Here is a 121896-nt window from a genome sequence, read left to right on the forward strand (position 1 = left end):
TACATAGGCACAGTTGTGTTGTGACCAGGGACGGACTGACAACTCATGGGGCCCCCGGGCAATAGGGGATCATGGGACCCCTGTGTCCTTGCCCAAACTCAAAAAAGCCTATAAAAAAGGTACCAGGGGCATTTCATGGGGCCCCCTACTGCCCCCGGGCCCTCGGGCAGTGCCCGAGTGCTCAAATGGTCAGTCCACCCCTGGTTGTGACAGTGATCCATTGTGTGTCCCTGCAGAACTGGGAACACGATCCATCACTTCCTCTTGTACCAGCACCATCTAGTGTACACCAAGCACATGGCTAGGCACACAGTTAACCCTTTGATCACCCTAAATGTTAACCCCTGCCCAACCAGTGTCATTAGTATAGTGATCAGTGTATATTTTTAGCACTGATCACTGTATTAGTGCCACTGGTTCCCACAAAGTGTCAGTTAGTGTAAAAATGTCCGCCGCAATATCGCAGTCCCGCTATAAGTCGCTGATCGCCGCCATTGTGAGTAAAAAAAAATTTTTTTTAATTCCAGTATATATCCCATAGTTTGTAGATGCTATAACTTATGTGCAAACTAATCAATACATTTTGGCCTAAATTTATGAAGACATTTGCTTTTTAATCTTTTTTTTATTGGATATGTTTTATAGTAGACAATACAAAATATTGGATTTTTTCTGAATTGTCTGTCTTTTTTTTGTTTATAACACAAAAAGTAAAAACCACACACGTGATCAAATACCAGCAAAAGAAATCTCTATTTGTGGGGAAAAAAGGACATAAATGCCATTTTGGTGCAGTGTTGCATGACCACGCAATTGTCAATTAAAGTAACAGAGCGTCGTATCGCAAAAAATAGCCTGGTCAGGAAGGGGGGTAAATATTCTGGAGGGCAAGTGGTTAAGCAGCAAACTGTAATTGCATTCCTTATTATACAGATGACCTCTAGAGCAGTGTTTCTCAACTTTTTTTTGGTCAAGGCACCCCCTAAAATTCTGCACAGTCTTGAGGCACCCCATTCTAAAATCTAAAAACTAAAGAATAGTTTTATACAACGCAGCAACATTCAAACATGTAGGACACCGAACTTCATTGGAGCTTTAACCGCTTAAGGACCGCCCTATAGCAGATATACTGCCACAGGGCGGCACCTGTGCGCAAAATCATGTATATATACTGTACAGGTGCTTGACGTCCTCCTCATCAACTGATGATATTGCTTCTTAGGACACTGGCAGCTGGAAGGTTGTAATGGTGCACAATGGAAACCTGTGACTTTGTGTAACTAAAAGGCGAGCTTTATCCATCCACTGGATTGTATATAGTTTTAGACATTTTGCCAAGGCACCCCTGAAGACACTTGGAGACACCCCAGGGTGCTTGGGCACCCTGGTTTAAAAAGGCTGCTCTAGAGGGAGATTATAAAACAGAAACAGTAAAAATAAAAGCTCTCATAAAATAATCATTTATAGTGTTGGTTCACACCAGATGTAGTCCAGTGCGTTTTTTTTCTGCATCAAAAACGCATGGACAGTAGATTATATGGGTTCCAATTGCATAGTTCACACCAGTGCAGAGAAAAGTAGAACATGTTGCATTTTGTCTTCACAGTACTGTACTGGAATGTGGCCAAATGCATAAAAAACACCGGAATGCATTTAAAATGCATGGAAATGCATCACATGATAAAGAAACCCTGGAAACCTTAGAAAAAAAAGAGGGGAAAAAACACAATGGAACACATTGAAAAATGCATCAAAACCACATCAAAACCACCAGTTTTTGTGGTATGAACTGTTAACAAAAACGTATCCAGAACCCATCCAGAGTGCGTTTTTGTGGTGTGAACCGGCCCTTGGGTCAAAGTAACACTAGTCATTTAGAGGAACTGAGGCATGGCCGTGGATAAGGGAGTACCACCAGTCCTCTTGTACAAGGCCCAGGGAGCTGGGTGAATCAGATGTGGGTAGGGGGGTGATCGGTATTGTGGGCTGGGCAGTTACTGGAACTGATCCCCTGTATGGCTCTGCCTGCAGCAGCTGCAAGCTGTCTTCTTCTCCTCTATCTTCTGCTTGCTTTCCGATGCTGCAGAGAGAGCCATGCAGGGGATCGGTTCCAGTAATTGCCCCCCTTGCCGCACCCATCACTCTACCTGTGCACCATATGTTTCACCTTGCCAGTTTCCGCTGTGTGTCCCCACCCCTGCAGTGCTGCCGAATTCCCTCCTCTCCTTCCCTCCGGCAGCTGCAAGCACACAATAGGATCCTTCAGGGTGGAGAGTGGAAGAAGGTTGCAGTAAAATGTCACATTTACAAGCCCCTTTCTTTCCTGATTGAACACAATGACTGATCGGTACTGATCACTGTGTTCATTCATACATAAAGCATAGTAAACTGTTTTTCTTGGGGTGGGGGCCCTGTCAAGTTGGCCCTATAGGACCCCGTGGTTTCCGACAGCAGCCCTGAATTGAGGTATAGGTAACCTGTTACTGGTTTTCCTGAGAGACATAAGAGGCCAGTGGATAATTCCGACCATCGGAATTTTTTGGGGTTTTTTTTTTTAATGGTTGAACTGGATGCACTTTTGTCTTTTTTCAGCCAGACTAACAATGTAACTATGTAATTTACACATAACTCACCCATTTTGGGTGGACTGGCCCTTTAATAATAACGAAAAAAAAAGAGTATGATTTTCAACACACATTCCATTAGCAATCTCTCCCTCCTGCTTTTCTGTGTTAAAAGTGATGGCAAATTCTCTTCCAATGAGTGACTCAGCATTGTCCCCAACTGCAAGGTCTTGTTGCAGCCCATGCCTATGTCTCCTCTGTGATTGTGGTACAATAAGCTCGATTGGCAAAGTTCGAACATAAGGCTAAGCATCCTTATTTTATACATGTGAGCGGCATTTTCATATCTCATTCTACTAAATATATCTGGCACTTTAAAAAAAATAGCCTTCTCCTGTTGCAGTAGCTTTGTGGATTGAGCCGTATGTATTTTATTCATTTATATAACCCTGTCAAATTCAGCAGCCCCTTGCAGAGTGTATAACCCATTCCAGTAGTCTCTGCCCTATAAAACAGCCTAAAGATGAATATCCTACCAGAATTATAGGGCCCATGACATGGGCTTTTGATCCCATTAGAACTGCTTTTCTCCTTATTCAAGTCCATAGGAATGTAAAGACGGATTGAAGCAGCTTAGTTCAGCTTAGAAGGAAGTCAATTGCAGGTCAGAAGGAGATCAGAGACGCTGGTGAAGGAACTCTGAATGGTCTTAAATACAGGCTAAATGCATCTGAATGCAGGCTTTGTTTGCTTATCTAGGCAAGCCCATAGATACAAGAGGCAGTTTGGGTACAAAGATTTATTGTAATAGAATGTTCCTGAATTGGGGGAGGAAACCAAATTAACTAGAAAAAAACCTGAAAAACAGGTAGAAGCAGGGGCGGACTGACCATTTGGTAACTCGGGCACTGCCTGAGGGCCCGGGGTCAGTAGGGGGCCCCATGAGATGCCCCTGGTACCTTTTTCATAGGCTTTTTTGAGTTTGGGCAAGGACACAGGGGCCCCATGATCCCCTATTGCCCGGGGGCCCCATGAGTTGTCAGTCCGCCCCTGGGTAGAAGATAGAAACTCCATGCAGAAAGTGGCCCTGGTGCATATGTAATGCTACACTCCAGTGCAGCAAGGCAACCTGTTAAAGTCCACTTTGTAAGTTGTACCTAGAGGTAAGCATATAATAGGGCGTACCTGTAGGAACAGTGAATATCTCCTAACATTGCACTGTTTAGGAGAAATTTACGCAGCATGCAGCCGGTGACGTCACTGGCACATTCGCTCTGAAGGGACTGAATACCCATGCCATACCTGAGAGCTCTGTGCCGGGGCACTGGCACACATGTGCAAGAATGACGTCATCGTGGCCCCGGCCATTTATACAGCTGCAGTATGCAAACCCGGAAGGAAGATGGGGTGAAGATGGATGCACCTGGAAGCTGTGACAGCGCTACGCTGGAGGGCTCCGTTTACAGGTAAGTCTGTCATAATGTTCTAGCATGCAGTGCATTTTTTTTGTGGCAGGTTACTACCACTTTAAAACCCAACCGGGGGCATTTTTAAAAAAATTAATTAGTACCAAAACAAAAAACAAATAGAGAACTCAGGCTGCAATACTTATTTATTTATTACAGGTACTTATATAGCACTGTCAATTTATGCAGCACTTTACATATACATTGTACATTCACATCAGTCCCTAACCCTTGAGGGCATACAATCTAAGGTCACTAACTTACATTCATACATACACATACTAGGGACAATTTAGACAGGATCCAATAAAGCTACCAGCATGTCTTTGGAGTGTGGGAGGAAACCGAAGTACCCAGAAGAAACCCATGCAGGCTCAGGGAGAACATGCAAACTCCAGGCAGGTGGTGCCGTGGTTGGGATTTGAACCAGCAACCCTAATACTGCCAGGTGGAAGTGCTAACCATTTATCCACTGTGCTGCCCCTTTACCCTCAGTTTGGCGATGTCCCCCACTGTACTTCTTCTCCACCACAAGATGTCCTCAGTCTTCTGGGTTGAATGATGCCCAGCATGGCTCCATCCGAATAATTGGGTACTTACTGAGAGTGTAGGGTGTCATGGACCTGCCCCCTTACGGCATATCCCCATGATGCCCCGCATTAACAATATATAGATGCAGAGAGCAGTGGTAACATAACTGCTGACCCACCAAGGACCAACTACCACTGCAGAAGATTGGGAGAGGAAGAGAACTCCCCTTGACTGATGACAGCCAAACAAAAGCTTAAAAAGGTATGTTTACTTAAAAAACAAAAGCACAATATAGTTGTGCTCTAAAGTTTGCATACTCTTGAAGAAATCATGACATTTTGGCATTTACATTGAAAATATGACTGATCATGCCAAAAAACTGTCTTTAATTTAAGAATAGTGATCATATGAAGCCATTTATTATCACACAGTTGTTTGGCTCCTTTTTAAATCATAATAACAGAAATCATCCAAACAGCCATGATCAAAAGTTTGCATACCTTGGAATGTTTGGCCTTGGTACAGACAAACAAGGTGACATGCACAGGTTAAATGGCAAACAATGGTTAATTTCCCACATCTGTTACTTTTTACATTGCAATTAGTGTCTGTGTATAAATAGTCAATCATTTTTTTTAGCTCTCACATGGATGCACTGAGCAGGCTAGATATTGAGCCATGGGGAGCAGAAAAGAACTGTCAAAAGACCTGTGGAAGAAAGTAATGGAATTATGCCAAGTCAATACTGTTCAATCACTTATTAAGAAGTGGAAAGTTTGGGGATCTTTTGATACCAAGCCAAGGTCAGGTAGACCAAGAAAGATTGCAGCCATAACTGCCAGAAGAATTGTTCAGGATACAAAGAAAAACCCATAGGTAACCTGTGGAGAAATACAGGGTGCTCTGGAAAAAGACAGTGTACTTTTTTTTTTAAGGAGCACGGTACTTGAACAAAAATGTGCTTTATGGCCAAGTAGCCAGAAAGAAGCCCTATACTGAGCCAATGCAACAAAAAGTCCAGTGAGACGTGTCAAGGTGTTGTCGGGCATAATATAACCTTTAATTGCCATTTTAACCTGTGTGTGTCATCTTGTGTGTCTGTACCAAGGCCACATATTCCAGGGGATGGAAACGTTTGATCAGTGCCATTTGAGTGATTTTTGTTATCATTGTGATTTTAAAAGGAGCCAACTGTGATAATAAATGGCTTCATATGATCACTATCCTTAAATAAAAGACAGTTTTTTAGCAGTCATATTTTCAGTATAAATGACAACATTTTACAATTTCTACCATGGTATGAAAACTTTTGAGCACACAGAGGAGTCTTTGTGGAAGATTGGTGGTTACTTTCGAGGGGGGCAGGGAGTTAGGCAATAACCAATAAAAGTAAATTTAAAGCCAAAACTTTTTCTCCCATTTTGAACAGAGAAGGGAATGGGTAAAACCACTGTCAGTATTTTGGTTAATGACAGGCAACTGTGACGTGAACAAGTGTCCTCATTGAAACATTTCCACTCTATTCCTGGTGGCAGCCAAAAAATACAGATTTATCCTCACTTTCATTCCTGATTGGTGATGGGGACAGTTAGAGAGATTGAATCTCCCAAATTAGAACAGTGGTTTCCCTCAAATCAGCCATAAGTGCATGTTTGTGCACAATAAGTACGGAGTGAGGGTACTCGGTAAACTTCACTGGTGCTGGCCTAACTTGATGAATAAACAAAAGTGACCAAACTGGTGAATCAACCCTAGTTGCCTGCACAAATGTGACCTTGCAAAAGCCAGACTACAGGTGAGTATAAGCTGGCCATACCCTGTTTGATATTTTTGTATATAACAGATTTCTCCATTCACACAATACAGCACAGATGGACGTAGTGGGCTGAACAGCAGCTGGTGGCAGCTGTCAGAATACCTGCACAGTTGCTGCACAGGATTGGATGCAGCCGCTGTTTGGCCAACAATTGTATGCATGGCTCCTTTTATTTTTCAATCAAAGGATGTTGGGCAGTAGGGGCTGTCTAAGTGAACCGGCTAAAATCGACAATGTATAGGCAGCTTTAAGGCTTCATTCACATACACAGACCCTTACCTCCACATATGTGGCTAGCCTGTCCAGAACAGCAGCCTGAGAGACACAGCAGCTGTATGCACCTTCCTGTACATAGCCATGTTTACAGCCCGACAGGGACCAATGCACAGTTCTGGATGCACATAATCTGCGGCCAGAGCTGTGCAGGCATCCCTGCATACATTTTTTGGAGCTGTCTTGGAACATAAAACACAATCATTATAGGAGCCTTGCTAAATTGCTGCACTACTTAATAAAACTTCAGTCATGGACAATTCTTTCAACAGCTTTGCGTGCAAAGGGTTTGGTTTTATCACTCTGTGTTGTATGACACCTTGAAGTGAACTGCCGCCATTTTTCTCCATTAAACAATGGTGGACGTGATCCATGATCTTATAGATTTTTATTACGTAGTTACAAAGGTAGGTTGAAAAAAAGCCAAAACAGCCATCAAGTTAAAACAATATAAAAAGAAAATGAAAACCTATATATATATATATATATATATATATATATATCCCCCACAGCTGATACAGAGGAAGCCAAAAAAACATCATAAAGCATGGTCCAAATTGATGCACCAGGGGAAAAAAATTCCTTCCTGATTCCCTAAGGAAATCACGTATTCCCTGGATCAACAATTATCTTCCCTTCTTCTCTTCTCTTCTCTTCCCTTCCCTTCTCTTTCCCTTCCCTTTCCCTTCCCTTCCCTTCTCTTTCCCTTTCCTTCTCTTTCCCTTTCCTTCCCTTCTCTTTCCCTTTCCCTTTCCTTCCCTTCTCTTTCCCTTTCCTTCCCTTCTCTTTCCCTTTCCTTCTCTTTCCCTTTCCTTCCCTTCTCTTTCCCTTTCCTTCCCTTCTCTTTCCCTCCCTTCTCTTCCCCTTTCCCTTTCCTTCCCTTCTCTTTCCCTGTCAGGAATGGACTGGCCAGCAATAGTGGGACTCACCTGCCTTTTGAGCTGCAGTACCAGGGCTGGCCAGCGGGTGCTCCCAGCAATCAGAGACTCAACCTTGCAGCCAGTCAAACACCTGGAACTAATTATACTGGTGTATTTAAGGGACATTCAGACCTGCAGACTCTGCCTTGGTGTTGTGTTTTTCCTGGGCCCTGTATCTTGTTCCTGCATCCTGCTCCTGCTCCTGGTCCTGTTCCTGTTCCTGTCTTGTTGCTGACCCGACTTGATTCTGACCTCTGCTGACTTCTCCTGTTCTAATCCCTGGCTTGTGACCCCGACCATTCTCTGCCTGACCCCCTGTACCTACCTGCCTGTTAGTTGCTGTACCCTGCTCGTGACCTGACTATTCTCCGCTTGCTGCCCCTGTACCTACCTGCCCGATTGATATTGACCCGGCCTGCCTGACGACGCTTGCACTGTATGTACTGTTATCTGTGGGTGGTTTGGTTTGGTTCGTTTGCACTGTATTATGTTTTAGTATTGCACTGCGTTTATGTTTGTATTGTTAGTGTTAATAAATTGTTTATAATTTAACGTAGTTAAAACCAGAAAAAAGCGAAAATTCTTTCCAACCAGTACCATCCTGCCAGTATCCAAACCGGTGAGCCTACCGTCTGAGAACCTGCCTTCCGTGGTTCAGCCTGATGCCTCTCTTCAGCCTGATGCCTCTACTCAGCCTGATGCCTCTACTCAGCCTGATGCCTGTACTCAGCCTGATGCCTCTACTCAGCCTGATGCCTCTACTCAGCCTGAAGCCTCTACTCAGCCTGAAGCCTCTACTCAGCCTGAAGCCTCTACTCAGCCGGAAGCCTCTACTCAGCCGGATGCCTCTACCCAGCATAATGAACTGATCCAGCCTGATGATCCTATTAGGCCAGTTGACTCGATGCCCGCTGTTGATCCAGATGATCCGGTACCTGATCCGGTGCCCGCTGTCGTGCCAATTGACTCAGAGCCCGCTGTCATACCTGGTGACTCGGTGCCCACTGCCTTGCTAGATGACGCGTTGCCCGCTGGCGAGCCAAATGACCTGATGCCTGGTGACCCAGTGCCCGCTGTCATACCTGGTGACCCGATGCCCGCTGTCAAGCCAGACGATCCAATGCCAGACGACTCGGTGCCCGCAGTCTTGCCAGACGACTCGGTGCCCGCTGTTCCGCCAGTTGACTCGGTGCCCGCTGTTCCGCCAGTTGACTCGATGCCCGCTGTTCCGCCAGTTGACTCGATGCCCACTGTCTTGCCAGACGACTCGGTGCCCGCAGTCTTGCCAGACGACTCGGTGCCCGCAGTTCCGCCAGTTGACTCGATGCCCGCTGTTCCGCCAGACGACTCGGTGCCCGCAGTCTTGCCAGACGACTCGGTGCCCGCAGTCTTGCCAGACGACTCGGTGCCCGCAGTCTTGCCAGACGAATCGGTGCCCGCTGTTCCGCCAGTTGACTCGGTGCCCGCAGTCTTGCCAGACGACTCGGTGCCCGCAGTCTTGCCAGACGACTCGGTGCCCGCAGTCTTGCCAGACGACTCGGTGCCCGCAGTCTTGCCAGACGACTCGGTGCCCGCTGTTCCGCCAGTTGACTCGATGCCCGCTGTTCCGCCAGACGACTCGGTGCCCGCAGTCTTGCCAGACGACTCGGTGCCCGCAGTCTTGCCAGACGACTCGGTGCCCGCAGTCTCGCCAGACGACTCGATGCCCGCTGTTCCGCCAGTGGACTCGGTGCCCGCAGTCTTGCCAGACAACTCGGTGCCCGCAGTCTTGCCAGACGACTCGGTGCCCGCAGTCTTGCCAGACGACTCGATGCCCGCAGTTCCGCCAGTTGACTCGATGCCCGCTGTTCCGCCAGACGACTCGGTGCCCGCAGTCTTGCCAGACGACTCGATGCCCGCTGTTCCGCCAGTTGACTCGGTGCCCGCAGTCTTGCCAGACGACTCGGTGCCCGCAGTCTTGCCAGACGACTCGGTGCCCGCTGTTCCGCCAGTTGACTCGATGCCCGCTGTTCCGCCAGTTGACTCGGTGCCCGCAGTCTTGCCAGACGACTCGGTGCCCGCAGTCTTGCCAGACGACTCGGTGCCCGCAGTCTTGCCAGACGACTCGGTGCCCGCAGTCTTGCCAGACGACTCGGTGCCCGCAGTCTTGCCAGACGACTCGGTGCCCGCAGTCTTGCCAGATGACTCGGTGCCCGCAGTCTTGCCAGACGACTCGAAGCCCGCTGCTCCGCCAGTTGGCTCGGTGCCCGCAGTCTTGCCAGTTGACTCGGAGCCCACTGTCGTGCCTGGTGACTCGGTGCCCGCCGCTCCGCCTGGGGGCCCGAGACCTGTCGCTCCGCCTGGGGGTCCGGCGCCCGCCGCTCCGCCTGGGGTCCGGCGCCCGCCGCTCCACCTGGGGGTCCGGCGCCCGCCGCTCTGCCTGGGGGCCCGAGACCTGTCGCTCCGCCTAGGGGTCCGGCGCCCGCCGCTCCGCCTGGGGGCCCGAGACCTGTCGCTCCGCCTGGGGGTCCGGCGCCCGCTGCTCCGCCTGGGGGCCCGATGCTTGTCGCCCCTCCTGGGGGCCCGATGCCTGTCGCCCCGCCTGGGGGCCCGATGCCTGTCGCCCCGCCTGGGGGCCCGATGCCTGTCGCCCCTCCTGGGGGCCCGGTGCCCGCCGCTCCGCTTGGGGGCCCGATGCCTGTCGCCCCTCCTGGGGGCCCGGTGCCCGCCGCTCCGCTTGGGGGCCCGATGCCTGTCGCCCCGCCGGGGGGCCCGATGCCTGTCGCCCCGCCGGGGGGCCCGATGCCTGTCGCCCCGCCTGGGGGCCCGATGCCTGTCGCCCCGCCTGGGGGCCCGATGCCTGTCGCCCCTCCTGGGGGCCCGGCGCCCGCCGCTCCGCTTGGGGGCCCGATGCCTGTCGCTCCGCCTGGGGGCCCGATGCCTGTCGCCCCACCTGGGGGCCCGGTGCCTGCTGCTTCACCTGGTAATCTCCCAATGTGCCTCTGCCCGGAGTCCAGCCCGATGTGCCTCTGCCCGGAGTCCAGCCCGATGTGCCTCTGCCCGGAGTCCAGCCCGATGTGCCTCTGCCTGATGTGCCTCTGCCCGGTGTGCCTCTGCCCGGTGTGCCCCTGCCCGGAGTCCTACCCGTGTGCCAGTCTTTGATATCCCGCCAGTTACCAAACCCGGGCGGTGGAACTTTTTGCCCAGCTAGGACTGTTTGGAGCGTCCTGAGGCCGCTCCTTGAGGGGGGGGGTACTGTCAGGAATGGACTGGCCAGCAATAGTGGGACTCACCTGCCTTTTGAGCTGCAGTACCAGGGCTGGCCAGCGGGTGCTCCCAGCAATCAGAGACTCAACCTTGCAGCCAGTCAAACACCTGGAACTAATTATACTGGTGTATTTAAGGGACATTCAGACCTGCAGACTCTGCCTTGGTGTTGTGTTTTTCCTGGGCCCTGTATCTTGTTCCTGCATCCTGGTCCTGTTCCTGTCTTGTTGCTGACCCGGCTTGATTCTGACCTCTGCTGACTTCTCCTGTTCTGATCCTTGGCTTGTGACCCCGACCATTCTCTGCCTGACCCCCTGTACCTACCTGCCTGTTAGTTGCTGTACCCTGCTCGTGACCTGACTATTCTCCGCTTGCTGCCCCTGTACCTACCTGCCCGATTGATATTGACCCAGCCTGCCTGACGACGCTTGCACTGTATGTACTGTTATCTGTGGGTGGTTTGGTTTGTTTGCACTGTGTTATGTTTTAGTATTGCACTGCGTTTATGTTTGTATTGTTAGTGTTAATAAATTGTTTATAACTTATCTGAAGTCTGCGTTTCCCTGCGTCAGTCACACACCTCTGGTCATACCCGGGAGCCCTGACATTCCCTTTCCCTTCCCTTCTCTTTCCCTTTCCTTCCCTTCTCTTTCCCTTTCCTTCCCTTCTCTTTCCCTTTCCTTCCCTTCTCTTTCCCTTTCCTTTCCTTCTCTTTCCCTTTATTTTAAAATATTATTAAACGTTATTGGTTTGATTTACTCTGTTAGTTTGATTTATATATTGTTACATGTATGCTTTTGTGTATATGGTAGAGAAGCCTTTATTAACCTTTTTGTATGAAAAAAAACCTTGAAATGGTTTCCAGATATCAGGGAACCTCTGATAACACCAATTCATATATGTGTAATGCATAATGACTGCACTGCTGGTTGTACACTGTGCTCATACACTGAGACCTGTGCATTCATCAGAAGCTTTCATAGGATGTAATAGCCATACTGAGCTCATGTGCCAAGAACGGTCATTTTACACTATAGCAGTGCCCAGAGAAATTGAAAGTTTCATTGTATAAAACAAAAAAGGTGACTGCTCCAATCAATTTAAAATTAGCTTTCTAAAGTATGATGCACATGGAAAGGGCATTCCACAGAGTAATTAAAAAAAAAATATCCCTACTAACCAGTAAATGTTGAAAAGTTAATTCTACACTATTTGAACAATTTACGCTAAACACAAAGGATTTGTTGCATACATTTGAATATATACGGGAAGCCACATTACCTCGTCAAGACCCTTCTGTGAAGTCTGGTGCCTAAAGTTGTCCGTAGACGGATCGCATTCGGAACGAGAATTCTTAGGAAAAGTATTAGGAAAATTTGTACGAAAATTCTCAGAACATTCAAATGCTGTCCAAAAGATTTTGTTTCCTTTTAAAATTTGATTTTGGAATGAATGAACTTTACTGAACGAAAACCACATACACTGCTAGAAATTTGTTTGTTCAAGAAAAGTTTTCCATCTTGCTCCTCTGACTTTTCTTGCCAATGCAGTTAAAAATGAACGCTGATTTGACCCCTGCAATTATTACAAAAACAAACAATCTTTCTAAGAATATTTTTTTCCTGTGAATTTTCATTCAAAATTCTACCTACGTATGGCCAGCTTAACTCTAGTCTAACAGAGCTTCTTGGGACATATATAGCAATGATTAAAATGAAGGCAGTTGTACCTGGAAGTCGCCCATTCTCCCTTAAAGGTGCAGGAAGTTTCTGTGTACAGACATGAGTACAATCAGAAGAGTAGGAGGAGCAATGCTGCAACTGACACCTTTTACAGCAATCCTTTACTTCTGCTGTACTACTTTACTTCTGTTATATACACTACATTGCCAAAAGTATTGGGACACCCATCATTGTATTCAGATGTTCCAATCACCTCCATGGCCAAAGGTTTATAAAATCAAGCCCCTAGGCATGCAGACTGCTTCTACAAACATTTGTGAAAGAATGGGTAGCTCTCAGGAGCTCAGAGAATTCAGCGTGGTACCGTGATAGGTTGGCACCTGTGCAATAAGTCCATCCATGGAATTTCCTTGCTACTACATATTCCACGTTCAACTGTTAGTGGTATTATAACAAAGTGGAAGCAACTGGGAACAACAGAAGTGGTAGGCCACATAAAATAACAGAGCGGGGTCAGCTGACAGTGCGCAGAAGTTGCCAATAGCTAAAGACCTCCAAACTTTGTGTGGCCTTCAGATTAGCACAACAACAGTGTATAGAGAGCTCATGGAATGGGTTTCCATGGCAGAGCAGCTGCATCCAAGCCTTACATCACCAAGTGCAATGCAAAGCGTTGGATGCAGTGGTGTAAAGTACGCCGCCACTGGACTCTAGAGCAGTAAAGACATGTTCTCTGGAGTGAAGAATCACGCTTCTCTGTTGGTTGCCAGGAGAACGGTACTGTCCTGACTGCATTGTGCTAAGTGTAAAGTTTGGAGGAGGGGGATTATGGTGTGGGGTTGTTTTTCAGAGGTGGGTATTGGCCCCTTAGTTCCAGTGAAGGGAACTCTTAAGGCGTCAGCATACCAAGACATTTTGGACAATTTCATGCTCCCAACTTTGTGGGGAGAATTTGGGTATGGCCCCTTCCTGTTCCCACATTACAGTGCATCAGTGCACAAAGCACTGTCCATAAAGACATGGATGTGTGAGTTTGGGGTGGAGGATCTTGACTGGCCTGCACAGAGTCCTGACTTCAACCCAATAGAACACCTTTGGGATGAAGTAGAGTGGAGACTGTGAGCCAGATCTTCTCGTCCGATATCAGTGCCTGACCTCACAAATGCACTTCTGGAAGAATGGTAAAACATTCCCATAGACACACTCCTAAACCTTGTGGACAGCCTTCCCAGAAGAGTTGAAGCTGTTATAGCTGCAAAGGGTGAGCCAACTCAGTATTGAACCCTATGGACTAAGACTGGGATGCCATTAAAGTTCATGTGCGTGTAAAGGCAGGCGTCCAAATACCTTTGGCAATATAGTGTAGCTGTTTCGATTTAGATTCAGGGCTATTTAGAGTGGAATAATATTTTTCAGCATTATTCATTGCTTATATCTATGAGTATTCTCATTACATTGTGACCCAGGTTATTACCAACATGGGACTAAAAGTATGCCTTAGATGTAGCTGTGTTTGCGCCTAGTAGGGCTGCAATAGAACTTTAAGGGGCTGTTACATAACCGGTCAGCCTGCAAAATGGGGAGAGAGTAGTAGTGGATGGTCATATGAAATGGAAGGACTGGGTTATGGGTCATGGGCTTAGTTTCACCTACAATATTGGCTTTATATATGGTCACAGGAGACACTGTGAAGAAAGCAAACCTTGTTTAAGGTAAGCAATGAGCAGGGGTGGACTGACCATTTGGAAACTCGGGCACTGCCCAAGGGCCCGGGGTCAGTAGGGGCCCCATGTGATGCCCCTGGTACCTTTTTCATAGGCTTTTCTAGTTCGGGCAAGACACAGGGGCCCCATGATCCCCTACTGCCTGGGGGCCCCATGAGTTGTCAGTCCGCCCCTGGCAATGAGATGCCTATTGCACACATACATTTACACATGAGAATTGACACAGAGATGTAAATATACTCTTAAAAATATTCAGACTTTCCTGCATATGTTGCTTCACTTCCAAAGCTGCTGTGAACTGAAATGACTGATATGCATAATGAGATCATGTCAGCAACTTTTGTTTCCACCCAGGTGTACTATATAGTATGTGAAGTACAACTTGGCAACCACTTACACTTGTACAACTATACATCCAAAATACATTCTTGTAGGCATTTGTCATTTCAACCAACCTTCTGCTCCCAATACAATGGAGTCAACCAATGGTACAGTATTTCAGGTAACTTAACAAAGTGACCTCGGAATTTAGAAAATTTAACGGAACATCAAAAAGTTATTACTGCATGACTTAGGCCCCTTGCACATGGGGGCATCTAGCAGCTCTGTAGGAATCCCAGCTCTTTAGTGAGCTGAGTGGAACAGCTGAAGCATCCAGCCCCATTGCCTGCAGTCTGTCAATATCTATGGTAGGCTGGGGCCAGACAAAGCTAAACACTGTAACAAGTGGTAGACGAGGTCATCCAGAGCCCAAGGCAAAGATGCAAAGTGCACAACCCAACCCCCCCTGCCCCCCCCCCTTCGTGATGTGAAAGCTTAGAGGATCTTATGCCCAGCTGTCACATGCTTGTCAAAATTTCTGCCAATGCCACTACTCAGCCTTGCAGCAGAAGGAAGGTGCCCCCATCCCTACAGTATACCACTGTGCCCAGGGCAGCCGCCCCTTCTGCCCACCCCCTGTCCTGGCCCTGTACTTGAGTATAGGGTCCTATGCGTTTATGGAAAAATGCTCAGAATCCTTACATTCATGCCCCATTGTGGAGACTTTCCCTTCACTTCCTGTCCTGAATATGCAACAGGAATTTAGAAGAAATCTGTACAAAGTTGTCATTGAAACAGGTTTCCTACTTGAAAGATTTGCCTTCCCCTTTTGTTCTGGTGACAACTCAAAAAATTTTGGATCTCCCATCAGTTTCTGTTTCAGACTGGGTTCACACTAATGCTGAGTGGGACACCGCATGTAATTCGTTCAGAAATCGCACCACATTCCTGTGCGAATTACATGCAATGTCTGTGCGGTGTGATTTGAGCCTCACATTTTGTAGGGCTCAAATCGCATCGCATCCGCACCAAAAAGGTTCAGAACCATTTTTTTACCTGCACCTAATTTCTGGCAATTGCACTGCATTTTGTGATCTTTTTAGGGGTCATCAGTTTAACATTGACACCCACACCAGATCGCATGAATACCATGCGATTGCAATGCTGTGCAGGAAACACACAGGAATCGCACTGCATCAGGGTGAACCCGGTCTCAATGACTTTGGTTGCCAGGACAAATGAAGAGGGTAAATCTCCCCAGCAGGGACACAGGCAGCCATAAAAGTCTGACAGGGGTTCTAAATAATCCCTTCTATCCAAACGGAAAAAAAAGGAAACAAATGTGGCTATACATTGTATATTTCCCAAAAATAATACAAAATATAAGAAGTAAAATGGAAAGAGTGTGGTTCCTCTTTAATACACCCCCACCACCATAACATTAGCATCAGGATTAAATATCACAGAGCCAATAAAAAGAGCAGCAGTAGGTCTGGTTTCAGAATTAGTATCATTTCCCTTTAAAGGGGATTACAAAAGTTTTAAACTGAAAGGCAATTCATTATCTAATATTTATCCTGGTCCTGTTATTTATTACATTGCAGCGTCCAAAAATCTCTCACTTCTGCCACAACAGACTGAATATAATATAAAAAAGATGTTATAAGTAGAGTGCTAAAACAGATACAGTTGTGATAGAATCAGTAACCACAACACTGGTTCCTGCCCCATTTACTCACATGGGAGGAAGCCTGTCCCAGCAATATACACACACTGCTACCGTAATCCTAGAAGTACAAACGCCATTCTCTGGTGCTGAAGAAGGAAGTCATTTGAAATGCTTAACACTGCTAATCATTGCCAACTGCTAGTCATGGTAAAGTTTATCCAAAGCCCCATTTTTCGATTTGGATGTAAAATGGAAGAGTTAGATCCTTTTTCATGTTTTCAATGCTGCCTGTGTCCCTGCTGGGGAAAGTTATACTCTCTTTATAGGTCTTGGTTACTATTGTCACCAAGGGATGGGAAGTTCAAAATGTTACTGGCATGGGAATAGGGGGGCACCTACTCAATGACAATTAGAGGTGAGCTCAGGCATCCTCCCAACTCCTCTCAATCCAAACTCCGAACTCCAATTTTTTGTACTCCATTGAGCTGCAGGCCAGGTCATAACTCACAGAAGCTGCGGGATGGGACTCATGGATTCCCAATCATACTATACAGGGGTGGACTAACTACTCATGGGGCCCCCGGGCAATAGGAGATCATGGGGCCCCTGTGTCCTTGCCCACACTCAAAGAACACCCAAAAAAGCCTATAAAAAGGTACCAGGGTACCCCGGGCCCTCGGGCAGTGCACGAGTGCTCGAATGGTCAGTCCGCCCCTGGTACTATATCATCTATGATTAGCATAGTACTTTTTGTATAGTATTTTGCTGCTGTGTTAAAATATCTCATAGCATGCAAGTTGCTTTTCATTGCAGCCAGGCACATAGGCTCATACACTTGTTTCTCCAATAATCAGTCTAGGGGTGTTGTTTTTTTATTTTTTTTATTTTTGAATAATGGGGATAGGAATATTGGAGATGAGTAGGATACTCCAGATTAGGACTATGTACACTGAGGACTTTGTCTAATCTCCAGAACAAGCTATATCCGGGTCCATGCTTGAATCAAACAGTGGACTTCAGCTATAAGCATGTACAACAAGTAACAGCAGTAACTTCTTTAGAGTTTCCAGAGCAGTGTCCCTTTAAATAGTAGTGGACAGGTGGACAAAGCTCTTCGGAACACCAGCCGAGGTCCCTTTGCTAGACCCAGAGCTGACTTCCTAGCACCTGAGGGGGTTAAACAGCACTTTCCTAAGTTCCTTATGGATGTTTATACTCACAAGGCCCAAGAGCAACTGGACGCCTTATTCCATGATACCAGACTAGATCTTCAGGAAATAGCCCCTCAGTCAGAGTAGCAGAACCCGAGTCTCAGCAATTCAGGTCCTCAGGTAGCCCACCTAAGGCCTACAGCAGCAGATGCCTAGGAGGGCAACATGCCATCTCCCAGGCTTAGGCAATCCTAGCCAGGAAGCCAGAAAAGACCCAGAGAGCTCCATGTGCTCATTGAATATATACAGTTACCCAACATGCCTTAGAGCAGGGGTAGGCAACCTTAAGGAGGTAGAGATCTAGCTGAACAAGATGAGAGAAGTCAAAGATCACTGGGCACAATGTCACCTCCTCACACCTGATTGAAACCTCTAATTGCCGTACTACCACGTCGCAATTTAGTGCATTGCACAGCAATCATGGGTTAAAATCAAGCAACATATCGCCTTCCTAACACCTGTCAAACACACTCAGATCGCTTTTTAGAGCAGTAACAGTGCCTGCAGAATTTGTGAATTTGCCATTAGTTGCATTCGGCAGAGGCACCCTTAGGGCTCATTCACATGTAAAGTTGTAAAGTTGGGGGGGGGTTAAAACCCTGCAGTTGAGTCACTTAGCAAATGTGCTAGTATAGGCGTTTGTAGAAAAATGTTGTTTTTTTTTGTGCTCCTGCATTCAGGAGTTTTGGTGCACTTTCAGAAAGTGCAGCATACCTGCGGAATATAATAGAAGTCTATAGCTAAGCGGAGCAAACCCGCAGAAGAGCTGCAGGTACACTGATGTGGGTAAACCGCAGCACATCCGTATGAATGCAGCCCTATACTATTATGCCCAGTGTATTGCTTCCCACTGACCTGAAGATCTCTTCTTTCCTGCTCCTGGCACAACTGAAGACTGCTAGTAAGAGGTGGAGTGCAGTTGGTATCACTCCACATGGGACAGGAGCCAGCACCACAGAGGAGGCATCAGCCTATGCGGCTCTTGCTCTCTACTACAGCTCCAACTGTACTGAAAACTGATGTGAACTGATGTCCCTGCAAGTAAAATCTGTCAGTTTTCATGCACGTATGGTGCGAACAAGCCCTTTAAGTTGCTAACAGCATCATTTTTTTTAACCATTTTTTTTACAGTTCTTTAGTTGCTTCTTGGTTTCTGGCCTAGGCAGAGGATGTCATACATCCCAGGAGTCTTCATGGGCATTTTTTCTTTCATCCGGAAGGAGAGGAAGAAGAGGCTTTCCCAACTAAGCACACCCTACTGCCTACAGGTCTGACCTTGCAAAAGTGTACCTGCAGTCTGTACATATTTTATCTATTAGGGTGTTTTTCAAAGGGATTTCTCAGCAAAATAAAGTATGGAGACAATATGGATGGGTAGGTGAGTTTACTTTGAATAATAAAAATTAAACAAAGTGATAACAAAGGCAATTTTTGTAACAACAAAAATAACAAACATGTCATACTTACCTGCAATGGTTTTGTACAGGGGAGCCCCGTATCTCCTCTTCTGGGGTCCCCCGTCAGCACTCCTGACCCCTCCCTCCTGCCTAGTGCCCACAGAGCAAGCAGCTTGATATGAGGGCACCCAAGCAGGCTCGCTCCCGAGCGGCTGAGCTGTGTGTTCATTCACACACAGAGCTGTGACTCGGCCCGGCCCCTCTCTCTCCTCATTGATTCACTAATTGTGATTGACAGCAGCAGGAGCCAAAGGCAACCTGCTGCCATCTCAGCCAATGAGGAGGGAGAGTCCCCGGAGAGCCGAGGCTCTTGTGTACATCGCTGGATTACAATGGGGCTCCGGTAAGTATTGTGGGAGGGCTGCTGCACACCGAAGGTTTTTTTACCTTCATGCATAAAAAACCTTGAGCCTTTACGACCACTTTAAACAGAATTTTTGGTTTGTGATGTTCAGATAAAAATCTGATTTAGGGTCTCGTTCGCACGGGTGGCCAGAGGGTGGTAAAAACCATGTGGTTGATTGGCTGTAAATTTTGGAAGGGGCAGTACAAACTGCTTTGCTTCATAGCACAGCAAAAACTATACACCAGGGGCGGACTGACCATTTGGAAACTCGGGCACTGCCCGAGGGCCTGGGGTCAGTAGGGGGCCCCATGAGATGCCCCTGGTACCTTTTTCATAGGCTTTTTTGAGTTTGGGCAAGGACACAGGGGCCCCATGATCCCCTATTGCCCGGGGGCCCTATGAGTTGTCAGTCCACCCCTGCTATACACAGTACCGCCGCCAAATGTGACCCATACAAGTGAACAGAGCTGCGCTACAACTATGAGCCAAACGCTTTGCTCACAGTTGAAGCCTGGTATTTCAATATAACAACCTGTTCAGCTGAAAAAGAAAAAAAACAGGAATTAAAGAGGCAGCAGTTTTGTCTCCTGCATGCCCTAGAGTCCTCTCTTTGTAAATAGATCCATTGTTATTATTATTATACAGGATTTATATAGCGCCAACAGATTGCGCAGCGCTTTACAATATAAGGGAGACAGTACAATTACAATACATTTCAGTACAGAAGGAATAGGAGATCCCTGCTTGTGGAGCTTACAATCAATTAGCTTTTCAGAGGGGAAATAGAAAGTGGCGCCCATGTGAACAAGGCCTAAATGTGTCGGGACACATCAGAAGCCCAGCACGGCTCAACAGCAGCTGCAGACTTCTAATGTGTACCTGCACGTAATCCATCAAGCACTTCATCAACTTTTACTAATGTTTTTTTTTTTAGTCAGTAGACCTAAGTTTTTAAAGGAAGTTTCCATTGAGTGAGATTGGGCTTCTGGCGGTTCCTGCACTCTCAGGCCACAACATAGCACTGCCATAATGTGAGCGTTACCAGAATGGACGGTAATGTGTGTTATGTGTTGTGGTGTAATTCTGGCACCTCAATCCACCTTGGCAATGACATAACTGTGAGTATATGCATTTGAATGCATTTTGATTTGGGACATTTTTGCACATACTGTATTTAATTATTTTAAATGTTATAATTCATACTGTGTATTTACCTGCTTTTAGGTGCTTTCAGGCTACTTGCATTTAGAAAAAAACTGAATTCTGTGCATCCAGGGACAGATTGGATACTCTGAACATGTGTAAACATAGGTTAACTTAAGGCTCATGCACATGGTTGTAAGAAAATACAGCAACTAGCATGCAGGATTTTGCTGGCAGTTTGTTGCTAGGGTGCAGCAGCTATTGCCATCCAGCATCCTCAGATACTAGGACGCAGATGGCTTACTTGAGAATTCTATCCATTGCTAGAATGCAGTTGGGTTGTCAATGAAACTGCCTAGCCTCCTATGATGCTAGTACACAGACAGCTTCTCAAGGGAGCTATCTAACATCCTCAGTTGCTAGGATCCAGGGGCTGTCAAGGAAGCTGCATAGTGTCTCCTTGCTAGGATGCAGACGGGTATTGCTGTCTAGTATCCTCCACAGCTAGGACGCAGGTGGCTTCACATGAAAGCATCCTTCAGTTGCTAAGATACATGTGGCTCCTTTCACCTAGCATCATTTTGTTGTTAGGGTGCAGGAGTTTCCTTATAACTAGCATTCTTTTGTTGCTAGGGTGCAGGCAGCTCCTTACACCTAGCATCCTTTTGTTGCTAGCATGCAGGTGGCTCCTTACACCTAGTATCCTTTTGTTTCTAGAATGCAGCAGAGCCTTACACCTAGCATCCTTTTGTTGCTAGGGTGCAAGCAGTTCCTTACACCTAGCATCCTTTTGTTGCTAGCATGCTGGCAGCTCCTTACACTTAGTATCATTTTTTTTCTAAGATGCAGGCGGCTCCTAACACCTAGCATCCTTTTGTTTCTAGGATGCAGACGGCTCCTTACACCTAGCATCTTTTTGTTTCTAGGGTTCAGGCGGCTTCTTACACCTAGCATCCTTTTGTTGCTAGCATGCAAGTGGCTCCTTATGCCTAGTATCCTTTTGTTTCTAGGATGCAGGTGGCTCCTTACACCTAGCATCTTTTTGTTTCTAAGATTCAGGCGGCTTCTTACACCTAGCATCCTTTTGTTGCTAGGATGCTGGCAGCTCCTTACACCTAGTATCGTTTTATTTCTAGGATGCCGGGGGCTCTCTACACCTAGCATCCTTTGCTAAGATGCAGGTGGCTCTTGTACTCCAAAAGAGTGCATTTGCGCTGTACACTGTACAAATGTAAATGTTAGGACAAACATTTCCATGAATACAGTACAAAATACAGTCCATATGCAGAACCACTAATGCAGATTTTTCTTTTTTTATGGATGTGAACAGAGCATGTTTTCTGATCTTTATGCAGTGATGTGCATGGGCCCATAGAACACAATACACTTGCATTTAGACTCGCCATGTTTTTCAACGCAGGGAGAAAGCGATCTGGGAAGTATAAAATGTGTGTGATCCTGATCAATGAAATAAAAAACAAACTCAGAGGCCAAGAATGAATATAACCCAAGATTGCAGCAGTTGTCCCCCAGCACTTTCATTAAGTTGGGCACTCAGCTTTGTCCTAGGAGCTGTCTCCTGCCCCCTCCCATCTTTCCACTACCAGCATGTGCTTCTATTCTGATACTTACGGCCACAATAGTTTTCTGTTGCCTAAACTTTAGTGAGCAGCAGCAGGTTTAGTTAGTATGTGAGAGAGAGGGGTGTGTGTGTAGGAGACCCAGGCAGCCAGCCAAAGTATAGAGGAGAGGGAAGGGGGGCGAGATGTGACCCATACTCCACCGGTGGCTGCAAAGCTCTAAAACGGGGTGCAGCCATGGGCTGCAAGGCCAGCAAAATTTGCTGCCCCAGATCCAGGAACAAGGTAAGAGTATTATATTGTAGTTACTTCTGTCTGTACAGTCAGAGGAGGTAATGGGCAGATTTGAACCTTTCAACTCTCACTGAGCTCTGCATTTAAAGCTTGTTCACACCACAAAAACGCACACAAAATGCATGAACGTTGACATGGAATTTTTAGTGCACTAAACTGTGTATTGTCCATTGAGTTGCGTATTTAAAGCAATTTTTTCTGTACAGGGTCCATATTCCGTTATTACTTTATCATGCGATTGCATTGGATTGGCATGCGATCTTGAGCTATGCAAAAAATGCACACCTACTGCATTTTATACAATGCACCTGTATGGTGTGAACAAGGCAAATAGAAAACAATTGTTTGTTTTTATCTGTCCTTTTGTTGATAAATGCAAGCTCAACAGAGGTGGCCTGAATGAGTTATGTTGATGCTCACTTGCCAATTGTTGATGTCCTAGAAACAGTTACAGACAGGTTTTCAAACTTTGTACCTGAAAACGGCTCTATTTTTTGAAAAATCTGTCCTACCTTTTTTTTTTTTGGGCTTTTTTTTAAACTCAATTGTGTTTAAACTGGTTATCAAGATTAAAGTACCAACTTTAAATACGTCATATACTAGACTTAAGTAGGTATACGACAGATGAAGTTGTCTTGTGATAGACTTTAAGACCCAATGGAGGATTTTCATAGTGCACCAGGTGTGGTAGGACTGAATTAGATGGCTATTCCAGTACAGTCCCACCAAAAGACGAAACAAAATGTCTTGTTTCCTACCTGGTCGATTCATACACTACGTTGGTGTGGGCTGAAAAAGTACTGCATGTGCTACTGTTTCTTAGCATAACGTAATTCAGCAACATCACACCGCTTTGCAACCAGTGTGACATTTCTATAAAGTTTTAAAAAAAAAATAAACAATGTGATGTGTCGCAGACACGTTGGCACGGCTGTCATCTACTGCACACCACTGGTGTGAACCAGCCCTTAAAAGTATTTTTAGGGACACTTTGCAGTTAATGCAGAACATTACAAATCTAATAACATCTTCATAATTGTAATTAGTTATCTCTGACTATTGTGTATTTTCTGTGAGTATACATTTTGAGTTATTGTATCTAAAAAATACAATGTGATGTGACTGCTTTGATATGATCCTGTGCCATATTTTTGTGTTTTTTGTTTTGTTAACATATACTGTATATGTACGTGTATGTATGTCTGTGTGTGTATGTATGTGTATATATATATATATATGTGTGTGTATATTTTTTATATATATATATATATATATATATATATATATATATATAATATATCAGGGGCGGACTGACCATTTGGAAACTCGGGAACTGCCCGAGGGCCCGGGGTCAGTAGGGGGCCCCATGAGAAGCCCTTGGTACCTTTTTCGTAGGCTTTTTTGAGTTTGGGCAAAGACACAGGGGCCCCATGATCCCCTATTGCCCGGGGGCCCCATGAGTTGTCAGTCCACCCCTGATATATATACACATGATTGTAAAATTCTGCAATCCTGTTGATCAACTTTTAGTTTCAAAAGATGGACTGAACTGTCATCCACCCCCATCCTACATTTTCTGCCGGTGTGTGTGAAGCAAATATGCAGCTATTGCAGTAGCGTTTCGATTGTGTCGCTGGACTTGCAGAACATTCATTTTGTTCAACTGTTCATCTGTACTATATGACTGGGGCACTGACATGAACAAAGTGGATTTCATCTGTGGGTCTGTGTATCCAGATGACCAGTATATTGAAGATGGATTTAGAAGACTTGGCACTTTAAAGGCCAAGGTACATCATTCATTTGCTGCAACCCATGCAATACCGATATGCATGGCAATGCACGTTGAATGCAGTGGCATTTGTTGTAAATGGCACCCCAATGCACCTGCACAGGACAATCAACTACCAAAAAATAGTGCATGCAATATTTTTAACAGAGCTCGACAAAGCAGGCTGTCTACAATAAAACTACTGTATTCTTTAGGCCTCATACACACTGGGCATTTTGAAAATGCTGGTAGAGTTATCTGTGTTTTTCCTTGTTAGTGTTTTTTACACTTCGTAACCAAAAAAAGCTCAGAAATGCTAGTTTGCTGTGTTTTACTACATTTACCCTCATTAGAGCATTTTTGTAACTTAAAAACTCCTCTAGAAACCCACTAGTTCTGTGTTTTTTTTTTTGTTTTATTTGTTTTTTTTTTTCAGCCAAAAAATGCTGATTAAAGCCTATGTGTACATGGACACATAGGATAACCTGCTGTGGAATGTATTGGCTGTAGAAAAAAATGCCAGAAGCCTAAAACCGCATCTGTAAAAACGTCTAGTGTGCATGAGGCCTTAGGGCCCGTGCACACCATACTGTTGCAATAATGTGGGGCAACTCACATTAATTGCATTGGTGAGATTCTGAATGGCACCCTGATGCACCTTATGATGGACATGCATTGTGGCACACTAGGATGTGTCAGGCTACGCTGCCAAAAAATTGTGTATGCATTTTTTTGTTGGCAGCACACCACGTTAGTTTCTTCCATTGTGGTGCATTGACAGCCCGTTCACAATGAATGGGCTGACTTAGGCTTTTTTCACAGGACCGTTCTGAGGAAGTCCACGTGTCACTTATTCACAGGGACCTGATTGGATTGTCCATTCACCCCTAAAGACTGGTAGGTGTAAACAAACTTGTGTCCGTATACACCTGCCTACATCCGGTCTGGTCCCCTAAAAACAAATGGAAAGGGAGCTGTCCTCCTTCCATTTAGGCCAGTGGTGTCAAACTGGTGGCGCTCCAGCTGTAGCAAAACTACAAGTCCCATCATGCCTCTGCCTTTGGGAGTCATGCTTGTAACTGTCAATCTTGGAATGCCTCATTGGACCTGTAGTTTGGCAACAGCTGGCGGGCCACCAGTATGACATCTGTGGTGTAGGCAGATCAGATCAGAGGTAGTCAGGTGTAAATGGACGGGCATAGTTCCTTTACACCCGGCCACCCATAGAACAAAGCAGGCTTTGTCCGTGTCCACTCTGCATAAACTGAGCTGACACAGATGTGCCATCTACCCACTCCGCTCTAATCAGAAGGGGATCTGTGAGAAGATCCCCTGCTGGTCGACCCTGAGTTAAAGGGTCCTTAATGCAATGAACATTACGGCATGCCATAATGTGCATTAATGCACCACAATGGGACACTTAGTGTGAATGGGTCCTTGTAGTTTGTTTTCTATTGAAAACTAGCCACAGCCTGAGTAGAAAAGCCTGTGTCCTGACAGCAAGTTGCAAAGTGGGACCTTTGCCATCTGTGTAACAATCACTGGATCAGGGTTGAAGGGAAGCATAAAACCTGGTGGGCAGCACTAAAGGGGGAATGAAGTAGAAATAAATAAAATACAGTTCTTTAAAGAAAACCTCTGATGTGTAAAACATAAGTCAAGTAGTATTCTTAGGAGGCTGATTATTGCAGCCACTAAATTACTCTTGTGACTGGTTCACTTTCAGGAGTTGCTGGAAGATATTTTTAAGTTGGTTGATATAAAGGTTTGCCCTTGAACCAGAAGGCGACTGGTGGAAATGAAGTGCTGCTACATGCATGCAATGTAATTTGTCAAAGTGTCTGGGACCACTGCACAACAGAATAGCAAGATGAAGTGGTACTCCAGACAAAACCGTTACTTTTGGGTAGTGTTTAGAAACTGGTGGGTTTAAATTGCTGTATTTGTCCCTACTGCGCAGATCTCCCCTACTTCCTATCCCTGGGTCAATGCTGCCCTAGAAACAGGAAGTGAAGAGAAATCTCCCCAAAAGGTTGCAGACAGCTATAAACCCACCAAGCAGATTGAATTCTTTCCCTGCTTGGACCAAAACTAAAAAATAGATTGTAGCTACACTTCAATTTTTTGCACTCACTGTGCACTGCTGATGGTAGAAGTCGGGAGCAGGTTGTTTTAGTGTGCTGGATGACTGACATAATTACTTACAGAAAGTGACAGAGGTCAGCCTCCTTGACCTAGGTTAAAAGACTCGGGTGGTGGTCCTTTGACCTCAAATGTCAGCTGCGTTTAGCTGAACCAGTAAAAGAAGACAGCATTGACATTCATTTTGACATCCAAAACGCAAAAGCTTAAAAAAAAAAAAAATGTATGTGTGTGTGTGTGTGTGTGTATATATATATATATATATATATATATATATGTGTGTATATATGTGTATTTATATATATCTATCTTTCATTTTTTTGTTACCAGCTTATATTGATTATAAGTACTTTGTAATTTTTTTTTTGGCAGAGCAGTCAGTGCTTAAAATAATACCAGAGTCTTGTTTTGTTTTCCTAAAATAAAAAGATGTTGCACTTACCTGCTCTGTGCAAGCATATTGCACACAGTAGTCTCTTTCGTCCCCTTCTGGGGTCCCCCACCGGTGCTGTCCACTCCTCCTCCTTCTTGGAGTGCCCCCCTCAGCAAGTAATTAGCTATGAGGGCACATATGCTGGCATGCTCCTGAGTCGGGCTGTGTGCATCCATAGACACACACAGCATGGATCAGCCTCACCCCCTGCTCCCTCCTCACAGGATTTGACTGACAGCAGCAGGAGCCAATGGTTCCCACTCCTGCCTGTATGACGAGGAAGAGAGGGCAGTGAGAGACTCAGGAAAGTATTTTTGGGGGGGGGGGGAAGAGGAGCAGCTTGTGGAAGGTTTTTTACTCTAATGCAGAGAATGCATTAAAGTAAAATAACTTTTGACTTAAGAACCACTTTAAATGAAATCTATGGTCACAGCATACACTTTTTTTTTTCTAATTGTAATAGCAACACAAAATAGTTATTTTTGACAATCCAATACAAGCTTCCTTAAAAATATTCTTTCATGTTGTGAGTTCTGCCTGTCTGCTGGTCACCTCTTTCCACAACTTTCTGGACTCCCTGCATGATTTGCAGCTTCTACTCAATTTCCAAGGACTACACATCCCATGGTACCTCTGTGCCTGTAAGTGATTCCTGTACTGACTCCACCTCCTGAAACTCCTCTTCTCAGCACCTCTGTAGATCAGAAGGCAGGCTCTGTGAAATATGTGACTCAGCAGTGCCTACTCACAAGGCATAGTAAGTGACAATGTGTCACAGAATTAAATGAAGTAAATGTGTGCGGATCTTCACAAAGTAAGTTTAGTTTAGAAACTTCAAGATAGTTCAGAATAATGGCAGCAGGCAGGGAATAATTGAAATACAACAAGGAAATGAATATACGATTTTACATGTTAACTATAGATGCACTTAAAGCTGTTTTTCCAGTTTTAAAAAAGTAAAGCACCTTAGACTGCTTTCACACTGACCCATATTTCTTCTACTTTTGCATTAAAAAAAAGTGGAAGAAAAACGTGACCGTGTAATCCTATGGAACTGTTTACACTGATCTGTTGCCGGTCCACTGTGTTTAGTAAAATCCTGCTTGCTGCATTTTTTGTGCGGTAAAAAAAACACACCTCGCCATTGAAATGTATGGAACACACTGCAAAAACGCATCAAACATGCAGCCACATTGGGTTTTTGATGCGGTTTTTGAGTCACATACCCTTTGTAAAAAAATGCACAGCAAACAGAGAAAAAACGTGGCAAAAGCACATATGCGTTTTTAGTGCATTTTTGCTACAGATCGGTGTAAAAATCCTTGAATTTTTTTTGGAGAATATTTGACATTGGTAGTAAAGAGAAGAATTTGGGACTTCAGGGCATATGGGAGCATGTGACTCCCTCACTATTAGCAGCAGTGTTGGCCTGCCATGGAGCTGGGCTGCCTACTAGGTAGCCCAATGGCCAACTGAAAGACCTCGTACAGTAAGATGACAACTCTGCTGCACAATGAGTGGTAGTGGCTAATTAGTGTTGTCAGCCGGCTATGAAGTTTGGCTGCCTATTGGGTCTATTAGATAAGTAGCCCAATGGCTAACTGAAAGACCTTATACAGCAAGCTGACAACTCTGCTGCACAATGATCCGTAGTGGCTAATTAGGGTTGTCAGCCGGCTATAAAGTTGGGCTGCCTATTGGGTCTATCAGATAAGTAGCCCAATGGCTAACTGAAAGACCTTATACAGCAAGCTGACAACTCTGATGCACATTGATTGGTAGTACCTAATTAGTGTTGTCAGCCTGCCATGAAGTTGGGCTGCCTATTAGGTCTATCAGATAAGTAGCCTAATGGCCAACTGAAAGACCTTTGGTCAGAGCTGACAACTCTGATGCACATTGATTGGTAGTACCTAATTAGTGTTGTCAGCCTGCCATGAAGTTTGGCTGCCTATTAGGTCTATCAGATAAGTAGCCCAATGGCCAACTGAAAGACCTTGTACAGTAAGCTGACAACTCTGCTACACATTGATTGGTAGTGGCTAATTAGTGTTGTCAGACTGCAACAGAAGATGCTGCTGGTAGGATTTTAAATGACTTGGCTAAATTTCATCTTCACCACAAAAGTGGAAGAATTTTCCAGTTGTTGAAAGTGAAAAAGCCTTTTGACAACATGGTGCAAAGAGAACTGGCATGCAGGCACCAAAAACAACTAAGTCAATCATTAGACTGTCTACACTAAAAGCTCATTTCTGATTGGGTGTTGTGGTTTACAGCATGTCTTTGCACTGTGTTAAATAAGCCCTATAATGTAGCACCTTAAAATTACTATTTTACTCTTCCCAACAGCTGGCTCTTAGCCTTCTAGTCGCTTTGCTCATTGTATCTCCCTTCTCGGTCGTGTTGATATGCAGGAATGTGCATTGGCTGTTTTAAGCGCTTCAGTCATAGCAGCACTGACCTGCGCTGCTCCCTCACATTCTGACACATATATATACACACTGCTAAGATGATGCTTACTCCTCTGCTAGCACACCCACACACTCTGCCATTCCCAGTGAGGAGCAAGCGAAGGTGGTGGGGGATTTATATTTATCTTCCATGATGAATCCTGGTAGGACAGGCATTGTCCTTGGAGTTGAGAACTGCAATTCGCTAGTAACCCAAGAATAAAGCTGGCCATCCACATAGGCTGAACGAAAGAAATTACCAGATTCCTCTATCCACGCTAGGACAAATCTCCCCTGACCGCTATTGCATTATGGCAACCAACACCAGAATACCTCAACAGAGGCTGTTTCCCCTTGCTCCTTTGACTTTCAGATCAAAGGATGTCAGGCAGTAGGGTGCGGACAAAGCCATCGGTAGAGCTAATTCTATCTGCTAAATCAGGAGTTGGCCAAAATTCACACCATGTATGGTCAGCCAGTGTTCGTAAAACCGTAAAAACTATAACAGAAAAAAAGTTCTCCCTGCAAGTCGAGAGCATAATGAGGGCTCCTTGACCTTCTAGAGAAAGGGAGACTTGACTGATGGGGGCATGGCTGGGCGTTGGTTACACATGATGTGTAAATTGGCCGAAGAATATTGGTCAGATGGTATGAGGTGAGGACTACATTTTGGAAGAGTTGCCTACCCTCCCGCCCTATTCTTGGTATGTCACAGCTTCTTCAGCAGATTTTGGACCTTGCCAGTGATAAAAGTTGCCGTAATGGGCTATGCCCTTGATTGGAAGTTGGAATTGGTCTAATATCTGTCCAGCACTTATGGTAAGGACAGGCCTCTGTAGACTTGTCTAACCTAATGATAAAATGTGCTCACAGTACAACTGTGACTGGCACTGGTTACAATGGTTTTATTTGAAAATGGTCTTGTGTTTGAATTGAAATAAAGCTGTGACCTTGCCCCTTTTCCAACTAAATTATACTACTTGTGTTTTCTTTTTATGGGCAAGGTTAAGGTATTATCAGTTGGGCTTCAAGTCTATGCTCCTCAGCAGTCATGTGCTAGTATGCATCACATTCTAGCACATTATGAATGACTTGCCTGAAAACTAAGCTCTCGAGTTCCCTGGGGCTGCCATCTTCACCCAGTCTTCCTTCTGGGTTCATGGGCTGCGGCCGTTTAATTGGCCGAGCCGCGACAACGTCACTCCCGTGCGTGTGCACGGAAATATCTGCTGCGCCACAGAGCTGTCGTCCATTGAGAGCGCATGTGCTTGAGACATCCTAACGTGTATGTTTAGGAGATATTTACTGTACCTACAGGTAAGCTTTATTGTAGGCTTACCTGTAGGTATAAAATAAAATGGGACTTTACTACCACTTTAAAGGGTAACTCCACTTTTGTGGGGAAAAAATACCACAATTGCAACACAAGTCATATTGGAATTGAATGTTGTTAAATATTACCTTTCCTTTTCAATCTGCAGTGATGTAATTCTCTGTAAAATACAATATGGCTACCTGGAGGAGTTCTACAGAACGCCCCCCCCCCCCCTTTCCCCCCGATATATCATTTCTTGCTTGTGTGATTGGCTTACTGATTTTCCCAGAAGTTTGCATTAGGATGCAACTCGGATTTTTGATATCCCCTGCAACCAAATTATCCTTTTTGGTGAGAAACTCCCAAAGGGAAAACACATCTAAAGGGATACAGACCCTGCAATTTTTCGCATGAAAGCCTTGAAGGTGCAGCAGCTGATTGATAATAATGAAATCGCTCCTATACAGATGCACTCGGCACATGAACATAGAGAAACAAACAGCTATTTCTTCAGAATAACAAAAGGTAGGAATCTTCAAAAAAGGTTTGTTAAATCCCTGCAATGTACATAGACCAACCAGAGTCTGGGCTGTGGAAGTATGGTGTAGCTTTGGCAGGGGCTATGTTTCGTGGAAATCTGGTGTGGCTGTGGGGGTTCTTTACTATGGACGTTTAGTGTGACTGTTCCAGGAGGGAGTCTTTACTGTGGAAGTTTGGCGTAGCTGTGCCAGGGGCCTTTAGTATGTATGTACATTTGGTGTGGCTGTGGCAGGAGGGTTATACTGGGGAAGTCTGGTGTGGCTGTGGCAGGAGGTCTGTACTGTGGAATTTTGGTGTTGCTGTGCAATGGATCTGGGTTGTGGAAACCTGTTATGGCTGTGGCCAGAGATCCGCTCAGTGGAAATCTGATTTGACTGTGGCAGGGGTCTACACTGTGGAAGCCTAATGTGCAGGTTTGTTTTGTTTTTGTTTGTTTTTTTAGGTATTACGCTGCCCTAGGTCTTTATTACCAGCTTTGTCCCTTTGTAATGTGATTTTTTTTTTAATAAACACAACTGCTAGAATAAATTACTGGACGCAGCAAGGAGAAAAGAGAGCTGGCTCTATGTTTCCTGAACTATAAAGAGTCTTCTGATTCATCTCAACATCTCCTGCAACCCTGGATCCTGTAGTTCTTTCTAGTGAAGGAACCCTATCCTAAACCGTGCCCTTGGCCTATGTATTTATTTATTTTGATTATTTATTACAGGAACTATAGCACCGTCAATTTACACAGCGCTTTACATTATATATTGTACATTGACATCTGTCCCTAACCCTCGTACAATCTAAGGTCCCTAACTTACATTCATACATACACATACTAGGACCAATTTAGACATGATCCAATAAACCTACCAGCATGTCTTTGGAGTGAGGGAGGAAACCACAGGCACAGGGAGAACATGCAAACGCCAGGCAGGTGATGCCATGGTTGGGATTTGACCCAATGACCTTAGTACTGCCAGGTGGATGTGCTAACCATTTAGCCACTGTGCTGCCACAAATGGCCTAAATGTAGTGTTGTTGGGCTGTATTCAGCCTGAGCTCCATTTGTTATACTTCTGCTTTAGTTGGGCTTCCCCAAGTTCACTTTTGCTGTTTGCTGCTGCCTGCTGTTGGGAAGTTTCCCTAGCAATTATGAAAGAAAATTTGTGTCCCTGACCAACCATGAGGAGTGTACTTGCCAGTGGTGTGTGTTGGGGAAGGTTATATATATTTGGGGTGAGCTTCTGGAAGCTCTTTTGCTTTGTGGAATGCTGCCAGGAGAGGAGGCTTTGTTTTTGAGGTCCATGCCTCCCGGGCCTTCTGCCCTGAGGAACATGTTGCCAGAAAAGAGGTCTGAATCCCAGGCCTAGGAATTCTGGACTACTTGGATTGGAGCACAAGGGTAGAACAAATCAATGAAGAGTGTCCTGGAGAGCTGGGAAGTAGCCACTACCTGTGCGCATTGCAAGAAGTTTTGTAGTCTTATCCAGGGGTTACGTGTGCTTCCTAAAAGCTGCTATATGGTCTGAGGAGCACTGGTTTTCTCCTGTATTGATTAGGTAGAGTTAGGAGTCTGCATTTTTGGTCACCTCCTGGGTATCCCAGTCTTCCCAGGTGACTGCGGAAAAAGCAGGAGCCACATAACCCGATGCTCCTTCTATAGCGCCGGCTCCTGTCCCAGGCGGAGTGATACCAAGTGCTTTTTGTCTATGACCTTTCCAGCAGCCAACAGAGCAATGCCAGCAAAAGCTGGAAGAGGAAAAAAGGTCAATGTATTAAACACACACACTGTGCTTTTGTAATGGGGATATTAGCACCTCTAAAAGGGTTAACAACTATTAGGCTGCTGTCACACTGATCCATGGGTGCAGCGCAGTGCACCTGTGGGTTTCCTGTGGGTTAGCTGCACTGAGCCATAGACTTCTGTTATATCTTGCTGGTTTGGTGTTTGTTCTGAAAGTGTACCAAAGCTCCTGAATGCAGGACTAAGCTCTAATGGAGCATAAAACGCATTAGCTTGAGTCCTGTATCCCTGTCATGTTTTGTGGAATAGAATGGAAGAGAAATAAAGGTGATTTTACTGGATGTACGCCCATCAGAAGTGCTATGTCTCCTGCATGCAGGAATTTGGTGTGCTTTCAGAAAGTGCAACACACTCGCAAGAGAAGTCTATGGCAAAGCGCAGCTAACCCAAAAAAAGGCCACAGCTACACAGCACTGCACCCATGCGGGTAAACCGCAGCACATCAGTGTGAAAGCAGCCTTATAAAGAACTCAGAACAGTAAGGGCTCATTTATATTTTTGATTTGTGTGCAGTAACAGTTGAGATGTGTTCTTACCACCCCCCCCCCCTTAAGCCATTGGTGTATCATCAGGGTTCACAATGGCGACCCCCACCCCATGCTCCAGGGGGCCTGTGGGGCCTCACTGTCACATTCTGCTTTATACTTGGACAGGAGGGGTGGCATATACAGAAACCAATTCTCTCCATTTTCCTCCTACAACTGTCTAAAGCTGGCTTCTTCTCCTCTCCCTCTCGCTGGCATTCAGTGGCTGCAGTAGCAAACTGTTCATTATGCTGTTCAAAATAAAAAATGGGAAATTCTGATCATTTTCCTTTCATTGCAAACGGTTACCAAATAATTTAAGTGGCTGTCGCTCTTCAAAAGGTCGATCATCCCTGTTCTAAAGCGATTGATGCCAATTTCTTCCACCCCACAAAGAGTGAGTCAAGAATTCCTCACTAAGGTGAAATGCTAGAAACCTGAAGGTTCTCCACCAGTGCCTAGAGGTAAGTAGGTGCTACACTGGATTTAATCACAAATGTTCACCTATATCCATAAAAGAAAAATAAAATGGGGTCACATTTTTCACAATCTATATATTGTGAGGGTTGGTGCTGCTCTCCTTATCTGGCTGACCTAGGAACTGGCCTGTGAGTGCTATTGAGGTAAATGCAGTCCTGCTGGTGTGGCCGGTTTATTCTTTTCTTGATTTCACACGCAGATACTGCTGGCCAGTAACTCTCCTGATCCAGCAATTAGCTTCAACTGAAGCCTTGATGAAGGGGGGGGGGGGGGTTCTTTCTGACCCAAGAAACATGGTAGCTGTTTATTTAGTATAACCTAATAAATGAATTTGGCCTCTCTCATCCTGTGGTCTGGCACTTCTTCCATTCGTTCATTTTGCTGGCTTGGTTGGCAGTCTCCACTGTAAGAGGTAAGAGACCTACAGGGTATTCTCTACTATAAAACAATACCTGTTTGTTCAGGTTTAGTTCCACAATGTTTACCTTCTGTGTTTGTGAAAGTTGGCCTTGTTTTTTGATACTTTGTCCCAAAACCAAAAGCATTCCATGGACTGTCACGGTTTAATTTATTTTTTTTGTAAATCCGCACACGGCCAGTAACCATACAGCATAAAGAGAGCTCTTTCTCTCTGCTACCTATAGGCCCATTGTGTCTATGTACCCTTTCACAGCTTTTCCTAATTGTTCTGCCATGCCATCAATGTTTGGGGAGAAATGCATTCTTTTTTTTTTTTTAAGTTTTTTGTTTTTTTTTTTTTGATAGAGAAGATCTTTACTTCCTTCCAATCTTGCCATGGCGAGGTACGTCACATCCTCCCACCCGTTGGCTCATGGGATAGCTGTGTGGAATGCTAGCTTTCTTCCTGCATTGATTGCCAGGTTGCCATAGCAATGGGGTGGGAACTTCCACTGGCGCCGCCATTGCTATGGCAGCTTCCAATACACTGAATGCGCAGCATTTTCTTCCCACTGTGCAGGTGTGAGATTGGGAGGTTCATGCTGGGTAGCCAGCTGCATCATTTCCCAGAAGAAAAACCAAGTGGCCTTCAGATGCCCACACTCAAGATGGAACGTTACACTATAGAACTGAGCAAGTAAGTAACATCGTTTTAAATAGGAACACAAATTATTACTTTAACAGTTTATGCCAAATTGCATGACATAAGCTGTCATGATCACAGGGGTGGTTTTAGAAGAAAAAAAAAAACAGAACTCCACTTTAACAAACGATGAAAAAAAACTTACAGGCATATGTGTATCAAAGGGAGAATGGAGGAGACCTTCACTGTGTTCTTCAGGAAGCTAAATGGCTGCAGTGGTTTTAGGGAAATCTTTATTCTTTACAATCATGAGACACTTCCTGTTCTTGCTGAAAGGAATAAAAAAAAAAAAACAGGTGCAGTTGCAATGAATACCCAATAAATGGCTCCCTACTCAACACAATGATGATGATATACAGGCTAAGGACCGTGTTACTAAAACCCAACATGAGGAACTCTTCTGCCTGTGTTGCTGTAGTAAGGAGAAATCACCCACTGAAGACTCTTCAGAAACCGATATGTCTGAGGATGTCGATATCCTGGTACTCATCTGCGCTTTGAGGTTCCTCCCACCAACCCCTACATCATTTCAGGACACAGAAATGAAGTAGGGGCCAGCAGATCACACCACTGGGAGCAATGGAAGACCAGAAATCTGCTACTAGTGGAAGTGTTGATTTCAGAAGATTCTTTAGCAAGGGATTTCTCCTTATTGCTGCATTGATGGGCAGTGTGGGCAGGCAGACAGGTGAGTATCCAAGTACTTCTTTTCAGGAGTGCTTTAGTTTAGGTTTTAGTTTTTTCCTATAGAGACACTTTAATAAATGATCAGTTTTGGACAGGGCTTTTTTTCTCAGGGAATAGGCGCAGGAACTCTTGTCTCTGCCCCCCACCCTCCTCTGAGCTATGTCTATTGGTTCCACCTCCTCCCTGTCTCCCAGTCCTGCCTCTTTTAGAGAATACAGATCCAAAAATAATTTTGTGATGCTAAATAATTTGTATGGAATTTTTGTTCATAACAAGAAAACCAGTATAATAGATCCCCTGCAGCCAACAACAATAGACCTCACCCCTGAAACAATAGATCTCAGCCCAGCAACAATAGATTCCCCACACAAAAATAGACTCCGCCAGCAACAATGGACCCCACTCCAGCAACAATAGATCTCCTGCACCAACAATAGACCCCACACTCACAACAACCAATCCTCCACACAACAGTAGACCACCCACAACAAAGCATCACCCCCAGCAACAAAATATCTACCCCAGCATCATTAGACCCCCCCACGCAGCAACAACAGATCTCCCAGCAGACAGAGACCTCTCCCTCAATAGAAGATCCCTACCAGCAACCGAACACCCCCAGCAATAATGGACCCTCACAAATAACATCCCCACCAGTGGCAATAGATCCTCCAGCACACCCCACTCCCCTTGCCATTACATACATTTGGTGCTGGAACTGCATTACCCTGTGTTCCTACTGAAAAAAAGCCCTGGTTTTGGATCCCTTTTGGGTTTACAGAATCACTTTTCAGACCATTGTTACAGAAGTGGGGTAAATGTACCATCAGTTCACCCATAGAGCGTCTGGTACAGTATTGGCTCATGCTCTGCCATCGTGAACTCACTGTGGATGTACACAGAAACTCCCTGCACCATTTTTATTAGCAGGCAGCACAAATCTCGTAAACACTTCTTGACATTACAAATGCAGTTGGCATGAGACGGGAATCTGTTTCTCAGTGCAGCAGACTGTACATTCCTTCTAGGGATCTGTCTGTATGGAGCTTGGTGCGGGGAGGGCTCTCTGTACAAGGACACGTTCAGGGAGGGGAGAGGGCCCTTACTATTACAGTACCTGACCCTCTAATAAAAGAAACACAAGCCTTTATTTTTACAAATGAACAACCCCCCCGATTTTAAGAACTAGGATGTAAGAAAAATATCAACTTTGCTGCTAGGATCTCAAAATACAGCACAAAGATATTGGTTTCCAGAGCTGGGAGGAATGGTCAGTGCCTAGCTTTGAACACCAGAGAGATCATTGCTGGTAGTACTTATCACAGAGAAGGCCTTCCTGTAACCTCAAAGCCTACCATTAAACCCTTACATATACCCAGTGCAGTGACTGACCTCAGTTGATACATAGAAATGAAACAAAGCCTTTTGCATAAGTTGTACCTGTTTATCTACAACAGTCTGTCCCTTACATCCACTCAAAGTGCTGAATTTACACAGGATCTCTCAGCTCTGAAAAGCAGGCGGTGGGGAGCTAAAGTTACATCAGTGCTCTAAGAGCTGATTGGTGGGAAGGAACACCCCCCGTCCACACAGTACACAGAAACAGAGCTGAGGTTGTCAATCACAGGCTGTTGCCCACCCCGTCACCTTTTTTTTTTTTTTTTCTCTTGGTTTCAGGAAAACTTATCAGAAGTGACTCATGCAGATAGAAAAGAAATGAGGCAGTGGACAGAAATTACACTTAGTGCTTTGGATTGAGACAAGTACACAATATAGAGGAATATGCTTTTTACATATTTCATGTCAGAGGTTTACAGCCACTTTAACCCACCCTATTGAGCACTTAGTGGTTATAAAGCCTTCAGGTTTTCACCTTAATGCATACAATGCATTAAGGTGAAAAACCTTCTGTGCTGCAGGGTTCCCCCCAGCCCCTCCTCCATCACCTTTTTCTTACCTGAGCCCGATCAGATCCAGCGATGCGCACAAGAGCAGCGGCTCAAGCAGATTGATAGCAGAGGGAGCCATTGGCTCCCACTGCTGTCAATCCAATGCTGTGACACAGAGGCGGGGCTGAGCCGCCCACTCTGTGTCAATGGACGCAGACAGGACAGCTCGGGAGTGATCCCACATGGGTGCCCCCATGGAAAGCGGCCTGCCGAAGAGGAGGGCCCAGGAGTGCTGGCGGGGGACCCCAGAAGAGGAGGACCAGAGCTGTTCTATGCAAAAGCATTTCACAGAGCAGATAAGTATAGACATGTTTGTTATTTTAATAAAAAAAAACTAATATATAATTAAAATAAATATTTCTAAAAATAAATATAAATAAATATTTATAAAAATATTAATATCACTTTTAATGTGTATTTAAGCCTAAATACATAAATGTAATATATTGCAGCTTACCAGTCCTTAAATGTGATGATTGCATTAGGGCCTGTGTTGATCAGCTTTTGTTCCCATCCCTTGGGTTTTTCTTTATAATACAAGTCTATGGAAATGCAAATCCTGCTTGTAGGAGGTCACTGCAGGTCAAATGTACTTATCAATGAATTTTTAATGAACTCAGACGCAGGGGTGGACTGACCATTGGAGCACTAGGGCACTGCCCGAGGGCCTGGGGTTAGTAGGGGGCTCCATGAGATGCCCCTGGTACCTTTAATTGGCTTTTTCATAGGCTTTTGTGGGTGTGGGCGAGGACACAGGGGCCCCATGATCCCCTATTGCCAGGGGGCCCCATGAGTTGTCAGTCCGCCCCTGCTCAGACGTGTCTCAAACCGATGCCATTGACAACTGAAATCCCATTGCCACAAGGCCTTTCCAAGGTTTTCATTTCTATCTATGGAGGAGTAACGTTCTCACCCTAGGACATCCTAGGACTTGAGATACGTTTTTTTTTCCCAGGATCCTTGCTCTTGGTCTAACTGGAATCCAGCTTATTTTAGAGCCCTAATAAAGGACTGGGGGGGGGGGGGAGCCCCCAAAACTCATTGTCTGTCTGGTGTTCCGTTCTTGTTCTCATTTGCAGAATCAATAAAATACCATGTTGAACTCTAGGGGTAAGGAACCAGGAATGCCGGTGAAGGACCCGAGAAGAAGAGAATGGGGGCTGCTCTGTGCAGAACCTCTGCACAGAGCAGGCAAGTATACAATATTTACTAATCTATACTACAGTTATAATATAATATTACAATCACTTTACATATGGAAGTTCTAGTAGTTTACTTTTTTGGGTGAATGTTTAGCAGTGACTACACAGTCCTCTTCAGGAGTGAGAAGGCTGCCAGCAGGGTCACTGTCATGATACATTGAGCAAGGGGAATGTGCAATGTTGGGACGGGATTAATGTTATTTATTCTCTAGCTGGTTTGATGTTCCTGCATCTTCAAAAGCACAGCAAACCTTTGGACCCATATATACAAAGACGAGTTATTCCAAAAGAAATCATTTTTAGGAGGCGTGATAAAGGTTCATAAATAACGTGCATCAACCATTAAATCAACTATGCTTTTCATTGCAAAGCTCTAAAATTGTACTGTACCCAGGTACTTAAAAGAGTATATCGTGCCTCAGAAGTGTTAAAGAACATGTAAACAATTATCCTGTGTATGTGGTGCACAGTATACTGAAAGCGCATCAAAACTCCTGTATTCCTTGGTTTGAGGTCAAGGGCCACATCAGAGGACTCTAAGGGCCACAGATTGAGCACCCATGACCTAGGTTACCCAAGTGGAATTGGGAGCAGGTACCTGTCAAAACTAGTTGCCCGCTCCTAGAAAAATAAAAACATCCAATACACGCAGAGTAGGGGGGGAAGAGGACAATCTGCGGAACTTCCTGTAGTAAGTGAAGTTCCGCTTTAACCAAAATACTTAGAGATCCATTTAAAAAGCAGCTGCTTTAAAGAAATCGTGTTAGTGCGATGCAGTGCTGTCAGTGAGGTGCGTTGGGGTGCCATTAAAAATGTCGCCGCTTTGCACCAACGGTGAAGCATTAACATGGCAACATGGTGTGAAATGTGTCCTTATTGTACCCAAGCAATGAATCCATGCTGTTTATTAGTCAGAATATTTGGTATTCTCTTCCACCCCCCCCTTCCCCGATACAGAGTCATGAGTAGCTGGGATGAACACATATGCTTTGTGTATCATGTGTCATCAATCTTGTTATTTTCCACAAAATCTTCCTGTTTTCCTGACCCACATTAGAAAATATCTCCTCTATCAAACCTGACACGGGAATGCTGGCGTAAGGAAAAAAATATGTCATCTGCGGGAGACACCCTGATCAATTTCATACTTGTGATGCTTTCACACTTAGAAAGAAGAGAAGGTATACTGGCAGATGATTACCCAAATATGTCAGGTGAAAGTAGACACAAGAACAAAGCAGTACATTGCTTTAGGCAAATGGTGAACTGGTATATCTGTACTAACTAGAGAATGAGAGTTTTTTTACAATTTTACACTTTTTTCTTTATTCTACGTCTATTTTGCATTCTCTGGTTCCTTCCTCCTCCTCATCACCTTTTTTCATTACATCCTTAATTTTAGACTCGGTGACATCATCACTGGGTCTGTGTGCTTCTGTATGCAATGTAGCCAGATCATGGCTGGTTGGAGGGGTCACCAGGGTATTGTACATACCTTCCTGAAAATATCACCTTTCCACAGTACTTTTCTCAAAAGTCCTCAGCCATGATGCAAACAGTGGGATGGTTATGCCAATTCAAAATGCTTTGATGGGTGGATGCCAGGCTGCGTTTGCATGCATACTACCCAGGGTAATTCCCTCCTGTGATGCTGAGCCTCCATGATTGAAAGAACATCAATGAATAAAAGGCGTGGCTTAGAAACAGTAATGCAGGCCATACATGGGTCCAATTCCAAACTGATTTTTTTTAGAAAATCTGAAGTTTTGTGCGTTTTCTAATGTGATGGTGCCACTATTGATTTCGAAATTCAATCTTTCCCCGCAGGAGCCAATTGGATCATGCTTTGCTGTTTTTTTTGCCTTCCTCAGGATCAACTGTGGGTGTAGGATTATAACTTTTTTTTTTATATGGTTGAACTGGATGGACTTTTGTCATTTTTCAGCCAGACTAACTATGTAACAAACAACCAAGCCTTCGATTTCTCCATGTTGCTACAGAAAATAATTTTCATGGCCAAGAATTTTCTTTTCTTTCCAGGTCACAGCTTTATATTTCTCGCACGATTCTCCCATCATTGATTTGAAATTCATTGGTTTTTCAAAAAATTTCCAACATGCCTGATCACTCAAATTTGATGGTCATGCAAAAATTGGCTGTTTCTGTGACCCACTAATGGTGCGAAATTCGAACTAAAATTCTTTCAGAATTCGACCCATGTATGGCCGGCTTAAGGCTGGGGAGGAAAGAACTAGGTGATCTGCTTGCTGCAGCTTCTACTAAACACTGTGAAATGCTGACAGTGTGCATTGAAATCATGGTAAGCTATTTCTGTACTGGCGAGGAGCCTCTACAACTGTAAGACTGAGGCCTGGTTCAAACCAATGCATTTTTTTATTGGTTTTTGCAGAAACGCACCAATGTCCATTTAACATGGTTTCCTATGGAACATGTTCACATCAATGTGTTTTTCATCCGCTGCATTTTTGGAAAGGGTCAGGGACTTTTTTACATTGAGTTTTTGGTTCAATAGACTTAGATTGAGGTGCTGCAGGAAATGCATGTAGTGCAATTTTCATGCGTTTTACATTTTTAACCACCTGCCTACTGGGAACTTTTACCCCCTTTCTGTCCAGGCCACTTTTCAGCTTTCACTTTGAATGCCAATTGTGCAGTCATGCAACACTGTACCCATATGAAATATTTAGAATTTTTTTCAGCCAAATAGAGCTTTCTTTTAGTGGTATATAATCACCACTGGGTGTTTTTATTTTTTTTTACTGTAAATGAAAAAGACCAAAAATTTTGAAGAAAAAAAAAGTTTCTATTATAAAATTTTGCAAACAGGTAATTTTTCTTCTTCACTGATGTGCGTTGATGAGGCTGCACTGATGGGCACTGATAGGCTGCACTGGTGGGCATTGATGAGGAGGCACTGATGGGCACTAATAGGCTGCACTGAAGGGCACTGACTATTGGCACTGATGGGCAGCACTGTTGAGTACTGATTGGAAGTACTGTTGAGCACTGATGGCCAGCACTGTTGGGCTCTGATGGGCACTTTTGGGACTGTACTGATAATCAGGGCACTGATTATCAGTGCAGATGTCTCCTTTTGACCGTTGCCAGTTCTCTGTAACAGTGTGAGGAAAGTATTTCTGATAAACAGCAAGTGTATTTACATGGTGATCAGCTGTGGTTGGACACAGCTGATCATGTGGTAAAAGGTCGCTGTTATTGGCCTTTTACCGTGCCATGTGATCAGCTGTGTCCAAAGGACACAGCAATCACAGGGAGCACCGGATAGCACTACTGGGGGTCGCGTGGGGGGCGTGTTCTGGAGGACATCGTATGACGCCCTCCCAGAACTGGACAACCGCGCTGTAGCCATCTTTCGACTATAGCACGGTCAAGAAGTGATTAATCTACCCAGCAACAAGTTGGCCAAAAAAGCGCGTGTGCAAAAACACACCGCAAAAGAGTACTGCAGAAATGGATCAAATGCTAACTGCATTGGTGTGAACCAGGCCTGAAGGTAAGGCTGGAGTTCAGCTTTAGAGGCAAACTCCTGTCAGAATTTAAAATAAAGCCTTAGGGTGCATACAGGGAGCAGATCTCACTTCGGAGTACTCTAGTTTTGCATCTAGGCATTGCCCCCACTCCACCCAGACCCTTCTGTGGTCATCTGGGAACACCTTTTGCTTACCTGTTTGTAAGACTGGAGAGAAATTCCAAAAACACACTTTATTCTAGTTGCTCATTTGTTTCTCACACACACAGTCTTCTGTATCAGAATATCAATAGTGAGAAACTTTTCGCAGACACCAATCAACTTTGCTGGCTATAAACTTTTGTTCAGTAGGTGGCCCTCTTGGCCATCTCCTACCCAATGTGCCTAGATTAAAAATTGAAAGAAGCTGGGTGGAAAAATGGAAAACCTTTTTTTCATTCAGCCTGCTGGCCAGTGTATGGTCTGCTTTAGACCCAATTTGGAAGTTTTATTCTGATGATACATCAGGCCAAGAGAGCAAGCTGCATTACTCAGGCTTTGGAAAGCAGACCCACACCCCATGTGAGAAGTTATGTAAAATCCTCTTGTAGACGGTTGCATGGAACTCTCATTTTAAGTAAGGTCAAGGTAGAAGAAACTTTCTATCTCTGGAACTGTTGCACTGCTTCTGTAATAGCTTGGAATTCTGTTTTCATGCATGCTTGTACAGGTTAATTGGAGGGATAGGCACCACCGACACCAGCCTTGTCTATGGCGTTTACAGTAGCGATCATGAATCACGTCTATTCAACCATTCCCTTCACATTGATAGGTTGGTGGTGTTTACTGGTACCCATGGATGTTACCAGATGCAGGTCAGGTCAGCCAGTTGGGATGCTATTGGGTACATTAACCCCTTAATGACGGAGGGTAAAACAAATATTAATGCCTAAGCACAATTTTGCAACTTTGACAAGTATTAATAAAACTGTACATATCATTGAAACTACTTTGTGAATCCAGCTGGATTATACCTTGGTTTTTTTCAGGACAAATTGAGCATTCATTTGGTGGTAAATGGTATCTCCTGATTTTTTTTATTATTATCATACTGGAAAACCGGCCCAACATAGTAAAAGAAAAAAACCCAACATTTTCTTAAAATGTAGTTGTATATTTCTTGCTATTTTCATAATTTACTAGCAAAGAACAACCCAAAATAAATTCTCCTGCTCCTGATGATCGCAGTGATACTACACATGTGTATGTTAGTTGTTTGTACGTGAAGTAATGCCTAGAAACAATGTTGCACAGTTTGCATTTTTTTTAACCTGCCTAAAACATATTGATACTAGTTAAAAAAAAAAAAAATGTCTGTGACCTTTGACCCCGATCTTGACCCTAACACTAACCCTGGCAATCCTTGATCTAGTTTTATTCTTTTGTTACATTTTTTTCTATTTTCTTTATTTTTTATTCTATTTTTTTGCACACTTTTTTGTTTGTTTATATCTTCCTCTCATGCAAGATACAATGTATCTATCTTTGTTGCAATTCAAAAGAGATAATAAACACAGGTGTGGGCTCACAGTGACTGATCACTATTACAGTGATCAGGTGATCTGGAACTGGAAGCCCTGGGTCCCAAGCATTGGTACAAGACCCAGATCTCGGTGAGAGCTCGGTCACTGTGCTGGTAGCGTCCTGAGCTGAGCGCTCCAAGCACAAAGAGAGATCTGCATATAAGCAGCCCCACGTATAAAGACCCACTTCTGTGAGGCTGCATGTACACCTTTGGTCGTCGGGAAGGAGTTAACGCCCCATTCACACGAGCATAGCAGGAACTCCTTCGTGGATTTTGGGGGGGTTTCATGCATTAACGTGCATCGCATCTAGGGCAGCCCTTTCACTTGATTGGGCTGTATTCAGGGCCGGACTGACCATTTGGAAACTCGGGCACTGCCCGAGGGCCCGGGGTCAGTAGGGGGCCCCATGAGATGCCCCTGGTACCTTTTTCATAGGCTTTTTTGAGTTTGGGCAAGGACACAGGGGCCCCATGATCCCCTATTGCCCGGGGGCCCCATGAGTTGTCAGTCCGCCCCTGGCTGTATTACACATGACAAACGCCCCAGAGACTTTTTGGTCATGAAACATGAGATGTGTATTGGCACGTGACGAGTACATGGCAAAACGTGCATCTGCTACCTGCTCTTGGGGTGCCATGACCAATTAATGGCACAGCAAACGCTGAACGCACAGGTGGTGAATGCAGCCTAATAGAGGACCTTTCATTTACCATAGAACACAGGCATTTATTTATGCAGCACTTTACATACTTTTCATTCACATCAGTAACCGCCCTCAAGGAGCTTACAATCTAAGGTTCCTATCTCATGTACTAGGGCGAATTTAAAGAGGAGCCAAGTAACCTACCAGCATATCCTTGGAGGTTGGGAGGAAACCCATGCAAGCACAGAGAAAACATGCAAACTCCAAACAACTGTGTCCTGGTTGGGCGTTGAATCAAGAAGCCCAGTGCTGCAAGGCAGATGTGCTAACTACTGGGCTGCAAAGGTCATTTACAAACACTGATATTCAAATACCATGGCATGCCCCTTGCATCCCACAATGCATGATAGCTCTTTGTATTTTGAGCTCTTTGTATTTTGCAATGGCTGCGCATATGCCTGAGTACTTGATGCCTGTGTTGGTGTGACAAGTTTTTTTTTATATTTTATACACATGCGTTTATGCAACCTGTTTTGCAGTACTTTGCAAATCTTTTGTGTTGTTTATGTCTGCATTTTTTCCCTTTAATGAAAGGCTTGCTAGGCTACAAATAATTTGATAAGTCTCTAGGGATTTTATTATGGTCTCTTATATTGGGTAAATGCCTGTAATTAGGAAATGTGTTTTGTGAGCTTTCCCACGTCACATACAACAGTTCTTAAAGTGAACCTGACAGCCATTTAAAACTTTTAAAATTCAGACACATCTGCTAATAACTTTTTTTTTTTTTTTAAATAATACCAAAACCCTCTTTCCTTCACATCCTTTAACCCTTAATTGTCCGCTCCCACCAGCCATTTAAAGAGGAGCTCTGATGTGAATAAAACCCTTGACACATTGACTGATTAGTTGAAATTGTCATGCCATCAACAAGCTTTCTTATGTAGCACTACCCCCTTAGGAGTTGCTGAGTTTTGGGTCCCCCCCATAGTCCTGCACAGCCAGGCAACACGCATTTTCTTCAGACCTTGCACACTGAAGACAGTAAACAGTCCTTGAGCTTGTTTTTTTTTTTGGGGGGGGGGGTTATTAAGGGGTATTGTACTTGGATAGGGTTGAGGGGTGTATGAGTTGCCCAAGGAAACTGCAACTTGAGGACAACTCCTTAGCAACTATATACAAGTCCACAGACAAAAATTCTCTTCTTGGAGAGCTCTCCAGCCCTCCTGGTGTACCACCTCAGACCCCAGATGATTTCTCCTCTTCACGTAATTGCCCGAGGAAATCCCTGAGCATGAGGGCCCAGAAACTGCCACTTTAAGTCCCAGATGGGGGCTAGCCAGGTTTCCCACCAGAATGCCCTCTCCCCTTATCTGGCCCAGGGGGCATGGAATTACTCACTCAGTCCTCTCCTTCCCTGCTTTCCAGGCTGTCCTCTCTAAGGGGGCAGTTGAGGCTGAGATATCCTCCCTTCCAGCTCCTGCCTGCAGGTAAGCCTCTCTCCTGGACCCCCTCCCCAGGCTCTACACTCTAGCCTTCTCACATCATCTTCTACCTGACACTACTCCCCCTGCTGAGCAGGCTCAGTCATACTTAAAGGCTGTTCTGAGCCCATGCTAAGCCACCTGCTTGGGGATTAGTCAAAATCCCTTGAGTGTGCAGATCACTCCTCACCCCCACCCACTGCCTTCTAGAAACTTCTCAAGCTTCTAGAGCATGGGGAGGTATCGGGGAACTGAACTTCAGTTACCTGGCTGACTCATCCCAGGCTACTAAACCTCTGTTTAAAAAAAAAAACTAACTAGATCCCCCTAGCAGACTAGAGGGAAGCTACACTTATATGCTGTTTATATATGAATATGAAAATTACATTGCCATTCTAGGGAGGAAGAAGTGTTGTCTACTACACCAGTGGTCTTCAAACCTACTAAACAAAGGGCCAGTTTACTGTTGTTCAGACTATAAGGGGGCCAAACTGTGGGGAAGTAAACAATGTCCCATCTTTGGTATTAGTGGAGGAATATTGCCCTATCAATGGTGTCAGTGGGAGGAATAGTGCCCGCTTTGTTAGTGAAAGAGGAAGGAATTATGTCCCATTGTTGGTGTCAGTGGGAGGAAGAGTGCCCTGTTGTAGGTGTCGGTGGCAAGAATAATGCCTTGCAGACCAGATAATGGCAAGCAAAGATCCTCATCTGGCCCCCAGGCTGCAGTTTGGAGACCACTATGCTACATCAATGATAACATTCACAATAGCAATCTCTATATTATAGAAGTCACTCTAATAACGTGTAGTGTTCTCTGCCAATAAACATGATCGTCAGTCTTTGACAAGACACAGGCATGGTAGTTTACACTGAGATTTAATAGTGTTTGTCTAAACAGTGAGTAATCCACATACACTTTTGGGCGAAGTCTTTGTTTTAAATGCTTAATTCCAGCCAATTTTTTTTTATATTATTTGGATAGGGATGGAGATAACACAGGAAGTATGTAGAGGACACAGGACTGAATTTCTGACAAGGTCAACAGATTGTTTTGGAATTTATCATACAAAATCCTTCCACTGGTATTATATAACTGATTGTATTAAACACAAATTAATGCAGCTCAGTAATCAATAATACATCAAGAAAGGTATTGTTGAATGCATACAGTGTAAATAACTCATTTGACCTGACTAGCCACTCACAGTCCCTGTGCAGCAGGGATGCAGTGTCAGAAGAAGAAGCAGCACAAAGAGTTAATCAGTTCATGTGCTGACAAAGAAGCATGTGGATAGGGGGAACAAAGTGACAGCGAGATGAGCTGATTGCTGCGCTGCTTCTCTTTTCACTGTTAAGTCACAAGCTTGGAGCAGGTTCAGGATGCCCTGGGCTCAGAGAAAGTTAGTTAAAAGATATCAGCCATCAGAATGAAGACATCTAGAGGTAGGATTAAGTACTGCAGGGAAAATCGCCGGGTTGAAGATGAATATTGCAGAAAAAGCTGTATTTGTTTTAATCTGTTAATGAGCTGTTTATTTTTATTGTATTTTTTGGCTGAAATTCTGTTTTAGAAGACCAAAAGGGGGCAAATAAGGGTTTGTTGTTAGGATTTAAATACACTTTAAGGGAATGTTTTACTGTCTGTGACCCTGTGAGGTAGAGTATTGTCTCACATCTTTCCCTATGACACCTGTACAGGTAAGAAGGGGGTGCAGTTGTCACTGGCACAGGAAGGCACAAACCGCAATAAAATGTTGTCAGACATTCTAACCCCTTTTTACTATACCAGAAATTTGTTTTTATTTCCCTGTTTGAGAGACTTCCCATTTATTTCTGTGCTGTTAGCAAGTGAGGACAATGACAGTAATGCCTATACAAAAAAGTAAATGTTTTGGCCTTTCCGGAGACACAAAGGCTGCTGTTTTGTAAATACTAGATTCCTGGCTGTCATAGTGATCCTCTGGCTTTAATACTTTACAGACCTGAAACAAGTATGCAATTATGAATTTCTGACTTTCCTCATAAGCTTACTTCGTCTGTCGTTATGTTGAAGCCAGTGGGTTGGCATAATAGCCATGCAACTAGCATTTTCCAGGGATCGTCAATGCAGCCTCAATATCTTTTTTTAGGTTTACTTTAAATCTAGGCCCCCCCAGGCAAATGAACCACAGCCAGAATGAAGATATCCACAGACATTTGGTTGTAGTCTCCTGATCTGGCTTTTTATTTTGGTATAATACATAACAATGGGAACCAATAGATACTCCTGCCAAAGCCACTGTTGTCTGCACCACTTCTTCTTCATCTCTCTCCATAGACCTAAACAGGCTGAAGCAGATGCCACAGGGTAGATATGCCTATATGCCTGCACATCTGACCATCCCATGACAATCTGAAACTTTGTCAAATACTGGTTTAAAAACAAATCGTCTTTTTCTTACAGAGTCGTCAGAAAAAAAAGGAGAACCAGCAGACATCTCAAGAACTGAACAACATAGCTGGTAAGACGGCTGCCTTTGATCTTCTATCTTACAAGCTATGGCAAGGCCAGAGACAAATGTGTGTCAATATGGTATGCACTATTAGTCTTCTCCACTTGTGGCTGTCATTTTCCGCTTTGTCCCATCTGGAGAAGAGAGGAGGCAGCTTGAGCACCATTTGTAGCAGGTGGAAAAGGAAATATTTTTTTCAAAGGAAAAGGTTATTTTGGTGGCGCTTTTGGCATACGTATTATAGGTGTAGGAAAAAAGACCAAATTATTCTTGCTGTTAACATGCATTCAGCATCTAGTGTACATGTATCCTATTGGATTGTAGGACACAGATGTCCCCTGCCACATAGCACATCCTTGGTTTAGGAATCATGGTTGCTGATACATTTCCTTTAGATTTGCCTAATTTTTCAGCTTGGCTTGTCCTTATGTGTTGACTTCTGCTGAGAGTTTATGTTACTCTGGATAGAGTAGGGAAGAATCAGGAGACCTAGCTGTTTTTTGTTTTGTTTTTTTTCTTTCTTTCTTTCTTTCTTTCTTTCTTTCTTTCTTTCTTTCTTTCTTTCTTTCTTTCTTTCTTTCTCTCTTTCTTTCTTTCTCTCTTTCTTTCTTTCTCTCTTTCTTTCTTTCTCTCTTTCTTTCTTTCTCTCTTTCTTTCTTTCTCTCTTTCTTTCTTTCTTTCTTTCTTTCTTTCTCTCTTTCTTTCTTTCTTTCTCTCTTTCTTTCTTTCTTTCTCTCTTTCTTTCTTTCTTTCTCTCTTTCTTTCTTTCTCTCTTTCTTTCTTTCTCTCTTTCTTTCTTTCTCTCTTTCTTTCTTTCTCTCTTTCTTTCTTTCTCTCTTTCTTTCTTTCCCCTGTTTGAAAATTTGTTTAATTCCCTGTCCCTAATACACGACATAAACTGAAAGAACATTTCTCTAAAACCAGAGGAAATCCTTTCTTACAGAACAGGTGTCCCTCCTTGGAAAATTTCCCCAAATCGCCTGTTAAAGTGGTTGTAAACCCTTATGTACAAGTGAAGTGACCGGCCTCAGGTGATACACATAAATGAAAGAAATCCTCATAAGTTGTATATATCTGCAGTCTTCTCTACATAAGTTCAAAATCCAGAATTTACACAGCTTGTCTGAGCTGTCAGAAATCAGGGGTGGAGAACTGAAATGACACACTGCAGAGCTCAGTGAGGAGAGCTTATTGGAGGGAAAGGACACACCCTTCACACAGCACACAGAAACAGAGCTGAGGATGTCAATCACAGGCTGTTTGTTGGAGATCCTTCCCCTGTCACCTTTTTTCTTTTGGTGTTAGGAAAATTTGTCAGAAGTGACTCATGCAGATAGCAGACGAACGGGGTAGCATACAGGAGTGACACCTAGTGCTCTGGATTGAGACAACTACACACTATAGAGCGATATGCTTTGTTCATATTTCATGTCTGAGGTTTACAATCACTTTATAACTCTAGAAGTTTGGATTTCCTATCATTTTCCAAACACTGATCACCAGGATAAAAAGTGAAGTTGACACAGCAGGCATTCTGAATGCAGTCAGAACCTGACAGGAATTGTAACCATTCCACATGCTTAAAAAAAAAAAATAAATAAAGTGTTGGGTTTACCTACACTTTAAAACTTCCAGTTTTATTGAAACATTTGTCCACGAGGGAATCTTTTGTCCAAACAAAACAAGCAAGGATGAGGTTGTTAACCATTGGCCATCCTTTCCTTCACTTTTATATATGTTAATTCCAGGTCATCGATTTATCACTAACAGTCAGAGTAGATAGAAATTCTATTCAAAGAGTTCCCTGGCCCTCAAAAAGTAGTTTTGATTTAGTAGGCATGGATTATGGCCTGACATTAGTTTTCTCTATATTCTGGTCCTAACGCAGGAAATGGATCAAGTGAATGCTTGCACAAAATCAAAGACTATGAGCAAGAAATCAGAAAACTCATTCAGTCTCACCATGAGGAGAAGATGTCCATGGAGGAGGCCAACAAGAAGAAGATGGAGGAGCAGGAACAAGAGCTGAGGGAAAAGGTCAGCTGTACAATTGGTATTATTCCTCTACAGGAGCAGTAGTGCTGGGTAAATGCTGCAGTATCACTGTAGCAAGAGACTTTGGTATGTCTGACAATAGATAGACTGCAATGTTCTTTAATCTGGAGAAGGAACCTGGCAAATGTAAACCTGTCGCCTTTTTTACTAGTTCTAATTAAATGCAGTTGTAACATGCTTGGTTGGTTTGGGCATAGGCAGTACTAGAATATGTGCACATTATCTAAATGTCCAAAAATTATATGGAGACCTGCCCCTTGCCTTGTTTTTACATCATATTCCAAACCTTTCGAAACCTGGCTTGCCATATTTGTTCCAATTCAATCCAAACCTGTTTAGTTGGGTTGAGTTTTGGACTCCGGTGCAGGTCAATTCCTTCACAGCAAACTCATCTGACTTTAAAGTGGTTCCTCGCCTTGTTACAAAAAGATTAAAAGTCAGCAGCTACAAATTCTGTAGCTGCTGACTTCTACTAAAAAGACATTCCAGGGATCCAGCGCCGTCCTCATCTGAACCGGTTCTTCAGTCTTCAGGTCCATGGTGCTGGCATGTTTACTATGGGCAGCTGGCCATGATTCTGTGCGGCTTCCAACTGCACATGCGCAAGGCTGCTCTGCACTTTGTGATTGATCCTGCAGCCTTCTGGAACCTGTGACATGTCCCAGAAGGTTCTGGGCAGGGATGAGAATGTCCGGCAGATCTGCCATGACGATTCAACTAAAAGTTGGAGTTGGTACCTGTCAAAACCCCCCCTCAAAAAAAGTACCAGAAATAGAAGAGAGGGTAAAGAGGGCATAAAGCAGAACTTCGCCTTTAGGCTGGAGTTCGGCTTTAAGAATTTGGCTTTGTGCAGAGAACAGTCATGCTACAACAGAAAAGGGCCTTTCCCAAACTCTTGTCACAAGGCTGAATGTGTACAGAAGTCTAAAATGTCCTTGCCTGCTTAGCATTAAAAGTACCCTTCCCTGGAAAGACCTGAACTTCAAAATTTTGGTGTCTAAGTACCTTTTGGCCCTATAATGTATACAAACGATGTCGCTTTCCACTAATTCTTACCCATTGTTCCTAAAATTTGGGCTACACATACACTTAAAAGCAAATCTGTTGCTTTTCTCTGTTTATTTGTTTAAAGGACTTGATGACGCAAACGCTAATCAAGGCTTCAGTAGCCCTCTGAAAACCTATTAGCAGCAGCTGCTAGAAATGCTAGCAAACAGTTCAACAAATACTGGTGGTCTGTCCCATTCACTATTACCTTTACCACGGATGAACTAAGTAATTATGTCAGCTCATTGACCATATGTGTTCTGTGAACTTATTATGACTTCATAGATAGATAAATGTATAGAACAAGACCAACGTGTTCTTTTAATGTTGCCTGCCAGTATGGAGCTTTGTTCTGCTTGGGAAAGAAACTAAACCGCAAAATGTTTGCTTTGTGAGCAACTGCATTGTATAAGGAATCCATTTGCATTGTTACTTTAATCTGAACTTTGAGTCCAGTGAGAACGGCTTTTACAGGTGCAATCTGTATACATGGAGCTGTCAGAGACCGTTGACAATAGAGGCCAACACTGAAAAGAGAGATCATTTAATTGAAAATTGTTAGAACATTGGATCATATCTGATCTACTGTATTGTACTTAAGTTTAGTGTATGGAAACCAATTGTTTTTTTTTCTAGTTTTGTATCAAATGTATTGCTGTTTGTGTCCCCAGTAGGACGATTCGCCCTCTCTTTGTCCTGATGACCATTCTCGGTGACATAGGAGGGGCTATCCACTCACTTTGAAGATCTCTCCTTTTACTTCCTGCTCTCTCTTGGAAAGTAAAAGGAATTCCCCAGACAGGACAGGCTGCAAAAAAACCATACTAACTTACTGACATAGCATAGATGTCGCACCACTTCCTTGAACTAAATCTCTCTAAAATCGAGCTGATAATATTCCCCCCTATTCCATCAAGATCAATAATACAACTATCAGTCCCACTTTTTGACCGATGTGCCCACTAAGCAGCTCATTCATTCCCTTGTCTCTTGTTGCAACTCCCTCCTCATAGGCCTACCTCGCCATAGATTATCCCCTCTTCAGTCTATCAGGAATGCTGTATCCACGCATCCACCTTCCCAACCTCTCCATGTCTGCCACCATTCTGAGCCAATCCCTTCACTGGCTTTGGAGTGTCCAACGAATAAAATCAAACAAATTAAATGAATCAAAATATTACAGTGGTTCTAAAGGCTCAGGGCTTTTTTTTACCTTCGTGCATTCTATGCACGAAGGTAAAAAACCTTTTCTGTGCAGCATTTCCCCCCCATACTCACCTTTGCCCCCTCTCATTTCCTGTAATGTGCACTGGAGTCTCAGCTATCCTGGAACTCCCTCTTCTCATTGGCTAAGACATACGAGAGAGCCATTGGCTCCCACTGCTGTCAATCACAGCCAGGGAGCCATTAAGAAGAGCGAGGGGCAGGGCCGAGATGCGGCTCCATGTGAATGGACACACGGAGCAGCGTATGCCCCCATAGCAAGCTGCTTGCTGTGGGGGCACCCAACAGGAGGGAGGGGCCAGGAGCGTCGGCGTGGGACCCTAGAAGAGGAGGATCTGGGCTGCTCTGTGCAAAACCACTGCACACAACAGGTATGTATAGACATGTTTGTTATTTTTTTATTAAAAAAAAATAAGCCTTTAGAACAGCGGTTCTCAACCTGGGGGTCGCGACCCCTTTGGGGGTCGAACGACCATTTCCCAGGGGTCGCCTAAGACCATCGGAAAACACATATTTCCGATGGTCTTAGGAACCGAGACACCGCTGCAGTCTCCGGCGATGTGTGGGCGGGATGATACGCTGCTGTCACCCGGCCACACCTCCAAGATCGCTCAGCAGCTCCGCCTCCTCGCCGCTGATTGGCCACCGGAACTGTAGCTCAGGAGAGGCACACAGGCGGCCAATCACCGGCGAGGAGGTGGAGCTTGGAGAGGAGGAGCCAAGCGGCAGCGCGCGGACATCAAAGAAGACCGAGGGAGCGAGTGAAGAGGAGAGCGGCCAGAGAAGGAAGACAGCTGACAGGTAAGTGAGAGAGCGAGCCCAGGCTGGAGCAGGGGTCAGCAAGGTAAGTATCATTGGTGTCAGTGGGAGGAATAGTGCCCCATCATTTGTGTCACTAATACCAACGATGGGGCACTATTCCTCCCCCCACTGACACCAACGATGGGGCACTACTCCTCCCCCCACTGACACCAACGATGGGGCACTATTCCTCCACCCACTGACACCAACGATGGGGCACTATTCCTCCCCCCACTGACACCAACGATGGGGCACTATTCCTCCCCCCACTGACACCAACGATGGGGCACTATTCCTCCCCCCACTGACACCAACGATGGGGCACTATTCCTCCCCCCACTGACACCAACGATGGGGCACTATTCCTCCCCCCACTGACACCAACGATGGGGCACTATTCCTCCCCCCACTGACACCAACGATGGGGCACTATTCCTCCCCCCACTGACACCAACGATGGGGCACTATTCCTCCCCCCACTGACACCAACGATGGGGCACTATTCCTCCCCCCACTGACACCAACGATGGGGCACTATTCCTCCCCCCACTGACACCAACGATGGGGCACTATTCCTCCCCCCACTGACACCAACGATGTGGCACTATTCCTCCCCCCCACTGACACCAGTGATGGGGCACTACTCCCCCCACTGACACCAATGATGGGGCACTATTCCTCCCCCCACTGACACCAATGATGGGGCACTATTCCTCCCCCCACTGACACCAACGATGGGGCAGTATTCCTCCCCCCACTGACACCAACGATGGGGCAGTATTCCTCCCCCCACTGACACCAACGATGGGGCAGTATTCCTCCCCCCACTGACACCAACGATGGGGCAGTATTCCTCCCCCCACTGACACCAACGATGGGGCACTATTCCTCCCCCCACTGACACCAACGATGGGGCAGTATTCCTCCCCCCACTGACACCAACGATGGGGCAGTATTCCTCCCCCCACTGACACCAACGATGGGGCAGTATTCCTCCCCCCACTGACACCAACGATGGGGCAGTATTCCTCCCCCCACTGACACCAACGATGGGGCAGTATTCCTCCCCCCACTGACACCAACGATGGGGCAGTATTCCTCCCCCCACTGACACCAACGATGGGGCAGTATTCCTCCCCCCACTGACACCAACGATGGGGCAGTATTCCTCCCCCCACTGACACCAACGATGGGGCAGTATTCCTCCCCCCACTGACACCAACGATGGGGCAGTATTCCTCCCCCCACTGACACCAACGATGGGGCAGTATTCCTCCCCCCACTGACACCAACGATGGGGCAGTATTCCTCCCCCCACTGACACCAACGATGGGGCAGTATTCCTCCCCCCACTGACACCAACGATGGGGCAGTATTCCTCCCCCCACTGACACCAACGATGGGGCAGTATTCCTCCCCCCACTGACACCAACGATGGGGCAGTATTCCTCCCCCCACTGACACCAACGATGGGGCAGTATTCCTCCCCCCACTGACACCAACGATGGGGCAGTATTCCTCCCCCCACTGACACCAACGATGGGGCAGTATTCCTCCCCCCACTGACACCAACGATGGGGCAGTATTCCTCCCCCCACTGACACCAACGATGGGGCAGTATTCCTCCCCCCACTGACACCAACGATGGGGCACTATTTCCCCCCCCCCCCCTGACCCCAACGATGGGGCACTATTCCTCCCACTGACACCAATGATGGGGCACTATTCCTCCCCCCACTGACACCAACGATGGGACACTATTTCCCCCCCCCCGACCCCAACGATGGGGCACTATTCTCCCCTCCACCACACTGACACCAATGATGGGGCACTATTCCTCCCACTGACACCAATGATGGGGCACTATTCCTCCCACTGACACCAGTGATGGGGCACTACTCCCCCCACTGACACCAGTGATGGGGCACTACTCCCCCCACTGACACCAGTGATGGGGCACTACTCCCCCCACTGACACCAGTGATGGGGCACTACTCCCCCCACTGACACCAGTGATGGGGCACTACTCCCCCCACTGACACCAGTGATGGGGCACTACTCCCCCCACTGACACCAGTGATGGGGCACTACTCCCCCCACTGACACCAGTGATGGGGCACTACTCCCCCCACTGACACCAGTGATGGGGCACTACTCCCCCCACTGACACCAATGATGGGGCACTACTCCCCCCACTGACACCAATGATGGGGCACTACTCCCCCCACTGACACCAATGATGGGGCACTACTCCCCCCACTGACACCAATGATGGGGCACTACTCCCCCCACTGACACCAATGATGGGGCACTACTCCCCCCACTGACACCAATGATGGGGCACTATTCCTCCCACTGACACCAATGATGTGGCACTATTCCTCCCACTGACACCAGTGATGGAGCACTACTCCTCCCACTGACACCAGTGATGGGGCACTACTCCCCCCACTGACACCAACGATGGGGCACTACTCCTCCCACTGACACCAACGATGGGGCACTACTCCTCCCACTGACACCAACGATGGGGCACTACTCCTCCCACTGACACCAACGATGGGGCACTACTCCTCCCACTGACACCAACGATGGGGCACTACTCCTCCCACTGACACCAACGATGGGGCACTACTCCTCCCACTGACACCAACGATGGGGCACTACTCCTCCCACTGACACCAACGATGGGGCACTACTCCTCCCACTGACACCAACGATGGGGCACTACTCCTCCCACTGACACCAACGATGGGGCACTACTCCTCCCACTGACACCAACGATGGGGCACTACTCCTCCCACTGACACCAACGATGGGGCACTACTCCTCCCACTGACACCAACGATGGGGCACTACTCCTCCCACTGACACCAACGATGGGGCACTACTCCTCCCACTGACACCAACGATGGGGCACTACTCCTCCCACTGACACCAACGATGGGGCACTATTCATCCCACTGACATCAGTGATGGGGCACTACTCCTTCCACTGACACCAATGACATGGCACTACTCCTCCCACTGCAAAATTACAGTTATGAAGTAGCAATGAAAATAATTTTATGGTTGGGGGTCACCACAACATGAGGAACTGTATTAAGGGGTCGCGGCATTAGAAAGGTTGAGAACCACTGCTTTAGAATCACTTTGACAACATACAAAGCTTTTCACAACTCTGCCCCAAGCTACATCGCCAAACTTGTCTCAAAGTATCATTCAAACCATTCTCTCTGCTTCTCCCATGACCTCCATCTCTCAAGCTCCCTTGTCTCTTCCTCCCATGCTAGTCTCTAAGACTTCTCCAGAGCCTCTCCTATCCGCTGGAACGCTCTACCTTAGTCTGTCAGGCTCCTACTCTGCCTTTAGGGGGTTCCCTAAAAACTCATCTCTGCAGGGAAGCCTCTTACACCTCCAGCTAACTGAAAATGTTCACTTCCATCAGCTCATCCTCCACAGTTATAACCTTTTGTACCACTTTCCCTACTCTATTAGATTGTAAGCTCTTATGAACTGGACCCACATAACCTGCTTGTATTTTATTGTATTGTATCGTATCCCATTTATATTGCAATGCACTGCACAATATAAATTTTGTATAATAATAATAAAAATAACTGATAGAGGGCTTAAAAACATATACCACCTTTCTTCCCATGTTTCATGTTACACCCACATTTAAGGTGTAACATGAAACATGTCATCAGAATCCTGTTCAAGTTTTTACTCCTGCCAAAGGCTCTGTTGAGCCTAGTACACACAATCAGAAAATTGTACAAAAAAATACCGCTTTCAATGCAATCGTACAAAAATCTGATCGTTCATACAAGGCTTTCGTCCAAAACTATTTGAAAGGACAAGTATGAAAATTGTTTTCATATGATACCAGATCATACAATTTTCGTTTCATTTGTACAGTTTTCGTCCGCAAATACAATACAATACAATGCATGACATCACTTCCAAATTTTTATTCTGTCATACAAGACTTTTCTTAACTTTAGTAACCTTTTCATTATTGATTTGGTCAGCATTTTTTTGGTCTGTGGTCCTTTTTTAGATTTTTCCTCATACCATATCTAATAAAACCGTTATCGATATGGACGTAAATGATGGGCGGAGCCTAGGATAGCAGTAAAAACCCACCAAGGGTTCCAATCCTTCCCTGTCTAATTCAAAACTAAATAATGTTGGCTGGACTTACACTTCAAATGTATTTTTGCATACATCTAGCATAACTACCTGCTGTCTGGATATTAATCTCTGTCATTCTTTGCACAGTAGTACTCGTACTGGTAGAGGAAGGACAGCACTAGGAGCCAATCAGACTCTGCTACATCACAGGAAACATCCTGCCAGGAAGAGGGAGCAGAGTTGATAACTTATCAGAGTGTTGCTGCTCCATTATTGTCCAATCACCTGGCTACAGGTGGAGAAGGCACACCACTGTATTTCTTAACTCGAGAAAGTGGTGTCACCTTCCTGGGGGTGCTGTCTGGTAGAGCTGTATGAATCAGAAAAGTGGCTGGACAGAATTACAAAACATTTTACATATGTGTATTTAGTAGCTTATCTGGAGTCTAACTTTATAGCTCATGCCCACCACTCACCTCTAACTGAGGGCTCTGAGAAAAAGGGGATCCCTCCTCAAAACACATCGGCCATCTTGAGGGCCTTCTTGTAGTTAGGGCTTGCTTTGTTGACCAGGTCACTCAGGACACTGTGGATACTGATGTGCTTGAAAGTTCATGCTGTTTGTGAGTACACATCTGTTTTATTATAATAAGGCTATTGCAAGGCTGGTGTGCCTCTAACTCTTTGGGTCTATAACAAAAACCTCACAAACCTAAATGCATTTTTTTACTTTTCCTTTCTCTGGTTACTTGAAACTCTGGGTACCTAGTCTACCTTCTGCACTGCAGTGCGTCCTTCTTCAGGTACCTTCCACGCTCCCTGGGTGATGTGAACTTTACTATTGGCTTTCCAGGAGTGTGGTCCTTCAGGTGCCTATCACACTGCCTGGCTTATGTGAAAACTTACTTCTGGCTATCCTGCAGTGTGGTCCTTCTTCAGGTACCTATCACACTGCCTGGGTGATGTGAACAAATACCACTGGTTATCCAGCAGTGTGGTCCTTCTTCAAGTGTCCATCACACTGCTGGATAACCAGTGGTATTTGTTCACATCACCCAGGCAGTGTGATGGACACCTGAAGAAGGACCACACTGCTGGATAACCAGTGGTATTTGTTCACATCACCCAGGCAGTGTGATAGTACCTTAAGAAGGACCACACTGCTGGATAGCCAACAGTAAGTCTTCACATCAGCCAGGCAGTGTGATAGGCACCTGAAGAAGGACCACACTTCAGGATAACCAGTGGTATTTGTTGACATCACCAAGGCAGTGTGGTCCTTCTCCAGGTGCCCATCACACTGCCTGGGTGATGTGAAAACTTCCCGTTGGCTGTCCAGCAGTGTGGTCCTTTCAAGCACCATTAGACTGCAATGATATGATGATGTCACTATGAAAAGCGACAACAATATCAGCCAGCAAAAGGCCTGAACTGCAGCTCTGTGGTTTTTTTTTTTTTGGTTGAACTGGATGGACTTTTTTTCAGCCAGACTAACTAACTACTGTATATGTAACTATGATCTCTACCCTGGGAAGAAGGTCACGTGACAACAGACTTGTGAATGGGCAGGGAGAAGGGATTGGGGGCACAGCATGTGCCTGGAGATGGGCTTTATTTACTCATCCACTAATAGATTTTGTTCCACTTTTACAGGCTAAACGAGATGCAGAAGCAGACTTGGAAAAACGTCTTTCAGAACAGGCTTCCTGTCTGAAAATCGAACTGGATAAAAAATGTGAAGGTAAAACTGAAGATGCTGGTGAAAGGGGGGGGGGGGGGGGGGTTGTCATGTGGGTTTGAGGCATCCTTTGTCACTGCTTCTGATGGACAACCCAGATCACTTTACAGCAAATGGGTAAAAATGTTCATTTCAGACTGATAAACAAAAATAGGAAAAACATATTTTTGAAAAGTTTATTTTTACTCATAAATGTGCATTCCCCCAGGCGCAAGTACAGTAAACTGGTCACAAACTTGGGCAATTCATACTGAACTATAAATAAAAATGTACAAGTAATGTTTGTGTTTTGTGAAATACCCTTTAAGTCAAAGAAATTTATTTTAGGTAGCTAAGTGATATCAGAAAGTCAAGGTTGGGTTGACCCATTCAACCTCCCTATTGGTCTTTTTAATGTTTTGGGCAGCATCACTAAAAATGAGAAGATTTGCCAGTAACTTTAGCTGCTTATAACCATGGATCAAATGACCATCTTGACTGCTGGTCTTCACTGTTGGTATTATCTGCTTATGTATTTTTTTAATCTTTTGTTCCATTTTAATTGTTCAAGATCTGACCGGTTTACTGGCTCAGTGTGATTAGTTGATGTTTAAACTGCTAGTAAACATTAAATCATTAAAGTAGAACAATCACATACCAGTGAGAATGGAATCTTTGTTTTGTTTTAAAGGGGCGCTTCATCGCTCATTGGGTTAATTTTGCTTTTAAAATTGTATTAAACTCAAAACCAAAAATGTAATATATTGGAGTTTACCAGTCATTAGATGTGGTGCTGCATTAGTTTTCTTTTCTTTGGTGTTGTTCCCTTGTTTTTTACCTGGTGCTTTAGCCAGTATTGTGTATTAGTGAGACACCACTCTGGATGAACACAGGGAGCACAGCAGCATTTCAGTCTGGGCAGAAGAGTAGTAATAAATGTATTAGCAGATTTAAATACACTAGCAAATTGAAGCCATAACTCCAGCTCACACATTACAGCAAACCGTTTTTTCCTTTTGGGATAATGCTTTTCTTTGTACACTTAGAAACACTCTTTCTGATTTCTTAGGGACATGATCATGTAGCAGTTGTAGTGTAGCAGGGTGTAGTGTGATTCTATCATCTCTTTTTAAAGGAAGTGAAACCTTTTGAACCTAGGGTTTCTATGTATGTGTGCACAGCATTACTTTGGAAGGAAATGACTGTACTGTACCGTATTTTTCCCCCACAGAGCTGCAGAAGCACTATGAGGAGGAAAATGCATCGCTCAAAGAAACGTATGAAAAGTTAACCACTTCCCTTAAGGTCTGCTGTTTCATCGGTTTTGCAATATAATTAAAAGAATAATCACTTGCAATGAATTAGTGCATAATCAAAGATGACTAAAGGTGGATTCAGCATCTAAATTGGTCATAAAGCGCTATCCTATTACAATGACCATAAAACTCTTTTTTTTTGTGATGGTTTTTCAGGTAATTGTGTAAAAATTTACTTTTTAACAGATGCTCGTGGAAAAAACTTAAAGAGGAACTTCATCTAAAATCTTCCACTTACCCCCCCCCCCCCCCCCCCCGTTTTCATTGTAGTTTTTTCTTTTTTTCTGGAAGTGGGTACCTGTTGCTGACAGGTGCCTGCCCCTTCCCTGCCCGCAACCTCCTGAGACATGTCACAGGTCCCAGGATGCTGCAGGACCGCTCTGCAAACGCAGTGGGGAGCCGGCTGTGAAACACCACGAAGTCACAACCAACTTCCTACATCAAAGATGATGAGCCGGAGATCTGAAGCCAAAGAACCAGCTTGGCTGGGGACAGCGCTGGACTCCTGGACTGGTAAGTGTCTGTCTGTTTATTAAAAGTCAGCAGCTACAGTATTTGTAGCTGCTGACTGTTATATTTTCAGAAACAACTGAAATTCCTCTTTAAAGAGCTAAAAACCTTTGTGTGGTGGCTTTGTGAATCCTACCATGTGTTGAGATAATAGATATGTTCCCACTGCACTCCTTCCTGGGTAAAGTCCAGAGAATGAGGGGGTTTTTGGAAAGATGACCAGTTGGTTAGCCAATGATCAATCTACGGGAAAGCATATGTCACCAGCACTTCATGGATCCATTTAAATTTCCGGAGATTTTATTAAAACGATCCCATCAAGTGTAAGTACAACTCAGAGTTGCAAAGGTCCCTTTCGTTGGGTATGTGATAATCACATGCTTTAATAAAACACTGGACTTTTAAATGGATCCATGGTGTGCTGGCAGCATATGCTTTTCATGTTGTTCTAAAGACTTGGGTTCTTCCGGCTGTCATCATCAGGATGAAAATACAGTAGCTGGCTTGCTTTTGAAGATGCAAGTTCACAAAGTGTCATCCTTATTCTTGTCTGACTGCTCAGTGATTCACTGTCCCTGAACAGGAATCCAACCAGTGTAGCTGGGGCAGCTGACTTAACTATTTGTTCAGGTCAGAGTCTAACTATTGAAGCAAGAATGGGGAGAACAGATCCAGAGTGTGCAGCTTTGAAAACAATTCCGCATTGACAGCTCCCATATTCCTAACAGTTTCTCTTTAATGTCCAGTTACTTGGAAAGAAACCATTCTAGATACGGATTCAAGTGGATTATACAATCTAGGTTTAAATTGAATCATACAAAATGCATGAGGTCACATAAAGTACAGTCCACTCATAATAATTGGGTGAAGTTGTATGCAGTGCTTGGATTACTTGACATGATAACTGATCTCTTAAGATGAAATCAGCTTATTAAAAGCTGTTGACATGATATTATCGGTGCTTTTATCTGCAAGGCAGAGCAATGAGCAGTGATGATGTCCTCAGTGATGTTCTGAATGGGAAGAGCACTTACACGTGCAAAGGCCACATATTTGCATAACTGACTTGGTCCAAAGCTCAGAATTAAAGAGCCAGCATTCATACAAACAAAAAGCTATTCATTATGAATTGCACCCCGGCACACATATAAAGTAAACTTTATCACACCTGAGCTTTGGCGCAACACAACACACAGATGTGATTGTTCCGTGCATTGTGGTGTGCTATATTTTCACAAATCGTGCAGATGCATTTTTCCTGCATTGAAATGAATAGACTTCTGTTAATGAACCGTTCCAGTGGTTACTTTAATTGCTGTTGTTCTTTATATTGCTCTATCAAAAATGCATAGTAATTGAATTATATAATTTGCAGGAAACTGTCGCCGAGTTACATGGGCAGTTGGCATCCTTCCAAGAGAAAATGAAACGGGTTGAAGAGTCCGTCCTAAATCAAGACTACAAAATACACATTCAGGTATTATATTAGTACACATAAGCCAGCCATAGATGGTTTGAATCCCAGCTGGTTCAGCAGGAACCGGCCGAGATTCATACCATCTATGGGCAGGCTGATTGTACCTAACTTAGTGGTTGTATGACTTCGGTACAACCAGCCTGTTGGATTTTTCATGCGGTTTATTGCCAGCGGCTATAGCCGCTAGCAATAATCATAGTGTTCTCCCAGCAGATACAGCTCCCCAGCTCTGCATGGAGAACAAAATAGTTCTGCGGGAGCTGGCTGTGTAGATGGGGGAATCAAGCAATTCTCTTTCCTACAATCTAAGGTTGCAGGAAAGAACATTGCATCATCTATAGCTGGCTTTACAGCCAGTCTTAGGAAATGTATATTTGATGCCTATAGTAATACATGAAATCCTGCAGTTTATAACTAGAATAGTAACACTATTATTACTATACAGGATTTATATAGCGCTAGAGGTTTGTACAGACAGTACAATTACAGTACAATTCAATGCAAGAAGAATCAAAGGGTCATGCTTGTTAGAGCCTACAATCTAAAAGTAAAAGGAAGCATTTGGTTGACCCAGTCAGTTTTTCTCAAACAATTTGATATACAATGCCAGAATTGTTGAAATTTTGCATAGCCTTGAGGAAGATTTCTTACATTAATTTGTGCTTTGCCTCCACTTTACGGCTTCTATAGTTTAAATGTATTTGTTTTTTTCTTAAAAAACATCTTTGTGAGACCATTTGTCTTTGCATAGCTGCCAACAGGTTGTATCACTGGCTGTCTCTTTGTATCTCCCTGACACCCCAGTGTTAAGAAATCTCTTACAGCACCTAGAAATGCCTGCACCTGCCTGCAGAAGCTTATAGGCTAAGGCTGACCATACACTATACAATTTTCTGCCCAATTTCCTTTAGATTTACCTTCAACTATGTAGTGCAAGGGTCTGCCTAATTGGATACAATTGAAAGTGTTGTTTAGGGTTGACCTCCTATTATATAGTTTTTGGTAAATCTAAACCAAAAATCTCAAGAAAATTGTATAATGTATGACCAGCCTAAGTTCACCTTTTGGAGCATGTTATACATTACATCCGTATTTAGGGTTTAAGGTATAACGTGCTCCAGTACCTTCACCCATACCCTCCAATTCCCCCTCCCTGTGACAAGGTTCTTCTCACCGCGCCTGCTCGGCCTGCCCAGCCGATTAATTCATTCAAAGGAATCTGTGAATTAAAAAACTGCAAGTCACATTTACCTCTTTGGCAGATGGCTCAATGAACTTCGAGGGCTCATAGTTCCTTCACAAGCCCCAGCAGCTTTCAATCTGCCAGCCCGTACTGAGGTACAGGCAGAAATCTGGAGGACATGTCTGCGGGAGCCTGCCATCCACTGATGGCGGGTGCAATGTTCTGCAGGCTCCTGTGCAAGAAATAATAAATGCACATATTTTTTTCTGCAAAAAATGTGAATTTATCCTTTTTTGCAGAAAGGTTAACTTAACCTTTAAAAAAAACCTGCAGATACAGTATTTCTGAATTCTGGACCATTCTGACAGACAAAATTTCATCACTTCCCCATAGTGTCAAAGCTTACCTGCCCCTTCTTATCTCCTGAAAAATTGGCCAGTGAGACAGCCCATCATAGCTATGGGCCAATGGGACTGTGTGGTGCTAGGAGAAAGCTATAAGTTCTGGAAGTGCCAGAACTTTCCCTGTTAGGACAGACTGCATTTTGCATCCTATCTTAATTAAACCTGCAAGATTTTTTTTAGTTCCTTCTTTCCCTAGAGGCAGTCTCTGATGAATAGTAAACCTTGTAACTGACCATACAAGTGAAATCTAAATTAAATAAAAAAAAATGTGGCTAATGTACAATATGTAGTAATCATTTGGTCATTTCTTTTGTTTTCCCCCTGTGTATGGCCACACTGCAGCTCCTTCTACCAGCCTCTATATCACCACTGTGTCCGGAAATGATGTAGGGGTTGGAAGATGAAACCTAATCTGGTGGCGGGACACAGTATCTGACATACCCGGGAGTGAGAGATAATAGGGATGCCCAGAGCTCCTTAAAGGAGAATTAGGGCCAAGTCTCTTTTGGCCCTACTACTTATGGGGATCACAAAAGTGCACTTAGTTCTACACTCCCATGACCCATTTTCAGCCGACAGAAACTCCAAAGCCTGGACCATCTGCTGTCAAATGATGTCACTGAGCCGGTCCAGGCTTTGGTGAAATCCCGACTTTAATGGGCGAAGGGGAGTGTTAGATGTACTAGCAGATTTAAATTCAGTAACCAATTGAAGCCAAGCTTCAGCTAATACTTTATAAGCAGTTACAGTGAACAGTTTTTCTCCTTTTGGGATAAAGGATTTACATAAAAGAAGGGTGATCATTGTAAGAACCCCTGTCAGTGGTAAATGGTTTGTCTCATCCTTGTAACTGATGCAATTTGCAAGAGAGCTTGTTGTTTTGGAAAACAGACATACTGGCTGGATCGCCAGATAAAAAAAGGGGAAAAAAAGAAAATCAATACAGGCATCACATAAGAATTGGTAAACTGCAATATAACAAATGTTTGCTTTTGGGTTTAATTCTCTTTTAAGTAGAGGCGCTGAATAGCCAGCTTTGCATGAATGTTATCCTATGGTAAAGATCACCTGTCGAATTCCTTCATGGGAAAAGTACAGGTTGACTTCACCCCCAGGAAATCCATACTTAGCTTGATATTGGTATCTGGCCATCCTGCAGCTCCCAGTCACTGCCCCAAAAACAATCTGTGCCAAGATACTGACACAAAAACCAACTGTTTTATTTAGTTTTTGGTTGATGCTATAACAAGGTAATTCCATCTACCGATATGAGGGGTTCTGACTCTCAATCGTTTAACTTTTATTTTGTATTACTGGCTTACTGATGCCCAAAATAATAAGGGAAAAGTGTGGAGATTCAAAGAGGCTTTGTCACTTCTGTGGAGTCCACCAAAGGATTCAACCCACTGTTTCCTATAAATGAACGTGTATCAAAATCCAAAAAGTTTAGTTTTGTTTTGGACAAAGTTGGGAATGGTTAATCTCACCCCACCTCCCCTACACTTAGTCCTCTTTTTTGCTATTTTTGTCCCACTGAAAATCTCTCCCTTCACTTCCTGTTACAGAGACACAACAGGGATTGAAGGGAAATCTCTCCAAAGGGGGTTTAATTGCCATCTGTCAAATTTCTCCACAAGAGTCTCCGCTGGAAGATTTTTTTCCTCACCTTCTGTTTTTTACATTCATAACTTTATGGATCTCTCATTAATTTATTTCCTGGTTTCTATTGTCACCTGGATAAAATTAGAGGGTAAATTCCTAGTGGGGAGAGAGAGAGTAATAGAAACCCAACAGATGTTTTAACCTTTCCAAACTCTACCCCCCCCACCAAGAAAAATAAAATTCTGCCCTTTATTAAAACGGACCATTGTCTACGTGCATAATGAAATTATCTTTCTTGGCTTTTGAAGTTGTACTCGGGGTAGGTCCTGTTTATTTCACTGAAGTGTGCTTTATCCAATATGCCTCACAAACAGTTATTTCAGGGCACAGTACGGTAATCCTTTCCCTTTGGTAATCTGTCCACACTTAGGTGCGTTGCCACATTCCAGGCCTCCCTGTAATCACTCAGGAAGGAATTTTAAAGGAGCCGACTTGTGTTTTTAGCAGAGAATGCCTGACAGTGTAGGAGGTGCCTTTTAATAGGTTCAAAAGTTTAAACGAGGCGCTTACATATTTCAGAATGTAATACCAGTTTATGCAAAGTGTATTTTGTTTGACTGTCATGTGCTGGGACATTGATGTCAGATTTTCCTGTGCAGGGTGAAGTTTCAGCAAGGGCAGGGGTAGCACACCAACCAAGTGGTTACCAATTTTGCTTTATAGCTGTGGTGTGTGGGGTTCAGTGCCCACCAAGATGGGGTGGGACACAGCCCAACAAGGACAACTTATTTTTATTTACTGCAGACCTTAGTCCTAAAAATGATCTAATCTCCATCTCTAAGAAATGTAGGTCTTTGTACAGGAGTTCCATCTCAAAAGATTTGGGATTCTCAGATTTTATTAGAAATTATTTTATTTCTTCTCCTATACCTCTCAGGTGTTCAACCATTTCCAAGGTGTGCCTTATGTAATCTTACATATCCTGGCCTTTCATCAGCTTGGTTTGGAGTAACTTGCTTTCAGGTGCATTTTGCTTGCATCTGACTTTAAAATGCTTGTGAGATCATTCTTCATGACCCCTTTCTAACCTGCATTTGACCCTCTAACCTGCATTGTGCTGTTTTTGAGATCCCATTGACTGTACTTGCCAACATATTCATCCAAGTCTCCAGGACACTGTCAAACCCAACCATGGCACACCTTTCTTCTACGTAGTCCTGTCCAGATCACGCCCACTTTCCAGGCAGTCCTGACTCGAATTGTTTTGGAACTGCCCATTCACAGTTGTGATCCCTTCAGTTAATACCATTTTTTTTTTTAGTTACTGGGCTAATGATGCTGTGATTTTGTGAAGCAGTCAGGGACACAGCATCTTTGGGAAAGATGAAGTACTGTCCAAGCAGATCTGGAAAAGTTAGCATCTATGCCTTGCATGGGGAGAGAAGCAGTTCTGAGACTAAAACCTGTTGTCACAAGCTCTTACTGAAAAGTCCACTATACAGGTGATGTGTCTTCATGATGCATGTTGAGTACCCACCACCAACTCACAGATTTGCTTCAAGCAAAATCTTTATCTGAAAAAAAAAATGCTATAGTTCCATGTTTTTATTGTAGACTTCCATAAAATATTGGTTGCAATAATTTCTGAATCACTGGCATGGAAAAATATCATTAATAGAAAAATCAAAAGTCCATGAAATGACCGCGAAGTTGTGAAGCAAGAGGATTGCTATGACTTAACTTTAGCCATCTAGATTTCTGGAACTACCAATCATTTAGATCAGTGGTCTTCAAACTGCAGCCCGAGGGTTGGAAGCAGCCCTTTGCTAGCCTTTATCCAGCCCTTGCGGCACTATTCCTCTCATTGACACCAGTACTGGGGCATAATTCCTGCCACTGACACTAATAATGGGTCAATATTCCTCCCTCTAGTATCAATGATGCGGCACTGTTCCTCCCACTGATATCAATGATAGGACACTTCTTCCATTGATACCAATGGTGGGGCACTGTTCCTCCCACTGATACTAACGATGCTTACTATTCCTTCCTCTAATACCAATGATGGGGCACTATTCCTCCCACTGACACCAAAAATGAGGCACTATATCTTCCACTAATACCAATGATGGAGTACTATTCCTCTCACTGATACCAATGGTGGGTACTATTCCTATCACCAGTACCAATGATGGGGCACTTCTCCTCCTCCTGAGAACCAGCCCTGAGGCCATGTTTATTCTCACTGATACTGGGTCTAGGACATTTTCTACCCCCAATGCCCACTCTGTTTTGGAGACCCCGTATTTAGACATTCGATTTTCACTGTATGTAACCTGTGAGATTATGCTTGTTATAGATTTAGTTTTAATGTATACAATCCTAATAAAGTTAATTCAATAATAATAATTTTTTAAAAAAGCCACAACCAGTGATGGGGGAGAGGGTGGGGTGTTCTGAATCAGGTTAAAGTACATCATCTGGCAGTGATTATAAGTATCTACTTTATTAATAATTCATTCCAATGTGGTATTCACAGGATCATGGTAGCCCTGGTGAATTCTGGGAACAGGAGCTGCAAAGTCTGCATTTCGTGATTGAAATGAAAAGTGAGCGGATCAAGGAACAAGAGAAAAGACTCCAGGTCCAACAAGCTACGGTAAGCTTTGAGATGTATGGTGTAATACTTGATTATGGCGGTTATATTGTAATTGTTTCAGCTTTTACAATTTTTTGTTTCTTTTTTTTTTGCTGAAGGGAGTAGCTCAACAAGTTTCCAGAAAAACAGGCATGGTGTAGAATCTGTGATTGTAAAGCGTCTGTACACTCTAAACTGTCAAAAAGGTTCAAATCGTCCACTGGCATCGCAAACAACTCAGTGTCTCTGGCCAAAAAAAAAGATCAACCCTTCCTTATGATGGAGTCTAGAAAGAGACTATTTACTCTTACATAAAATACATGAGAAACCCAGCAAGGAGATTAAATTGATTGTTAACCTTCACCTTGTAAAGCAGCCCATTCAGTTCAAAAAAGAAATGAAAGGCAAAACATTTGTGTAACCAATTTATATACACCATTTCCCCCCCCCTTTTTTTTTTATAAGTGATCACATTCCCTCAGTTCTCGGCTACATAAGAGCTAGGGGAGAAGAAACCGCATCACACTGATCTTCCCAGTGAATGGCTGTGATCATTGGAGGAGAGCAGACTGACCACAGTGTGTTTTCCTACTTAGTGTAGTCAGTTTTTGACAGGAAAACAGAGAGACTGGCAGGAAGCGATACAAAAGGAACAGAATACTTTTCCATACAAGTACATGGTACAGCGGGCACAAACCAGGAATGTGAAATGTTGGGTTCACATATTCTTTAAGACCCCCTTCTTGATGGTTGCAACAGGGGGGTAGAGATGGTAATTGAGGTGCAGAGAATTTAAATCTAGAGATTTAGGGCCTGTTAACACCAGAACACGATGCGTGAAACCCGCATTTCATGCACATCTCTCACTACGCATGCAAAATGCACTGGGAACAATGGTCTATTTAACAAATGAAGCTTGAGAAGACAATACATATCATAAGGCCTCACAACAGTAACTGCAGATCAGGGGACTTCACCCCACAAAGGGGACTTTTCTCAGGCTAGGAGATTTAAAGGTGTGTATGTAACAGGTTAAGCTGCTAGTTGGGACTCTCAAGCCATGGGGACCAGATCTTATAAATTTAGATGGACACCCTCTGTTATTGTAAGTGACCCTATATAAAGGTAGAACAGAGTTCCCCAATGACTTCCAATTGGCCAAAGCTGGTGATGTAGTAGATTTCCAATGTAAAACAATTATTTCTTTGGCGTAGGACCATAATATACCCTAGCCACTCCACCCCAAATCTTTCTTTTGTTTTTTTATTGTTTGCTCCGTTTTACATTTCTGCCTTGCAATAAACCTAGGAAGCTTGCTGGAGAAATATGCCAAGATTTGAAGTTCCACAGCAGCTGGCAAGTTAAAGCTTACCATGGCTCCATATCATTGATTTTTCTGAGTGATTTTCATACTGCCATATGGCTTTTTATCACCCTGGATTTTACTTTTACTGATTTTCTTTCTTTTTTCTTTTTTTTATGGTAGATGGACAGGAATGTTCTACTGGAGGAGAAAGTGCAGAGTCTGCAGCAGGAGACTGAAGCCTTACGAGCCCAGGCCCAGAACCAGGCAGCCATGACCATGTAAGCTATGACACTAGTCATTAAGTGGAACGGTGTGCAAAAGCATTTAATTATAAATGCATCTGCGCTTACCATTTTTCAGACCCTTTAAAGGTCCCACAAATACCTGTTGATCCTGCCAGTGATGATTTGGTAACAATACTGCACTGCTCCCAAATTCAGAGCATAGTTCCCATATAGGCTGTGCCTGTTCGCACTATAGTGGGATGTTGCAGGGGGCATGGCTATTGGTGATGTCGCTCTTAATTCACAAGCCTGTAGCTTGTCAAAAAGCACCGGGCCACACCTAGTCCTGCCCACGGCTTTCTAGATTGGGAGCACTGCCTCTGTTACTGAAACCTTCCACTGTGATCTGCCTGCAGTGTCTGGGAGGGGCAGTGTGTGAGACACAAATGAAGGAAGATTTGACTCTGGGATGTAAAGGAAGTTTCTGTATACTTTATCCAAGGAGCAGGGCCCTCGAACCCCTCGTGTATTGTATTGTATTGTTACTGTATTGTCTCATGTACTGTCCCCCACTATACTGTACAGCGCTGAGAAAACTTTTTGGCGCTATATAAATACTGTATAATAATATGTGGCTTGTGCATCACATAGTAACTGGATTTGGCATTTGTTTTGACTATCGTAAGAGAACCTTTACATAGTTAAAAAAAAATAAATAAATAAATATATATATATATATATATATATATATGTATATATATATATATATATATATATATATATATATATATATATATATATACACACACTATATTGCCCGAAGTATTGGGGCATCCCTTAAAATAATTGAATTCAGGTGTTCCAATCACCCCCATGGCCACAGGTGTATAAAATCAAGTACCTAGGCATGCAGACTGCTTCTACAAACATTTGTGCAAGAATGGGTCGCTCCTTTGTTAATCCTGCCAGTGTATCTGTTATTTTTCCACTTCCTTTAACAGATAAATCTGTCCAACAAGAATTTGTTACTGGGGTAGCAAACCATTTAACACTGATAGAGGTACCTACAATAGTTATTTTTTATTCATCTGGTTTAAACTTTTCAATTAAGAAAAAAAAAACTCACTCAAATTTCAAAACTTCTTGCCAATCTAAAACTACCCTGTTCCATAGGGTGACAGCTGTACTGTCACTATGATAAGGGAAGTGGAAAAATAACAGATTTGCTGGCAGGATCAACGGGTAATAAAAATGCTTCACAGAAACAAAATCCACTGCGTCATTCATGTAATTGTTTGTTTTATTTTACCCTTTGTTCTACTTTAAACATGCTGATGGATGACTGAATAATGCTCAAAACTTTGGAATAAATAGTAGAATCACTTTTCTGATTGGAGTATACTTTTGAATATTGTTTTAATCTTTTTATTTCCACTTTGAAACTTAGACTGTTTTATGCCCAACAAAAAATAAAAAGCTTATTTACTCTTAAATGACTGTCTAACATGTGTGACGGCAAAAGGGTGGACTTTAACGACCCACACATGGCATATATGCTTCACTGGGTGGCTGATGTTTATGTGCTGAGAGCATGCTGTCAGTCCAGGGGAAAGATTAGCAGCTGGTGGGACCAGCTTCCGATCATGTGACCACAGTGACTGATCACATGCTTACCAATCCTTCCTGCCCCGTAGGGAGTTCTGAACTGTTTAAAGGGACTTTGAGGCAGGTGGGAATGGGTTAGAAATCCCTTCCCGCTAATAATGTCTCTGTGACCTTTCACAGCTTTATACTTTTTTGGGTAGCGCACGCACGTGCACACACATAAGTAATTGTTTCATTCTCTGCTTCTGATTTGTTGTAGCCGTTTGACAGAGGAGCTGCTGAATGCTCAGGTGGCCCTAGAAAAAGAGAAACAGCTTCATGAACAGCTACAGCGGGACAAGGAACAACACTTTTACCGAACGGTGAACGGGGATGGCCCGCCACCTTTTTCTCTGCCAATAACACAGGACTCCATTAAGGTGACCTAGGAGAAAGAAGTCTTCAATTCATGGACAAAGGGTCAAAATCCATATTTTATGTAGAAGACCTAAGAAATACTGATAACCTGAAACATGCAAGAAGTTTCCTCTCATGGAAACAATTCATATTTATTTTATTGTTTTAATTATTGAAACTGTATATACATGTTTATGGTATCCATGACTGGCAATAGGACACTTCCTCTATGCAAACTGAAATCGTATGTCCCACCAAAGCAATTGGTGTTTGATAGGGTGGGGCAGGTATGGGACCCTGATCAGGTTGTTACTGCTATCTGGGGTCCTGTTTCAGAGGTTATCCATTACTGCCTTTCCTGGTGACAGTGGTTTCACTAGGGGTAGGTAAAGGTAAATCTCTAACAGCAACACAGACAAAAATAGCAGTGCTTATTATTCCATAGAAGAGGGGAAGGCTAAAACCCTTATAAGATTTTTATTGTAGGGTCCCTGTTACAGATTTTCCATCCATCTGGTAAAACTGGACAGAAATGGAACTCTCTCTAACGGTGGCCATATATCATGTGCTTTTTTTTTTCCTTCAACCACAGGTTAAATGAAATAAAATTTCTTGATACTCCCATCAATACTGTGTAAATGGGGGAATCCTTCCTGCTGCAGTAGCTTTCCCTGCCATCAGAATAGAATGATCACTGCTGCCAGCTATAGCCAGTGATAGTGATCATCTCAAAAAAACCTGACAGGCTTGTTGGACTAAACTGCATCAGTAGAACTGGACAAATTAGGATCTGTCTATGGCCTGTTTAACATATTCCCAAGCATTAGTAGAAAACACAACGGTCCTCCTTCCCCCCTCGCCCACTCATACTAAGAAAAAATACATTTCTTTGGACATTGACTGTGGATATTGTCCACCCAACAATAAACATTTCAATTGGGCTCCTGCAGGTTTGATCACCTTTTTTAGGTTGATATAATTGTCTGGTGCCACATCAAGATGCCCACCCTTTCCCCTACTTAATGTAAAGCCCCTGTATAGACTAATTCTGTACTGTCTATATATCTTTCTGGGCGGCCCAGCTGGAAGTAGGTGACAATAATACTCTGCATGAAGCTAAAATTTGGCCATGTAGAGTGTTGGAAAGAAGATATTGAAAAAGACAGAATTCTATTAAGATTGTTTAGCATCTACCCAAAAATGGGCAATCTGTTTAGGCGGTCTATCCCATTAATTGCACTTTTCACATCACCAGTCCTGAAAAGTTACAGATGTAAATATTTTTTTATTTGCTATAGTTTTAGCCATGCTTGTGTGTTGTGAGCACTTTTTTTTTTTATGAGTAGCATTATATTTTATTTCTGTTACTGTCAAGGAACAGCCTGTGGATTTTATTAAAGCCCCACTCCCATCATGCTCCTAGAGCCACGCATGCTTGAATACATAGTTGATGGCTCAGAATCTTATGGGTGCTTTTTTTTTTTTTTTTTTTTTTTCTTTACAGTGAATTTATACCTTCTTTAAATTGTATAAGAGTTTAGACTCTAGGGAATTCTCTTGACCATCCATATATACATGTATAACTCCTTCAGGGGAATTTATGAAAACTTAAGCCAGAATCTGGAGCAGGTGTGCATGACAACCAATCAGCTTCAGTTTTCCATCTTCAGAGCTGAAGATAGAAGCTGATTGGTTGCCATGCACAGCTGTTATGATTAATTCTCTTCTTTCTCTTAGATCTGTGAATCAAGCTGAATCCCTTTCATCCGCTCACCATACACCACTAATGCTTGCTTCCAAATGTAATTGTCTAAGGGTTCTTTCACACTAGCGGTTGGGGGGCTGTAAAAGCCTATGGCTTAACTGTACTTTAGCTGCAGAGGCAGCAGCCGGGGGTGTACTTATGCTGTGGCCGCAATGCTTTGCTTTGTAGCTGCAGCAGGAATTATACCCCCTATCACTTTCAGAGGTCATAACGGCTGCCAAACGCAACCCATTCAACAGAATAAGGCCACTTTGCAAGCGTCCCACAACTGCATGCAGTACATATGGTTGCGGTGCAGTAGGTTCGGTCATCCAGGGGTTGAAAACAGGAGCTGAGGCGACAAAACACCTCTCACCACATGTCAAATGCTCACGGAACAGTGATCTGAAAGCGGATCTCTCTTCAGAGATCAAAGCTCTTGTGAAAGAGCCCTAATTATAAAAATTTTTGTCATGTTTGACTGTTCAGTGATAGGTAATCTTGACAGCCAGTGGTCTATGTATGCAAACCTGTAGACTTGAATTTGCTATAGTTTTGCTCAATGGAGCAATCAGTAAACATAGAAAGTACTCTAAAATGTAAGTTCTTATTTAAAACATAAGCGCCCATTTCAAAAGCTTTAGTTTGTTGGGTACATCCAGGCCAATCAATTAAGTGAGCAAATATCGATGTACAGTAGGGGGTCAGCGATGGTCCTGCCAGTTCAAATTTCCTATATTGTTCTCTGCATAGGGACTAGTATCAAAAGAGGCATCCCTGATAACACTTTAGATATGCATACTCTCTAGCTCCTGATTGGCCGGGGGTATACATTTACATCTAAAAGAATGGATTTCTTATTCCCTATATAACCCTAGAAAGCTTGTCCTCACTGTGCACATACACTCACCGGCCACTTTATTAGGTACACCTTGCTAGTGCCAAGAAAATATCCTCCACACCATTAAACCACTACCACCAGCCTGAACTGTTGATACAAGGCAGGATGGATCCATCTGACCCTACCATCTAAATGTCGCAACTGAAATTGAGACTCATCAGACTAGGCAACATTTTTCCAATGTTTTATTGTCCAATGTTAGTGAGCCTGTGCAAATTGTAACCTCCGTTTCCTGTTCTTAGCTAACAGGAGTGGCACTCAGTGTGGCCTTCTGCTGCTGTAACCCATCTGCTTCAAGGTTTGACGTGTTGTGCATTCAGAGATGGTATTTTGCATACCTTGGTTGTAACAAGTGGTTATTTGAGCTAATGTTGCCTTTCTATCATCTGGAACCAGTCTGCCCATTCTCCTCTGACATCAACAAGGCATTTTCATCCACACAACTGCCGCTCACTGGATACGTTCTCTTTTTCTGACCATTCTCTATAAACTCTAGAGATGGTTCTGCGTGAAAATCCCAGTAGATCAGCAGTTTTTCAAAAACTCAGACCTGCTGTCTGGCACCAACAACCATGCCACGTTCAGTCACCTAATTTCCCTTTTCTTCCCCTATTCTGATGCTTGATTTGAACTGCAGCAAGTCATCTTCACCATGTCTAGATGCCTAAATGCATTGAGTTGCTGCCATGTGATTGGCTGATTAGCAATTTGCATTACCAAGCAATTGAACAGTTGTACCTAATAAAGTGGCTGGTTAGTGTATTTTCTACACTTCATTGAATGCATATGCTGTATGGAAACTGTGCTAAGGCTCCTGACACCAAATTAACCATGATGAGCCATGTAACATTTTTGTTTTGATCACAAAGGTGCACTTATCCCCAAACCTTCAATAAAACCCCAAACAGATCTTTTTGCACGTATGTACAATACAAGGTAGCTGTAGATACTGTTACCAGGTCAACTGACAACATTGATATAAACTGACTAGTGTTCTAGTGGAAATGTCACTTCAATCATCATGCTGTCAATGCCTTTCCTTTTCAGTTAATGAATCCCAGTGCCTTATTATAGCTCTCAGGGCATACTGTATTCTGTTTTTGTTTCTGAACAAGTTCTTCAGCATTTAAATAGTCCTTACAGCAACCCAACACCATCCTCCTATTCATCACATTGATCCCCCTGTACAGTATGGTTTCTGCTGAATGCTGTAGGTGGTGTAGAACCCCGATATAGCACTTTAAGAGCACTTTATGTCATGCAAGCACATTATGTACTAAAGAACGTCACTTTTTATGGGAATATTGCACCACCGCAGTGTGATATGTTTGCTGTACTAATGATTTGTTTACTTGCACCATGGAAACAGCTGTCATTGGGTGATTAACTAGATGCACGCATCCACATCTAGACATCTAAAGGAGCTGTAAATAGGAAAGATTACCAATAATAAAAGCCGTTCTAGGATACCTAAAATATAATTTATTGCAGTTTATATTTCCTTAGATGCCATGACTACTTTCCTGTACAAGGGTGACATTTAGTCCTCATGCATACTGGACGGTTTTACAGTTTTTGGCTTTTGACGTTTTTTTTCTACAGCTAGTAAACCCAGCAGCATGGTATCCTATGTGACCATGCACACATAGACTGTAATCAATGTTTTTTTGGCAGGGATGTTTTTTGGCTGGAAAAAAAAACCCAGGACTAGTGGGTTTCTAGAGGAGTGTTTTAGCTGTAAAAACACTCTAATGCTGAAAAACGTGGCAAAACGTGGTAAACCACGGCAAACTGGCATTTTTTAGGTTTTTGGACCAAAAAAAATGTTTTTTCCTTTTAAAAACGGTAAAAAATACAACGTGGGAAAACGCGGCTAAACGCTAAAAAAAGCTGAAAAACTCATGTTTTTAACATGATTTTAAACAGCTAACATTACCAACGTTCTCAAAACCCAGTGTGCATGAAGACTTAGGCCTGGTTCACAGCATAGTGCAGAGTCCTGAGTTTTTGTACACACGTTCTGCAAGAGCACAAAAAACAATTGATCTCTATGTGCCCTGTTCACACCACATTACTAGTGTCATGTTAATCCATAGGCATCTGAGTCACTATCCTGGAATGAGTATGCAGACTAGGAGCTCTGATTTCACTCTCACTTTACTGATCTGCATGCTTGTTTCATGTCGGTGTCTATGAAAATACTCAACACCAGCAATTAGAATTTTCAGAAGGGGATCAACATTGGCAGCTTTGATAAATATTTTGGCGTACACCTCTGTTAAGTCCGTTTCGGTTGCAGGATTTTAGCACTACTAGTAGCATACATGATGAAGCAACATTCTTTGTGAACCGTACTTCTGATTTCAATGGTAACATTTAAAGGATACCTCAGAGGCTGGACACCCTTGTCTTGAAAATAAATTATTCTGTATACATTTCATGGTGACATTTCCACTTTAGCTGATGTACTGTACAATTTCTATTTCTCATATGCCTTTTAATAAATTCATCTTATCTTTGTGAACACTGGTCCAATTTATTATTCAATTATGATTTGCATCCTCATTGACCTTTCACAAGCTCCTTCTTACTTTTTTTAAGTTTAGATCCTTGGTGGAAAGTATTTCAGTTCTGGATCAGTTCTATTCAAACAGGTGACAGCGTGTTGAAAATGAAGAACCCTCTTTGACGCATAATAATATTCATAAAGTGTGAACTGCATCATCAACACTACTGAAGGTCCTACAAGATGCAATCACAAGACCTTTATGGTATATCTATTCATATTAAAGCAGACCTCAACTTAAAAAATAGAGATTTGCTCTCCTATGGGAAATATCGAGAAATGTCAATTTTACCTAAGTGATGCCCTGAATAATTTATATTTTTCTTTGAATTCCACCTAAAAAAAATGTCAATTAAGATGCAGCAGCTGCATAGACACAGCCACTGCTCCTAATTTGATATTTATGTGGTTTTGTGTCCCCACACTCACATTGTCTGCATTCGGGGGGGGGGGGACACCTACACCACACAGATGTCAACTTTGGAGCAGTGGATGTGTCCTTGCAGCTGCTATGTTCCAATTGACATGAATGGGACTGCCTGCATATGATTGTATGGGACACCTGTGCAGGCAAACACAGCCCTCATATAGGTGTGCACTTAAATACGCCCACGTGAACAAGGCCTAAAATGTAGATTTTGACAGAGTTTGGTGGTCAGTAGTTTGGAACACAGAGTTTTCCTGTACCTGTGCAATATTCAAATCAGTGAGCAGTATGTAGTAGCAAGGCAGTCAGTAAGAAGTGTGTGGTGACAGGATAGTCAGTGAGGAGTATGTAGTGACAGGGCAGTCAGTAAGCAGTATTTAATGGCAGGGTGGTAAATAGTATGTAGTTACAGGGCAGTCAGTGAGCAGTATATAGTGGCAGGGTGATCAGTGAGCAGTATGTAGTGGCAGGGTGGTCAGTGAGCAGTATGTAGTGGCAGGGTGGTCAGTAAGCAGTATGTAGTGGCAGGATGTTAAATAGTATGTAGTTACAGGGCAGTATGTAGTGCAGTGTGGTAAATAGTTTGTAGTGGCAGGGTGGTCAGTGAGCAGTATGTAGTGGCAGGGCAGTAAATAGTATGTAGTTACAGGGAGGTCAGTCAGCAGTATGACGTGGCAGGGTGGTCAGTGAGCAGTATGTAGTGGCAAGGAAATAAATAGTATGTAGTTACAGGGCAATCAGTGAGCAGTATGTAGTGGCAGGGTAGTCAGTGAGCAGACGGGAAGAAACTTCCTCAGCAGGAATTCTGTCTATCAGCCACTTACTGCAGGGCTGGAGATGGAAGGCTTTCAGAGTTACTATCTCTCCTCCCCATTTTCAGCTGCTGGATCAGCCAAAACGGCCACCTGTGCAGGTGCCCGATATAGCAACTGATGATATCATCAGTTGGTAGGGTGCAGGCAGTCAGCCCTGCATAGGGTCAGGTCTTGTATTAAGGTAGGCTTGGATGAAGCTACTTGATCCACCTGCCTTTTTCTTGGTATAGTATTTAGCAATTTTCCACAGCACCCCTGAGGAGCCTAGATGGCACTCCAGATGAGAGAGGCTGCAATAAACTTCCTGCCTCATTCATTGTGAACCTATTCTTCCTACACCTCTACTGCTACCCTCCTCCCAGTCATGACATTGCAAGTCAAGGGGGAAGAGGGCAGCTCTGACTTGAGCAAACAAAATCCTGCACTGCAACCTCGATGATGGCCCACACAGAAACACGGTGCAGAAAAAGTAAGTGATGATAAAATGATCAGCTATAGGAAATACTGGGAACAAGGCCTTTGCCCTCTGCTTGCTTTTTTAGGGTTCTGCTTGCAAAGTACTGACATCACTGTGCCACTGAGAGACTGAGCCAGGCAATCCCGTTCCCTTCACAGCCCGGTGTTCCTGTGAACACTGGAGGGGCAGAGCACAGAGCTGATGACTGGCAGTCACCACTCTGTAATCAGGGTGAAGCCAAGAACTGAGAAACCAGTGGTCTTTGATCGCTCAGATCTCAGTCTTCAAGGTGGTGGAAGACAGATGCAGCATCAGACTGATGCTTTTTCCACCTAGGTGAGTATGTATGTTTGTTTTTGAAATCCCACACTTCTCTTTTAATAAAAATGTGACATTGTACATGCTGAGCAAATTAAAGCAGTGTAAACAGGCATTGTGCTAACCCATTACATGAGTGTGAGGATTGTGATCCGCTTCAATAATTAATTGAGCTTTTGGGAGTTGACTGCTTTTTCCCACACTTCTGTGATAGAAGTGTGGTCCCCATTCAAGTGCTGCATAAAAAAAAATCCAGTCAATTCTTAACTCCTTTGCGCCAGTGCCTCCCAGCCCTTTAAGAGTTTCAGAAGCGGGTGGGCTTTTAGGGTCATGTGACCACCGTGATTCGCTCTCACGGCAGTCAGATGATCGGAAAAAGGTCCTGATCGCAAGGGGAGATTGGGACCTTTCCGTGAGACACGGACATATGTGCTGGGAGCGCTCAGGGGGCGCACTCTTAGCACATATGTTTTTTTCTAATAGCACGCAAATATGCGGCCGCTCGGCATCAAGGCCCGGGCACCGAGAGGCAGCATATTTGCGTGCGCTCGGCGTCTAGGAGTTAATTAAGAAAAATCACAACGTCAGAAATTCCAATCTAAACTCACCCTTACAGTTTGTGGGCTATTAATACATTGAGAAACAAATTACTCAATAATAATTACTTGGCTGGTTCGCAACACTGCATGTTGAAATATTTGCTGTGCTTTTGATTTTAGCATCTGCTGTTTGCATGGTGCAAGTGGGGAGGGGGGGGAGAGTGCTAATACGCAAGTTAGCTGATATCTTAAATTGAACATTCTAAATACTTAGTTGCCTGTGCTTGCCTAGATTTAAAGCAAGCTGGATAACACAAACTTGAATGTGTAGAGATCAAAACCTGCACCAGCAACAGGCCGCTGTTTTAAGTGCCTGTTGTCTCACTGACCCCGGCAGGCTCACAAACGTACTGAGCTCCAAACCGTCATCTGATTCAGGCATGCCTCTATTCTACATCACATGCTTTAATGCTCAGTGCCTGAGCAACCAGTCTCCGGATTTAAGAATTATCATATGGTGTCCGCCTAGGCACAATAAAAAACTAATTTATTCAGGGAAGTCTACCCCACCTCCACCTAAGAACTGTACTTGAGTCACCTCCATCTGACCATCCCCTGCAACTATTACCTTTTGTACCATATCCTCCTCCCTTTAGATTGTAAGCTCCATGAACAGGGCCCTCCAATTTCTTCTGTATCGAACTGTATTGTAATTGTACTGTCTCCCTTATATTGTTGGTGCTATATAAATCCTGTATAATAATAATAACAATAACACAGCATTGCTAATGTCCAGTGAAGCCATCCATTTTGAATTGGCAACCCACTGCATCTTTCCAAATGCACCACAAGGCACATATGGGAACCATCTGCACTGCACCACAACAGCTGCTGGTGCCAACATTCATTGTGTAGACATGGTACAATGTTGTCCCTATCAGTAAACCGGTCCAGAGCAAAGTAAAGCATTTGATGTTGGAGAGAGAGAATGATGTAGTCGCTGAAAGAGGCTTGAAAAGATCTGCAGAACTGAGCTTCAAAAGAGAATGAAAAATAGGAGAAAACAGTATTTTATGGGGAAACATCATGAGAGTTGTTTACGGGACAAAGTGCTTTAGCAACCTAAATGTGATCCAGTTACAGATTCCATCTATTTTAAGTAGTGATTTCTGCTCCAGAGAATATTCTAGTGATATGTCAGTGACACCGGAATGATTTTCATGCTTGTAATTTGAGTCATAAAACAGAAAAACTGTAACTTAATATGGGATGTGCACTTTAATACACTTATGTGACTAATACAAGGCCATGTCTTTAGGGACTGATATACTATAAGGCTGTAAAACCAGTCTTCTCAACACCGCACAAAGGATTATTTTTGATTTGGCAGTCACATGGTTGTGAAGTCCATAAAGTTCCATGATATCATGGGGTTTATTTACTAAAGCTGGAGAGTCCAAAATCAGACTCCCTTCTGCATAGAAACCAATCAGTTTCTAACCTCAGCTTGTTCAATGAAGCTTTGGCAATGAAACCTGGAAGCTGATTGGTTTCTATGCAGAAGGGAGTCTGATTTTGGACTCTCCAGCTTTAGTAAATAAACCCCCATTAGTCTACTGACTTTGGTTACACATTTGTACAACAAGACCTATGGTGTTGTCCTTAGTTTCTGGCTGTGGCAGCAGCAGGAAGGACAGAAACCTTTGTGTTCACTGAGGTGCTCCCCTGGAGGTTCTGAGCAGTGCAGGTATAGGTGCCATCATCCCCTGCTCGAGATTCGTCAATACTCAAGATGGTTTGAGACACTTGCAGCAACTGGCCACCTCTTCTGGTCTGGGATTTGCTCTCTCGGACATAAGGAGGTCTACCAATCTGTAGAAGAGGGTATTGTTTGTCAACAATTTTCTTATTCCCAAATGTAAAAAGAATTTATAATATATACAGTATAGCCAAAATGTTTCAATGCTTTGGATAGACTAGGGAAGGCTTAAAACCCTGCCAGGTTAATTTTTTGTTGTCTGTGTTCCTTTGGAAAATTTGCCTCCACTTCCTGTCCCAGACATGCAGAAGGACGTTCGAAGAATTTCCCTTCTTTAACAAGTATCCCCAGAACAGGTGTCCCTTTACCTCTTCTTGTGGGGACAATGCTAACATTTTTGATTTTCCCTCACTTTGTTTCATGGTGACAATGATCACCAGTTACAAATAAGGGTGAATCCCACCAATGAGGACACTAACAGCAATAAAAACAGTAGGTCTAACCCTCCTCCATTCTGTCTCAAAGCTAAAAACAAAAAAAGATTTTACCTAGAGAGACACTTTAATACTGACTGTTTGGTTTAACTACTTGAGCTCTGGAAGGTTTTATCCCCTTCATTAACAGGATATTTTTTTGCAATTCAGCACTGTGCTACTTTAAGTGCCAATTGCATGGTCATGCAACTCTGTACGCAAATGAAAAAAAAATATTTTTTACTTTTAAATTTTTAAAAAATTGTATTTATTTTCATAAATTTAGGCCAAAATGTATTCTGTTACATGTCTTTGGTGAAAAAAAAATCCCAATAAGTGTATTAATTAGTGTGTGCAATAATTATAGCGTCTATAAACTATGAGATATACAGTGAAGGAAATAAGTATTTGATCATCTGCTGATTTTGAATGTTTGCCCACTCACAAATAAATGATCAATCTAAAAAGCGAATGGTAGGTGTATTGTAACACTGAGAGACAGAATAGCAACACAAAATTCAAAAGAAATGCACGTCTAACACATTATGCACTGATTTGCATGTTCATGAGGGAAATAAGTATTTGATCCCCTATCATTCAGCAGGATTTCTGGCTACCAGGTGTCTTTCATACAGGTAACAAGCTGAGATTAGAAGCAGTTTCTTAAAGGGAGTGCTGCTAATCTCATTTTGTTACCTGTATAAAAGACACCTGTCCACAGGAGCAATCAAACAATCAGATTCCAAACTCTCCACCATGGCAAAGACCAAAGAGCTGTCCAAGGATGTCAGGGACAAGATTGTAGACCTACACAAGGCTGTACTGGGCTACCAAACTATCACCAAGCAGCTTGGTGAAAAGGTGACAACAGTTGGTGCAATCTGTTAGACATGCATTTCTTTAGAATTTTTTGTTGCTATTCTGTCTCTCAGTGCTACAATACACCTACCATTTGATTTTTAGACTGATCATTTCTTTGTGAGTGGGCAAACATTCAAAATCAGCAGGGGATCAAATACGCATTTCCTTTACTGTCAACTGTAATTTAAGCAGCTATGACGCTATACTGGTAATGGCAGTGATCAGTGACTTATATTGGGACTGTGATAGTGTGGTGGCCAATCTGGCACTAGCTGACACTGGCTGGGAGGTTCACTATCTGGTTAACTGACACTGACATTAATAGTGACACTAATACCGTGATCAGTGCTAATACTGTGCACTGTCACTGTGCTTATGACACTGGCTGGGATAGGGTTAACATCTAGGGGCGATCAAGGCGTCAATTGTGCGCCTAACACATCTACTGTGTGTAATATGTGCTGCTTTTGCTTGCAGATCTTTCTGTTTTTTCTCCCTGTTTTCCAGGGAGAGGAAGCAGTAAGTTTACTCTTCTCTTTACAGAGTCCTGTGTGTTTGTAAACACAGGAATCCGGACTGTGATTGGACACAGGCGATCAGCAGGTTTCAGCCTAAACCACTGGCTGAAACCTGTTGACAAAACCGCGCTGTGTTTGAACACAGCGCGGGTTGGCAGGGGGTGCACGTGTAAACACTCACAGACCCAGAAGAGGCCAGTCATATATATATATATATATATATATATATACACACATATATGTGACTGAGCCTGCCCCTGCCGCCCCCTGCAGTAAATGTGGCGGCAAGAGGTTAAAGTGTAAAGTCAAGAACAAAAATGTAATATACAGTATTGCACCTTACCGGTCCTTAGATGTGGTAGCTACACTTGTTCCTGGCCAGTTTCCCGCACTGCATTTAAATCACACTGCCCTTGCGATCTGCAGTGGGTGTCAGTGCAAAGTTACTGACACCCAAACGCAGGTCACAAACACTGTGTGTTTGTCTGCACTGAATCATATGGTACAAAAGTACCATGCAATCCGGTTGTAGTGCATTTCCAAAAGTAGTACACCCACTACTTTTGGTACTGTGTGGTGCGATTTCAACCCATTCAAAATGAATGGGCTGAAATCGCACCACACAGGACTGCATGTAAATTGCACAGAAATGCAGCATGTTCCTTTGCAATTCAAATGCTGTTCCTAGTGTGAATGGGCCCTTCAATCGTTGAAAAGACAATCCTTCAAGACAATCCATGAAAACTCATCTCCTCAGGGAGGCCTATCCGCCTTGCACCTAACAACTGAACTTTTACTTTTTCCATCAGGTCTTCCCTCACAAAGAATGCCTTTTGTATCATTTCCCCTTCTCTTTAGAGTGTAAGCTTTCACGAGCAATCCTCTTGTTTTGTATTATTATTTGTTTTATTATTTTGTAACCCTCTTTCCTATTTTGTAATGCACTGAACAACCACTTCTGCTACATAAATCTTGTATAAAAATGATTAACCAATAGAATTGTTGGTCAATTATAATTAAAGTTCGAGGCATTACTGAGTAGCCTATATAAGCATAAAACGAAATGTAAAGACGCTGTCGAACTACAATCAGCTACAGATACTGCAGCTTTTATGCAGTGAAGTGATGCAATTAAAGGCTAATATTGCATCATCTCAGTATACATGCAATTTTCTATTGGTCACCAGTATCAATTGCGCAATATGCAGCTGAAGTTGCATCATAATTTTGAATGGCTTACATCATTAGATGGGTGAATATATCGTGGAAACTAGAGCCAATCAACATTTTTTAGGGTCATTTTCGTTTTCAGCACCCCAAAATTATGTAAGATTAGCTAATTTTATGCCCAAAACTTTTTACCTGTTGAACAGTGTTATCTATTTAAATGAAGGATAGAAGTAAACACTAAAACAGTTATAGTATAGTATAGTATAAGAACAATGAGCTCCATTCACAAATTGTCTTTAGCATACCACACAGCGCTTTTAAAACGTTTTTTGGCATTCACTAAAAAACGCTACTAAAATACCACGACTTATTTTATACAGTTATGCGGTATTTTAGTAGTGAAAACATAAGGTAATTAAGTGCTGTGCAAATTGATGGCACTATATAAGTACCTGAAAAAATAAAAATAAAAAAATAAAAAATTTAAATCCTGGCGTATTTATTAAGAGTAGTAAATACCACGTTTTAAGGAGAAGGCAGCCACTGGTGTCCTTAACAAGCAGTAACTGTGATGATTGTTAAGGAGCCGGCGACCACTGCGTCCTTAGCAATTATTGAGAATGATAATGCATAAAAAAGAAATGCCAGCAATGAAAATGACATGGGGACCTCTTCCATGCTAGGTCAAGGACATCACAAAGGGGTGGTGCCACCCAGTGAAATCACGGGGTGGCACCTGCACTTAGTTTATTTAGCAGCAGGAGACAGCAGAGCTGTCAGAGGGTGGAAGCCTTCGTCAAAAGCGGAGCTTTTTTTTTTTTCAAGTTGGCAGTGGTGGTGGGCATTAGGTGATTGATGATGGATCTAAATCGGGGGCCGTATTTTTATTTTTTTTTTGTTTAATAAAGGACTTGTCAAAAACTGCCTCCTGTGTTTTTTTACAGTACATTTTTTTTGGTGAATGAATAGGTATACCCCATGCTCATTCACATGGGGAGGGGGGGGGAATCTGGTGGCCCCTCTTGTTAATGGAGGCTTCCAGATTCCGATAAGCCCCCCACCCACAGACCACCAGAGCCACCGGCCAGGGTTGTGGGGAAGAGGCCCTTGTCCCCATCGACCTGGGGGCAAGGGGCTTTGGGGACCCAGCCCTAAAGCACTCCCTACATGTTGAGGGCTGTGGCCTGGTATGGTTCAGCAGGGAGATGCACTCGTGCCCCCCCTCCTTCCCTGGCCTGTTCATGCGTTATTTACTGAAAATGTGTCAGGACACCTACATACTCCATGAAATCTGTGAATGGTGCCCAATGATTCCAGGACTGCCTCTTACCTTCTGCCCAGGATAGGTCCAGGTGAAATCTACAGCAATGTCCAGATCACCCAGCACAGTGCAAGTGACAACAAAATTCTCTCCAGCCCGAACTGACTTCACTGATGCTTCAATTGTAGGTTTAGGTGGAGCTGATGGAACTGAAACAGTATACAAATACATATTAGAAACATAGTGAACTGTAAATATGTAAGCCATGTACCAGGGTGGGCTCCCCAGGATACAGTGAAGTCATGAACGAGGAAAGCAACCCCAACACCAGCTTTTGTCACAACAGAATTTTACTTAGATGTGGCAAATAAACAAAACCACAAATGCTGGAAACATACAATAAACTTACATACACCCAGCCCAAAGGCTGAGACCCTTGTGCTGCACAGCACGGCGCCTTCTGATGGATGAAGGTAGAAAGTGTAGTAATTTACCTACTGGCGGGCACAACTAAGCTGCCACACCTTACCTGTTATTACCCTAAAAGAGCAGGAATCAGTGTATGGGTGTACGGTATGGGCTAGCCTGCGGTGCAGCACAACAGCTTACAATCTTACACAAATCTACAGTATTCCCCCTCCCATAACGGGTCCTGTAGCACGTGCCTGAGTATTCCTTCTGAGCAAAACGCCAGTCTGGCTTGAGTTTGTAGGATTTTATCAGCTCTCCAATGTGAAATGTCACTTTAAGTTGTGGAGTCCTTCCAATGATCAGTAACAACACTTGTGGCCTGACACAAACAGAGACCCTAACTAACTAACTATAGACCTGTCTCAGTTTCTGGAGGCGCCAACACTGAAATGAGGTGCGTGCACGATCTTACCGACCCGGGTCTGCCTTGCATCTGCTGGTGACTCAGAACAGATGTCTCTCCAACAAGCATGCGATCTCATTAGCCTTCCTGGCAACGATCTTCCTTTCTCTGAACAGGATCAGCGTCTTGAACACCATCAGCTTCACTCAACTGAATTTCTGATTACGGAGGGCTGTCCTCACATCTGGATGGCATCGGATTCTCAGATCACACAGTTCCCCTTCTCTCTCTCAAGCATAGCTGCTCTCCTCTCCTCTTCCTGTTCACTCTCCAAGTGTAAAAACCCCACCCCTTCATGAATATAGAAATCTCTATGCAGTCTGAGGCTGTGTTAGAAAAAAACAGTGACATCTTGTGGCTAAACTGCAGAATGTCAGTCAGAACGTTTTTAATTTACTTAAATCAGTGTTCAATGAAAGCTGTTTCCCCATCTCACAAATAATTCTCTGCAATATGCTTCAGATTTTTGGATCAGCTGGCTGAAAATCCTTACGGTCTCTGATATTCCTATTTTTTAATAGACTTGGGTTCCACCTTGTAAAAATGCATGCCAAATGTTTCTAGATACTAAGAGCTGCATCGGTATTTCTCAGACTGTGAACTGTAAGGCCTCCTGAACAAAAATTGGGCGTTTAGAACTGGTGAATGGTGCATGAGACTCTAGGTGCTTTGGTGTGGATGGAAGACACTGGGCGCATCATCCAGGCCTGCTGTTAACAACTTATTAAACTCTATGAACGGCTGATAGTTGCTGGATGGGCAGGACGGTGCACAGAGCTGTACTAATGTTAAGGGCAATATGCACCTAGGGATGAATGCTTGGAACACAAGCAACAGGAATTGCAGCCCCATCCAGCTGCAGCAGCTTTCAACCTCTCAAAGTGTTTTACAGGCTGCCAGCAATTGGGCTAGACGGTGCACCTGTGCCTTCCACCCGCACCTAAATGAAACAATCTCATGTACTGGGGCTAAATGCCCGTAGTGCATAAGGCCTAATGCAGGAGTCTCAAAACTTGTCAGTACCAGGGTTCCATTGTGTATTTTACAAATACTTACAGGCCAGAAAAATAACAGTTTTACGAATAATTGAATGCATTTTATGTATTTTTTGTAATCCACATTATATCATTCAAAACAAAAAGAAAGCACTTTAGTCAACCAAAGCAAAGTCCCCTTACATTAGTGATCCCATCAGAATCCCTCCTTACATCAGTGTCCCTCCTTACATCAGTGCACCCATCAAAGTCCCTCCTTCCATTAGTGTCCCTATCAGAATACCCCTTACATCAAGGTGACCATTTGAATACCCCCTTACATCACTGTCCCCCTAGCATCAGTGCCCCTTTCTGAGTCCCACATTATAACAGAGTCTGCCCTTTTATCAGTGTCCCCATCAGAGTTCCCCCTTACATTAGTGTCACCTCCCTTACAGCAAGGTACCCATCAGGGTCCCTTCTTACAGCAGGCTCCCCCTCAGAACCCCCTTACATCAGTGTCCCCATGAGTCCCCCCCTTTGCATTAAGCTCCCCATCAGTGTCCCTCCTTACATCAGTGTCCCCATGAGTCCCCCCCCTTGCATCAAGCTCCCCATCAGGGTCCCCCCTTACATCAGTGTCCCCATGAGTCTCACTCTTACATCAGTGTCCCCATCAGAGACCCCTTTTACATCAGTTTTACCATCAGAGTCACCACGCACATCAGTGTCACCACCAGTGTCTTAGAACCACTTTAAACTCACTGATTCTTTTTACAAAACGTATTTTCTTCATACTTCTGGTTCAAGATAACCTATGCAATAACTTTTTCTTGAGGTTAGAGAATACTTTTTGAAAATATTTTTATGCATTAGATCAAAAAAGAGAGACAACTGAGGAGTAAAGAAGTACAAAGGTAGTAAATTCCTAAAGAGTGACTGTCAGTTGGGCGGTATGGTGCCAGTTTATTGCTACTAAATGTAGCTCCTATACTGCAGGTCCTTTGATGTCAATGACACATATGTACAAGCATTTAAAAATACTCACTGTGGTTCTCCTAGAAAGGAAGCAAAACACAAGCATGACCATCCTGCAGGAGGATAAAGCTGTTAAACCAATACAGGAACCTATGTATTCATTTTTAGGACCTAATAAACTGGTGCTGATCTGATATCACCTGTACAGATCTGACTGCTCCCCCAGACAGACAAGAGCAATAACCCCGATTTTTGTATTACATGGTCAATATAATAAGGAACTAACTCCAATAGTGTGTTTCTTGATGCAGACAGCTCTGATAAATGTCTAACATTAGACCTGTGTATATGGATACTGTAAATAAGGAGTGCCAGCGTTATTAGTCACCGAATAGTCAGGCGGTTTTTGAAAGAGGAATCTGACTGTATTATAGTAAGTATTATTTGGAGAGAACTGAAAAGGAAAAATCTGTACTAAATAGAATCTTTGGGCCTCATGTACACTGCTGCTCCTAAACGGGAGTTTATGAGCTTTGGCGTATTTTTGTCAAAGCTCCTGAACTCAACTCAATCAATGCCTATGTGTCCATGTACACATAAGCTTTTATCAGAGTTTAGGAGCAGCAGAGTTTAGGGGCAGTTAAATGTTCCTCTCTTGAACATAGAAGAATCACATTCTGGAGAGGTACGTTTTGGCCAAAAACCGCTAAATGCAGCAAAAATGCATCTAAACGCTAGCCGCGTTTAGCTCTTGGGCTTTAATTCATGTCATTAGAAAATACTCTGGCCAATCAAATGAATAAACATTGAAGTGCTAAACACAGCTAAATTCGGTACCGCGTTTACACGCGTTTTTGCCGCATTCAACGTTTTTCTGCCAGTTTAATGATAAATAGCTAAGAACAGGGCCAGGCTACATCTCAGCTTTTCTGTGGAAAGGGAGCCACCTGGTGGAACTAGTGAGGGCTATGTAATCGAGAAACCATAAGCAGATGGCTCACTTCTATCTGTTTTAGCAAGGCTTTCAAGGCGTTTAAACATAAATATTGGTTTTATGTCTACAATTCGGTGGTCTGCACGAAATAACAATTGTGGTTTGTATAATTTTTTTCCATCACTGAGACACCCTAGGTGATGTAAGGACCAGGGGCGGACTGTCCATTTGGAAACTCAGGCACTGCCCTAGAGCCCGGGGTCAGTAGGGGGCCCCATGAGATGCCCCTGGTACCTTTTTCATAGGATTTTTTGAGTTTGGGCAAGGACACAGGGGCCCCATGATCCCCTATTGCCCAGGGGCCCCATGAGTTGTCAGTCCGCCCCTGGTAAGGACTTACCTTTTGCTTTAACTAGATCTAAAGCTAAACCTTTTTTCTTTGGATAGAGTAGGAAATGGTTAGACCCTCTGGCAAGTTTCTATTGTTGTCTGTGTCCCCGTTGGGGGTACACGTGCACTCCTGTATGTGTACTATGGCCATTGTCACCAAGAAAGTGAGGGGAAATCCAGAACTTTAGAGTTGCCACCAGGTTAAAATGTAAAGAGAAATCTTCCATTAGTACACCTCTTCTTAAGTAAAGGGAATTCCTGTCACTTTGGGAGATTTCTTTTGCATCTCTAGGACAGGAAGTGAAGGGAAATTTCCCCAATGGTACAAAGACAGATGAAAAATAACCTTTCCCTAGTCTATCCAAAGATTTGGCTATACATACATTTTGGGCTGTATGTATAATAATATTGCATAGTTATCCATCCAGGGAAACTGGTACATTTGTTCTGTGCAAATGGGGCAAAATGTCCTCCATCTATTTCCTCTACAAGTTGAATGGTACTCATTCATAAAATAAAGAGTGGTTTGGGAAAATTTGGCATAAAGGCCCATTAGATAAAGTGGAAGATCGCTCATTTTTTTCTAAGTTCCTCAGCTTCACCAATTGGCCAAACTGCGGTATTTTTCTAAACCACTCTATTTTGTTACTTTCAATACATTTTTATTAGAAAGTATTGAAATACAAACCTTAATTCGAGAATTTGTGCACATGTGTACATAACTCAGGTAACAGCAAAAGCCAAGGTAAGTGATAACACCAAGTAATAATTAGATAGGATAGAAGTCAACAGATATAGTGGAAAATAGATAACTGGTATATGAGCAGCAAATAAATGTCTTGAAGTTATACATGTGGTTGGCTAAATGCAGGCCCGGACGAAATTTGAAGCCTGTGGGGGGGCATGGTTTACTGTACGGTTGGAATAAGCAGGTACCAGGAAGCCCCTTTGGCAAAAGAGTACGAACATATCGGGAAAAGGAGTTGTAGTAGTGAGCAAGATAGGCAGACCAGTATGAAACTGGGAAAGAGATTAGTATCTTGGGTTGAAGAAGGGAAGTAAAAGGTAAGTAGAAAAAAGAAGCATAGGTCTCCACCAAGGCAAACCACTTTATTTTTTTAATAAATAAATAATATTTGACTTGTAGAGGAATGGGAAGGAGAACATTTGATTTTGCACAGAACAAATGTACCAGCAGTTTCACTGGTTGAGTATAACTACACCCCTTAAGTTTGGCCAGGAAACTTTAGTGGAATGTAAATAACTTTAGAAAAATTGCTTGTGTTTACTCTCCTTACTATATCTAGTTCCTTCTTTTCCACTTGAAAACCATAAAGGTTTACTTTAAAATCTTTTATCTTTGAATATGTTCCTTCATCAAACAACTGTGAGATCTTGACTAAGAGTACTTACAGTGCACGTAGATCAACATATACTTGGTGGACATCTGGCGAAGGTTATCAAACTCTGCAATACAATACAGAGAACCGGCAAGAGAAACCTGTGGTTGATATATGACAAATCCCTTCTTCTGATCAAAGGAGATTTTTGCCCCATCCACAGGGATCTGCTCTGGTGGGAACTCTCGGTGCAAGGTTACTTTAGCTAACGGGTTGGTGATCTGGCAGGGTAGCAGAGCTGGTTGTCTTGTGCGCATTTGGACAACCACATAATAATCTTCAGTTGGGACAAAAAGTTCCTGGGGATCTACAAAAGAACAGAACAAAAGTATCATATCTGATTATTCCAGAAATGAATGCAATGGTTACAAAAACATCATATCCCCATGAATTAGACAATTAGATTTTGACATCCCAAACATTATTTGCTCGAGCTTCTCTAAGGCTCCATGCACACTGGCTTAAAAAAAATGCCAGTGCTCTTGGCAGAAAAAAACGCAAACTTTGAGCATTTTTTTGTACTAGCATTTAGGAACGTTTAGCATTTTTTTTCTGCCCGAAAAAAGCTCTCAAAAACTCAAAACAGAAAAAAACCCTAAAATCTGCCTCTAAACGCTTAGCTTAAAAAATGCCTCTAGACTACCTAATGTGCGTGGACACATAGGACAACATCAGTCGCTTCTACAGGCAAAACACTAAACTCCTCTAGGAGATATTTTTTTATAAAGCACGGAGCCTTAAAGTTAATTCCATTCATTACTATAAATACAATTCTACACACTCATTGTTACTCTTTCTAACAGAGAGGCGACCAGTGACTAGTATGGCCTTTGCACCTAATTTACCAATATTTCACCCAAAAACACCAAAGGGGAGATTTACTAAAACTGAAGAGTGCAAAATTTGGTGCAGCTCTGCATTGAAACCAATCAGCTTCCAGGTTTTATTTCCAAAGCTTAACTGAACAAGCTAAAGTTTGAAGCTGATTGGCTACTATATACAGTTGCACTAGATTCTGAGTTATCCAGTTTTAGTAAATCCCCCCCAAGCCTCATCCCTGAGGCCACTGCAAAAATGAGATGTGTGACCAAAACTAAATCTGTTTGTACAAAAATGGACAGTCCCTCGTCTCACTTGATAGTAAAATTTATTGTAACTTGCCATGCTTTCATATAACGAAATGATCTCCATTTATTGTCTTATAGTGGATACAGTCTTAAAGCTGAAGTTTAGGTATGGGAATTTTTACATATGTAGTGCTACCCCCTTGAAAGCTTGAAGTTTTGGGTCCCCCTTATTTCCTGCACAGGGGACACGCATTTTCCAGACACGAGAAACAGTCCATGGGCTTGCTTTTTTTAATACTTATTAGGAGATTTAAATTGGATAGGGTAAAGGGGTTATAGGATACCCAAGCTGATTGAAGAATAACGAATGAGGACAATTTCCTTCTAGACTACTAAAACAATTGCAGGTATTTGACTGAGTTCCAGCCGGAACCATGACAGTCTTTAGCAAAGTGACAGCTTGCAGAAGCTCTGAGTTCCCTTAAGTAGATTTTTAGCAAAGTCCCACCTTGTAGGAGCTCTTAGTCCCCTAAGTCAACACAATACCAGCCCACCTGGCTACGGTATCCGATACCAGGACAAAGGATTGGGTAAGCTATAAAATGTCCCCTGAAGACTTGCCAAGAACTTGCATCCAGCAGACTTCTCCCTTCTAGGCCCTGGGGTGTAGAAGTACTTGCACTGTCCTTGTCTTGCATCTGTGGATAGGCCTTCTGCTGGGCTGGTTTCTCTCCAACCTATGTAGGCTGTCCTTCCCTAGTGAACTGCAGGGCAATGGACCTCCCCACTTCGGCTTTCCTCTTTCCTCCAATCTCCCTGGAGGCAGAACCACCCTTTTCTGGGGCCCTCTCCCAGGCTACACAACAGCACTTCACTCCTCCATCTTTCATCCGACTCCCCTGCTAGCCAGGCTCTGTCATATTTATGGGCTGGTCTGCCACACTGCCAGGCCTCCTGCCTGGGATTGATCACACTCCCATTAATATGCAGATCAGCCCCTCCTCACCTCCCCCTACTGAATTCTAGGAGGTTCTCCAAGCTTCTAGAGCAGGGGGAGGTACCAGAGGACTGACCTGTAGAGCCCTCCAGTTTAACCTGAAGTAACCCTCTGTCTAAACCCAGACTTCTATCAAACCTCTAACTACTTTTAGCAACTATGTATACTAGAGGGCACTACACATAGTTACATTGGTCCAAGTAGGTATGTGCCATACCTATGGGATCCCCATGGAAGCCGGAAATCACTGTAATAGACACCTATACTGCAGTGATTGCCACTGTCTTCTAGGTCCTGGCAGTAGCTGCCCTGCTGTTTAATGAACACATGAGGTTGCTTGCTTGGCTCTGGCGCTATTCAGAAAGCACTTTGCAATTTTTCAATGACTGCAAAGATTGAGACGTCATCGCCCTATTGCTTCACCTTATCCAATCAGAGAAGGCTTTGCATTCATTGATTAAAATGCAAAGTTTTCTCCACATGGCACCCATGACAAGTGAGTGACCTTTTGTGTTCATAATGCAGCAGGGCAGCTGCAGTTGTGCCTGCTACAGTGATTTCCAGCTTCCATGGGATCCCACAAGTATGGAACATACATACTTACTTCGATCCAATCTGGACCAATGTAACTATGTAAACAGTGCCATACCTACAGTATACTTCAGTTTATATCCTAAACAAAGTACCTAGGCAATATTGATTTTATAATCAATTGTAAATAACATACTGCATACAGCTAAAATCTAAAAGTTATTTTTTATCTATAATAAGTTAAAAAGAGAGTAGAATAATCCCAGATGGCTTTGTATTACACTTCGTAAATATAATAAACATACAGTATATACCTGGAGTATGTGCTTGACACTTATTAGGGCCAAGGAAGCTACATAGTTGAGTGTTGAAATGTCTTTAACAGAACAGAACAAGTAAAGTTGAGTGTGACTAACTACTACTATGTATACCATGACCTGGATAAATGAGAATCTTCACAGGCACACAGTTATACCAGTGATTGTCAACTTATTAACTAAAGGGAACCTTACCTGTGACAAACACAAATGTCTTGCCAGTCTTCTCCTCTCCACCATGGCAGCCATCTCCAGTACACTGATACCCACCACAGCTGAATTCACCAGTATCCGCTGCAGTAGTGTTCAACACAATGAGCTGACTGTACCGGCCGAAGTGTTTAATCCTGTAAGGGGAAGGCTCGACAGGTTAGCAGGTGCCTTTGCAATAACTTTACATTGAATGAGACAGATTTGCAATGAAAGCACTGTGTGAATGTTGGATTACAGAAAGAGAACGCTGTGCATCACATAATTCTAGCCTGCAGCAAACTTACAATAACTTTGACTTCTTTAGGAAGAGTCAATTCCTTAGCACAGCCCTCTCCCTACTGCCATAACAATCTCCTTTTCTGGGAGCTTTTAGTTACTGTCTGTGTTGGCCCAACTACCTCTCATCACCTTCCTAAAAATAATTTTTATTTAGCTGTCTGGGGTGAAGTGAAGGGGAATACCATAGCGTTTCACTTGTGTGATAGCCCCTCGTCTGCTGGGGTTGCGGACATCACATCCAAGATGGCGACACCCAGCAACATTCTCAGGGCTTTTGGATGTCTACATAAGGGATACATTTACAGATAAATAACACGCATAAAAGATGTTATATGCACATTTAATTCTATTGTAAGGTTGTTGTTGAACTGAATGGTCTAACATCAGCGTCTCTTCAACACAGACTTATACTTGTTTCATTTACTTGAGTCTTCCCTCGTCATCCTCATGCAGGTAGTGCGGGTAGTTCCATCGGACTGAGGTCCCCTTGCAGCGCAGATCCAAGGTTTGACCGACCTTCACAGTAATTGTGTCACCAACCTGCTGGAACTTCCCTCTCTGCATGACTTGGGAGAGGATGGACCCTCCTGCCTGGTTCTGGGCTGGAGATGCTGGGGGTTTGACTTTTGGTGGACGTTTTATGACATCCTGCTTAGGTTTCTTAGTTGTAGATTTGGTAGACACCCCAACCAATTTCTTCTCGGCAGTTCTATCTGGTTTAGTTTTGATTTCACATTTAGCTGCAAAGCAAAATAAAGTGATATTAAACAGTAAATTTTGCTGGATTTTCATGCAACAACATTTATTAAACTGAAAATCTATGGGATGGTTGGAAACTCATGGGTTTTGTTAGCATGCTGTTTTTACAGACATAGATGTAACAACAATTCTCATATATTATATTTTAATTAGTAGATTTGCCACTAGGTGGTAATGTGTAATGCCTGCATAACGTAATGTTCTTTTTAGTGGAACTACATGATTGTAATGTAATTTCCTTTTGAAGGGCTTAGCCATTTGTCCAGAAACAGGTTTTTATCGCAGTCCTGCACACTGCTGGGGAGAGTTCACCACATTTCATGTCTGTGTGACAGCAGGCAAGAAATGAGGGGTGCAATTGTCACTGGGACCCCCACTGGTAATGAAGTTTAAGCCCCCAACACTGGTGTTCACTTGTAGTGAAATTTAAGCCCCCTGCATTGGTGTTCAAAAAGCAAGTGCTCAGTATTGATGGGTGTTAACCCAAGGTTGAGATACCTACATCCTAATTATCTATTCAAAAGAGTATGTTTTATACCTACTCTTGTTATTCCTAGTTGAAATTGGATAGAGCCATGATATGGTGTTTATTCTAAAATAATCTTCATTATATGCATATAGGCAGTTATGGCCTTTAGACTTGCTCCCATGTTCATCCCAGGGGAACTTTGTTTGATGCCTCACTGTGGTCTGGCTCTTTAGATCCATCCAGTGCCCTGGGGTAAGTGCCAAGACAGTCATCATTTACAATGCACCCATATTATGTTATGATAAACTGTATTATGTTTTTTGATGTTGTATTATTTGTATATTTTTTGTTTTGTTATAGAACCATATTCCCTCAACATACTCCTGAAGAAGTGGGAAACCGCAAAACATATTGAGATTGGCTGACTACAGACTCAACTTTACTTTGGAATAACAGCTTGTAGGTGTGAGACAGCACCATTGGTGTGATTGTAGTACAGCCTACTCAGAGGGATTTTTAAACAAGCAATGTTGTTTTAATATTATATCTTTCTGTAATAAAAGTATGAGGTTTTAACCTGTAGATGTTTGTCTTTGTCAGTACCAAGAAAATCCTGCTGCCCCCATTGTTCTCTAGATCCCGTGCATTGGTGGTCAGTAGCAGTGAATTTTCTTCCATTCTGCAATGGTGGTCAGTAGTAGTGAATTATCCCCCATCCTGCAATGGTGGTCAGTGGCAGTGAAAGTTAACACCCTCCATCTCTCCCTCATTGATGGTTATAGCAGTTAAATTTAACCCCATCCTTACATTAGTGGTCAATGACAGTGAGAGTTAACCCCTCCTGCCTTGCTGGTCACTGGCAGTGAAATTTAACTTCTTCCGCCTGCATCAGTGGCAGTGAAATTTAACCTATCCTCTGGTGCATTGGTGGTTATGGAAGTAAAATGTAACCACACACACACACACACATTGGTGGTCAGTGGCAGTGGGAGTTAACCCTCCATCTCTCCTTGAATTGGTGGTAATAGTACTGAAAGTTAACCTTCCATTCCCCTTCTTCCCTGGGGAATTGGTGGTCATGGCAATAAAAGTTAACTCCCATCCTTTCACTGGTGGTAGCTTACCCATCCCATGCTCCCGCATCACTCTCTCCGTCTCCCCAGGTCAGGATTTTAATTATACTGTGGCAGGGGCGGACTGACAACTCATGGGGCCCCCGGGCAATAGGGGATCATAGGGCCCCTGTGTCCTTGCCCAAACTGAAAAAAGCCTGTGAAAAAAGGGACCAGGGGCATCTCATGGGGCCCCCTACTGACCCCGGGCCCTCGGGCAGTGCCCAAGTTTCCAAATGGTCAGTCCGCCCCTGTACTGTGGGCGTCTGACACTGACAACTGCTTTGCTTTAAATACTTTTTACTGAGGTACTTGGACAATACAGGTACGTCTCTCATCAATCTTCCTACACATGTACAATCAGCTCACATAATTTGGCTGAGGTAGAATTGGCTGTACTACTGAACATAACACGATTTTCCCAAAAGATAAGGTGCATGAACAACAGTGCAGCCTATACCTGTGTAATGTCCATAGCAACAAAGTCCATAAATACTGGAACTCTTGAAGATAGACCCTTTTAAAGGGATTAGCAGAAGTAGAGAAGAAATCACATTGCAGAAGTCTGTCCTAACCAACAAACTCCCATAGGTCAACAGGCCCAACATTCCCAGGCCAAGCCTCTGCAGATATACTATATTTCTAAAAGTATTGGGACACCCCTACAAATTATTGGATTCAGGTGTTCCAATCACCTCCATGGCCACAGGTGTAAAAAATCAAGCACCTAAACATGCAGACTGCAATATTTGTGAAAGAATGGTTTGCTCTCAGGAGCTCAGTGAATTCAAGAGTGGTACCGTGATAGGTTGCCACCTGTGCAATAAATCCATCTGTAAAACTTCCTTGTAACTAAATATTCCACAGTTAACTCTTAGTGGTATTATAACAAAGTGGAAGCAACTGGGAACAACAGAAACTCAGCCACAAAGTGGTAGGCCATGTAAAATGACAGAGTGGGGTCAGTGCATGCTGAAGCACACAGTGCACAGAAGTCGCCAACTGTCTGCAGAGTCAATAGCTAAAGACCTCTAAACTTTGTGCGGCCTTCAGATTAGCACAACAGTGCATAGAGAGCTTCATGGAATGGGTTTCCATGGCCAAGCGGCTGCATCCAAGCATCCAAGCCTTGGATCACCAAGAGCAGTGCAAAGTGTCAGATGCAGTGGTGTAATGCACACCACCACTGGACTCTAGAGCAGTGGAGACATGTTCACTGGAGTGAGGAACATGCTGCTCTGGCAATCTAATGGACATGTCTGGGTTTGGCAGTTTCCAGCAGAACGGTACTTGCCTGACTGCATTGTGCCAAGTGTAAAGTTTGGTGGAGGAGGGATTATGGTGTGGGGTTGTTTGTCAGGGGTTGGGCTTGGCCCCTTAGTTTTAGTGAAGGGAACTCTTAAGGCATCAGCATACCAAGATATTTTGGACAATTTCATGCTCCCAACTTTGTGGGAAACATTTGAGGATGGCCCCTTCCTGTTCCAACATGACTGCGCACCAGTGCACAAAGCAAGGTCCATAAAGACATGGATGAGAGAGTTTGAGGTGGAGGAACTTGACTGGCCTGCACAGAGTCCTGACCTCAACCTGATAGAACACCTTTGGGATGAATTAGAGTGGAGACTGTGAGCCAGGCCTTCTCGTCCAAAATCAGTGCCTGACCTCACAAATGCGCTTCTGGAAGAATGGTCAAACATTCCCATAGACACACTCCTAAACCTTGTGGACAGCCTTCCCAGAAGAGTTAAAGCTGTTATAGCTGCAAAGGGTGGGCCAACTCAATATTGAACCCTACAGACTAAGACTGGGATCCCATTAAAATTCATGTACATATAAAGGCAGGCTTCCCAATACTTTTGGTAATAAAGTGTATATATACACCAAAACAGACAGGATGCAACACATCTGCAGAGGTCACACACAACCTGACCCCTGTAGCAATCAGCCAAAATATTTAAGTGACATTACCCCATAAATACAGTAACAATAGAAAAATAACCAAAAAGTAACAAAAACATTTAGAACCTGCTTACAGGCGGAGATAACTCCAGCCTTAGAACTATCTCTCTCATTCAGTTCCAGCACCTGGAACCCTGCTTCCACTCTGCTTCCTGTGCCCAACAGACCGCAGGTAGAGGGCCTGAGGGCTGTGTGTAGCCCATGAGCTGTGTGTTGGGTGCCAGAGTTCTAGGTCCTGCTCTGTTGTCACTGGACCAGGTGAAAAGCAGCCCAGCTCTCCTGTTTGGATGCCAGTAATGTAAAAGAGAAGCTAAAATACCTCCCATGCTTAGGTCCTGTTGCTTTGCCTCAAAGAATCCCACCTAGGCACACAAGCCTCGGGCAGTCAACCCATGTAAGAGAAAGGGAGAACAAGCACTATTTCCACCTGCTCAGTTGAGTTCCATGCCGATCAGAAGCTCTGGGAGCATCCAGAACAACCCACCAGCATGTCCACAGATTCCACCATCCACCATCTCGCGGTCTGGGACCGGTATTGATGACAGCCATATACACAGCAATATATGCTCAGTTACATCTTCCTTTGTGAGTGCATCTGTTTATGACCATTAAACGTTGTTCTTAATACTACACCTAGATGGCGCTTGTTCTTCCTTTCTCTTGGTTCACTTCACAGAGTCATCTCCTGCTTTAATTTACAAGCTGCCTCCTAGTGGATGTATTTGACCTAAAAAGGTCTCCTTGGACTGTATTTATCCAAGGTTAATGACAATTTTTTTTGCCTTGTTGCACTCATTTTGTTGATTATTATTCAACCCATGTAAGCACTTCATATGTATTGCTGAAGATAGTTTGTGTCTGTGCCATTAAGTGCCATATATATATATTTCAAGCGTTTATAAAATTTGTTTTTTGGGATAGAGTAAGGGAGGTTTTAAACCTCCTCCAAGATGCTTTTTTTTTGCTGTCTGTGTGTAACTGAGACCATTTTCCTTCACTTCCTGGGCCATAGACACAACAGGAAGTTGGAGAAAATCTCCCAAAGTTCAGGGAATTTCCTGCTTAGTGGTCCCTGGAATAAATGCTCCTGTTGGGAGTTTTCCCCTCACCTCTTTTTGTGGAAGCAACTCTAAAAATGTTGGTTTCAGGTGATAATGGTCACCACTACAACTAGAGGAATGAATCTCCCCAGTAGGGACAAAGGCAGAAATAAACTTGACAAAGGATTTAACTTTTCTCCACCCTATCAAAAAAAAAAAGTATGAATATAGAGCTGCATAACATTTTCAGAGGCAAATAAACATATATAATTATAGGAAATACATATAAACACAGTTTAGATAGTAATAACACATTTATATATGTACCTATCCCTTTAAATCTTAAGTTTAGGTATGATATTTTATTGCATAGTTACATTGGTTCAGATTGGACCAATAGACGTATAAACCATGGCTGATCCCTGTGAAAACTGCAATTCACTGTAGTAATTGTTGCTGCTACTAAAGTAATAGCAGCAGTCTTCCGGGTCCAGTGCCGAGCAGCTGCCCATCTGCATACTAAACACCAGGGCCTCTTGCTTGGCACTGCCACCTTATACAAAATGGCTTGTTTTTTTTTCAATTAATACAAGGTGTTCTTTGATTGGACAAGGTGGAGATTGTGACATCACTATTCCACCTCTCCACCTTGTCAAACCAGAGAAGGGCTTGTATTAATTGAAAAAATACAAGGCTTTCTATGAATGGGGGGAGTGCCAAGTGAGCAACCCCCTGTGGCTACTATGCAAAGGGGCTACCACTGGGCGCTAGCCCTGGAAGAGTGTTGCTGTCACTGTGCTAGAAGCAACTACTATGGTAATTTGCAGCTTCCACGGGGGTCACTCAGGGATGGGATATGCATACTTAGTACAGGATGGACCAATGTGATTTTGCAATAAAATTCATATTTAAAGGGTAACTTCACTTTCATGGGAAAAAATAGCAAATTAAACAAATAATATAGCATAAACAAGTGCTACACGAGCCATATTGTAATTAAATGTTAATAAAAATTACCTTTCCTTTTCAACCTGCAGCATTGTACTTTTCTTTTATCAAAGATTTTATTAAGCATGTTAAAAGAAACATACAGATCATGACACATCGTATGATACAAAGCGACAACAATCAATAAAGGCAGCACTGTACTTTTCTATAACATGCAATACAATATGGCAACCTGGAGGCATTGTGTACACAGATGGTGTACAGAATCCCCCACCAGAAATCTAATTTCCTGCTTGTGTGATTGGTTCACAGATTTTCCCAGAAGTCTACACTGAGATACAAATCAGATTTTCAGCATCACCTGCAACAAAAATGTCATTTTTGTTAAGATACTCCCAAAGGGAAATCAAGTCTAAGGCTAGGTTCACATCTGTGCAGGTGGTGGTGCTGTAGGACCCACACAAATACCGGCAGCCGCAACCACCCACACAGAAAAATGCGGCATCCATAGGCGGGTGCCATTAATCCGAATGGCACGCCGCCCGCACTGGAAATTGCAACCGCACTAGAAATCTCGGTTCCTGTGTGGGCTGTGATTTAAAAAATAGTGTTCTTCTTTCCTGCATTTTTTGGGGCACAGCAGCCCATTCAAATGAATAGGCTCTCGTGCCCATGCAAATCACAGCCCGCATGGCCGCACAGGTGTGAACCTAGCCTCAAGGGATTAAATGCAGGTCCTGCCACTTTCCTCATTAGAACCCTGCCAGTGCAGCAGCTGATCAATAATTATAGAGTCACTGCCATTCACATTCATTTTGCACATAGACACAGACAAACAGCTATTTCTTTAGAATAACAAAAGGTAGGAATCCGGAAAAAAGTTTGTTAAAATCCCTGCAATGTACATAGATTACCCAAAGGGGAATGATTTTTCTCAACAAAAGTTACTCTTTAAAGCTGGGTTCACACTGATGTGGTGCGGAATACGCAGCGTTTTTTGTGCAAATTCCGCACCGCATCAGAATCGCACCCCGTTCATGCGAACCGATGTGGGTGTGCATGTTAAGTTAACAACACCCCGAAATCAGTCTGCAAAACGCGGTGCGATGTGCAGAATCGGATCGCAGAGGTGTGAATACCCATGCGATCTGATTCTAGTGCGGACCCAAAAAAGGGTCCTGCACCTTTTTGGTGCGGGTGCGGTGCGATTTGAACCATACATAATGTATGGCTCCAATCGCACCGCACACAAATTGCATGTGATTTGCACAGGAATGCGGTGCGGTTCCTGTGCAAATCACATGCGATATACCGCACCGCATTAGTGTGAACCTAGCCTAAACTTCACCTTTAAAGAGACAATAAACATTAGCGATAAACTAAGTAAAAGAACATTTACCCTATCAGGTGAGAAATACGTGTTCTTAGCATTGGTGACTTTTTTCTGAAGCTGCAGGATCTGTAGTTGTATCATTTACCATTACTTCACTACTTGGGGAGTCACAGATCTGGGGAAAGGATGTGAGTATTAGGTATCCCAAGTCTTCACTGGGTGCATGCTTGCTTTGGATCATTGGTGTCACGCTGATAAAGTCAGTAATTGTGGTTTCTATATTTAAAATGTTTAAAGAAGAATGTGTAAAGGATCAGCGAAAGATGATGGCCCCATACACATAGGCCTCATAATGGGGCTTTCGTCACTAACTAAATTCATGCTCATTCTGCTTATTCTTTTTTGAGTCATTTTTAGTCGTCCTTTAAATAAGCCTGCTTGAGTGAGATCGGTGGTGTGTGCATGCCCCATACAATAGCTCCTCTGTTATTTGATGTATAGGAATGCACACGGCACACGCACACATACTACACTCAGGTCTAAGTATCCGCTATGCCAGAGACAGACAGGAATGACGGACAGACAGGGCTTACCTAGCAGAATGAGGGTTGGCAGAAAAATCAGCAGAACTTTGTAATCCATGACTGCAGAAGTGAGAAGGCTGGAAATTCCACTGTTCAGTGTGAGAGTCGTGTGTCCTGCCAGTGGTGGATGGTCAATGGATTCCACACTGCCAGGGAGGAGGGGAGGTAACCCGAGGGGACATGGTGGGGAGGTGATGAGAGGGAATGAAGGGGTAGGATTGTATTCCCTGCAAATATTCCCTTCAGGTTTAGTTAGAACATTTGTTACTAGTTACCGACACGCAGGGACAGTTTATCATTAGATTTTTTGTCCGTGGAAATATTCCTCCATAGGGGTAGATTTACTAATATTGGAGCACTTAGAATCTGGTGCAGCTGTACATGGTAGCCAATCAGCTTCTAACTTCAGCTTGTTCAATTAAGATTTAACAATAAAACCTGGAAGCGGATTGGTTTCTGTGCAGAGTTGCACCAGATTTTTGCACTCACCAGTTTTAGTAAATAACCACCATGGTGTGAAAAATGGACCAACAGTAAATTTGGAGAATGAAATATGAATTTATTTACAACCGATAACGTGTTTAAGTACATATTTCTGAAAGATAGCATGAATTGAGATAGAAGAGAGATAAAATATAGATAGATAGAATACAGGATAGATAGTCAAGTATACAGTAGATTGATAATAAAAATTAAACCTTAAAATATTTATAGTGTAGCACAAGAACAATGATTCCAGGGCTGCCTCTTACCCTCTGCCTGGGGTAGGTCCAGAAAGAAAGAAATCCACAGAGACAGTGTACACTGTACATTGCTAAAAAAGGAGAAAGAAAAGAAAACTCAGAGACAGTGTAAACTGTGTGGTATGGTGCGTTGCATTTCTAAAAAAGGAGAAAGAAAAGAAAAACAGTGTAAACTGGGCGTTGTGGTGCGTTGCATTTCTAAAAAAGGAGAAAGAAAACTCAGAGACGGCATAAACTGTGTGTTGTGGTGCATTGAATTGATAAAAAAGGAGAAAGAAAAGAAAACTCAGAGATGGTGTAAACTCTGTGTTGTGGTGCATTGCATTGCTAAAAAAGGATAACGAACAGAAAACTCAGAGATGGTGTAAACTGTGCGTTGTGGTGCATTGCATTGCTAAAAAAGGATAAAGAAAAGAAAACTCAGAGATGGCGTAAACTGTGTGTTGTGGTGCTTTGCATTGCTAAAAAAGTAGAAAGAAAAGAAAACTCAAAGACAGTGTAAACTGTGTGGTATGGTGCGTTGCATTTCTAAAAAAAAGGAGAAAGAAAAGAAAAACAGTGTAAACTGTGCGTTATGGTGCAATGAATTGCTAAAAAAGGAGAAAGAAAACTTAGAGACGGCATAAACTGTGTGTTGTGGTGCGTTGCATTGCTAAAAAGGAGAAAGAAAAGAAAACTCAGAGATGGTGTAAACTGTGCGTTGTGGTGCATTGCATTGCTAAAAAAGGATAAAGAAAAGAAAACTCAGAGATGGCGTAAACTGTGTGTTGTAGTGCTTTGCATTGCTAAAAAAGGAGAAAGAAAAGAAAACTCAGAGACAGTGTATACTGTGCGTGATGGTGTGCTGCATTGCCAAAATATGAGAGAAAAAAGGAAAACTCAGTGGTGCATTGCATTGCTAAAAGAAGACCAGGTACATTTGTTTCATCCATTGTGATGCATTAGCAGCCCATTCAAACAGAAAAGTGGAACTGAACTTCCTCTGCTCCAGCAATGCAATGTCTGGGTCTTATCTTGCTGGTGCTGATATCTTCTGTGCAGGTTTCTCCAGGATCACCAGGCCCGGCCTGGGATGACATAACTCCTGCAAATGGGCATTTGAGTTCATTCATTCCAGCATTCGGCACATGCCGGGATTGTACACTGAGCTGCACATGCACACAAAAAATAGAACGAAAACAGGAAAGTAAGAAGCCTTTATTATACAAAGTATATCTCTTCTGCAATATAAAACTGCTACAATTCTACTTACAATGAAATGCTTAAGTGTGAATCAGTCCTTTATTCCTGTAGTAAACTGAGGAAGCAGTCCTTCATGGTCCCCTTCTATTGAAATATTAATGTCTTCCTCTATTTCTTACTCCCCTTTTTCCTTCCTTGTTAATAAGGAGGGTGGGGATGAGGGGGAACGCTTCCGCTTGTCACACAGGTGATCCAAATAAAACAGTGGTCTGCTTCAGCTGAGAGGCTCCATGTCAAAAAAGACCTCTGAATACAGGGGTGGAAAGGAGCTCCCTGCCTCCTGACCAGGCATCCACACAACCTGGACTATCCCTTAGCTCTACTCTAATAGAGAGCATTTGGAGTGGTCTGGGAACCATAGCAGATAACACCTACAGCTGAACACCCACCCACATTAAAAGGACCATAATCTACCTCCAGGAAGGGGGGAGGAGCACCACTAGCCAGGGCATGGGTATCAGCATAGGGTTATTCCAGAGTACTCACCACTCCTGCTGCAGGACTCCATCTAAGAGTGTCCAATCTTCACCAATCACCACTGCCTCCCCTACATTGGCTTACTGCCCTGAACCTATACAGCACCCCTCAGTCTGCAAGGCAATATATTATTTCACAAGGTCCTGTTATGCAGGGACCACTGATTACCAGCAACATTACAGACTGTCCCTGTGTTTCCAGTGCGGGGTCCAGGTACCATTCCTTTGAGCATTAAAAGGCCATAGGGCATGGATCTGGATAATGTCAGACACTTAATCCCAGCTGGGACTACTGAGAAACAAGGTATTGCAGAGAACTGAACCAGCATGACAATCAATTAGATAGAACAGCATTTTTCAACCAAGGTGCCTTCAGGTTTCTTCAGGGGTGCCTTGGAAAAAAGCCTAAAATTTGCCCCAAAATTGTATAAAAGCCAGGGTGTGGATGAAGCCTACCCAGGGGCGGACTGACCATTTGGAAACTCGGGCCTGCACAGCATTCTTTTTTGCCTCTCCCCTGCCCCTCTCTGCCAGCACTGGGGTCACCTTAGTTACATAGTTAGTCTGGCTGAAAAAAGACAAAAGTCCATCCAGTTCAACCATTAAAAAAAAACAAAAAAAAAAATGTTATAATCCTACACTCACATCCAGAGGAAGGCAAAAACAACCAGCAAAGCATGATCCAATTGGCTCCTGCTGGGAAAGAAAATCTTCCTGATCCCCCAAGAGGCAATTGGATATTCCCTGGATCAACTTTACCTATAAATGTTAGTATCCAGTTATATTCTGTGTATCCAAGAAAGAACCCAGGCTTTTTTTAAAGCAATCCACGGTGCTGGCCAGAACCAGTTCTTGAGGGAGTCTATTCCACATTTTCACAGCTTACTGTGAAGAAACCTTTCCGTGTTTGGAGATTAAATTTCTTTTCCTCCAGACATAAAGAGTGCCCCCTTGTCCTCTGTGATAACCTCAGGGTGAATAACTCTACACCGAGTTCACTATATGAACCACTGATGTATTTATACATGTTGATCATATCCCCGCTTAATCTCTTCTTCTCAAGAGAGAATAAATTCAGTTCCTCTAATCTTTCCTCATAGCTGAGCTCCTCCATGCCTGTTATCAGTTTGGTTGCCCTTCTCTGTACTTTCTCCAGTTCCCCAATGTTCTTTTTGTGAATTGGTGCCCAAAACTGAACTGCATATTCCAGATGAGGTCTTACTAATGATTTGTACCGGGGTAATATGATATCTCTCTCTCTGGAGTCTATACCTCTTTTAATACAAGAGAGGATTTTGCTCACTTTAGAACCCGCACCTTGGCATTGCATGCCATTATTAAGCTTGTGATCTACCAGAACTCCCAGATCCTTCTCCACCATTGATTCCCCCAGTTGTACCCCCCTAGTATGTATGAAGCATGCATATTCTTAGCCCCCAAGTGCATAACCTTACATTTATCAACATTAAACCTCATCTGCCACATAGTTGCCCAATTAAACAGTGCATTGAGGTCGGCTTGTAAATTGGAGACATCCTGTAAGGACGTTATTCCACTGCACAGCTTGGTGTCATCTGCAAAGACTGAAATGGGATTTTTAATCTTAGACCCTATATCGTTTATAAATGTATTACATAAGGGTCCCAACACTGAACCTTGGGGTACACCACTGATGACCCCAGACCATTCAGAGTATGAATCATTAACCACTACTCTCTGAATACCATATTTTAGCCATTTTTATATCCATTTACATATGGATTTTTCCAGGCCTGTAGAATTTACCTCACACATTAGCCATGTGTGGGGAACTGTGTCAAACGCTTTTGCAAAATCCAAGTATACCACGTCCACCGCCACCCCTCTGTCCAAGTATACCATGTCCACTGCCACCCCTCTGTTCAAGTATACCACATCCACCGCCACCCCTCTGTCCAAGTATACCATGTCCACCGCCACCCCTCTGTCCAAGTATACCATGTCCACCACCACCCCTCTGTCCAAGTATACCACATCCACCGCCACCCCTCTGTCCAAGTATACCACGTCCACCGCCACCCCTCTGTCCAAGTATACCACGTCCACCGCCACCACTCTGTCCAAGTATACCACGTCCACCACCACCCCTCTGTCCAAGTATACTACATCCATTGCCACCCCTCTGTCCAAGGTTTTGCTCACTTCATAAAAAGAAATCAGATTTGTTTGACAACTTCTGTCTTTCATGTATCCAAAGAACAGAGGTATACCACTCAGGCAAACAATCCAGATCAATCCACAACAGGTGCAGGCTCTGGCTCGTCATCACACACGATGCAGTAGGAAGAAGGGTCAGCAGCACACCAGAGGATAGATGAATATAGTGTGTATTTATTGATCCATAGGACACACAAAACACCAGGACATGAATACAGGACCTGTTAACGCGTTTCACACGATCTCGTGCTTAATCATAAATTTCATGAATCCATGCTGTTTGTTGCTTAAAATATTTTTTCCAGCAAGAACTCATCTGTGTGGTCTTTTATTAAACTCTCCAGTATCTTGTGAGTCAATGTGGATTATCTAGAGCTGTGTTACTATTATTTTATTATTATTATTATACAGTATTTATAAAGCGCCGATTACAAAGGGGGACAGAACATGTGACAGAACAATACCAATACAATGCAAAACATGAGGGGATTGAGGGCCCTGCTCTTTCGAGCTTACAATCTAGGAGGGAGGGGATGGTGGCACAGGAGAATATAGCTGTTGGGGATGGAGTGGTAGGAAGAGTGGAGGAGGTCGGCAAGTTAGCAGGGGGTGGGGTAGGCTTCCCTGAAGAGATGGGTTTTCAGGGTGTGCCTAAAGGAGAGGAGAGTAGGTGATAATCTGATGGGTTGGGGCAGGGAGTTCCAGAGGATGGGTGACACCCTGGAGAAGTCCTGGAGGCGGGCATGGGAGGAGGAGACCAGGGAACTAGAGAGAAGGACACAGCAGATCACCGGTAAATGCAGTTGCTGGTTATCAGCTGCACTTTCCTTACACTGTCACAGTGTGAGGAAAATACTGCTGATAATTGTCAGAGGACGGATCGGCACCGTTCATCATTACACTGATGATCAGTGTCCTGATTAGCAGTGCCCAGCAGTCCCACCCACTAGTGCCGCCTACCTGTGACCAGCAGTGCTGCCCACAAGTGCCACCCACCTGTACCCATCAGTTCCCAGCAGTGCCACCCACCTGTGCCCATCAGTACCTAGTAATGCCACCCACCTGTGCCCAGCAGTGCCACCCACCAGTGCACAGCAGTGCACCCCATCAGTGCTGCCCAGCAGTGCCACCCATCAATGCCCAACAGTCCCGCCAGTCAGTGCCGCCAGTCAGTGCCACCCATCAGTGTGCATCAGTGCTGCCCATCAGTGCTGCCTATCAGTGCCGCCTATCAGTGCCCATCATTGTTGCATATCAGTGCAGCAGCATCAGTGCCACCTCATCAGTGCCAGCTCATCAGTGTTGCCTATCAGTGCCCATCAGTGCTGCCTATCAGTGCAGCCTCATCAATGCACATCAGTGAAGTAGAAAAATTACCTCCTTGGAAAATTTTATAATAGAAATAAAGAAAAACAATTTTTTTGCTCTTTTTTTGTTTATAGCGCAAAAAATAAAACACCCAGCAGTGATTAAATACCACCAAAGAAAGCTCTATTTGTGTGAAAGAAATGATAAAAATTTCATATGGGTATAGTGTTGCATGACCGCACAATTATCATTCAAAGTGCGACAGCGCTGAAAGCTAAAAATTGAATTGGCCTGGGCATGAAGGGGGTATAAGTGCCCTGTAGGCAAGTGGTTAAAGGAGAATTATGGGGTTAGTACAAGATGAGTGAATTCAATGACTTGACAAATGTAGTTCAAAAGTGTTTAAAAAAAGTTTGCTTTTAACATTCGAATTATGAGGTATGAGCAGACAGATACACTGTCACATCTGCAGAAGTCCTGCATGGCACCAGCAATCTGCTGATCACTAGTGCAATGCTTTCCAGGCTCCAAAAGAAAAAAACTAAATGCACATTATTTTACCTGCAACAAAAAGGGGGCATTTTCTTTTTTTTAAATGTCAACTTACCCTTTAAGTCATGAAAAACTTCTCCAAAAATGTTCACATAAAGATTATAGATTAGGAATGAGTTAATGAAACTTTCCAGCACTTGATAGCTGGCCTTTACCATCATTCAATACACCTGCACTCACCACAATAGCTGGGCAATCAATTACTGATCCAGCATATAAATGGGGAGCTTTTGGCTACGGAAGGTATTGGTAGCTGCTAGGCAAGATGGTTTTGATCCTTGTAGCAGTGTTATGGGTCTGTGGCTTTGTGTCTGGCAGTCTGGATTCTTGGGATGATCCATCCCGCCTCCGCTGTGGATTTGATTACATGCAGTTCTTGCTCCCTGAATTGCTGAATGATTTTGCTTTTGTGCTATCAGTTATTGGTGAGTATAAGTACTTTCATTATGTAGTACTGTGTAGTGTTGGCTTATGTAGCCTTTGTTCCAGATTTCTGGAGGCTGGTAAAGTAACTTGTCATTGGTGTTGACCCTTGGTTTTACAACATAGAAACATGCTGGGGTAAGGGGCTAGTATGTGTCCATTATCATATAAAACTGCAGTCTTTACTGCTTAAAGCAGCCTCTCTCAACCAGGGATCTGGATTCTTCTAGTGGTTCTTTGAGCACTGAATGCCTTCTCAGATGAGTAACACTAACAATGGTGCTTAATGTTCTTAAAGCATTATTCTAAATGACCATGCATTCCCCACCCCTCCCCTGACCATTGCATTAATGTACCATGATCTGTAGAGTTGTAATAACTTTCAGGGCTCCCTGAGTTTTTCAAGGAATCCTTTTTGGTTAAAAGGCTGGCTTAAGCACCTAAAGATGCTTGTGCAAAGTGGCTGTCTCTTATCTACCTAGATAATGAAGGAAGATGTCTTTATAGCTACTATTATATGGTGCTCTGTTAAGCTGGGAGGGAGTTTTTGAGTCCCTGATCATATTGGTAAGTTTCCACTGACAGGGAGAATAGTGGTGAATTTTAATAGGGACACAACTACTGTGAAAATGCTAATGGAGAGCACTCTTAGTGAATGCAAAGTCTTCTCATTTTGATGAGGTAGACATTGTTGCTATTGCCAACTCATCTAATCAGAATGCTTTGCATAGCTTGGCCCAAGCTCTTTAAGTGAGAAATAAAATTGATTGGGGGGAGGGGGTTAAAGTGGGCTGTGTAACTTTCAATCATGCCCTGATTACATTTTGATTCCCTAAAGCTGCCTTTACTTTGGGTAATGGGTAACCCCTATCTTGGCTAAAGGTATGAGCTATTCAATTTCAACATTTACCATGTATTGTGGGTATGGAGTCCAACAATAAGCAGGGTTTTGCTGCTGCTACAACCAGCCTGATTAATAAATTTTGAGGCCTAAAATGGTCAGCAAAAATTGGAATAAAATCCTCTCCTGTTAACTTGGATTGGTTTAAAATGAGGTTGAATAGAAAATGCAGACCATGGGACCCCTTGGGTATTGCCAAGATTTGATGGCAGGTGTCAACCTTTCCTCGTTTAATGCCCTCTAGTGTAAGATGGGGTGTGGGTTTTGTTTTTCATTGTTGGAGGCTTGCTAGAAGCTTGGGTTTGAGTCGGCGAGCTTACTTCAGGTTAAAGCTGAACTGCTCTGTAGGACAGTTCTGATATCTCATCTGCTCTAGAAACCTTAGTCGGTGGTAGAAGATGGGAAGAGGAAGTACTGCTAGTGTGAAGCCTGGAAGGGGGGGTCTGCCTAGAGGGTGATGCTGGACAGAAGGGAAAATTTCAGCCTAGCATAAGGCCTGAAAGTGGCTTCAAACTTTAAAGCTACAGGACAGTACTCATACACCACCTGGGCCAAAGGGGAGTAGGTTGTCAGGTGTAATACCCAGTTGGTTCTCCCTGGGACTGCATTACTTGCGTCTTGGAATCCCTTGCCCTAGAATACATGATACTTTCATCTGGGGTCTGAGATTTATTTAAGGGGACAAAGTGCTCCTTGCAAAGATTGTGCTAATCTTTCAGATGGGACATGCCACTCATGGAGTAGATGGCCTAGGATATATTGTGCTGGGTGCTTGCCATTAAGAAGTTTGTCCCTCAAGTTCAGTTCCATTGGGCATCCTATATACTTGTATACATCCCATATACAAAAAAAGCTCATGGACTGTTTACTGACTTTGGACTGAACATGTGGAAAATGCATGTTGCCTCACTGTGCAGAGCTTAGGGGGACCCAAAAACTCAGCAGCCCTCAAGAGGCTAATTTTATACTTAGAAATCCAAGTAAGGTGCCACCTACTATCCAAATGTATGGGAGGGTTGCTGCATGTTACCTAATGAACACAAGTGGGACTCTGGTAGTCTTCCAAACCTGTGACTATTTTCAGTACAGGGGAAACTGTTAGAAAACGTGTGTCCACTTTGGCCCCATGCTGTAGTATGGAGTCTACTGTCCAGTAAGAGCACACTGCTGTGTGGATGCCTGCTGTGCAGGCACAGACATTTGGACTCTCCCCTACGCTGTACTGCTAAAATGCTTTGCATATTCTGGGTTACTGTAGTTGGAACATCTGTATTAACTTCCGTTGCTGCTTCATGACTGATTATGGCAATAAGTGAAAAATCAGGACTATCAATATGGTAACTGTGGCTGTTGGCCTTGTCTGCTTCACTGTCAAATTGCTGATTTGACACAAGAAGCCAAATTCTGAGGTTCTCCTGCACGCTTGCTACAGATCTGACTTGCAGTAAACCAAGAAATGGAATATCTGAACATTGCAACATTTTGTAAAACATGCCAGTCACTCTGGAGGCAGGATCATGGATGCTAATGCAGAAATATTGCACTAGCAGCATGAATACAAAATGCAGTAACAAATGTATGGGGGGGCGGGGTTGTGAACCATACCTTCCTGCAAGAGGTTGAAGTGTGCCTAAAATACAATGTATTACTGTATACTCACCACCCTCTTGGGTACACCTGTTTGCTTGGTAAAACTGCTAATCAGCCAATCACATGGCATCAACTCAACATATCTAGACATGGTGAAGACTACTTGCTGAAGTTCAGAATATTGCTATGGGCTGATCTGAGTATTTCAAACTGCTGATGTACTGAGATTTTCACACAACTGCTAGAGTTTAGATTGTGGTCCAAAAAAAAATGTAGTCCACAGCAGTTGTGGCCAAAAATGTCTTAAAATATCAGAATGGGCAGGTTGGTTTGAGATTGACAACCGTGTCAATATGGTCCCAAATCTGAGCAGTGTTTCCAACACCTTGTTGAATCTATGCCACAAAGAATGAAGGCAAAAGGTCTAACCCAGTACTAGCAAAAAACAAATACACTTACCAGAATTTTATTTATAACAATCAGTGTGGCTGTGGGACTTTCATGTTTAACACACTTCTAAAAATACCAGTTTATGGAATTTCTAGACTTGGACAAGTGCTGGTATCTTCTATGATGTACTAAACTCCTCCCCCCATACATAAATGAGGGGTGTTTTTGTACTTGTTTCCAGTCCTAAGTAAATGGTCAGCCTAGGGTGACCACATTGCTTCTCCATAGATGGGGTACAAGTAGTCTTAAAGGGGGAGGGGGTGTAAGAGGCCTAACACATCTAAGGAATGTTAAGCTGCAATACAGCCTTTTTTTCTTTTCTTTTTTTCCTTCCTGCATTATCTAGCCCTTGGTGTTATGTGCTACATTTTCCTACTAAAAATGGGACACTTTTTTTCTAGGGTGTTGAGATGTAGCGTATCCAATACTTATTAACCTCACTGGTCTATCTTCTGAATGAGGGGGGAGAAGGGTTGCCCTCATAGGGCAACTTTTTTTTTTTTCTTAAATACTAGAATTGCAGCACCAGATTTGCATTAAATGTTTGATATGCTCTAGACACCTTTTAAGGGTCTGAGTGGTGTTCCTCAGGATGTTTAGACTTGCTCCACAGCTGTAAATTGCCAAGAAGGTCATAACTATGAATGTGTGAACTCTTCTGAAAAGCTTTTGTTAAACTTGCATGTTTTTCCTTTAGATCATAATGGAAAACCTCACTACTTGGGCAATAACTCTGCCTGTGGCACATGGGTAGGACAGGATTTGGACGGATCTGTAATGGTTGGTGCTTCATTTGATGGCTGCTTTATGAAAGAAGAGGTAAGATGGTAACATGCAGGACTCAAAAGGGCTGGGACTGAAATGGAGTTTTGTAAAATGCCCTATAGAAGTGTATTTGTTTTAGAGAATGATTTGAATGCCAAACTTTAGTACTGCCCTCTTGCTTCTGCAAGGTAATTCTCCACCATTATGCAGCACCCCTCTAGTTAGCCAGGGGGAGCTAGCTAGGCTTTTAGTTGGAGGCTGGATAATAGCCCGGGATGAGTCAACAAGGTTATTCTGGGTCAGGTCTGAGGGCTGTTGAGGTCTGTTCCCAGATGCCTCCCCCTGCTCTAGAAGCTTGAAACATTTCTGTGGGTTTGGGAGGGACAGATCTGCATACATCTTGACCAATCGACAAGCAGGAGGCTTGGCAAGGGGTCATGACAGCACTTGTGTATAAGAGCCTGATCAGGGAGTGGTCAGTGTTGGGTGAAAGATGGAGCCTGGGAGGTGGTCCAGAAGAGGGACCTACCTGCAGGCAGGGGAGGATCTCCTAGCCTCACCATCCCTTGAGAGGACTACCTGTGGAGCAGGGGAGGAGCCAGTGTAAAGCCTGAAGACAGCCACTGAGTGAGTAACCCTACACCCCCTGGGCCAAATAAGAGGGGGCAGTCAGGTGGCAAACCCAACTAGCTCCTCATCTGTGGCTGCTTTGCTAAATAGCCGTTTCTGGGTCCCCTTGGCTAGGGATTCCCTCAAGCAGCTGGTGATAAAGATTATAGGGGACCCAAAACTCAGCAACTCCCAAGGGGTTGGTGCTACAGCCACCTTGGTGGTCACTGTCAACTTGACATGGGGGGGAGAGAATCTTAAGCTGGCTTTAACACTTGTGTTGTGGTGTGGGAGGGGGGGGGTCATTCTAATACTTTGCTCTAGTCAAATTTGGGGGAGGTTATAGTATTCCACTGGCCGTATATGTATATATGGAGTAATCTAATTGTACAAGAAATATGAATGTCTTGCTCAGGGGTAGGCAACCTGTGGCTCTCTAGCTGTTGAACTACATTTCCCATGAGGGATTGCAACATTACAAAACTGAGTTAGTTATGACTTGCAGAAGCATGATGGAACTTTTAGTCCTGTAACAGCCCGAGCTGCGGGTTTCCTACCCCTGGTCTAGGTAACTAAAGGTATTTTCCTTTATTTTTTTTTTTTTTTTCTTTCTTAGGATGGGGAACATGTGATGACTATTAGTCTGGAAGAATTTCTTCAAAACGGAAAATCTCAGTACCACAAGAAGGATCTCAAATGCCCAATTCTCTTTGGTAAACTTTGCTTCAAACATCTCTAACTGCTCATTTTCTTAGAGGTTTGCATGACTGATGTGATAATGGCAAAACCAGATCACACTGAATGTACTGCTGTATGTGTTAACTTTGCATAATAGGTGCAACTCTTTGCTTGGGCATTTTAGTTTTTATAATGGTGCATTCCCAGATCTGGCCTGCCACATTGTTGAAATGGAATACTCTTATTTGGCCACCCAGAAATTGTTAAAATTGCTGTACAATCTGTTGCATTACAGCTTATCAAGCAGTCAGCATGCATGTGCTGGTGGGTATAGAAATCTTTACCTCAGCTACTGTGTAGAGCCCATACTATTGAATGTATTTGACTTGTTTGGCTAATGGTGTAATGTAAAAAGAGCAGACCAAGCTGGCAGTCCTACTTAAAAGGGTGGTGGGGCACATGCCCTGGGTGCTGAAGGGAGGGGGTGCACTGGCTGCTTGTCCAACTCTCCACTGACAGGAGTGATTGCAGTGTCACTCCTGTCAGGATCAGCAGCTGGTTGCTGCTGGGAAGGGGGATTTTCTCCCATCCCACAAAGGGCAGAAGAGCCAGTGGAGAGACTGCAGCAGGGCCATGCTGAGACTGAGGTTAGCCCTCAGAGTAAGTGACTCTTCTGAGTAAGGGCAGACTGTCCTTATGTGGAGAGGGAAAGGAGAAACTGTACTTGGATCACAAATCCCATATGCAGAGGCAGCAAAGGGGAAGCTCCCCTCCATCTTGTCTTACCTAGGTTGATACTTTTATCTTGCAGGAATGTGCATGCATTCTCACAGTGCACAAACATAGCCCATTTGCAGGCATGTGGTGGTGCACCTTGCTTTTGCTCTTTGCCCATGCCAAAACAAATGGTAATGAGTACTATGCATTTTGGTGCAGCACTTTTAAAGTTGTGTAGCCTATTGAAATTTGAAGGGCTGCTTTGTACATTCCGTGCAAATGCATGCCTTTCACATCTGCAAAAGGGTGAATGAACAGTTGGAGCTAGTTTACACTTTCATTAGCTCTAGCCATATGAAGAGCAACTTGCATTGTATCACTTTTCAGAAGGCATTTAACAGGTGGTAAGTTACCTCACTGCCTGTTAACCCCCTAACATCTGCATCAGTGCCATGCATTGTATACGGTTTGTAGGTCAGCCAAATCTACTTGCTTGAGCTGTGTTCAGCAGTTGGTACTACCCTTCAGATAAGGGAGAGGGGCAGAAGAGCACAGTTCAACCTCCTGTTACTGCCAAAATGGCAAAGTACACAAGCCCTTAGGGGCTGAATCACATGGATGGAGGGTAGAATTTTTTTTTTAACCCTGCCTTCCCCAGAACAGGATACAGCTGTACACATGCAATGGCCTGCTTCATGGCAAAATTAAAGTGAGACAATGCTGCAACTGCATGCAATGCACACGGCTGCAGTACAGTAAGTGATGGGCAGTGAGACAGGGATATATCACCACCTTGCTGCCTGGATTTTAGAACTCCTGAAGTTGTATGCTACATTTATTTTCAGAGGGGCACCAGTGATTGCCACATCTCAAGTGACACTTTTCAGCCCACCTCCCCTTCAAGCCACTCAGTCCATCAGATCTGACACTAGAGATGCAACACCACCAATACAGGGGCACTTTTCCTTCCATGGAGGTGTGGGGAGGGGAGATTGACTTTTTACCACTGATCCCATATTTGTCCACTTTGCCATTTTCACCCTGGGAACCTGATGAATGTGTCCTGGCACTTTTTGAGGACATGCCATGTCTGGAGTGCTGAAAGTGCTATGTCTTTGCATAGAGCAAAAATAAACCATGTACAGTACCTTAAATCCCAAAAACATTTAAAGGCAAATTGTGCATAGTTTGCAGTAAAACTGCCACTGCTATCAGAACTAAAGTGGACTTATCTTTCAGTTGTGCACAGAATCGCCTAAATCTCAATTACCATATCTTTCTGCATAGCAATGGAAGCTCCTAGTGCTGGCGAATGTGCTGCTATCCCAACAGCTGACCGAATTCCTTGTGCTAATACAACTGTGTCCAGAGATCTCTGTGAAAGTATTGGATGCTGCTACGCCCAGAGTAACCTTGGAAATCCCTGTTACTATGGAAACAAAAGTAAGTTAGTACACTTTTTGCGTTAAGCATCAATTTGTAACTAAATCTAAGTGTCACTACCTCATGTACTTGCATACTGGGGTTGAGTTTTACTAAAAGGCCTTAACCCACCTGCATAATAGTGCTGTGGTGTCCTTCAAATCATTTTCAGTGGGTCCCTTGAATCCTAGACCCAGGGTGTATAGAAGCTTTCTACTCCAGATTTGGGACAAATCTTGTAGTACAGATCTCCACCCCATCACTGACTATGACTCATACAATGGGGAGATTTCAGTGGGCTTTAGCAGCACTGGTGTTTGCCTTTTTGAAGTTGAGATGCCATGTACCAAGTGTCCATTCAGAACCACAGGGATTAGGTCTGCTAATTGGATACCACAATACCACCAGCATTTAGCTGTGGTGTCTATGTTTAGGCCATGTTTGCTTAAACTGTAACAGCATGACTTTCATATAGGTCATTAGATGCTGCAAGCACTTTAATGTTTGTGGGTTGTATAGGATAATGTGGCCAGGCTGGCACACTGCCATATCTCACCATTAGTCTGTAAACCTTTAATTTTCAGACAGGTGATGTTTGCCTCATTGCATTAGACATACTTTCCCAGACAATGATAGAATGTGAGGCTCTAGAACTATAAATGGTTTATTTGCCTTCACTTTAGGGCAGGCAACTGAGTCAAACCTGTCTAACTTTTTTTTTTTTTTTTTTTTTGTTTTGCAGTGACTGCCCAATGCACTGATGGCACCATGGTGGTGGTTGTGTCAACTGATCTTACTTTGCCATCTTTGATACTGGATTCAGTTAGAGTGGTGGGCATTGATTCCACCTCATGTCCTGGCTTCAGCACCTCAAAAACAGGCTCATTTGTTGGCTTCAGGTTTCCTTTGTCATGCAGTACTGGAAAAGAGGTGAGGTCCTTTTTCTAAATAGAATTGTACTGATGGCTTAGTCACTATTTCCAGATTTCTCCCTTAATCTGACAAACTTCATGAAGTTGAATGTGTCCAAATTTCAGTGTCAAGTCCTAGAGGAGTGGTTGACATGTTGCCAACCAGAAAGGCTAGTAGTTGTTGAATGCAAATGCCATCAGAAAACTAACTCTGACAATCCTTAATGTTTTTGCTTTACAATAGTCACCAAAACAGATGCATTTCCATGCACATAAGTGCAACCTCTAAATTGATGCTAGTTTTTTTTTTTTTTTTTTATAGGTATCTGACAGCATGACTTATGAGAGCACACTTGTTGCAAACAAAGTGGTGGAAACATGGCAAGGATCTTCAGTCACAAGAGACAGTACAATGAGGTATGTTTAAAGTGGTCCTAAGTCTGTATAAAATGACTTTCAAACCAAAAGTAGCCTTCAACTGTCTGCATTGAACACCAGTCTTTATCCTTGTTAATATGCAAGTACATAAGCAGATTTCCAAAATCTGCTAACTAAAATTCCTAACTTGTCCAGTGATCGCTCATACTGCACAAATCTAAAGCTTTAGTCTAGATGAGTAGCAGGAGGCTGAGACATGAAAGGGATAACTGCAGAATGTAACTACTGGGCCAGAATATTGGTCAATGGAAGTTGAGGCCATGTCTAAAGATGGTCAGTTTTATGGACAAAATCTTCTTTACCTTTGATTCACAAACTCATTTCTTTCTGGTGCATCATGCTTAGTAGTTGCTACAACATCTTAGCACCTGTAACATATTTGAAACCTGTAGCTGACTGCTATAACAATTCCCTTATCCAGGCTAACTATTCGCTGCACTTATGGAAAAACTGCTAGCATTCCTTTGGAAGTTGAAGTAATGACACTGCCACCGCCACCTCCCGTGTCTACTCCAGGACCTCTTCTGCTGGAGATGGTAATAGCTAAAGGTAATGTGTTAATGGGTTAACTGAATCTAGAAAAATCTACAAAGACCAAATGGAAATTGAAATTCTTTGGTAACATGGGAATGACTGGATCTAGTATGGGAATGACTGGATCTAGTATGGGAATGACTGGATCTAGTATGGGAATGACTGGATCTAGTATGGGAACATTGAGAAATCAACAGGTTGCAGTGGTAACCTACCTATTCTAGAAAGAGTGCCCTGGACCCCACACCAATTAATGATTTAACACCTTAATGAGTTGGTTGAACCAGTTGGCCCTAACCACTTGTGTGCACTATAAGATTGGTGTGCTCATTTAGACTGCTACCAATGCTAAAATCAATTTTTGAAAAGGGTCTGTTGGAACAGGCTGCTTCAAGCACAGGCTACAATCCACCAGTTGGATGTTAGCAGGTGCTGCTGAGATGACACCCTCTTAGCAAGGGGGTTAATGAGTTGTAGTGCAACTGTAACCAGCAGGTGAGCAAACTGTTACAATTTAAAGTGTAAATGCTTTACACATGCTTCTAGAAAGCTTGAACTAGTCTCTTTACTTGGGGCCCAGAGTTCAGGCTTGTCAAACTGTCCTGGGTTTACATATAACCTTTCATTGGTACCAGGCAAAAATAATAACTTCAATTGAATCGGTTGTCTGTGGTGTGTTTTTTTTTTTTTTTTTTTTTTTTATTGCAGTTTCTCAGCTACAAAGCTGACTTGCTGGTGGTTTGACATAGAGACCTTTCCCCCTCTTATTTCTAAAGATTAGTGTGGGTTTTTTAACATATGTGCTCTTGTCTTACAGATGGAGGGTACAGTTCATACTATGCTGATGCAGACTACCCTTTAGTCAAAGTGCTCAGAGAGCCAGTCTTCCTGGAGGTTCACATCCTACACAGGAATGATCCTAACTTGTTTCTCATTTTGGACGACTGCTGGGCCACCAACTCTCCTAGCTCTACTGGTGCTCCCCAGTGGCCAATCCTATTTAACAGGTAAGCATTTCTGGAAGGTTTATAGACTACCACAAATCAACTTCAGTTTTTACAAACTGTCTTGTGTCTTCCAGCTGCCCTTTTCCTGGAGACAACTACCTTACTCAGGTGATTCCTGTTGGAGCACCATCACAAAGCATGCCTCTTCCAACACACTACCAACGTTTCATGGTCAGCACTTTTACTTTTGTGGCTCCCAACACCCAGGTTGCTCTTGGTGGACTGGTAAGTGTGTGTGGCAAAATGTGACCTGCCTTTTTTTTTTTTTTTTTTTTTTTTTTTTTTAAAGGGGGGAGGAAAAACCTGAGGGCTGGTTGAAAGGTACTAACTAACCTGTGTCCTACAGGTGTTCTTTCACTGCAGTGCATCAGTATGTGTCCCATCTGCCACAGATTCCTGCACAGTGAACTGTGCTCAAAAGAAAAGTAAGTGATATTGAACCTTTACTAGTTTTGAACTCTCTAGCCTTTGCAATAAAGCTATATTCGGACTTCACAAGCTGGCAGTAATGTGAACAATACAGCACTGTTGGCTTGTAATCTGATTTATTCTCACCTAAACAGATGGCAGCTTAAGCCTAAAGTTTGTTTAGTTGAACCTCTAAACCTGTTATGATGCTGTATACTGGAGCTAAACATGGTTCTTCCTATTGCAGAGAGAATGGCTGATATGACTCTGCGAGAATCACTAACTGTTACTTCAGGCGGACCTGTGATCTTTAAGGGCAAAGACACTGAAAGTCAAGATTCCCATGAAATGGACAGAGGTGAGCATTTAGCAATGGCATGATTGATGGATCATCTTGAGCTGGGCCTTGATCACAGTACTATAAAGCCTGCAATATAGGTTCCCCTGAATGACTTGGTAGTGAAACTGTTGTGCACATAATGGTGGTTGTGCTGATCCAAAGGTTTCAGTATGCTCCTTTCAAAACATGAAATGTGTAATCTATTCTGATTCTCAGCAGATTCTGGACATTGACTTTGTGCTTGAGGTTATAAGACCTTTTAAGTTGAACCTGGGTAGAAAATGAAGTGCTAGATCACTTAAAAGCAGGCTAGCACCTTTTTTGCAGGGATAGCATGTTTTGAGTGCCTATACTGTTTAAAATCCAGTAATACTGTCTTGGCCTGCTTTGACCATGCTTAATTGCTCCTTTTTCAGCACTGTGACAAAGTAGAGGCGGATGTGGTTAGTCTAAAGATTTACTGCTTGTTAGGGCCTCAGCAAAATGTCGGCCTCCAGCAAGAACTATGGAGGTAACTTGATGGCACAAAGGTTTTTGTAAGGAACACATGCTACCAAATTTAAAGTGGGAGGTGAGGGCTTCTGCTTTACCCTTCAGTAGATTAGAATTGGCAGCCTGGGAACCCCATTGCTTTTACCTGGTTTGTATAATGCAGGAGATTATTGTTTAACTTAGGAATCATGCTGTGTGATCTCCACTTAAATGCAGAGACTAAGAAGGCTGACCTTGCTAATCGGTGTCATCCATTTTACCACTTTTGCAAGGTTAACTTTTTAAAGCTGTCTACACTTGTTCTAAAACAGTTTGTGCACATTGAGAATTTAATTGATTTGGTGCATCACTTGCAAAATGCCTATTTAATGTGGTGGTGCTATTGTGTTCCACTAGGTGCCGTTGAGCCTGCTTCTTCCATGCTTTGGCTAAAGGGAATAACAGCTGTTGGCGGTGTCTTGGCAGTTATCCTTGTGACTATAATCCTTGTGACTCTTAACCAACATAGAAGATGGCACAACAGAGCTGAAGACTACACAAACATGTCACTGTAAATGCCTGAATAAAATTGAGTTTTTTCAAAATTATGAGTAGGGTTTCTTTTTTGGGGGCAGATTATCATATGAATCTATATCCTCCTGCAACACTTGAACCTATAGTGGCACAATGTTGGGTTTTGTCCAATGTTCCCTGTGACATTCATCGGCCAGCTTAAGTATGGCAGAGTTGAAGACTAATTTCTTGACCTAGGACTATG

At 43.5% G+C, this 121896-nt stretch overlaps 3 protein-coding genes across 3 annotated transcripts; 2 read left to right on the forward strand and 1 right to left on the reverse strand.

Moving 5' to 3' along the window:
* The first annotated feature begins 22034 nt into the window (after positions 1–22034).
* Positions 22035–77136, forward strand: CCDC69 (coiled-coil domain containing 69). The gene is made up of 9 exons (XM_089682793.1): positions 22035–22234; positions 48277–48334; positions 50214–50362; positions 59243–59330; positions 60538–60611; positions 62508–62609; positions 68338–68457; positions 69923–70020; positions 71831–77136. Exons 1-9 carry the CDS (start codon positions 22187–22189, stop codon positions 71997–71999), a joined length of 906 nt encoding a protein of 301 aa, XP_089538919.1. The 5' UTR covers positions 22035–22186; the 3' UTR covers positions 72000–77136.
* Positions 77137–80993: 3857 nt separating this feature from the next.
* Positions 80994–103102, reverse strand: LOC149457998 (platelet-derived growth factor receptor-like protein). The gene is made up of 6 exons (XM_089682795.1): positions 102947–103102; positions 95155–95470; positions 94434–94585; positions 91340–91633; positions 85846–85985; positions 80994–81606 (listed from the first exon to the last, which is right to left on the reverse strand). The coding sequence occupies exons 1-6, from the start codon at positions 102993–102995 to the stop codon at positions 81397–81399; spliced, it is 1161 nt and encodes a 386-aa protein (XP_089538921.1). The 5' UTR covers positions 102996–103102; the 3' UTR covers positions 80994–81396.
* Positions 103103–109719: 6617 nt separating this feature from the next.
* Positions 109720–121694, forward strand: LOC149457999 (zona pellucida sperm-binding protein 4-like). Its single transcript, XM_089682773.1, has 12 exons — positions 109720–109879; positions 113516–113637; positions 114809–114905; positions 116875–117030; positions 117752–117939; positions 118243–118337; positions 118780–118907; positions 119710–119899; positions 119974–120124; positions 120246–120324; positions 120555–120665; positions 121536–121694. Exons 1-12 carry the CDS (start codon positions 109720–109722, stop codon positions 121691–121693), a joined length of 1635 nt encoding a protein of 544 aa, XP_089538899.1. The 3' UTR covers position 121694.
* The last annotated feature ends 202 nt before the right edge of the window (positions 121695–121896 follow it).

Source organism: Staurois parvus, unplaced genomic scaffold (genome assembly GCF_062004578.1).
Source record: "Staurois parvus isolate SC_StPar_1 unplaced genomic scaffold, SC_StPar_1.0 ptg000298l, whole genome shotgun sequence".
In the NCBI taxonomy this organism is placed as follows: domain Eukaryota; kingdom Metazoa; phylum Chordata; class Amphibia; order Anura; family Ranidae; genus Staurois; species Staurois parvus.

Excerpts from the sequence above, each read along its gene's own strand:
- CCDC69 (XM_089682793.1), top strand. The coding sequence starts at position 22,187 with ATGGGCTGCAAGGCCAGCAAAATTTGCTGCCCCAGATCCAGGAACAAG. Across the intron at positions 59,331-60,537 it reads ACTGGATAAAAAATGTGAAG|AGCTGCAGAAGCACTATGAG; the intron begins GTAAAACTGAAG and ends TTTCCCCCACAG. Across the intron at positions 70,021-71,830 it reads AACCAGGCAGCCATGACCAT|CCGTTTGACAGAGGAGCTGC; the intron begins GTAAGCTATGAC and ends GATTTGTTGTAG.
- LOC149457998 (XM_089682795.1), bottom strand. The coding sequence starts at position 102,995 with ATGGATTACAAAGTTCTGCTGATTTTTCTGCCAACCCTCATTCTGCTA. Across the intron at positions 91,634-94,433 it reads GACATTTGTGTTTGTCACAG|ATCCCCAGGAACTTTTTGTC; the intron begins GTAAGGTTCCCT and ends GTTCTTTTGTAG. Across the intron at positions 81,607-85,845 it reads GGACCTATCCTGGGCAGAAG|ATTGGTAGACCTCCTTATGT; the intron begins GTAAGAGGCAGT and ends CCTCTTCTACAG.
- LOC149457999 (XM_089682773.1), top strand. The coding sequence starts at position 109,720 with ATGGTTTTGATCCTTGTAGCAGTGTTATGGGTCTGTGGCTTTGTGTCT. Across the intron at positions 118,908-119,709 it reads GGAGATGGTAATAGCTAAAG|ATGGAGGGTACAGTTCATAC; the intron begins GTAATGTGTTAA and ends CTTGTCTTACAG. Across the intron at positions 120,666-121,535 it reads TTCCCATGAAATGGACAGAG|GTGCCGTTGAGCCTGCTTCT; the intron begins GTGAGCATTTAG and ends GTGTTCCACTAG.